This window comes from Babylonia areolata, chromosome 16 (assembly GCF_041734735.1).
Source record: "Babylonia areolata isolate BAREFJ2019XMU chromosome 16, ASM4173473v1, whole genome shotgun sequence".
Lineage (NCBI taxonomy): Eukaryota > Metazoa > Mollusca > Gastropoda > Neogastropoda > Buccinidae > Babylonia > Babylonia areolata.
The window spans coordinates 14385039-14529217 of NC_134891.1; the positions used below are offsets into that span (position 1 = coordinate 14385039).

General features: G+C 44.4%; 1 protein-coding gene across 6 annotated transcripts; it reads left to right on the top strand.

Annotated features, from left to right (window-relative positions):
• The first annotated feature begins 31540 nt into the window (after nucleotides 1–31540).
• On the top strand, nucleotides 31541–120340 carry LOC143291183 (uncharacterized). 6 transcript variants are annotated; one of them, XM_076600901.1, is made up of 12 exons: nucleotides 31541–32087; nucleotides 58034–58343; nucleotides 62577–62716; nucleotides 65061–65203; nucleotides 89676–89807; nucleotides 95603–95719; nucleotides 101294–101413; nucleotides 102536–102621; nucleotides 103089–103286; nucleotides 106877–107041; nucleotides 107420–110407; nucleotides 113380–120340. In XM_076600901.1, the coding sequence occupies exons 1-12, from the start codon at nucleotides 31992–31994 to the stop codon at nucleotides 113793–113795; spliced, it is 4911 nt and encodes a 1636-aa protein (XP_076457016.1). In that variant the 5' UTR covers nucleotides 31541–31991; the 3' UTR covers nucleotides 113796–120340. The 6 variants fall into 6 exon arrangements, with proteins under 6 accessions (XP_076457016.1, XP_076457017.1, XP_076457021.1 ...); XM_076600902.1 differs by having other exon boundaries at nucleotides 102539–102621; XM_076600904.1 differs by lacking the exon at nucleotides 31541–32087 and adding an exon at nucleotides 57018–57144.
• The last annotated feature ends 23839 nt before the right edge of the window (nucleotides 120341–144179 follow it).

Genomic DNA, 144179 nt, shown 5'->3' on the forward strand with positions numbered 1-144179 from the left:
TAAAGTAGTCGGCGGAATAATCTTCTGAAAACAAACTCAAAAGCTTTTTTTCAAAATCGATAAAGCAACGAACATTTACTATTTAATGAAAACAGTTTTTGTATAATGGCTAGAAGTGTGAACGTAAAATGTGGAATAATGATAGATTCTGTCCAGTTTTCGGGATACACTTCTTTTTCAAACAAACCATTGAAAAAAATGTCATTTACTACATTAGCACCATATTTCAACAGTTCTCTAATCATTTCACAGCAGGCAAAATAGGTTTACGCCCTTAGTAACGCCAAGCCTGTTTTAATGGCTAATATTTTGAACAGTCGAGTTTGGCAGGAGGCATCCATAACTGACCAACAAGCGTCAGACTAAAATGCAGGGCAGCAGAAGTTAAGCTAGCTACAGCCGGGCCATAACCATTGGTCTTTTGACCAAGGAAATCATAAGGCAAGTCATCGTACATTGTTCGGAGATCCCCCCCACACCCCCAACCCCACACCCCTGAAGATAGGAGAGTGGACACCACGGCCCAGTCCACAGTCAGAGGTCTCGGTGACAATGGTTCCCCAATTCAATAGCCAACGCGTCACGATTTACGCCAGGCAACCATTTTCTCTCCCAATATAAAGGCGTCGGCCTAGAAGCCTCACTCGCTTCCGCTCTCAGACTCTTCCTCCATTCCGCTCTTCTGCTCTTGCGCTCGTGAGCCCTGCAGCCCTTCTGCTCTTCCGAGCAAGCGCTGACCACCTGCAATATTATGTCTACAGGTGTGTGTGACCTCTACCATGTTCTTGTCAGGACAAAGAAGATTGTAGCATGATGATAACTTAACATGAAGCCAAGAATAATGTAACTGCAAATAAAACAGTTGCAAGACATTCCATTTTGCCTGTGTCTGTGTTAAGTGAGTTAATACCTTGCTTCTTATCAGTGTGATTGAAATTTGAAGAGCATGTTCGAACATCTTCGCTATTTCTTACAAAGTTAGTGATGAAATTCTTCTCGTCTCACTCTGTCTCAAGACCTGTCCTGGTGCCCTGTGTCGTGCCAGTCTATAATTCATCAGTCTCGTTGAATACTAGGTAGAAGTTAATTAGAGAGCAAAACTTCCCATCTATCCCCAGCAGCAGAACCACCAAATTCCCACACTGTTGGATATAATCCAAGACATTCCTGCTGCGTGATAGTGGGTGGAAATGCAGATTTGATGCAGATGGCACGCGACTTTTTGTCGTGTGATAGTTGGAGATGAATGCACGATTTTCCTTTCCCGTGATAATTCCGTCTGGGCCAGCAGACTTTCCATGAAATAGTGCCACTCGTTCGAGATATCTTGGATGGATCAGTTTGATCACGGACCGAGCTGACAGAATGTGTCAAAAAGAATCTATTAGATATCATTTTCTTTCTTCTAAGCAGGTTCTTGTAATCTCTTCGTACTTTATAATCTTCTATGTTGTCTTCGGTTTTTCATATTTTCCGAAACACTGTTTTCTAGCTTTTGATTTAGCTATTCGGCATTCCTGATTGAACCACTTTTCATTCCTGTCATTATCGTTTAATATGATTTTCATCTTTACATGTTCTGCTCGCTTCATAATGCAGTTGTTGAACATACTTAAAGCACCATTAACATCATCATCAATCAGATTAATTGCAATTTCCAATGTTTGTAACGTATCTCTTTGATTAATCAATCTACGAAAAACATTAGCATTGTTTTTCTGCCACTGTAATTTCTCAATGAATTGCGCTTTATCATTTTTATTTACATAAAAAGGCCATATAGGCAAATAAGGCTGCAGATTGGACAACTAATGCCCATCCCAGTATTTACAACCTAATCGCCAGTGCAAAACAACACAGACACCATAGACTGTTTAAAAGAGAGAGAAAAGTGTCAAGGCTTGCTCGAAAAAAGAAAGGGGGATGGACTGGGAAGGCAGAAAAAGGAGACAACAGTGAAGGAAAAAGCAGAAATAAAGACAGCAATAGAAAAGAGGAAATTTCAAGCTCAGAATTTCAAGAAGGCGGGGATGCTATTTAATGAATATAGATCAATGGACATTTTTTAGAAGTCGTTAAAACACCGTTTCCTGTAACCGAAATGTATGATAATAATACTGATAATAATAATGTACATTTATATAGAGCTCAGGGCGCTTTACATGAAAGAAAAATATTTCAAATTACATAAATCATTCATGACCACTCTTTCTCAAGCCCGCGCCCCCCCTCCCCGCCAATCTCCCTCTCCCACTCTTCATGCATCCCAAGTGAGCTGACTTGGATGGTGTTGGAGAAGGAAACTGAGTGCTTATAGATAGGCTTTAAAAAGAAGAGTTTTTAGTGATGAGTGAAAAGCAGAGATAGAATCAGATGCACGGATATGAGGAGCAGCAAAGGTTAAGAACATTCACCATAGGTTCTTGTACTGACATGAGGAAATTTCAACTTGAACGGTAACAGTCAGAGGAAGAGCGGAGATTTCTTGAAGGAGTGTAAAACACTGATAAGGTCAGAAAGATATGTAGGTCCCGCGGAGTGGAGAGGTGTGTGTGTGTGTGTGTGAGGGGGAGGTGGGGGTGCGGGGGGGAGGTGGGGTAAAGGATGAGGTATGTGAGTGTATGCATGCCTATACTGTGGGAGCAACAGGATATTGGAACGTATATATATATATATCTTTGTATGTATGTGTGGGGGGTTGGGGGTGGGAGATATGGACGTATGTGTGTGTGCTTGTACAAGTAAGTGTTCATCTGTGTGTGTGTGTGTGTGTGTGTGTGTGTGCCGTGGAAGCTACGATACGTAGACTAGAAATGAGTGTGTGGAGGAGGGGGGTAGAGGAGGTGCAGGGTAATGTGTGTGGTGTGTGTGTGTGTGTGTGTGTGTGTGTTGGAGCTCATGTACGTTTATATGTATTTGACTGTGCTTTCATATCTGTGAAACTGCATGCTTGGTGCATATATGTTATGCATGTGTGAGTGTATGTGTGAATGTGTGTCTTCATGTTTTGCATTTATTTGCTTATTTATCATCATTGCTGTCTTATTTATTTATTTAGTTTGGGTTGTTTTTTTTATAGTATTTTTATTTTTTTTTATTATTATTATTACTACTACCCTTTTTTATATTATAATTATTATTTATTTATTTATTTATGCTATTTATTTATGTAAGCTCATCTATTATTTATTCACCTTTTTTTTCTTCTTTTTTTTCTCAAGGCCTGACTAAGCGCGTTGGGTTACGCTGCTGGTCAGGCATCTGCTTGGCAGATGTGGTGTAGCGTATATGGATTTGTCCGAACGCAGTGACGCCTCCTTGAGCTACTGAAACTGAAACTGGAGAGTAGAATAGCAGAGACACGCGACTTTGTATATAATTCTCGCTTCAACTGGGAGCCAGTGTAGAGTGTGGAGGTGGGGAGAAATGTGATGAGTACGTGGGATTCTGAGAGTCAGACGGGCAGCATTGTTTTGAAGTTTTTGAATTCGCTGAACTTCAGACGATTATTAGGACGGCCTATGAGACGAGAATTACAGTAGTCGATTCGTGACAACGCAAAAGCAGAAATAAGAGTTTTAGTGGATGATGCTCGATTTTGTACCTTTTATATAATATCCCCCCAATATTCCTTGTGGTCCCAGTATATTTGGGTATAAAGACATTCTATTCTGTTAAATAAAACAAACAAACAAAAACAAACAAATCCAAATCAGCAATGGATCCAGCCAGTTCAGCTTTCCATCTGTCAGCTGTCAACTTAAACATCAGTATTCCACTGAACTAACGCTGGTGGGTGCAATACAGCCTGAAGATAAATTTCAACTTGAGCTGATGACTGACTTCGATGGTGTCAGCGAGGTAATTCCACTCTTCAGAAGAAAGTTTAATATCGAAATCATTGAAGCCATGTCAACTCACTAAAAAAAAGTCATTTGGAGTGCAATCGCTGTTAAACAATGGCAGATGCTTGTTGTTTTCCTCCATGAAACGTTGAATTTTGCCTTTCTGTAGAGCTTTTTTTTTCTGCCTCAAGTCCCGATTTACAGATGGTCATGCAGAGAGTGTCACCAGCAACCACCAACCATGCACACCACACGACAAGTCTGGGTCAGATGTTTCCTTAATGATGAACGTGCAGCCCAATAATATCGCAGGTAAGTTGAAGCCGTGAAGAACTGAAAAATTAACAAAAAGGTGTAACGATACTGACCTGAGCCATGAACGTCCGTTGACAAGCAGAGTTGTTTCTCATTCCGAACTTTAGCGTACCTTAGTTTAGCACCAAATATGTTACATCTTTCCCCTCATGAAAAACAAAGAAGTTAAGCAGGAATGTTGATGAAATCAGAACAAAATTAACACAAAACAACAGAACGACGCAGACAGTCCTTGCAGCGAGTCCAAACGTGATGAAGACATCAGAACAGCTACAAGTTCAGCTTTTGAGGTGGATGGATTTCACGTCTAGATTAAGTATGGTATGTGGAGAATCCATTGCAGGTGCTCGTTGAGAGCGTCCAGGTGATGCTACCGCTGTATTGCAGCAGATAGGGTAATGTTGGTGGAGTGTGGTTTGCTGTTAGTGTTGAATGCTACAATTGACGTCTGTTCCAACGGTATGTTTCCTTCGGACTGTACAAGATATGACCTTGGTGATGTGTGGTGTCCCACTACAACAGCTGGTTTCCATTCTCTGGTGCCTGTGGGTGGAGCCATGCGGACCTGGTCCCTGGATGAAGAGATGAGTGATCTGAAGTGCTTTCGTTTATCATAGTAAAGCTTTAGTTTGGCTTTTTCAATCCTCATACGCTGCTTGATATCTTGGTGATCATATGCAGGGGCAAGAATACTGCGAGGACTTGGCAGTTTGTTACGTGGTCGTCCCATCAAGAGTTGCTCAGGAGAGAGACTGATGCTATTCAGGGTGTGGATGTCAAGCAAGGCGAGATGCTTATGTTCATTTTTTTCTCCAGTCTTCACGTTACGGCTTTCCATTGGAACTCTGGAAGTGTGGGCTTGATGTTTTATGACTAATTCCATAACTTGCAGAAGTTGGAGAACTGTTGGCTTGTGAACTGTGTTCCACAGTTACTTCTTAAAGATGATGGGGTTCTGTAAAACGCGTGCTAAAGCGGACGTGCACCACCAATGCCCCAATACAGACGCCATAACACCAACAAGTCCATAGAAATAGATTTTTGCAACGCATTTAATGTATGTAATTATGTATTTGTATGAATGTATATATATATATATATATAAAATATACATATATATATATATATAATTAATTAATAATGAAATTTTTTTATAGAAGGAACAACAACAGAAGTAACTCTTATTTCCTTCAACAAAATATCCAAAGGACACTGATGGCTGTATCCACACAGTCAATTATTAAAGAAACACATCAAGTTTACTCGGGGGCACATCATCTCAACCCCACTCCCACCAATATTAAAAACAGGTAAGTATTATTTCAGTCCAACACTTTCTTTCCTACTCTCCACAAGTGAGTATCATGTATGTACGCGAACATGTGAGTGCAAGTATGTAGATATGAAGTCGAGCAAGTTTTCATTATTATCACACACACACACACACACACAAGATAAATTAAGAAATATAGGTTACTGAAGCACAAATGTCAAGAGGGAAATCTGACCAGGAGTCCCCAGGAGGAAAACAAAAATAAAATAAAAAAGAATAGAAACTGAAGCACTGAATTGTCTTTCCCTTTTGATCATTGAAATATCACTGTCAAACACGTAAAGGTGAAACCCTTGAAGACACTGGTGGGCTGAAGTAGTGGTCCTCCCAAACGAGCGTCAGTAGAAAAGTTAGTGGACCCGTCGCTGGTACCAAGAGGCGGGTGGCCTGGAACCACCATATAACTATATATTTTCCACAAAAATAGCAGCAACCAGGTAGGAGTACATCAAAAGACGCACAGGCAACCCAAAGCAATTGATGAGTGAGAAATAGTTCAAGACAGATGTATTAAAAATATTACAAGAAACAATATAGGTTTGCATTTTCTTTTCTTTTCAAGCTGAAACTCAATTTACTTCTCTTTTTTTTCCAAACAAACAAAAGAAAATTCGAATCTTAGTTGTTGCCTGCATCTTTTTGGACATCCTGCCGCTTTAATGCCATAACTTCCATGATGGAGTCTCCCGTCGGACCGATGGATGAGTAGGCAGGCAGGTTTATCTGTCGGTGTGTGTCCTCATATGGGAGAAGAGGCCGATTCTGGATGCGCAGCACTTCCCACAGGTGTTGCAAGGGAAAACGTCTCCAGAAGTTGAGCCCTGCTTCCTTTGCTCACGCTTCTCCTTAATGGCCTGCGTTCTCTTGTTTTCAAACGTCTTTATGCCACTAGAGCATAGCATCCTCCAGCGAGAGCGGTCAAGGGCATCAGTTTCCCAGGAAGCGATGTCTATGTCACAAGCTTTGAGGTTTGTCTTAAAAGTTCGCGGTGGCCTTCCTTCAGCTGGCCATACAGTAGCATTTTCGGGATCCTGCTGTCTGTCATGCGGACAACGTGTCCTGTCCAGCATAGCTGGCACTGGATCAGCAGGCTTTCGATGCTGGGCAGGCCGCTCCTCTCTAGGACCTGGAGGTTGGAGACCCTGTCTTGCCACTTTATGCTGAGGATCTTTTGCTTAGGTTGTTGAATGTGAAGGCGATACGTCGTCCATGTTTCACAGCAGTACAACAAGGTGGTCAGCACAACAGCTCTGTAGGTTTTCATCTTGGTGCTGAGCCTGATGCGTTTGTTGTTCCACAGCCTGTTGTTGTCTGCCAAAGGTGGAGCTGGCCTCGGCGATGCACAGCGTCACTTCTGCATCAAAGGCTCCATTGCTGCATAGGGTGCTGCCCAGGTAGCAAAAACTTGTCGACAGACTTGATCTGTGTGTCATCGATCTTGACTGCAGGTGGGGGGGAGGCACTGGCGTTCTGTGAGCTAACTGGTTGGTACATGGACTCGGTCTTGCTGATGCTGATGAGTCCAAAGCGCCTGCAGGAGGTTGAGAACCTGTCCATAATTAACTGCATGTCTTCATGGGTGTGTGCAGCAAGCTCACAGTCATCAGCAAAGAGGAACTCTCTCAACAGTGCTTCAAACACCCTGGACCTAGTGTGGAGTCGCCACAAGTTGAAAAGTTTGCCATCTGTGCGAAACTGAATGTAGATGCCCTGGTCACAGTCTTGGAAGGCGTCAATCAACATGGCAGAGAAGAGAATAGAGAACAGTGTGGGTGCCAGGACGCAGCCCTGCTTCACTCCATTTACCACAGGGAACGGATCTGACATGTCAGTATTTTCCTGTACTCTCACCTGCATGCCATCATGGAATGACGCAATCAGCTGGATTAGGCTCTATGGGGAGCCGAACTTTAAGAGGATCTTCCACAGACCACGGCGTTTCACCGTGTCGAAGTCCTTAGGTCTACAAAGACCATGTGGAGCTCCTTGTTCTGCTCACGGCACTTCTCTTGCATCTGGCGTACGGCAAATACCATGTCACATGTTCCCCTGCCTGAGCGGAAGCCGCACTGTGCTTCAGGGATGACCGTGTTGGAGACATGGTGAACCAGTCTGTTCAGTATGATGCGGGCGAAGATCTTGCCGCCGATGCAGAGGAGAGAGATTCCACGGTGGTTATCGCAGGATGTTTTGTCTCCCTTCCGTTTGTAAATGTGGACAATTGAAGCATCATACCCTGACTGCGTAGCTGTCAAACACAAAAGAAAGAAGAAAGAAAAGCATCACTGAAATCCTGGGGGACCTCCCCTCTCTCCCAGATAGACTGGAACAGGGCAGTCAGCTTGTTTGTCAGCACCTCGCCTCCATACTTATAGATGTCAGCCTGGATTCCATCCGCTCCTGGTGCTTTTCCTGACGTTGTCAGCTTCAGGGCCTTCCGGATCTCGGCCTTGGTGGGAGGGGCAGCTAGCGAGTCATTGACTGGTAGCTGTGGGAGGGCTGCAATTACCTCGTCAGATATGGATGAGTCCCTGTTGAGGAGGGTGTTGAAGTGCTCTGCCCAGCGGGCAAGGATGTCTTTCTTGTCTGTCAGGAGGGTGGTCTGGTCCACGGCTCGGACATGGGTTGATCCTGTGACTCTCTGCCCATACACAGCTCGGAGACCATCATGGAAGGTCTTCATGTCATGAGCATCAGCAGTGGACTGAAGCTCTTCAGACTTTCTCTCCCACCAGGTGTGCTTCATCTCACGCAGCCTTTTCTGTATGAGGTGCTTGGTTTGCAAGAACTGGTTATTCTTCCTCTGGCAGTCTTTATCGGAAATGTGATCCTGATGCCGTATAAGTAGTGTTCAGGAGCTTGGAGATTCCAGAGTCGTTCTCGTCAAACCAGTCTTTTCTGTACAAAGCCGATTGTGTCAGCTGCTGCTGTGTGCACAGCATCTCTAAAGACGCTCCATACCTCTTCTACATCAGTCGATGCAGGAATTTCTTGGAGAGCAGCTTGGATTTGCTGCTGCAGCACGTCCTTGGTGATATGGAGGCAGTGGATGTTCAGCTTCCTAGGGTGTTTCTGCCTGGCTGGTTGGAGCTTGTGTGCAAGTCTGATGTTCATCTTGCTGCGTACTAGGCGATGGTCCGACCAACAGACTGCTCCTCTCATGCAGCGTGTAATGGAAACATCACCTCTGTCCCTCTGCCGGACAATCACATAGTCCAGCATGTGCCACTGCTTGGAGCAGGGGTGCATCCATGTGTTCTTGTACTTGTCCGCTTGTTGGAAGAAGGTGTTGGTGATGGTCAGTCCATGCTGCGAGCAGAGTGAGAGCAAAAGCAGTCCGTTGGAGTTGCATTTGCCAGTGCCGTGCTGTCCTAGGACTTTTGTCCACAAGGAAAAGTCCACGCCAACGCGGGCATTGAAATCCCCAAGGATGATCAGCCTGTCCTTTCTGTCTACCACTGAAATGGTGCGGCTGAGCTCCTCATAGAAGGCTTCTTTGATGTCATCAGGGATGGTCATCATCGGGGCGTAGCAGCTGATGACTGTGGCGAAGCGATCCTCGGACAGCTTCAGACGCAGGGTCATCAGCCTATCGTTTATCCCACGTGGAAGGCTGTCAAGCTGTCATGCAAGTTTGGTTTGTATGGCAAAGCCCACGCCTGAGGTTATTCGGGTGCCTTCTGGCTTCCCAATGCAGTAGGTGTAGCCTCCTCCAACTTCCTCCAGCTGGGTTTCACTGGCAAACTTGGTTTCGCTCAGGGCTGCTATGTCCACCTGGTAGCGATCAAGCATTGTAGCAATGAGCGCTGTGCGCCTTTCTGGTCTGTCGTCTCTGTCCAAGAGGGTGCGAACATTCCAGACACCCAGAGTCAGGGCATGACTCCTGGTTCTTTTCTTCTGTTGTTTTCGACTGCTAGTGTTGGATGTCCAAGTAGGTGCAGTTTCCAACTAGGCACTAGGTGAGGCAGGCTTTGTTTAGGGATCCTTTTATCTGCCCTTCCCCGTGTGGGGAGAGCAGTGCTGTCTCTAAAAAGGGCTGATCTGACGCTGTGGGAGGATACGGGCGCCGCATCTGCCCCAGTCTACGGCGGACGACCATCACCCCATGGCCACCTGCGTGCAGGGTCGTGACTAGGAACTGCCAGCAGCATCCTCTGCCTGTCCCCGTTACCACTTCTCCATTGCCGCAGGGCTTGGAAAAGCTGGGTGTTGAAGGGCTAGCTCGTCGTTCCGACATTAGCCTTGTTGCCTGACCAGGGCAGGTAACTTTTTTTTTAGTGAAGAGGAGTTGTGCAGTCCCTTCACCACTGTCTCGCCTACCGACGCTCAGAGTCCCACAGGCGCAGATACTGCCACGTGTAGAACGGCCTCGGCAGGTGCATGTTTTTTCTTCGGAGTTCCGTCTCCTAGGAGGACTTCCAGCCAAGGATAAGAGCTCCTCCTGCCCTTTGGTCATCCTCTTCCACAGCCGTTAGGAAAGATTTCCTCCTCCGCCTGGTCCGTCGTTGGGAGACTTCACATGCGGCAGGTAGTACTAGGTTACGTGGTACCAGTAGCAAGGGTTATGCCCCTGACCTAACTTCCGTAAGGACAGATTAACAACTTTCTCTCCTTTTTTTCTTTTTTTTTTTCATTGTATAACTAATGTCACAATTTTTTTTTTAATACACTTTACCATATCTACCCTACATCGCAGTATTTAGTTATTTAATATTATCATTACACATACATACACATGTATATAATTTTTTTTACATTACAAAACAATTCATTGCCATCCCATGGCGTCTTGCTAGTTTTGCTGGACGCACCACATAAATCTTAGGATATCCAACAAAGATTGTCCTTCACATGTGTAAGGAAATATATCTTATTATCTCCCTTCCATTCAAACGACTGAAAATACAACTATCGCCTAGACAAACAACGTGAAATATTCCCGTCCAATTACCTCCATAATATTAACTTCTCACAAACAAAAATTCTTCTGTATTAAAATCATCTTTAATTAAAGCATGAAAACTTGTAACCTCTTCACACGTAAAAAAAATATTTTTCAGATAGCCTAAATGTTGTGGAAATCACTGAAGCGCAATAACAAACGAGAAACGAGAGACTAACGTAATGATAAAGGACGAAACACGAAGAGAAAAAAACAAACAAGACAAATCAAAAGCTGTGGAATTCAATAGTTCTAGTGCTAACTAAAATAATGTGAGCTGGAGACCAGGGGAAGATCCAACGCCACGAAGACGAACACTAGACAGAGCCTTATGGTCAGAATAGTGTCCAGGTAAACTTTGACCAGACGAAAAAAAAAGAAAAAAAGATTGCAAACACTGGCCAACGCACAGCGAGTTGAGTGAAAAAACAAAAACTTAAGGTGCCTAACATAGAAACAAAGTTACACCGAATGCAGATGTTCCCATCTGGCGGACACTTGGTCGTCTACAGAGGGAAACAACCACACAACTGCAGCAGCTAAACGCCGCTCTACTCACGACCTTCTCCAAGGACACTCTTCCCGAGATCCGTTAGACACCTACGTCATTATACCAATACGTCACACCAAAACTTTCAGAAAAACGTCACACATAACTTGTGTCACAAAACAGTGTTGCACACCCATGGCACGCCTCTGGCCCTGCGACCAGCTATAAAGAGAAACATGCATGATAAAACGCCTGTGCACAAACAATGGTAACACATCCGCATCTAATAATCCCAACGGTCCGACTGCATCCGCCAACTTCGCCTGCCGAAGAGGGGGGCGATACAGATTTGAGCCCCCATCTGAACAAAATTATAACAAAAATTACTGCAACCACTTGGTCGTCCGTGACAGATTCCATGGTGGCTACACTCACTCTTCAGCTTTTGAATGACAGATTCAGTGCTCGTGTTCTTCAGCTCATCCACTTCAATGAACTTTGAGTAGTAATGTAGTCAGAAGGTAGTTCTTCCCCTGGAATTCAAAGATGTCAGTTCCGACTTCAGCATATGGGAGATCCGGAATTGGTGTGGGTAGAAGTGGCTCAGCGGCCGGTTTCCTTTTGTCTGGCACATCTGCTGCAATTGTATGTTCTCTTTCATGTCCGAGTTCACTGGTGGCCAATACATGACTTCTCTGGCCCACTGTTTACACTTCACTATCCTAAGGTGGACTCGTGGATGAGAGCCAGCATGTTTCTGGTGAATGGGTGGAATGACGATCCTGGACCCTTTGAAAATGATGCCATTTGAGACTGCCAGTTGATCTCTGAAGTCCCAAAACTGTTGCATCTTCATAGCGCTTCTGTCTGGCCGGTCATCAAAGATCAGGGTTTGTAACAGACCAAGTTCTTGCTGAGTACACTGCTGCAGTTGAGCATACTTTTCTTTTGTAATTGGTGCGTATGTGTTCACTGTCTCTGTGTGTGATATTTCAATCGAGTCTTCAGGTAGGTGTGCACGTGAAAGAGTGTCTGGCAGTTGCATGTGACAGCCCTTTTGATACTTCACTCGCAGACTGTATGTACCACTGCATATGGAGTAGCATGCGTTGCAAACGCACTGGCGCTGACACAAGTGGCTTGCAGAAAATTTGCTCAAGTGGCTTGTGGTCGTTGAAGACTGTGACTTCTTTACCAAAGATCTAACAGTGGAATTTTTTTAAAGCATGGACGATGGACAGCATTTTCTTCTCAATCTGACCGTAGCGTTTCTCTGAGTCAGTCATAGCTCGTTAGCTGTGCGCTATAGGTCTTCCATCCTGGATGAGAACGGCTCCTAGCCCATGCTGGCTAGCGTCAAAATGAATTTCAACAGGGGCGTTGACGTCATAGTACTATAGCGTCTGGAATGTCTGCTGTAATCTCTTCAACTGTGCGCATTGGGTAGTGTTCACTTTGGATAGCTGCATTCAAATCTTTAGGATCAATACAGATTCTAACATTTCGAACAGAGACGGCCATTGAACTTATCCACTTGGTAGGTTCTTCAACTTTGGTGATATGGCCTTCTGCTTCCATTTCATGAAGCTTCTTGGTGATTTTTTCATGTAGTGCTGCTGGTTGACGACGTGCTGGGTGGGCAACTCCTTTTGCACCTGGCTTCAGCTTATTGCTGCATTCCCCTGGTAGTGTCCTATGTATGCTTAGTTCGGGAAACTCATCAAAGCAATGTGTGGTGTGAGCGTTAGCTACAGAATCCATTGTTGACAGGCGGGCAATGAGACCAAGACTTTGTGTGGTTGTGCCATAAATTACGTTCTCTTGGTCAATGTTGATGACTTCGAATTGGGCATCGACAATTTTCCCACGGCAGATCTGACTGTGCCAATGGGTTGGATATCATGATTGGAGTAGGCTAGGTGCGCAGAATCTTATCTGAGGAGCGGGTGTTGCTGCAGTCGGAAATTTTTTGGTAGTCTCAGCTTGAGTGTGTTACATCTTGCTCAAGTGTAAATTTTGAATTTGATATTTTTCCAATGAATTGACACAGTCTGGTTCCATTTGTCATCCTTAGTATTGTCAACCATAGTGCTGTGGATCATCAGGACTTCTGGTTCAGAATCTGACTCTGAATCAGTAGCTAGTGTGTGGACAGTGCAATGACTTCTGCGGACTTTCCTCTGGTGGTTGGGGTTTTTGCAATGTGTACATGTTGTTCCCATCACTGGGGTTGTTCTGGGATCTCCACCACAGCGAAAAGAATGGCTCATGTCCTCTGTTGTTTGTGGTTTAATTTTTTTCTTGGTGAAGGCACTGACAGCAGCTTTGATTTCCTCTTGAGCAAAACAAGATTCCTGTTGCTTCTTTCCTTTGACATTGTTTACAACTACTTCTGACTCATCACGAACAATGCGGAGTTGTTTCTGTAACAGCTCAAATTGTTGGCCAATTTCTATTGCCTGGGCAAGGGTAAGAGCTTCCCCTTTTTCAAGAAGCCTCCCTTGCAGTTTTTTGTCATGCACCCCATCGATGATACTGTCTACCATCATGTCATCATTATCTGTGCAGTCACAGTCCATCATGATCAGTCGTAGGTCTTTGATAAAGTTGTCAAAGGACTTGCCTTATCCTGCTTTCTCTGTTTCAGTTTATGTCTTTCAACTCGTTTGTTCTTTCTAGGTCAAGATACGTTTCAAACCTCTCTAAACCTTTATCAGGCTTTTCTTTTTCATCCCCAACCCTGCTTTAGAGTGCGGTAAATTTGTCTACCTTGAGTACCGATCCAAGTGCCAAACCATCCGGATTTCTGCTTGTCCGTCAGGGTTGTCATTGGTCCATCGAATATGAAACCAACGTGGTCTTTGAGTCGCGTGAACTCTTGGAAGAGATCCGTGGCATCCCAGTCTAAACTTGGATATTCGAAGTTCATCTCGACGTAGTTTACAGCTGATAGGTTTTTTAGTGAGCGGGTACGATAAAATAACTTCTGACACAACAATGTAACGATACTGACCTGAGCCATAAACGTCCATTGACTGAGTTATTGTTTCTTAATCCGTAGTAGTTGCGTACTTTAGCGTATTCTAGTTTCGCACCAAATATGTTACAAAAGGATACTTAGTTTCCTGAACGAAACATAAATACTAACATCAGAAAAATAATGGAAGTCTGATCCGTTGCACCAACGCACACCAAAACATTAAAGAACGCAACGTCGTCACACTGTGTTTTTCAAAGGTGGGGTACACCCAAAGCTATAACATCCAAAAGACTATTTCCTCAGAAAAGACGTAACTTTTGATACAACAGTATATAAAAATCAACAGCGCTTCGGCAATGTACCTCTTAGACATTACCCAGGGCTTCAGAAACTGTGTCTTAGGAAACTGTTACGACAGTAAAGAAAGGTTAGGGTTTTGAAAGACGCGATAAATTTACAGATCTACATGCCTAAATGATTCGTGTCATTTTGGGATTAAATCCAAAGATAGGATCGACCGGATGCGATAGAAAATCACTTACTATATCAAAAACATCACCCTAAAGAAAACAGAAGTGATGGGACAGGGCACAAACTCTCCTCCATCCATCCACAGTGGGAGCCAAGAGCTGAACTTGGTTGACCGTTTTCAGTATCTGGGGTCAACAATAAATTCGAACCTTTCCCTCGAGCCAGAGATCAACTCAAGAATTGCGAAGGCCACCGAGGTCATTCCAAACTTCACAAGAGGTTGTGGTCAAACAAAAACTTAACAGTGAACACCCAAACGCCTGTGTTCTAATCTACTCAAGTGAAACATGGACCACATATTCCGCCCAAGAGAAGAGACTAAACAGTTTTCATCTCCGATGCTTCAGACGTATTCTTGGAATCTGATGGCAGGACAAGATCCCAAACACTGAAGTGCTTGAGCATGCAGGCTTGCCAACCGTCTTCGCCCTTCTGAGTCAACGCCGTCTTCGCTGGCCGAATGGATGAAGGCCGCATCCCTAAAGATCTGCTGTACGGCGAACTATCAGAGGGATGTAAGCCCCAAGGCCGCCCCCGACTAAGATTCAAAGATGCAAACGGGACCTGAAAAGTACAGGTATTGATGTGCTGTCCTGGGAAAGCCTCGCGGACTCACGTGGACCCTGGAAATCTCTGCAATTCAAAGAGGGGTGAAACAAGCAGAGAGTAGCCGCATTGACTTGCTCAGGAGAAAAAGAACCACGCGCAAGTCAAACTCTTTAAACCAAGCGATATCTACCTATATCTGTCCCACATGCAGCAGAGATTGCCACTCCAGCATTGGTCTACACAGCCACAACAGGAAGTGCAATGCCCGGCAGTGACTACATTTCTGGTGCAGCCATCGTCTCTCGAGACGGAAGGAGGCCGACGACGACGATGTCAAAAACATCAATAATCTGCACTTAACATCAGTGCAACAACAAAGCTAGGATATCTACTTTATCATGCAAACAAAGGAAAAAGGCTTACTTTACGTGAACTGAGGGAATTGAAGAAGGAATGAGAATTGCTACAGCGACCATGCTCTTCAGAATGGCAGTTGCACCAGACGTCTAAAAAAAGACAAACCAGAGCTAGAAATGAAAAATTGATTAAATTTCTGGAGACATAACAGCTTTCCTGCTAGTACTGAACTCATGAAACTATTGGGGCGTCACGGAGAGTTTTCTTACAAATACGTAGATACCATGGATAGGGATATTACATGGACTCACGTTGTTTAAATTTTTTTTTTAAAGCAACATTAAAAATGTATTTTTTTTAAATGAGGCCAGGAGAACAAATCGTCAAGAAATAGAGAGTGGCAACTCTCTCCATTCACAAAGTACACTGCAACTTCAAGTCAATGCTGCTTTTGCTACGAATTCAGCTTGCACACAGGTATTTAAAAGATACAATGAAACAAACCCAGTCGGGTGTCTAGTGTGTTGCTCAGTCTATTGTATTTGGAAAAGGCTAGAGAGACTGTTCCGTTTTGAAGAAAGCTAAGCAATGTTGGTTTGGAAATCAGTGATGCCAATATTCGTTTGATATGCGAAACATCGTGCTCTACCTTTCATGCTAGACTTACGGCCGCTCCTTCTCTTTACCTTTCGTTTTTTGAGGTGATGGATGGTGTGATAGCCTTGTATCTTTTCTTTTTTGGTATTCTTTGTCTTTCCTGAGGATTTCCGATTTTCCCAGATGTAGGCTGCTCGTTATTGTGTTACTAGCAAGTCTGTCAGCTCGCTCATTTCCCTTAACACCTGCATGTCCGGGCAGTATGACCATATAAGTTTTCGAATCTGAAAGTTCCGCATTGCCTCATGCCACTCTGGGATTCCCATTCCACTTTTAATTTTTTTGTATGAGGTTCACCGAGTCCGTTAGAATCATGGCATACTGGTTTCCAGGCAAAAAGAAAAAAGAGAGAAAAAAAAGATGATAGCCACTGGAGAGCATGTGTCACGGCCGTTTGAACTTCCATCGTTGGGCTGGAGGTTGTGACTTTGTAGGCAGCATTCTCTTCCCTAATTGTTTTTCCATTTTGTTTTGCAGTGAATCCACAGCTGGACTGATCTTTGGTGACTCAGCCATCTGTGTTTATGATGATGTCCTCTTCTTTACTGTTTTCTTCTATGAGTAACTTCACTTCTGGATCAGTTTTGCCCTCTGGCCATTCCTGACAATGTCTTCCTAGAGTGGGTGAAATGGCTGTGTTGAATAGATGATTGAGGTTTTCGGGTTTTCCTACCTTTTTTTTTTTTTTTTTCAGGTCTTGCAGTCAGCATACAGGCTGGATTTTGTCCTCTGCTTGCCCCATCCATGATCTTCCGCGTCCTAGACGGCTACCTTTTGGTTCCTTGAGTGCATTATGCAGTGCGTTTTAAGGGTTTTCTAATGCTTTGAAGTTGGTCTTAACCTGTTCTGTTTCTGGCCTGCATTGAAGGAAGGTCAAGCAGGTATCGCATGGTTTCCGTAGGTGTCTCTTTTGTTGTTCCACGGATCAGCCTCATAGCTTCATTTTGAACTCTTTCTAAATTTAGGAGGCTGCTCTGAGACGGTGTTTTTAACCCAAGTCCGTAGTCGATTACACTAAGAACGAGTGATTGATATAGTAGGAAGAGGTGGCATCCTGTCAAACTGTATTCTTAGGTAGTGTAGGCATTCGGTTTTCTCGATTTGAATTCTGTCGAATGACACAGGTGGTGGTGATTTGCTCACAGTTTTGTTGATGAGGGTGCACAGCAATGTTTGGGCTTTTGTTGGACTGACGGATTATCCTAAATGTCCTTACACCATTGGGCGATATTGTTCAGTTGTTTCTGGACGGCTGTAGTTCTTTCTTGAGCATCTTTCGAAGTTTTGAAGACCATCATCCGCAAGAGTAAGCACCCGAGCTATTCCATTGTTGTTTATGAGTCTGCAAGGCCTTTCGTATAGACGTTGTAGAGGACAGGAGAGAGAGCGGAGACCCTTGTGGCAGTCCCATGGAAAGTTTAGAAGGTGCAGACATCCAATCTCCGAGGCGTAGGACGACGGTTCTTTCCTGAAGCGCTGCTGCTATCCCTCTTGTCAGTGTCAAACTTACTCCATACCTTAGTAGCAGCTCCATGAGGTGCGCAAACTGAACTATATTGTACGCATCTTCAAGGTCGACTGGTACTGCTAATGTTTCTTCTTTTCTGTGAAATCCTTCATATACCTCATATGCGAAAGCAGCCTAATTTTCCCATGTACAGTTACCTGTTCTGTAACCACCTTGATTTGAAGGGAGAATGTGCCACTGTTCAAGATCCCTTGCAAGTTTCCTGGCGACTATTAGCACGGGTGCAAGCAGAGAGACCTTCTCAAGCCTGATTTTTTTTTCTGCCCAGACCGAAGCCTGAAATTAACCTGAAAATTTTTTTCTTTATCGGGTGAAGTGCTGTAGTCTGAGGGCTTGAATCACAGAAACTAGGAAGAATCGTAGAATTAGGCAGGTCGATGTCCAATTGAGAGACAAGCGGCGCTTTGAACATCAGTAATTATTTCATGCAAGTGGTGTAAATGAATCTTTGGTACTTCGGCTATAATTCCCAGATCTCAATAACATACATAAACTGCAGCCATGAAGGGTATTGCCGCATTTTTGCCGACGTAATTTCAGAAACAGACTCAAAGTCAATTCTACAAAGTTTTTGTCACAATTACTACTAGTGATTGTCACAAAAAGTGACAATGTTTGCAGCCGGAGGATTGATGCAGAGATGGCGCGTGTGTGTGTGTCTGTGTGTCAGTGTCACTGTGTGTGTGTGTGTGTGTGTGTGTGTGAGAGAGAGAGAGAGCGCCCATGCCTGTGAGCCTGTAACTGTGTGATTTTGTGCGTGTGTGTGTGCGCGTGCTCGTGAGTGCGCACGTCAGTGTATGTTCCATGTGTGTGAGTGTGCATCTGTATAATTTGTATGTATAGGAGTCTGATGGTAAAATGAGTGTGCATGTGTGCACGCGTGTGTGTGCGTATGTGTGTGCACGTGTGCATTTTTTCTACTAAACATAACATAGTCATTCGTAGGTTTACGCGAGAAAAGCGTGCATAGTGTGTATGCACACACACACACACATCACACAAGGCCGAGGCGATAGATTCTATTTATGTCCGTGGGCCGTAGGTACATCCGTATGCTCCCGAACACGTACAGGAGTAAATCTTGTTTTGCTAGGCTAGTGTCTTTTCTGTTTTTTCGAAAGCGCACTCTTAATTTCTCGATTTCATCAACTGAAAACAACATATTTCGCTCTCAGATCTAATTTACGTACAATCTTTGGCATCAGGGTTCGTCATGGATCAACACAGACGAAAAACGGGCCTTTTATTATGGAGACGGATATGTGAAGATCGCGCGCGCGCGTGTGTGTGTGTGTGTGTGTGTGCATGAGTGCACACGCGCTCCACTGTGGAAGCTGTTTTGTGTGTGTGTGTGTGTGTGTGTGTTTTCAGGCACTCGGAAGCGCGACAATTTCCACGAGATAGGATGGTTTTGTCAGGTCTGTGACTCAGTATATTTGTGTGTGTGTGTGTTTTCAGGCATTCGGAAGCGCGGTATCAAATGCGACAATTTCCACGAGATAGGATGGGTTGTCAGGTCTGGGACTCAGTATATTCTTGTAATGTTTCGTCAAAAAGACTTTATCAATGTCATACTGTCATAAAATATGTCTGGTAGACCCACCTTTCATTGCTAAATTGCCAGAGCGAGGCAGTGCGTTTATCTCCCGTAGTTTTCAAGTCATCGATGCACGCGTAAGCGACACACTGGGTTTGACAGATCTGGACTTGAGTTCTTCTCTGACACTTCTGTTTAGTTCGAGTTTCGTCTCGTACAAAATGACATCACTGAACAAAAACCTATCCCCATCCTCCACCCCCTTGCGAGCTTTCACACTGATCAGTTTGTCTGTAGGTATCGAATTAGCACAAAAAGCAAGAGTTTCAGATTAGCTGATCAGATTAGTGAACTTGTGAATCGGCATTTGGTGTGTACCAGCTAGCAAATCATTCAGTCCAAATACAGAACCGACAATGTACTGATAACCGAGCACTACATATCTTTAACACGGATAAACTTTGTAAGTATCCAAATAACACAAAAAGCGGGTTTTGAGATAAGTTGATCAGACTGGTGAATTTGTGTAGCGGCAGCTAGTGTGTTTGTGTGTGTGTGCGTGCGTGTGTGTGTTAGCTATGAGACTATTTTGTCCAAATACAGAACCAACAATTTACTGACAAACGAGTCGCTTGACAGCACTAACTTCTTCCTTAGAAACAGATGTGGATGGGGGGTGAGTGTGGGTCTGGGTGTAAGTGGGTGGGTTTGTGCGTGCATGCCTGCTTGTGTGTGAATGTGAGTGTGTGTAAGAGAGAGAGAGAGAAGGTTAACACATTTTCAATGACAGCTCTTTAGAAATCAACCTTTGATTCTTAGAGTCGATATTGTTATCTGATTTTGAGGAAGAAGTTAGTGCTGACAACCAGCTCGTTTGTTTTGTATTTGGACTAAATAAGTTGATACCCCCCCCCCCCCAAACCCCCCCACCAGCTGCTGCTACACATGTTAACTAATCTGATCAACCAATCTCAAAATATGATTTGTTTAAAATACGTACATTCCAAATATAATTTATTCGTATGAAAGCTGTGAGCTCGATTGTATACCAGCCCCTGTCTTTTCGGGGGGTACCCGTTATGCCGCCGTCCCGCTATGCCGCCGACCCGTTATGCCGCCCTTCCGCTATTCGATGATTTTTTAACAAGCTTTTCTCGGCTGTTTATGAACCAATCTTAGTAAAATTTGGATCAAAGCTCGGGGGCTATGATGTCTACCGAATGTATGAGTTGAGACCCATTTGCGCCATTTGTGACGTCACAGTGGCGCAAATTGCCAAAATTTTGATCACTAATATCTCCGCTGTTTATCAACGGATTTCCTCCAAATTTCAGTTACGTGTTCATTATACTAGGGACTATAAACGGTATAAGTAATAAGCTCACGATGACGTAAATCATATTCTATTTTTAAAATGCGCAGTTCTCTACGCAAACAAGCTTTTCTCAGCTGTTTATGAACCGATCTTTTCGAAATTTGAAACAAAGGTCGTAGCCTATGAGGATTCGCGAATGCATACGTTTGGACCCAGTTGCGCCATTTGTGACGTTACTGTGACCCAAATGTCAAATAAAAAGGGAGATTATTAGTATGGCTTGCCCATCTTGTTTTGTCTTTTTTGTGACAAAAGACAATCCGTAAACGGGTCGGCGGCACAACGGGTCGGCGGCACAACGATACGCTTCTCACAGCTTCTCCCCACAATCACCAATCAACTCATCCTTTCTCACTGGAAAGTTTCCATCCATTTTCAAATCTGCAATCGTCCGGCCTCTTCTGAAGAAACCCAACTTTCACGTAAACATTTTGGAAAACTATCGACCAGTTTCTAACCTTCCTTTCCTGTCCAAACTCCTTGAAAAAGCTGTCCTGAAGCAGCTCAACAGCCACCTTTGTTTCAACAATCTCCTCCACCGTTTCCAGTCTGCCTATCGTACTGACCACAGCACCGAAACCACTCTCCTGCGTCTCACACAGAATAAAGTGTAAGATCAGCAATCCACCTCCCCCCCCCTCCACCCCCCACCCCCGCCTCTTCCTTGTCTTCAGTTTTAGAGTTATGCATGCGTGTGAATGACTGGTATGAAAGCGCTTTAATTTGTTTCTGCACAAGATTCAGCGCTATACGAATACTATTCATCATTATTCTATTGTCATTGATATTAAAGCTCACGCGTGTGTGAATGTGTGTGCGTGCGTGTGTGTGTGTTTGTGAGCATGTGTGTGTGTGTGTGTGTGTGTGTGTATTTACCTGAAAAATTTCCTTCAAATGTACATTGTTTACAATATCGTTTATATATATATGGATATATATATATATTATGTATATGGATAATAAACGATAAGTAATGTTCAGCAAATCTTAATTGAAGCGGTATTTCAGAAGGAGGATGAATTTGTCAAATGTCCCATTACATATCCTAAACTGAAATCAAGAGAGAACAATAAAACGGGCGATGATACGAAAGTCTGGGAAGAGCTGGACAGTACAAATTTAAGTTTTCAGAGAAGAAGCCCCCATCAGTCAAGTGTTTCGGCCTTAACTCCTTACACTCTCAGGGGGCCGGGCCGCACCCAGGTCATGACTCCTGGATGCCCTTGTATTGATTGCCGCCTTTTCCCCCCCCTAGTCCTCAGCAGGTTCGAGCCCGCGCCTCCAGGGTGGTCGCTACTTCAGGACTGAGTCACCTTTCTGGCAGACGTTTTTACCACTGAGCCATTGTATGCCCAGTTGGAAAATTTAATCCTTATGAAGTTTACTTTCATTCCTCCTCGACCAGACTCAACCGGAACTCTTTTCTGCTGCTTCTGCCATTGCCTTGAGAGCCCGTGTCCTCTCTCTGCCAGAAATCGACAGGCTGTAGGTAGATGCGCTCACAAACCCTCTTGCCTCAATTTCTATGGCGAGGACTTTGGCATGGAAGCCAGATTTTCTCAGGCTGCAGGCTAGACTAGCATACTTCTCAGTCTTGTAGATGTGGAATTCCTCCATTCTGCTTTCGTATGGCACAGTGAGCTCAATCAGAATCGTTTGTTTCGTTGCCTTGGAGTGGAGTACTATGTCAGGTCTCGTGCCGCTCTTGCTGGTGATTTCCGGGGGTTTCTTCCCCTCTGGTAGGTCAGCTGCGCGCTCCCAATCTTCGGCAGCATCCAGCAGCCCACGTTTCCATGCTTTGTATGTTACAGCTGGTCCTGGCCAGACTTTATTGCTTTCTGCAGAGAGGAACTCTACTGGAACTTCTGGTGGTGTGGGTACTTCTTGGACAGTGCTAACCACGTGCGCAGTTTCTTTTAGCACTTGGTTGTGCCTCCATGTGTACCGTCCTTGGCTTAACGCCACTTTGCATGAGCTGAGGACATCTTCCACTGTTTGTTTGCCATGGCAGAGTGAGGCACGCAGGGTCCTATGCTTTCCCCCATTTCACCAAGTTTGTAGTCGAGGGAAGGAGGTCTGTTGCGGCACGTATTGTCGCCCCTGCATGTATTGTCGCCCCGGCATGGATTGCCGCCAGCGACAATACGTGCCGGCAGTCCTCATTGCATATATTGTCGCCAATTTTTAGAGCAAAAAAATCATTGTAGAAATGATGATAGTATTATGATGATGACTAAGATAAATGTTGTAGTGAAAGAGAGAGAGATATGAAAGTGAAGATGCATTTTATTTCTAAGGCCGGGGAATGGAATAAGCAAGGAATTGCTTTTTTTTTCATCCACCCCTCAAATAGGAAAATGTCAAAAAACGATAAATGTATTATGAAGAAAGACCACAAGGAATGAGTAAATGATAGCATACAAAATCTTGAAAAGATGTTTTATGGATGGTTATTTTATTGCGCAGTCCACCCCCTTCTCTTTGTTTCTGATCCTCTGTCTGTGTCTCTAGCTCCTGTTTCATTCTCTTTGTCTTTGTTTCTTAAATAGAGGTGATTCTTAAAAAAAAATACTGGTTACTTTTTCATGGAATCAGTGTGTGTGCGTGCGTATGTGTGTGTGTGTGTGTGTGTGTATGTATGTGTGTGTGTGTGTGCGTGTGAGAGAGAGAGAGAGTGTGTGTGTGTGTGTTTACATGAGTGTGTGTGTACTCGTATGAATGTGTGTGCCGTGTGCGCCCGTATGCGTGTTTATATGCGCGCGCGCGTATGTGTGTGTTGTGCGAACATGCAGTGACGGGGCTGGATGAATAGGAATGTGCTGTTCGTTTGTCTAGCGCGGTGAAAGTGAAAGTACAAAGAGGTTTTATTTCCCTAAAGTACAACGACCTTTGAACTTGTTCTGTGTAACACCTGCAAGCAAGCGGTTACGATGTTGTCGACGCCGTTCTTCAAATACAGTCATAAAACCTTCTTCAGTTAGACAGCTGTGGAAGCAGATGCCGCCATGGGGTGGGGACTGTCTTCGATGCTGCTGTCTTCAACTTGAACAGAAACATGTTCGGGTTCTCAGCGAAGACGTTCTTCGCATTCCCTACATGGTCGCATTAACGTCCTGTTTGGTGCAGACCTACAAGACTGGTGACACACACTGAAGGAAGAACATTTAACATCCTCTGTGTGTGTGCGTGTGTGTGTGTGTGTGTGTGTGTGCGTGTGTGTGTGTTGGTTCGGTTCATATATTTGATACTCCGTGCTTGCACACACACACACACACTCACAGAGGTACTCTCTCTCTCTCTCTCTTAAGCACACGCGCACAAGCGTACACCCACCCACCCACACACGAGCACACACACACACACACACACACTCAACAATCATACACACACACGCGCGCGCGCGCGCCGTGACAGAAGCCAAATCTAACCAGTTAAACCTATCCACTCATGACTTTTCATCAAGTCAAGATCCCGAACTTCTACTGTTTGAGGAGTAACTATTATGACTACTAGTGTAGCGTTGTTAAACAGTTGTGCCCTCGCTGATAAGATAACACGCACACACACACACTGACACACACACACACACAGACAGCGCACACACACACACACATATACAGGGAGAAATGGGAAATCATAAACAGGCCTGTTACGTGGTCACACACACACACACGCGCGCGCGCACGCAAACATGCACGCACACTCATACACATACACACACATGCCAAATACACCCGCACACATACCCCCACCTTTCCCACCACATTTCCCTTTTACACAAACACGAATGTACTCCCAAACACAAACACGAAATACACGCGCATGCATACACTCACACAAACAAGCACATAACAATATCACACACAACTATAATAAGAACAACACGACACTGATTAGGCCAAGCGCACTCCGACTGCGCAGCTCTTTTTTGGCAGTGGCATATATTGCAGAAGTGCGACAATATGTGCAGTGAGGGTCGGCACATAATTTTTATTTCAGGTTTATTGTCGCCGGCGACAATTATGTGCAGAAGGACGACAATACATGCAGTGAGTGTCTGCACGTATTGTCGCCGGCGACAATATGTGAAGGGCAATACATGCAGGGGCGACAATACGTGCCGCAACAAGGTCATGCACAGCTCTGAAGTGAAACATCTTTGTACATATATATACGCTTTATTCAAGTGAATCCAAGTGATCTTTCTTTGATTTTGAATCAAACAACCTAACACGCTGTAACTCATGAAAAATATCCTTAATATTTTGTCCACCTTCTTCCTTGTTCCCCGTTTATAGCCTAATTAGGAGGGTGCATGCGCGAGCAGAAGTACCACTGTAATCTGCTTGCGAACATTTTTAACTTTTCGATCCTAAATAATAGTTTTTGTAGCTTTTTTTTTTTTTTCAAAATTACATTTATAAAGACAGTAGAAAGGTAAAGTAAAGGAAACTGAATTCTTCATAAACTTTTGTACCGTTAGAAACGTCAAAACTGAAATTGAAACTTACAACCCAGAAGTTCCGCCATCTTTAAAAGAGTCCAAAATATAAACAAAACAGAAATATCAAAAGTGGTCAATTGAAAACATCACCATGGCCGGACTTTCTGCAAGTTTGCTCCTCCTTGTCATCTTCTACGTCCACATCAACTCACCCCTGCCAGGAAAGACTTCTCTCCACACGCCTGGGCCACTTCTGCTTGGGAGGAAAATAAGACAGAGCCTGAAGCCCTGCCACTACAGAAAGTACCAGGTCAGTACGTTCCTTGTTCTATCTCTCATGCTGGCGGGCGATGTGCATTGTAATCCTGGGCCACACCGACAAGCAAGTACCTTCCCCTGTGGCCTTTGCGACCGGAACACTGACTGTGTTGCTTTCGATGAATGTGATGTGTGGTATCACAGGTCTTGCATGGAATTGTGCACTCCGGACTTCAACCTGCTTCAACATCAGAGCGTGCAGTGGATATGTCATAAATGTGACAGCATCAACTGCAGTAGCTTCACCTTCCACAGCTACTGTATAGATAGTAACAACTTTTATCAGACCTATCTATTGATTCCTTCAACTCCTCCTCTCTTATCAAAACCAGCAGCCCCCTCAGCCTAAGCAAAAACAAGGAAAAACCAGCTTCCATAACACAACCACAGCAACACCTAATGAATGGCACCCAGCATAGTCCATCTCCAAGTGAAAATAAGACTCCCTAGCACCACAGTTAACCACGTCGGCTCTCAAACCCAGGCTCAACATCCAACAAAAGCAGTTCCATCCGAGCACCAAAGAAAAAGAACTTGAGGGTGCTCACTGTCAATTGCCGGAGTGTCATCACAAACAGAGCAGAATTTCATGCTACGATCCAAAACACCAAGCCAGATGTTCTGTGCGGTATTGAGTCCTGGCTGGGACCAGATAACAGAGCGGGTGAGGCCTTCCCAGAAGAATATGCGGCCTACATAAAGGACAGAGGAACCTTAGGGGGTGGGGTATTCATCCTGGTGCAAAAAAGCCTTGTGTCATCAGCGCTTCCAGAGCTCGATGCAGACTGCGAGACGATCTGGGTGAAGATCCGCCTTCAGGGAAACAAGGACCTGACTGTCGGCTGTTTCTACATGCCCCACCGCTCACAGAAAGACATAGGCGAACTAAACAAAAGCCTTAAAAAAATCACATTGTGTGTGTGTGTGTGTGTGTGTGTGCCGTGGAAGCTGTGATACGTAGACTAGAAATGAGTGTGTGGAGGACGGGGGTAGAGGAGGTGCAGGGTAACGTGTGTGGTGTGTGTGTGTGTGTTGGAGCTCATGTACGTTTATATGTATTTGACTGTGCTTTCATATCTGTGAAACTGCATGTTCGGTGCATATCTGTTATGTATGTGTGGGTGTATATGTGAATGTGTGTCTTCATGTTTTACATCTATTTGCTTATATATAATTTATTCACCTTTTTTTTTTCCTTTTTTTTTTTCCTCAAGGCCTGACTAAGCGCGTTGGGTTACGCTGCTGGTTAGGCATCTGCTTGGCAGATGTGGTGTAGCGTATATGGATTTGTCCGAACGCAGTGACGCCTCCTTGAGCTACTGAAACTGAAACTGAAACTTTAAAAAATCACTAGTTCTCAGAAACAGCAAACTGTCCTCTTGGCAGGAGACTTCAACTGTCCGGATGTCGACTGGAACACCGCCACAGTCGCCCCTAACGTACCAGACCGGCTAGTACAGTTGGAGCTCATTGACATCACCTCAGCTGGCCAGCTAACCCAGGTCCATGAACAGCCAACCAGGGAGAACAATATGCTTGACTTGGTTTTTACCTCAAACCCATCACTCACCAGGAGCTCTTCATCTATCCCTGGAGTGTCGGATCACCATGCAGTAGTAACAGACTTTGAAACCAAGCCACAAAGAGCAAGAGGAAAGCCACGACGTCACTATCTTTACTCAAAAGCGAAGTGGGAAGACAACAACACGGACATAAACAAGATCGCTGAGACCATCAAAGACATGAGCAAAGAAGGTGCAGATACTGAATCCATATGGGGCGAGTTCAAGACATCGTTAATGTCAGCCGTCGAGACACATATCCCATCAAACCTCCGGCGAAAAAACTACAGCCTTCCATGGATCAACAGACACATTAGGAAGCTACTGAGAAGAAAAAAGCGGCTATACAAACAAGCAAAGAAATACAGTAACTGGAAAAACTACAGGTTCTGTCAAAAAGAATGCAGGAGAGAGTTCAGGGGGACCGAGTGGGAGTACGTAAATTGAAAAAGACCTGAAGGAGAACAGCTCCAAGCCATTCTGGCTGTATGTGAAAGCGAGGCGCCAGGACAGTGTCGGAGTAGCACCCTGAAGAAAGGTTCTACACTTCATAGCGACAGTATCACCAAAGCTCGGATCCTCGTGCAGCAGTTCTGCTCGGTATTCACGAGAGAAGATGAAGCAGCACTACCAGCAATGGATGGACCAGCCTACCCGACCATCGACAATTTGTCCGTGGAGGCAAACGGCATACTGAAACTGCTGAGGAATTTGAATCCATCCAAATCCCCTGGCCCAGATGGCATACCGAACAGAGTGCTGAAAACTTGCGCAGAATCCATTGCGCCACCCCTTACAACCGTTTTCAACCACTCTCTCCAGACTGGACAACTACCATCTGACTGGCGCTCAGCAAACATCGCGGCCATCCATAAGAAAGGTGACAAAAACCGAGCAGAAAACTACAGGCCAGTTTCGCTTACCTCAGTGGCTTGTAAACTTCTGGAACATATTGTTTGCCGACACCTCCGACCACACTTAGAGAAGCATGGAATCCTATCGAACAAAAACCATGGCTTCAGGGTTGGCCACTCTGGTGAGACGCAACTCCTCACCATGACGAATGATCTCCATAAGTCAAATGATGCCGGGAGGCAGGCAGATGTGATAGTCCTTGACTTCAGCAAAGCCTTTGACACGGCTCCCCATAGCAAACTTTTGCATAAAATGGATCACTATGGTGTCAGAGGCCCAGTTTACACATGGCTCAGCAACTTCCTGGGAGGAAGGAAGATGAGGGTAGTTCTGGATGGCGAGGCATCCGAAGAAGCAGCAGTTGCATCCGGCGTCCCACAAGGCACAGTGCTCGGTCCATTACTCTTCCTCTGCCACATCAATGACCTGCCGGAATCTGTAAGATCAACAGTACGCCTCTTTGCTGATGACTGCTTGCTGTACCGGGAAATTCACAGCTTCCAGGACCATCTGACCCTGCAGGCAGACACCTAGAAGAATGGGCAAAGAAGTGGGGCATGCGTTTCAACGCCCAGAAGTGCCATCTGCTCTCCATCAAAAGCACTTCGTCCTACCTCTATAGCCTGGAGGAGTAATACTCAAACAAGTACAAGAGAACCCTATCTTGGAGTACAAATCGCCAGCGATTTGAAATGGTCCCCACATATCTCCAATATCAGCCGCAAAGCTGGATCGACTGTAGGATTCCTGTGCCGGAACCTCCGAAACTGTCCCAAAGACTGCAGGCGCCTGGCATATACGGCATTGGTCAGATCCAAGCTGGAATACAGTGCGACAGTGTGGGACCTGCACCAGAGACAGGACATCGAAAAGCTGGAGAGAGTGCAACGTCAAGCAGCACACTTTATTACCGAAGACTACAAGTCCAGGAACCCTGGATGCGTAAGTGGCATGCTGAAGGAACTAAACCTGCCGCCCCTGGAGGAAAGACGCAGGCACCAACGCCTCAGCTTCTTCTGTAAGATTGCTGAAGGGGTCCTACCAGCTATCCCAGCAGATAAACTCCTAACCCCGGCCCCCAACAAATCGCCGCAGAATTAAACCCACCAGTTTTGAGGGATTCAAAAAACAAATGTAGTTGAAAGACAGGCCATCAACCACTCCCGTGGATGCCGGGTCCCCGACGCGAGAACAGAGCAATATCGTAACTCTTTCTTCATCAGGACTGCTATGGAGTGGAACCAACTGAGTGAGGCCACCGTCACTGCAGGCTCAGTCAGCGCATTTTCATCAGCGCTGACCAGATCGCCATCTGAGTCTGTGACCAGCAACCACTGGAAAAAAAAAAAAAAAAAAATTAAGGTCTTGCTGCTGGAAGTAGGGCCTGGACCCTTCCGGCCGAATCGGGGGGTGGGGGTGGGGGTGGGGGTGGGGGGGAGGGGGTTGATGGTCTTAACCCAGGGTAGACAGTTTTCCTTAGGTCTTCTTAGACTATTAATTTTTTTTCCTACCAGGTACATGCGTCCTCCGAGTCCAAGTTCCGTCGCGTCTATATCGCCAGAAGTGGCGTCTGCGACGTACACTACCAGATCCAGAATTAGCTGGACATTGACTTGTCCGATGACATCATGGCTCAGAGTTAGCATTCATTTCCAAATCGGAATTTTGGAAAAATTTCCGAAATCGGAATCGTAATCATGATCGTTTCCGTTATGATGAGATCGCGTAGAACAGTAACTCATTTCATCTTCCTGGGGTTATTTAAATTTTATCTATCTATTTTTATTTATTTATTTATTTATTTCACATTTCATTGCATTTTTGTAATCAATAAAAAGAAAAGAGAGAATTCAGAGAAGTAAAAACCCGTTTTAAATGTGTGCTTTCTCTCTCTATCTCTCTCTTCGAGTTTATATTTCAGATCACATAGTGAAGTGATACCTTTTGATTGATTTGAACAGACACCTACGACTTATTCTCACTAAATTCCGATTTGGTATCTCTGAATTAAACATACGATAGATATCGTTATAAATCCATATATCATTCTGATTTAATGTGTCCTTTGTGCGGAGAGGGTGAAGTCCATTTTGTTTTGAAATGTCCTGTCCTAAATGACCTCCGAATCCAGCTCATTCCTAAAAAATATTATGCATATCCGTATACGTTTCGACTGTGTTTACTGATGTCATCGGTGGATGAAAACACTATACGTAGTTTTGCTTTGTTTCTCTCTAAAGCATTTCATTTAAGAGAGACACTTATATCCTAGTTTTATTGGAGCTTGTTATGGAATATGCTGCACTGTTTGCATTAACAATTACAATGACACATACAAAACAAAATTTTGTTGTTGCCCCCTGTTCATATGGGGCTATGGCCTTGACTGAATAAACCATCTTCTATCTCTCTCTCTCTCTCTCTCTGTGCCAGTGTGTGTGTGTGTGTGTGTGTGTGTGTGTGTGTGTGTGTGTGTGTGTGTGTGTGTGTGTGTGACGTGAATGTGTGTCAGTGTGTGTGCGTACTATGCATAAGTTCGTGCGTGAACTGGTGCGTGTATTTGCAACTTGAAGTGTAATTACTCATGAGCCGGTAAGTACGTATTATAGCCTGCATACGTGTACATGTGCTTGTGTGCATGTGCAGTGTGTCATGTTGACCGTCATATGCAGTGTTTACACGACACTGCAAACGCGTCTTTCAGTCTCTAAAAACACACACACCAATATTATGAATTTTACTCATTTGAAGATAATATCATTTGCACTGATTTTGTATTGTACTGATAATTTCGAAAAACAAAAGAAATTGACAAAAAACAACAACAAAAAAACATGGGTCTTATCTATTCACACACACACACATACACACACACTACACACACAGGCACACACACGCGCGCAAACGCAAGTACACACGCAGCTGGCACGCGTGCGCGCCGCGCGAGATCACGCACACATACACCGTGACGCACGTACGCACACGGCACACACACACACACACACACACCACGTACTCGCGGGCAGATGTAGCAAATGTTTTGTGGGAGAAAAACGGGCAGGGAGGCGAACTGAGGGGGGCGGGGTTTTTTTTTGGGGGGGGGGGTGCGGGGGGGGGGGGGGGGCATTGTCGGCGGAGGGGACGTTTCAGGACACAAGGCGGGGGGAAGGGGGGGGGAGCATTTTCAGGGTAGGGAAGACATTTCAGAACGAGGCTAAATCGCAAGAAGGGGGACATTTTGGCCGCTGGAAATGTCATTATGAACGGCGAGAAAGTCCCCTGGGGACATTTCCAGCGGTCAAATAGTCCCCGGTGGACGTTTCCAGGTGGCGGACAATCTGGGATACTACACCGAAAACTACCAAAACAAATTTCTCCATGCCGGAAACTACCCAAAGTCAAGATGTTCTGTGCCGAATTTCCGGCATATGCCGGACGACTTGCACCCCTATGATTTGCTCCACGAGCTTTCCAGCAATGTTTTGCATGGTTAGGATTCGGTAGCCGCTTACCTGACGATGGTCCTTTCCTGGGTTTGGTATGGGTTTTATATAAGAAGCTGTGTGTCGAGTCCTCCGGCGCATGTCCAATTGTTAATCAATATCAAAAAAACAAAAGAAAACAAAAACGTTGGAATGTTCGAGTAAATTATGAAAAAAAGGGCTTTCTGTCTCATGAAAAAACACCACCCAATAATTTTGTGGAGGGGTTCGGAATGAAATAACGGACTAAAGCCAGTGTATGTCGACGTGGACAGTAAGACTTTGATGGCCTTATCAAATCGGCCACCCCATCTTGTTTTTCACGTTGACGCATGCGTGTAGGCTGTTTACATGTAAGGCAATACCACGTGACCGAGAAAATGGCGACGATTGTGTTGCTCAAACGTCCTTGACTCTCAATCACTTGGCTTCGTCTGATTTCCGACAACCACAACGTCCGCCTTCATCGTTACAGTGATGCTTGGAAGCAAAAGCTGTCTTTCTGACTGACTGACTGTTGATACACGTGCTCAAGTTAGTCCAGCAGCGACCGACGAGAAATATATGTAGCATGAAGTCTGTGTAGTTCGAATTTCACCAAGTCAGGGTGACTGACCAGAGATTATCGTTCACCGTCTGTGTGAAAATGGAAGTTCATTATGAGTTGTTCATTTACTTTTGGTGGTGACGAGACTGTTTTTAAGTGGAAAAAGTATGTGTTTACTGTCTTCCAGCCGTAACATTTTAGTAACTGTCATTTGGCCTGTCAGTTTCACTCAGTTTTCACACAACACGCATCGCGCAAAATATTAAGGATTGTCGACAATCACAATGGATGACCGTATCAGTACCTCGAGTGGGGGGTTGCGACATTTTGAGATGCCAGGGTCCGATATCCAGTTGACAGGCTACCTGAAAAAGATGAAAGTAAGTGAAAAGTGCTGTCCAGTTTTCTTTGACGTTTTGTTCTTTTATCGTCTGTTGTCTCCAACAAAGTTCAAGTTCGATGACAGTTGTTTATTAATGTGTCAGAATACAGATAAATTTATACAGATCTGTATCTATCTGTATTATATATATATATATATATATATATATACACACACACATATACGTGTGTGTGTGTGTCTGGATCTGGATGATAAATTGATATGTGCAGTCAGCAGAATCCAATTATTCATTACTGGCATTCCTTAATTCCGAATGGACTGGGAGGAGAGTACTTTTTTTTCTCCTTCAAGTTATATCATCAATGTCTTGTGTAAAATGTATGCATTGTACAAGTTCTATTATAAAATTACATACAGCCAGATGATTGAAATTATTTGACATTGTGTTGTCATACCAGTGTGTGTGTGTGTGTGTGTGTAATGAAAACTACAATATTCACTGAAGGATTTAAACAAGACCGTGCAAACTGGATACTAGTACTATCTCTGAAGAGGTGTGAATGAAACTAAAAAAGGAGCAAGTCTGCTTAGTGTGTTACAGTAAGACCATTCCTTGAATTATGAAGTGCATGATTATGATCATTTTAAAAATTAACAATGATTTTATAATGGTGTTGTCATCATTTTCTCAACAATAGATTATCGTAAGAATTATTGAAATAAAGTAACAGGAAGAAAAATTTTATCAATTTATGCCATTCAGTGATTCACTTATTGTTTTCTTGGCTAAGATAAAGGTCAAGGCCTTGCACAGTAATTTAATTTGTCAAACTTTGTGAAAACATCTGGGACGTGTACAGACCTTGTTCATTAGAAAAAAATTGAGTAATTTGCCCTTGATAAAGCCGGAAAGAGAATTCGTGAGAAGTCTCTGAAAGTGAAAGTTGTGAGTTCATCGATTGTACAGCAGATTTGACAACAAGCAATGAACAAAAGGAAATAAAAAATGGGAGGTTGGGCATGCAAATGTAAATAAATGCAAATATTTTCACTAAGAATTTACAGCACTACCAGTTTCTAAAAAATGGCATCAAAGAGAAAACTGGTATACATGCGTTAATCCTTTGGCCAGTCGTTAGATACAATGAACTTACAGGTTTCCATAAAAGAAATACATATTTAACCTGGTGAAAGCACAGGCATATCCATTTTGGGTAAACAGGCCAGCTGATTGTACCAGACTGGTGTGTCTGAATGTCTGGAAATCTTGAGAAGACTTATCAATGCACGTCACTTGTAATGATGTATGAGTACTGTATGCACACATGCATGCATGCTACACCACAAGATGAAATCATTCTTTACTTGCAGTTAATCATCAATCATCAATGTAACTGTGATGAAACACACATGAATCAGTCTTGATGATGATTATCTTTAATCAAATTCCATGCACAGCTCCACCACTCTTTTCCCCACAATTTACATGCGAAACTGCACCACTCATTTCCCCACATATTTCCATGCCCCACTCCAACACTCTCATCCCCACAATATGTATTAAAGCTACTCCAGTTAAAAAAAAAAAGAAGAAAAAGTAATGTGATAGAAAAACCAGAAAAAGATCAAATTCATTGGAACAGCAATGGCCATTTTCTCAGACACACACACACACACACACACACACACACACACACACACACACACACACACACACACTCACTCACTCACTCACTCACTCACACTCACTCGTGCTATGTAGCAACAATATGAAATACTAGAATGTATATAGATTTGTGCCACTTATCAATTGTCCGTTTTTTGTTTTTTTAAAAAAATACTCTTTCGGTTCTTTAATTTTCATGGATACAAGAGCACTTTCAGTTTCAGTGGGTGGAGTCGCCATATTGCCTTATCCGGACATCCCAGTGTGAAGGGGTTGAACTTTTCACTGACTTCCGGTTTCCTAACGAACAATAGACCTTGAACTTGTTAGTCGTGCAAAGATTTTCAGTTGTTGCGGAACCAGAAACAAGAAGGCGAAGTCAAGTCAGTTTCTGCTGTCACAGAGACATTTCTGCTGTCACAGCGACATAAACCTCCCACAGGTTTTTAACAACTGAACTGAAGAAAAAAGTATCGCTCCTGTGTGTGACCCATTCATTCAGAATCTGTATACATTCTAACATTTCATATTGTTGCTACATACTATGAGTGAGTGAGTGTGTGTGTGTTTCGTGTGTGTGTGTGTGTGTGCGCGCGTGCGTGCGCGCCTTCTAAAAACAGATTTCAGACTTGAGAAAAAGGCCATTGCTCATTTGCTGTTCCAATGAATTTGATCTTTTTCTGGCTTTTCTATCACTTGACTTTTTAATACATACTGTGGGGAGGAGAGTGTTGGAGTTGAGCATGGAAATCTGTGGGCAAATGAGTGGTGCAATTTAGCATGGAAATTGTGGGGAGAAGAGTGGTGGAGCTGTGCATGGAATTTGATTAAAGATAATCATCATCAAGACTGATTCATGTGTGTTTCATCACAGTTGCATTGATGATTAACTGCAAGTAAAGAATGATTTCATCTTATGGTGTAACATGCATGCATGTGTGTATACAGTACTAACTCACTCATCATTACAAGTGACATGCATTGAGAAGTCTTTTCAAGACTCCCAGACATTCAGACACACCAGTCTGGTACAATCAGCTGGCCTGTTTACCCAAAATGGATATGCCTGTACTTTCACCAGATTAGAATATGTATTTCTTTTATGGAAACCTGTAACTATAAGTTCATTGTATCTAAAAACTGGCCAAAGGATTAACACATACAATGTACATACCAGTTTTCTCTTTGATGCCATTTTTTTTTAGAAACTAGTAGTGCTGTAAATTCTTAGTGGAAATATTTGCATTTATTTACAGTTGCGTGCCCCACCTCCCATCTTTTATTTCCTGTATTTTTTTTAGTCGTGTATATATATATATATATATATATATATATATAGATATATATATAGATATATATATATATTTCATTTGCTTATTGCTTGTTGTCAAATCTGTACAATCAGATTTGTACTGTTTACAAAATGCAGTGTAAACAGGTCTGAGTCAAACTCAAACAGACTTGAAGAAAATCACTTTTTTTTTTTTTTTTTTAAAGATATTTTCTTTTATTTTTTTGTGTCATTCATTCATACCTAAATGCTAAACAATGAACAATTGTCTAAACAATTTGAGTTATTTATGATGTGACCACCATTTAGTTTTGGATGTTGTGCATGTGTGTGTGTGTGTGTGTGTGTGTGTGTGTGTGTGTGTGTGTGTGTGATATACATCTGTATCAAAGTACAATGTCTACATTCACAAAGTTTTTTTGTTTGTTTCCATGATCAGAAAGAAAAAAAACAAAACTCTGCAGTGAATCTTAACTGGTTTGAACCACACTGCACCCACCCTACCCCCTCACCTTTTTCCCTCAAAGAGAAGAAAAAAACGAAAAAAAAATCACAGCTAGTTTCTGAAGTCTTATTGAAATGCACCATTTGATCAATATCATTAGCAAGCAGTGGGTATAAGCTTTGGCTGTTGAAATCAAATTATCTCTTGTATACAAGTGATGACCATGTATATATTGCAAAAAATCAACATTATAAAGCTTTGACTGTTGAAATCAAATTATCTCTTGTATACAACTACAAGTGATGACCATGTATATATTGCAAAAAATCAACATTATATCAGATAAATATAAACAGTTGCAATATTTGTTTGCATCAGTGTGAAAAAAAATATCAGGAGCATTCTAACTCCACAATTCCCAAGAAGAAAGCTGTAAAAAAAATCTTCATACACAGATGATAATCTTGACTGTTACACAATTTGTCAATACCAGTGAGCCTTCTGAATCAGTCCGCTCTCAACTAACACACACACACACACACACACACACACACACACACTCTCTACAAATTGACACCCACTACTGTGACCGCCCTTCAGTCTAAATTTTATGACAAAACAGTCTTCAAGGCCCTAATAAGTCATCTTTCACTGTGTCATCAGTGTCAGATTGGTGTAAAGGGGGAAACAAAGTTGACATACTTTCACTTCCAAATTTGTTAAATTTTGTAAAATTACTCAATTTACTGTCAGCAGCATTGGTTTCTACTGCTGATGCAGAAGTGGCAGTGATGTCTTCTTGGATTTGTACATCTGACAGCAGTGACAAAAAAAGAGAGAAAAGAATATATAATTATAGCTTGAATGTTATGACATTTGTTTTAGTTACACATTTTCAGTCAAACTTCATACAACCCCCAAAATGTGTTAGATCTATTCACTGCATTATGCATGTGCAGAATCTCAAGCCAGTGAGTTGTTTAAATTTGCCACAATAACTATGACTTATCTATCTTTCTGTGTGTGTGTGTGTGTGTGTGTGAGAGGGAGAGAGAGAGAGAGAGAGTGTGTGTGTGTAAACATTCACATTGCCTGTGGAAGTAGCAAGGATCTCACTGTCTCAGTATCATTGTTCAGCACTTTCTGAAAATGTGCAAGCATTTCCACTTGAAAGAAGTATGCGCTGACAAACGTTGTATAGTGCAACTGCAAATACTTTGTAGTGTTTGTTTCAGGGGTACACTAGTCAGTTTTGTACTATGTGTCAGAGATGCATATATCTGTGCTGAATAAATATCACAGCTAAGATTCTTATGTGACCAAAAAAACAACAAACAAACAAAAACACACACAAAAAAACCAACCACCAAACCTCATCTGCTGAGGCAGCATTGTTCGGGGATTCCTCATTCCAATACTCAACTGCTCCACTTGCACGCGTGGCTGCTGTGTGGTTGGAACTGTCAGCAACACCATTGAAGTCTTCGACCCCTCGGTCAGCCTTTGTGTCGACGGCGCTTACCCGAGGTGATGCCTCCTCTGACCTCCTCTCCATAGTCACCAAAGCAAGGAGGGAGGGAATTGAGACTTTGTATGACTTTTGCTGGAAGAAATGGTTGCGGTGATGTACGGCTCGGGATGTTCCCCCTATTAACCCTATGAGCATGCAGCTGGCCAACTTTCTGGCTCACTGCTCCTCGGTTCTCAACCTGTCTGCTAGTTCTGTGTGAGGGTACAGGTCTGCCATCTGTACCACAATCAACAGCTAGATGGTTCCGCCTTTGAAGCGGATTTCCTGCTCAGAGAGGTGGCTAGGGGCGCCTCTCTGAAGGAAGCTAGAAACCCCAGAAGAGTGCCCCTCTGGGACTTGTTCCTGGTGCTGGATTTCATTTGAAAACAACTCTTCAAGCCATTGGGTACTATTCCTTTCGACTTACTCACCCTCAAGACCACTTTCCTTCTGTTGCTGGCAGTGGGCCGTTGTGGAAGTGAGATTCACGGTCTTAGTGGAATGCCACAAGATCTGGCCTTCCACAGAGATGGTTCCATCACTCTTCGTTTCCTTCCAGAGTTCCCGGCTAAGAACCAAGACCCTGAGGTCCCTTCCCCCTCTCTGAGGGTCAGACCTTTGTCTGATATTCTTGCCCAAGATGATGAGGATAGGCATCTCTGCCCTGTTCGGTGTCTCAAATACTATTGGGATAGGTCTCGCCATAGGTGTTCTTCTCAGAGGCGTCTTCTCATCTCCCTCAATGAGAATTACAAGAAAGACATCGCTACAGGCACCATTTTCCGCTGGGTTTCCCAAGTCATTCGTAGAGCCTACTCCCATTCTCACAGGGATATCAGCTGTTTTAATGCCAGAGCTCACGAAGTGCGGGCCATAGCTACTTCGTCTGCTTTCCAGCACTCGGTGCCACTGCCATGTCTTGGAGGCAGCCTTCTGGTGGTCTGAGAATCCCTTCATCAACTTCTACCTCAGGGATTTCTGTATAACTAGCCGTAGGGCTGACGGTTCCAAGGGGATTTCCTTTGTTGCAGCTAACATTGCCGTCTCGGTTACAAGGGCTCCACAGTAGGCGTTGCCCTCCTCCATTTGCTTTAAATTCTGCATCAGTTTGACATGGTACAGTATATGACACCAAAAGGAGGAGTTTGTATTATACTCCATGTTTGGTGATACATATACTTATCAGGTCAAACTCAAATGCCCGCCTGTCCGTCCCCGTGTCTCTGCCGTTGTTCTCATGGGGCATTTTTCTCGATGGCCACGGAATGATTCAGCGCTTATAGCTTTTAGAGGTGTTTGACTTGCTAAGAGCAGACCGGGCAAAACGGGTTGTCTTTTGACTATTAGCCGCGCAAAATTTGGCCAAGCAGAGCAAACTGATAGGCCTAGTTTGCATCAGTTTGACATGGTAAGTATATGTATCACCAAACATGGAGTATAAACTATAATACAAACTCCTCCTTTTTGAGTTTTTGAAACATGAAAAATGAATATTCGATTCAAAATGTCACATACCATGCTTGTTTTGAAGACCTTGTTTGTAAAAAGTGAAAGAATATCATTGCCACTGAGGGTGCAGTCTTTTTCAGTTCTCAAAGTGATTCTGAGCTCGCCATGCACTTTGCAATCGGTTCGTGGCTTCGTTGCAATGTCACCTTTTTCCTTTGAAGTTCGAACAGCACACACAGTACTTCTTTCCTCCAGTTTTCCCCAGACCCATTGTGAAGCATTTACACAAGTACAATTGACGAACTCGCAACTTTCACTTTTAGAGACTTCCCACGAATTCTCTTTCTGGCTTAAGGGCAAATTACTCTTTTTTTTTCTTCTAACAAACAAGGTCTGTAGCAGAAGCCAACAAAAACTTAAAACCAGAAGGTATGGTTCAGGGTATACTTTAGAATAAAAACTGACATGAAAATGATGACTGTTGACAGGTTGAATGTTACAATTAGATTATAAAAAACCCACACAAATCTTTCAAACTTGGTTTTATCATTCCATGTTATTCTGTCAGTGTGTGCTGCATAAATGATGCTGAGCTGTTACTTTCCGTTCTTTGTAGTATCAGACTCAGAGAGAGAGAGAGGGTGGGAGGGGCGGGTTGTTAGATAACAGAACAAGAGATGAGAGACAGAGGTAAAAGAGGAGGTGAGCAAATAACCTAGATGTAGAAAGAGAAATAAAGATAGAGAATCATAATTCATAGATTTTTCATTTATTGTAAGAAACGTTACACACATTTCACACACACACACGCACGTGCGTGTGCGCAGACACACACACACAGTGACACACATAGTATAGTATAACATGTACATTATGATATGATACTGGCACTGTTGCATGGAGATATGGATAAAGAATGATGTAATAGTGTACAACATTATTTCAAAATTATGTACAACATCCATATTGTAAAATTGTGACTGGCAGTTACAAGTATCGATTTTACAATATGGATGTTTTACATAACTTGTTCAATATAATAATCTAACTATCCTGTTATTTTCTTACGTTGAAGTGCGTGCTATTTAAGAACATGTCTTTTTCTTCTTTGAAAAAAAACAACAACCACCCCACAAAACCTGCCATTCGGCAGTTAATGAAGTTTTTATAGTAACATGTAATGTTATTCTATACATATAATATACTGTATGTCACTGTGTGTGTATGTACATATGTGAGGAGGGGGTGGAAGGGTTGAGGGTGTGTTTGGAAATGAAGCCACTGTCTTGTATTACTTGCTTGTGTGTATTTTGCTGTATATTGAGTTAGGTTTTTGAGCTTGTGTGGTGTGTGTGTGTGTGTGTGTGTGTGTGCTGGACTTGGCTATGGGCTGAGATACTGTGTTGTGTGAGTGACAAGCCTATGGAAGCACAATTAATTTCCAGTTGGATGAATAAAGATTTTTTGTGCAAGTTTTGTAGTGGGCATAAATTAATGTTTTACCAAATGCGTTTAGAAGAAAGAGAAGCAATTCAGTAAAACTTTGGTTGTGTCATTCCACATTTCTCATCAATTTTTCACTAAAATTTAGAAATTTACTTAGTGAATTTTGATGCAGAAATGGGTCAAGCTAAAGGATAAAAAAAAAGTTTTGTTGAATATTTTCTCTTTGTATTAAGTAGAAAATAAATACCAGCCGCCATGGTGAAGTGGTTAGTGTCGGGGACCAACAGCTGGGAGGACGTGGGTTTGAATCGCAGCAGAAGTGGGTTTTTCGGCCTGCTGCTGGCTCCTACCAGAGTTGAGTGTGCTGTGGGCTTAAATGGGAAGGCTGGGACCACACAGTAGAGTATCATTCACTTTATAGATGCGTCTTTGGATTTGTTGTTCTAATTTCCTGACCAAACTGCAAGTGTCTATATATAGATCTCTCGGGTCTGGTTGGTGCTGGGAAATCATTATGACTGGAAGCATACAGTGTTGACACGTAGTCCCAAACCTAAATGGACTTCCATAGCAGCAACAGCAGCAGCAACATCATTATCGTCATCCCTCACCTCCTTCATCATCAGTACATATTGTGTATATATATATATATATATATATATATATATATATATATATAATTTTTTTAAAAGCCCCAAATTGTGTAGCCTTTCATGACCTGCTTTCATGGTGACCTCAGTTTCAATACTCCTCCACTTCCGCGCTTGGTATGAGTCTTGTCAAGGACTTCAGTGTCTGTGAGTTCATGGGGAACTGCTGCTGGAGGGACATGGTGGTGGTCTCCACTCTGGGTGGAGATAATCTGGCTCTGCGACTAAGCCATTATTGTCATCAGTAGGGGGCTTAGTAGGTGGTGTCCTAAGTACGTTAAATCAGAACAGGCATTACCGAACACCACGAAAGTGGCTCAGCAGCAGTGCAGGGTCTCCTCTGGTGTGTGGCCTCCTGACAACCTTACAATGTTACATTGATGGTTCCCTATGGACTGCTGGCATTGGAACTGCGATAGACGAACCCAGGTGTGGCTGTGTATTCATTGGGGACTCAGAATAAAGGGTTTGGGGGTATTGCCACTGAAACGGTGCAGATGATTGGGCATAAAAAAAAAAAAAAAAAAAAAATGAGAAGAAAGACAAAGTAAAGGTTGTGAATGATCCACAGTTAATTTCACTGTTTAATTGAAACATTATTCATTTAAGTTACTTGTGTTGTACTAAGTTGTAGTTGTAAGGACTTTAGAATGAAGCTTTAAGTGAACAGTCAGACCAGCATAACTGATATTTAAAAAAAAAGTCCCTGTACCTTTATGCATAAAAGTATGTTTTTGTTTTATTTAATTTTTTTGTTATTATTATTTTTTTTATATTCCCCTTCACTAAATGGTGAGCAGTCATTAGGGTTCAAGACATTCACTGATTCAGCAGCTCTAAAGTCTGTCTACACACCTCACTCTCTCTGCCACCCAGTTCTCATTGGAGAAGTAAAATGAATTACATTTAAACTGCAATAATGAGTCAACAAATTTTGAATGGGTTTATCATATTGTGGTTATCTGTAGAAAATTAGAGTTCATACAAGTTATAGAAAGTGATTGATGCACAAAGAGTTGAGAGCAGGGTGCTGTCTTCATGGTGGAGTAAAAATAGTCTTTCACGTAAAAGCCCACTCATGTACGTATACGACTACGAGTGAACGTGGGAGTTGCAGCCCATGAACGAAGAAAAAGAAGAAGACCTGATAAACATGATTGTTATTATTACAAAATATAACAAAAGAAGAATGTTAATGTTCAGTTCTCATCCCAAGCAGATGGGGTGAAGGGCAGTCTGTGAAAGGTTGTTGTCATATATATCAAGTGTCGCTGTCAGAGAATTGGAAAAAAATCTATTTCCAATATATAAAAATCAGTTTGTTGGATGAAAAATGAAATGAAACCGTATGTTTGAATTACTGAACAAACATTTTTCTTTGCAACTATGAATTATATTTTGATTTTTCATTGTCAATATTAAGCTGAACAATCATGCAGTTTGTGCAACAGAACTGGTGTTTGCCTCAATCCTTCTGTCCCCTTCCTTCCAAGACCTTCCATTCCCCAGTGCTATTGTGACATCACTATCACTTTGCTACTTAAATTTGTGTCACTAACAACCTCTTGTGATGTCAGGCAGTTTGGGATCCTCATATTATTGGCAAACTCGATTTTTTGTTCTCTTTCAGGTTGTGCATAAGCAGTGTTCGCACTGCATATTCCAAAGGTCAAAGGATTAAATGATTTTGCGCTCTGTGGGATTGTTTTCATTTAGTTGGTTTACTGAATTTTGAAGGGGAAAGAAAGCTAGAATGGCTACTGAAGTAATTGTGTCCTCTGCTTTTGAGTGTTTTTCAGTTGTATAGAAGATAGTAGACACTCTCTCTCTCTCTCTCTCTCTCTCTCTCTCTGTGTGTGTTTGCAAATGAATTAGGTTGTAGAGGCATTCATTTGTCACATGATTTTGTGTGTGGGTGGGTGTGCACGTGCAAACACACACACACACACACACACATACATGTACATGTATACACACAGAGGTCAAAATACAATCAGAATACTCATTCAGTCCGTCACCGAATGACCCATCTGCACCTCTCTCTCTCCCTCCCCTTCCCTACCTCCCCTCTCAGAGCTCTAGAGAAAGAGACAGATAGAGAGTTCTCTCATTCATCATGTAAGCACACTATGCATAAGATTAGAATGAGTGTTCATGTACGTCACTCTGTGTGTGTGTGTGTGTGTGGTTGTGTGTGTGTGTGTGTGTGTGTGTGTGTGATTTCACATATTTTTTATATTTGTACTTGCACATAATTTAATCATGTTTACTGTATGAGCAGCAACATCCACAGATAATGAGCTTCGTAAAAACAGAGCGTCTGGGTTTGTATAATACGTTTCAATGTCCGCGAGGGGAGAGCCAAGAGAGAGAGAGAGAGAGAGGGGTGGGGACGGGGGGGGGGGGGGGGGGGGGTTCTTGCATAATTTTTCCGTCCGCTCAACTGACCGACGTCTGATGTTTACGAGCATATCAGCCTCCATTTCTTCACCTCTGACCCCGCGGCTAACGGCAAGCCGCCCCTGACTGTTGCAAGTAGTAGGTTACCATGCGTTACGATGCTGTTACGCAGCGTCGCCATGTCAGCGGTTCACCTACTTATTGAAAATGAACTTGTTTACTTTTTGTTGTTGTTGTTGGAGAAAACGAAGTAGGCCGACATGAACGGCTTAGTGCTAAACTGCACTTAATTTTATTCAGTGTTTTTTTTTGTTTTGTGTTTTTTCCAAACTGACACATGAGGACTGTGTACAGTCATTTGTCAGTCCGTTTCATAAACTTGTGTGTTTGTCATTGCAGGATGGGCAAGCAGATGGGCGGTGGAGAGATTTTGGTGTTGTGGGGGGCGGAGGTAGGGGGGTGGGAAGCGGAGGGGTGTCATGTTTATCTGTGTGGTAGCTTTCTCAAGTTTTGAAATGTAAACAACATTCTTGACGTGAACGAGGTCAGTTTGTTTGCAACGTGTTGCAGTTCTTTTGAATTTGTATTATTTTGTTTTAATTAGAGCCCAATCCTGAATAGGTGTTGTTATTTGACTCTTACAGTTTTATCAGACTATGCAATATGATAGATCTGAACATAGAGATGGTGAGGAGATTTTTTTCTTTGTGTGTGTGGGGTGTTGGTGGTGGTAAATTATTGTTGTGGTAGGAGTGATAGAAGAAGAGGTGATTGAAATGGTAACCAGAAAAAAAACAACATTAGATAAAGTGAAGAGTTTGTCAGCAAGGCCACCCAAATTTTTGCTTGCCATCCGTAAGTAAAAAGACGTTTACTAAAAAGGTGTAGTACAAACAGCCTGTGACAACTGCTGACTTTTAATCAGACTAGCATAATTATTCAGAACACCACATCATTTTCAGACTTAACTGCAAAATCTGCCGGTTAGTCTCTCACACAAACTCAGAAACTGTCATACACTCATGTGTACACACAATCACACAAGCAGCAGTGTGAGCGAGTGTAGTTGAGAATGTAATGATGCGTCCACTTTTTTTACTTCTGCCAAAAAATATTTTCATCTATCCATAAAGTTTGGGCCCATGTGGTTTTTGGTTTTCACTTTTTTTTCTTCTTTTTTTTTCCTTTTTTAATTATTCATTAACAGAGTACATTGTCAGCACAGGCATATTGCAGTATCTTTCTTTGCATTTTGACAATTTCACTTCTTTGTTGTCATTTGCACAGAGGAAGCTGTACCAGTTACCATTAAATACTGAATTTGTGCAGCAGTTTGACAACGTAAGTCCAACAGAGTTCTGGATGTGCTGAAGAGTTTGAGGAACAGACTGAGGATAACCAATGAACTTATGAAGACAGTTGCAGTAGTTGAGACAATAAAGGATGTAACAAAATGTAAGTGACTAGTTGCTTCTTCTGTAAGAAGTGAACAAATTGAAGAGATTTGCTTAAGTTTGAAGTAGGCTAACTGGCAAGTTTTTGTGACATACTGTTTCAGCGATGGATTGCTGTCAAGGTCACAGACACAGAGAACTCGATTTTTCAGTCAGCCATGGGAGTGAAGTAGGAATAGAAATTGAAAGGGAAGTGGAAGGAGAATTTTTAAAGAAACAGATGGCTTCAATATTGTCACAATTTAAGTGTGTTGTATGACATCATCCAAGTTTCAGTATGAGAAAAACAAGCCTGTAAAGAGCTGAGGATAGCACGAACAGCAGATTTTATTATCAGAGTGTCGTCAGCAAATATTTACAAATGTGAGAGTTGAATTTTCAGAGTGATGATCTCTAACCAGAGCAACTTGATTTCTTTGAGAGAGGCAAGACCAAAACGAGTTGAGTGCTTTCCCACAAATTCTTAATCAATGTATTCTCAAGCCTGCTCTGTAGAATTTCATGATCAGTGATGTCAAAAGCGGTAGAAAGGTCCAAAAGTAGTAATACTGAAATTTAGTCTTCATCAAGAGATGTTAAAATGTCATTTGCAACATGAAGGGTGGCTGTTTCTGTGCTTTGTCCTGCATAGTGGGCAGACTGATGTGTGGAGAGAGAAGATGGTTGGAATCGCAGTGAGAGGAGAGCTGATGGTGGACTACTTTTTCAAGGATTTTTGACAAGAAAGTGTGGTTAGACCAGAGATAGACCAATAGTTTTTGAAAACATTGGTGTCAAGAGAACTTTTCTTTAGAAGAAGTTCAACAGTGATGCCATGGTATTGAATTTCCGGACAACCATGATTCGTTTATAATGTTGGTGATGGATCTACATACAGTCTGTATTTTTTTGTGATGCCAAACCCTGATTCAGATTTAATACCTGTAGTCACCTGGGACGTCGAATGATTGTCTGATCTGTTGGACTTATGATGGTGATTGCTTGTAACTTCTCACTAAGAAAAAAAAAGAAGAAAGGTTCATTATTGACACGTATCACTTTCTCAGTTTTTGATGTACATATCTATATTATATCTGTATGTATCTCTTCAGCAGTTGGTGGCACACTTGCTGCCCTGAGTCCCACTCAAACAATTTGCACACAAAATGACAGCTGAGCAAAAGCATATGTTGTTGGAGGGGAGGAATGGTGACACTGTTCTGTTGCAATACCACTTTGCACTCCTCAATACTGTGGAAGCTGACAGGTGATGGCCTGCTTTCCCTTTGTTTGCTTTCCGGGATTTGCTAAAGTATGGCCTTCCATTTTGTGCACTCACTCACTGACTACTTATTTCTGCTTGCTGTTTGTTTGTATATCAATCAGTTTCAAGTTTGATTTATCTGTTTTGATTCAGGATACATGTATTATGATTTAGGAGATATATAAAATATACTTACAGAAATATTTTCATCTTTCTCCGTAAAGTTTGGGTGCATGTTGTTTTTGGTTTTCACTTTTTCTTTTTTCTCTTTTCTTTTTCATTAACCGAGTACATTGTCAGCACAGGCATATTGCAGTATCTTTTTTTGCATTTTGACCTTTTCAGTTCTTTGTTGTTATTTGCACAGAGGAAGCAGTACCAGTAACCATTAATCACTGAACTCGTGCAGCAGTTTGGCAACCATCTTCTTTTTTTGAATTCATTTCCCCCAATCCTGTCTCAACAATTTCGACTCCGAGCACAGATTCCAGATTCATGTTTGGCATTTGAAACAGTATTGATGGTCTCAACAGACTGATACAATGATAGTTTGGATGAGAGCATCTGCACCAACCAGATCTCCATGCAGTAATTTTGCATTAAATAACCGCTGAGCAGAGTGGTCAGAACAGCTTCAGTGTCACACTTTTGACAGATGTTGTTAACATAATTGAGGTGGTAACCATAAAGCAATATTCTTAGGCTCATCAGCAGTCCATTAGTCATGCAGGTGTCATCCCAGCTTGTTTTAATATATATATATATGTATATGTATGTATAAATTCTGTTATCAACTGACTGCTTGCCATAACCTTGTTTTTGTTTGGAACCTTATTTACATTATGATTATCACAGCATAGCAAAAAGGGTGATAAGTCAGTTTTCAACAAGCCAGGTTTCAGTGTCCAATAGATGTTTTTTTTTTCTAACTTAATTTTATCTGATTTTAGCTGGCATGTTGAGGACAAGAGTTCAAAAATCTAAGACTGGGCTGTCAAAGGTGCTGTTGGATATGCTTTCTTCTTCTTGTGCTTGATGATGAAAATCAGTTTTCTGATTATTCTGTCAGGGTCCTCCCCCCCCCCCTCAATCCCCCGCCCTCTTTCTCTCTCTTTCAGCTCAAGATCAAAAATATATTTTTAAAGTGATTTATTATAACTATATAAGAAAATGGAAATTTCATATTGAGAGTTAAGCTGTCAGTGAGTAATTGTATTTCTAAGCAGAAGCAGTGGCTGTTTGTGTGTCTCAATAAAAAATAAACTGCAGCGTTTTTTGGTTGGAGATAAATGTATTGATGACAAAGTGTCTGGTCCATCCCATTGTAGAAATTATTTTACATTAATAAGCCAGTATTCCATTTCAGGCAAAAGTGGTTTACATTTCAACTAAGTGTGTGTGTGTGTGTGTGTGTGTGTGTGTGTGTGTGTGTGTGTAATATATATATATATATATATATATATATATATATATATATATATATATATATATATATATACATACATACATATCTGTAAATTGTATGCAAGTGTGCCCACCTGCATGTGCAAAGAAGAGGTAGAGAGAGGGATAGAGAGAAAGAAACGTTTACTTGGATGCAGCAGTGCCCTCTATTTTACTTCAGTATTTTGACATTATCTTCTGCTGTAATATTTTGACATTATCTTCTGTAGTAACATTGATGTTGGAGCACATATAGATAATGAGGCCAACACTCGGCTTATATCACAGATTGACTTAAGTTTACATTTGGGCCAACAGCAAAGTGAGAGCTGTGTTATCAATGGTTTCTCCAGTCAATGTTAAATCATTTACAGCTTAGTCTTTTGTGAAGGACTATGACTCTCAAACTAGGAGGCAAAATTGCACTGGCTCTTAGTGCTGCAGCCTTGTGGGCTATTTGGCCTTTGGGAACCATCCCAACACCGACTGTCCTAAAACCCTCTTGGCAGAGAGAGTGGGGATGTAACTTGGGCAAGACACTCTCCACTATAATCAAATTCTGGCCCAAATAGTCGGAACAGCAGTTGCCTCCTCTGCTGTTCTGATGGTCATAGTCGGACACGACTGACTATCATATATATAGATAATGACATGTATGTATACCTTGTAGACAAGACATTGCAGACAAGACACTCTCATGAAGAAGCCATATCCATGGGCGAAAATTTGAGAGGAAAAAAGAAAGTAGGACAGTCTTTTTCTTGCGTGTTTATCAAGCATTTTTGTTTTACATTTATGTCTATTATAATCTTGATATGTCTGTCTAGAGATTTGTCTGTCGATATATGTATATGTATATATATATATATATATATATATATATATATATATATATATATATCATTTATCTGTTTGTGTGAATTCTTTTAGTCATGTGGTCCAAGAAAATAAATCAAGATGCTACTTGATTTTACAATGATTTCTTTTGGAAAAAATTCAGATTGAAGAATGAGAAGCAAATGTAAGCAGTAAAGATACTTGAACCAGTTAAACTTAAAGATAGGTTGTTGCAAGCATCGTGGCACAGACCAGAAAGTAATTCTACCAAACATTGATCTGATTAATTTTGTTCCTCCACTGTTCTGTTTCTGTCCCTAGAGGAGGAAGGGGAGAGGGAGAGAGAGATCAATAAATTGTTTTTGTTGGGGAGAGGGGGGAGGGAAATAAATCAATTAAATGGGTGTTGCTTTGGGGGGAAGAAGGGGCATAAGGGGAAACAACAAATCAACAAAAGGATTGCTGTTGTTTTCTTGTTTTTGCATCGCCATTGTTGTTGTTATTGTTACCCCCTTTGATCTTCTCTTTTATTTTGCGTATTCTACAGTTCTGAGCTGTAATTTGTGCCACTCTCTCTCCCAGCATGTTTACAAGTACAACAGATTGGCACTGTAAAATTTTATGGAAACCACGAATGTATAGTTTTTGTTCAGATCGAAAAGTTGCCATGCGTGCTGCATCATTATTTTGAAATGGAATGGTTCATTGTGTCCTGTTTAATAGTGCATTTTACCGATGTCAGAATGCAATTCAGACTTTTCCTTACTCTCTTGGTAAGCATGTCCTTCTTGAGGTTGAGTAACCACAGTCAACATGTTGACTTACAGACTAATTCATTACTTATAGTTGTACTTGGAGGGATAGCATGCTGTATTTTGCAGTACTCAAAGTTACTGGTGTAAAAAATAGAATAAAATAAAAAAGAAAAGAAATATGAAATTTACCAATTCTATTTAATTTTACCAAAGCTGTTTTACTTTTAAGAGTAGCTGCATGGGAGCCAGCAAGCAACAAATTGTCACCTGTCATCCTGGCAAGAACCACTGCTAGCTCTGAACACAACCTGCTGTATCAGGCCTAAAATTCATCACTCTAGTCTAATAGGAAAAAAACAACAACCCACATCTTGTTCCTCTTGTTTTTTCCCCATTCCTGCCTCCATTGTCTCCCAGTCCCAGTTTCTCACCCATCTCTCCTCCCTCCCTCCCTCTCTCACTGTCTGTCTGTCCGTCTCTCATGTGTGTGTGTGTGTGTGTGCGTGTGTGTGTGTGTGAAGAGAGAGATGAGAGGAGAGGTAGTTCTACCCAAAACAAAAAATATTCCTTTTTATGTGGTTATCAAATCACTGCATGAGCACAGACAGCTCAGTTGTGACATTCCTTTCCAGTGCTGCATGCAGATCTAGATAGATCTTTATTTGTGTACAGCTTGAAATAACATTTATTATAACGAAATTTGAAATAGCGTTTACTGTAAACGATACCTGGTTTGACCATTTTTGTTACTAACTTAAAATCAGAAGATTGGTCTGAATTTGTATGTTTTGGTGGGTTTTATTGGTTTAAAAAAATTTTTTTTTAGTGGTTTGGAGGAGATATGCTGAAGCCCATAATGACCTACATTATCCATGAAATCTAAACTGTAACTTCAAAAAAGTTAATTGTAAGGCACCGGTTTCGGCTTTGTGGGGCAGTGGTTTGGAGAAGGTGAGTTTCGAAAGCTGATCTGGTGGGGTCAGGTTGGAAGCTGTTGTTTGGATAGCAGCGATCCACATAAACTGTTAAATGGAGGAAATTGCAGTCATTGGCTTCCGTTTGTACGCCAACCAAGCAGGCAGACTGACTGCCCACATCTGTTTGCCTCTATCATGTGCATGTGTGCCCCCACACCCCGCCCCCTCTGTCTCTCTCTCCCTTTGTCACTTGTGACTGCTACCTCCCTTTCGGGGACAACCACCTCTGGGTCCTCCAGAGTTCCCATACCTCATACCTCCTCATCACCCATCAGTCCTGCCGGGAGGTGAATTGGTGTTCGTGCCCTCCCAGTATGCACGAGTCCCTGTCTCCAACCAAGAGGCACTAAAATGGCTTAGTAAGCCTGCCTGCTTGGTCAAGGGTGCTGCTTCCATTCCCCGTCCTGGTTAGGAGTCCTTTGAGCCCCTGGAGCCTTCTCCTGGGGAAGTATGTAAACACTCATCCAAGGTTGGGGTGTTGTCTTCATATACCCCTAACCACCTTGCGTGTATGGAGGCATAGCCCTACAAGCAGGACTGGACATAGAGAGGATACTTTTCCCACAACACTTTCCCTTTTTAACTCCGCAGATCTTTCATTCAGGACGTTAGCCGAGTGGGACAAAGCGGCTTGTTGATGCCTGTTGGAGTTCTCCAAAGCATATATTTTCTTTGACGCTTTCCTCCACAGGGTATGGCATCCGGTTCCTCAGGGTATGGGGTAACCTTCTTCCTACCCTCAAGGCCTCTTCAGCTACCCGTATCTGATTATGTTTGGAAACAGAGTGGCCTTGGTCTGACAGTTGCGGCTGATGCAGCTACCAGCCTGCCCAGCCTGCATTTCATCTAGCTGCTTGCGAGATGTGAAGCTGTTCTCCATCTCTTCAACATCCCCTGAAGGAGAGGGCTACTCTACTGCCCATCCAGGCCCAGCAGCACTCCCTCTTTGGGCCGTGCGCGCCTCAGTGTGTCAGCCACAGGGCTGAGATTCCTGATTTCTTGTGGGCTGCGACTCCCATGTTCACTTGTACGCACAAGTGGGTTTTTACGTGTATGAACCGTTTTAGCCCCGCCATTTAGAAGTCGTACTTCAATTTTAAAGGGGGAGGAGGAGTGCATGCTAGATACGTTGTTTCTGTAACCTACTGAACGCTGACATGAATTACAGGATCTTTAGCATGTGTTTTTCGTCTTCTGCATGTGTATATATACAAAGGGGGTTCAGGCACGAGCAGATCTGCATGCATGTTGACCTGGGAGATCGGAAAAATCTCCACCCTTTACCCACCAGGTGCCGTGATCAATTCCAACGTGAAGTAAGTGCTGTTGTGTGGTACTGAGTGATGGAAGATGAAAAAGACTACACTCAACAAAGTGCCGATATTCATGAACAGTTGTCTAAAAAGAATCCTCAAGATCCACTCCTCGAGGGAGTGTGGGGGGTGGGGTTCATTTCCTTGTCATGGTCGGGAGGCTTAGTGGCCAGTGATCGAGCAAGCTAGGTTGGTGGGGACATCAGTATTTCTGAAGGTTTATTGCTTTCTATGACTTCTTTGACAACCTACATTTCCATTTTAGCTGACTAGGCTGAATACGTGGTTGTTTTGTACTGATGCCCCTGGTAGGGCTTCACTTGCTGAACAGGTCGTGAGTGAGGCCCAAACTAAAAGTGACCCATTGTCCGTTTTGCTGTTTTGAGTTGGATCTTAACTATTAATCGTATATCCCTCCCGAAACCTGGAAGAGGACAAGCTGGCTTTTCCTTGACCCTGTCCCCTAAGTTGGACTCCATGGTGGGTAGGTAAGGGAGGAATGAATCTTATTATTGTTAAACACGACTTCCAAATCAATAATCCCCCCCAAAAGTTGCAAAGTTGAGGAGACCAGGAACAGAAAATGACTCTGACTCTTGCTTTGGAGGTTCGGGGGTGCTGATGCTGACAAGCCTTTTCGGCTCTCAGCCCTTTTGAGATCCAGAAAGGGTTTCAGGGTCTGCCTGGTACCCTTAAGTCCATTAGACAATTGAGAAATGGCTCCTTTCCCATGGAGTGCTCGTCAACGAAACAGTCACAACTTCTGCTGTAAGCTTCGTGACAGATTCGTGGATCAGGCGGTGAAGGTCTCCACTCAGAAAGGGCTGAACTGCTCCAAGGGAGCCATTCGTTGGCCTGATCTGAAGGGCGTCTCTGAGGCTGAGATTCAAAAGGAGCTTTGTTACAGGGTGTCACTGACGTTTACAGAGTCATGGTATGCAAGGGGTCAGAGTTCTGACCAACACCTATCTCCTCACCTTCTGTTGCCCTAACGTTTCAAAGGATATCAAGTCGACTACCTGCAGGTGAGCGTGCCTCTGTACGTGCCATCCCCTCTTCGGTGCTTCAAGTGCCAGAAATTAGGGCACGTGCGGGATTGCTGTAAGGAGGAAGAAGCGTGTTGCACCTGCTCAAAGACGGTTGACCAGGGCGAGTGTGACGGTCCAGCCCGGTCAAGGCAGGAAAGTCGTTGGCCTCGGGTGGATGCGCTATATCCACCCCTTCCCATCCTGCACGGTAGTCTTCAGAGGCTGCTGGGCAGGGGGGAAACCTCTGGCGGAGGCATAGTATCCGCCAACCCTCCCCCCCTCCCTCCACCTTCTCGTCCCTCTTCTCGTCAGGTGGCCCCTCAGGCTGGCGGGAGTGCTCAGAAGCCTCCTCCCCCTAAAAAAAAACAAAACAAAAAAACATAAAACAAACAAACAACAACAACAACAACAACAACAAGAGGAGGGAAAGCCTGCAGGATCGGCGAGGTCGAGGAGAGCGCAGGTGGTGGAAGTTCTGGCTCGGCCAGAGAAATTTTATGAACGGTTCAGAGATTAGCACAGCTAATCATTTTTCAGTCTAAACTGACAGTGGGCCATCGCAGATGGAGGAGCACGAGGTAGAGATGGACTGAGTGCTTAGAAGCTGCTGCAGTTTTATCTTTACTTTTTATACCTATAGTCCAATGAAACATCCGTGGTTTTAATGCAACGTTTCAAGAACTCCAGTTGCTTTGTCAATTTAAAAAAAAACAACTTTCAGTGCTGGCTTTGCAGGAAACTCTGCAGAGAGATGGCAAGCGTTTAACTCGGTCAGGTTTTAATTCAATTTGTAAATCCGCTCAACCTAAACAAGGATTGACGGGAGGCGTCGCTGTCTTTTTACACATTTTTTTTCTTCTACCTTTTCTTTCTTCAGTACTGTTTCCTTAAACACACTTTTACAGGCAGTGGCAGCAAGAGTCACGCTACATGAAATAACCACTATCTGTTTAATTTATCTTCCTCCTCCTGTTCCTGTTCTGATGCAGGACCTCATAAACTTTAACCAGCTTCCACATTTTTTGCTGTTGGGCGATTTCAGTGGCCACCCCCACTCTGGGGTAGTAGGTGACATCAGCCGGAGGTCTTCTCCTTGAAAACATTCTTTTAGACATGGACGTATGTTGTCTAAACAAGTCATCTACTTATCTTCACCTTTCTTCTGGGAAGCTCTAATATCTAGATCTGTTGGTGAGCGATCCAGGTCTACAATTGGAAAGATGTTAACGTTGTGATAGCCTTGAGATGATTTAGTGGTCGGCGAGGCTCTAAGCACCATAATTTGATTCAGTTTGATGTAGATCCACTGGCCACACAAGAGTCACCAACAACAACAATATGGAAGAAGACACAACTGTCAGTTGAAAGGAATTGGAAGAAGAAACTGAGGATGGTTCAGGCAAACACAACGAAAATAATCGTCAAGCATCACCAGCCAGGCCCAGACTTGGAACCATTAAAGGAAGAAGGGGGGGCACAAGGGTAAAAGGTCTATTGGTAGGCGTATTGCCTCGGCACGTTTTGGTGTTTTACCCCAGTTTGAAAACCCAACAATGATAGAATTTCCAGGAAAAAGCAAAGGAGATAATCGGTTTCAACGCTACGATTCAATCAGCTTTCACAGAAAAAAAAAATCAAATTTTGTTTTGAATAAAGAACAGACACTGGCATCGAAACTTAGGGTTTTTCAGTTTTTGTTTTTCATCAGGAATCACACGTGAGCGATGAATGTTTAGCCTCTTGTTTGTTTTTTGTTTGATTGATGTTGCTCTGTTGTGCATTTATGATCGGTTTTGGGGAAAGTTAGATGTTGGAAAATGTTTTCTGTGAAAAAATAAATATGGGTAATAAGACGTCATTGTAAAAGGTTTATTGTGGTGATAGTTTCCCTGTATTTCCAGCCTTTTTATTTCTTGCTGGATGTGGATCTTTTGCGTCTTCTTTCCACTTGTTTCACTGCTTTCTTTCTTTATCAGTCAGGGATGGAACAGAACAGGACAGAAACAGACAAACAACTTACATTGACACTGTGCGGAAACATGGTTAGGGAGCTCTGGAACTTAATTTCCAGGGAGTGGAGGGGAGAGGGTGGGGAAGGGATCACCGACTTATGGTTGTGATGTCTGCAGTGTGCAACAGATGTTTTTGCGGACTGCGTTGTGTTCTCTGTTGTTGATCCGTCAGCGCTTTGCCCAGCTTGAAGGCGTGTGAGCAACGGTATGTTCAGTTGAAAGATGATGGCAGTTTTTGAGGATTATCGCTGTTTTCCTTGTTATACAGAGGGATTTCAGAAGTGGACCTTGCTTTTGTGATTTGTGGCCGAGTGAAAGAGGAGAGTGGGGGTTGTCATCATCATGGTGTGTCTTGGGCTGAGTGGCCTGGCGGAGCCCATCCCTCTCCAGGTCGTTGGTCACAGCCGAGGTCACCCAATACCTGGGTGGTCGCCTTGACCCCGGACACAATGAGGAAGTGAAAAGAAGAGTCCAAAACGCCATTGGCCCATTCAAAGACCTGCTAACCACAGTGAAGGAACGCAAGCTCCGCTGGTATGGACACGTCACACGATCAGACGGTCTAGCCAAGACCATCCTGCAGGGTACCGTACAAGGAAGGAGGAAGAGAGGCAGACAGAGAAAGCGGTGGGAGGACAACATCAAAGAGTGGACGGGCCTGCCATTTGCCACAACTCAAAGGGCCGCTGAGGACCGAGGCAGGTGGCGCGAGCTGACCAGGCAGTCATCCATGGTGCCCGAACGACCCACCCACGGGTCAAGGGATAGATGAAGATGAAGATGAAGAAAGAGGAGAGGGGGAGGGGCTAGAAAGCACAGGAGGCCTTTTGAAAAAACCCCTCGTACACCCCTCAACTTCGCCCCCCCTCGCCTCCCACACCACACACGCATATATATATATATATATATATATATATATATATATATATATATATATATATATATATATATATATATGTGTGTGTGTGTGTGTGTGTGTGTGTGTGTGTATTATAACACTGAAAGATTTGGAAAGTGGCAACGACACCACACACCCATGGATCTGTTTCAATCCGCCAGCCCAAAGCCGTCCCTCACTCGGCTGGCACTCATGTTGTTAAACACCTTCCTGTGCGCTAAAGACCATCTTGTGAAAAGACAACTGTACTTGTGCTGCTTACTTGTGCTGCTTGCCAGTTGCTGACAAACAGGAGGAAGAGAAAAACAGGAAAGAACCGCACCTGTGCATGAAGATTGCAAGAACCTCGTACACGCGCACAAAGTCAGTGCTTTATTATCGGCTTGCGATAGACTGAATACTTGCATACATGCTTGTACACGTGCTTGCATACACCAGTGAACTCCATGTGAAAGAACGCTTTTATTTACACACGATTCTGCACGCGCGTCACTGCTTCGGAAAAAAAAAGGGGGGGGGGAGGTAAAAACTGGGACAGGCTTTTGTATCACGTCTCAACCAGCAAATGTCAACAATGTGCGAGTGCAGAGATGATCGAGTGCTTGTTTTCTTGCCCGTCATTCAAGACTACGAGTGTCCGTTTTTGGCTCTGTTACTGTTAGTCTGCCGCAGTCTCTTTCTCTGTCCGAATCCTTTGGTGACAATATCTGAGTGACTTTTTTTTTTTCAACGTCCACATACTTTTCTTGTGAAATTAACTGTCACATACGTACGCAAACACATATACACACTGATATATATATATATACACAAACGCGCACACCTACGCCACGTGCGCGTACACACACACACACACACACACACACACACACACACACACACACACACACACACACACACACACACACACACACATACACACACCCGTAACGCATGCACGCACCCACACATACCAGCACAAATAGGCGCACCAATACAGTCACACGCTTGCAGGTAATACAATAGCTTTGTTTACCACTTCAGGCTTTTTCGCGTGGGTCTGGAGGCAGGTGGGAGGGGAGGAAATGGAGGGAAAGGGGTACGTGGGGGTGAGACAGTGCAAAAATGAAGAGCCAGCTTGACCATCTGACCGTCATGTGAGTGTGTGTGTGTTCGCCTGTGTGGTTGGCTGGAGGAGGCGGTGGCATTATTGGTTTGTCAGTGAGGACTGATTGCAGCTGGCATACACGCAGTCAACCTTTTCTGCAGTCTACAGGTCCAAAAGGAGAAAGAATAGGGCGAGGATCATGGGTGGACGTGGCTGAGGGTGGGGACAGAGGAATTTGGACAGAAGGGGATCGGAGCCTGGTACAAACCGCCTTTGGTTTCTATTTATTTTTGACGATTACGTCAGTAGCATGCACGTTTGTGCTTAACACACACGCACACACTCACACACACCCACACCCAAACGCACACACAAACGCACACACACAGAACGTGTTGTGTAACTCTCAAATACTCCCACGCAAAAGATATGCAGCCGACATTATATACGCACACAGGCGGTTACAGATTTTTTCTCTTTCATCCTTCTCTCTCGCACGCACACACGCACGCACGCACACATATTATAGACACACCACAAGCAGTTCAATTATCACCACATAGCGATTACGTACTTTCTGAAAATAGCCATCTGCATGTGGAATACACAGAACAGCCAGAAGTGCAAAAGTGGGTACAGACACATTGTTTACGTTGAAGACGGCAGTAAAACCGATGCATACTTCTCTCCGTCTGTTTGCCTGTATGTCGGTGTCTAGCTCTTTCTGACTTCCCCCACCCTCTCCCTCGCTCACACTTACGTTCAGTGCTTCACACACGTACGTATGCGTGCACAACACAGTGCAAGTACAGACAGGCAGACGCGCGCGCGCACACACACACACACACACACACACACACAGCATTGACACATTGACGTCATCAGCCAAGAAATATCTTTCCATTCTAAAGTCCAAACAAACAAGCTGATCTATAGGTGTAACAAATAGCTCTCACAGATGGGCCGTAGGCCAGGCACGAAGGCTGTTGGAGGGTGGGAGAAAGGGGCTGTTTACAACTCACTTTGCCACACAGCAACCGCAAAAGCGGCGGACGCGGTGTGCGCGTGACAATGTGAATGTTGTGTGTGCGTGTGTGTATGACAGAAAAGGAGAAAATTGCCTATCAGCACGTGGGCGAATGGGATTGGCGACTTGTTCACAAGAACTCCTTTGTTTTGCACTTTACTGGGTTTGTGTGTGTGCGTGTGTGTGTGCGCGCGCGCACCCGAGCGTTCGCGTGTGCTCGTGTGTGTTCGTGTGTGTGTGTGTGTGTGATACATTTAACTTAAGTACTGATCTATAAAGTGATTACTGGCCTGGATGGGAATGATGAACCTTTTTCCAGTCATCAGTTAGACGTGCTCACAACAAAAATTGTTCCAGTGTTCCATATGTTCTTCCCTAAATCCTATCAGGATTGGATGACAGTGTGGAGGAATAATGACAAAATGTGTTTTGCCCTCACAGCTCAAAACTCTAGCAATCGGGGTACATGATTGTTTCTGTCCGATTCTTACATTGATCCAGTTGATTTTTCTTTCTCAAGCAGGATGAGTCAGCAGACGGTGTACAGGTGTACGACTATGAGACTCCATGCAGACCTACATTTGTTCATTGTGTTCAGTGACTCAGACAGAACACACACACACACATATATGTATGTGTGTGTGTAGTATGTTCTTCCACAAAGAAAAGATGTACAGATAATAGTTTTTAATACTGAATTAAAACTGCACAATAGAAATGATCTATTTCTGTCCATACCTTGCCAGTTACATTTACAGGTAACTTGTTTGAGTCATGTAGAGCAAATATCATATATATGATTAATGCTAATAATACCCATATTTTCTTTTCCAATAGTTTTTGCTGAAGAAATTCTGGAATCATAAAAACTAGTATCTTGTACATTGCCAGTTCATTTACGTGTTGACTGATTTTCTGTAGCATTATTTGAATTTCAATACCACCAGGGTCTTAAGCAGTGATGACAATGACATGTTTTATTAAATTATTATGCACAAGGATAAATGGAAAGAAACAATCTTGAAATTGAAAACATTGTTGAATGTGTGCAGACCATGAAGAAGAAGTATTTTGTGTTACGCTCCACAAGCAGCAGTGGACCTGCACGACTCGAGTACCATGACTCTGAAAAAAAGTACAATGCAGGCCTGCCGCCAAAACGGGTCATTCACCTCCATACTTGTTTTAATATCAACCGCAAGTCTGACAGTCGTCACAAGTATGCCATTGCCCTCTACACCAAAGAAGAGTGCTTTTCTGTGGTCTGTGAGGATGAGAAGGAGCAGGAGAGATGGCTCACTCTCATGCTGGAATACCAGAATGAGTTTGTCAGTGAAGGGGACAGGGGGCGTGAGCACTATGGTGAGCTTTTGTTGTGTGTGCTTTAGTTTGTGTGTAAGACATTAGACAGAGACTAATGTATGTCCATGATTAGATTATACATTTTGCATAAAGGGAAAGCAAGAGATATTTAGAGAGAAAGAAAAGAAATTGTGATGCAGTGAGATTACTTGTTTTGCTCGGTTCCACACCAGTCCATAATCATTGTAATGATCCATGCTTTTAATCAACTATTTACTATTATCATTGTTACTATCAATACTTGTATATTAATATAGTGCCTGTCTTCAGTCAGAGGCCAAACTATTAAATGTTTTACAAACTCAGTATGACTGTGCTTTACAGATTCAGTCATTTGCACAGGAGGATGCCAACTTGGGTAGAGCCGACAGACAACTGCCTACAGGCGCTCATCATTTGTTTCCTATGTCATTCGGTCAGGCTTCAGTCATGCACACATGTACAAGTATATTAGAGTGGAGTTTTCTTTAGAATTTGCCAGGGACAACCCTTTTGTTGCTGTAGGTTCATTAATGTGTGCTAAGTGCATGCTGCATACATGACCTCAGTTTATAATCTCACCCAAATGACCAGCATCTAGACTACCACTCTGGTGTTGTTGAAGGGGAGAAAATACTGGCAAGAGTGGGATTCAGTCCAGTGCAGTCAGATTCTGTCCCTTTGGCAGACGCATTACCAAAAGCCTTTAAGGCCATCACTCCACAACAGAACACAGATCTATATTTTATCACACTACCTTCATTCACTGTACTTGCCATTGATCATGCTGTGAATACCATCACTGGAGTGATGTTTTGGTCAGCTAAGTGTAAATGCTCAAAGTCACTATCAGAGATGATATTCCTCTTTTTTGTATGTGGCCCCAGTTGCATGCAAAATCACAGAGCACATTGTTTCAGCTTTCCTTTCCTTTTCTTTTTTGTTGTTGCCATTTTTCATTTTTGAAGCACTGTATTTGTATCTTTCTTCATTGGCCAGAAAAAAAAGAGTAAAAATAGAAGAAAGAGAAAGAAAGAACCCCCACCCACCCACATGTACAGAGATGATATTCCTTCATTCATTTTAAAGATGATAAGTTGACAAGGCAATGGATTTAAAAGCAACCAGAATGACATAAGCACTGTATCAGTGTGTGGTTGCTTTTAGTCAGACTTTTTAGAACTAAGGAATAACTGTCACTCCTAAAGTGGTTGGTGTAAATACCAAATAAGAGTTTTGGCACATGTTTGTCTATTGAGATAGTGTTCTGAATAAGAGTACAGTTCAGTTCAGTTCAGTTCAGTTACTGAAAGAGGCATCACTGTATTTTTGGACGAATTGATACTCGATACCACATCCGCTAAGCAGATGCTTGATCAGCAGCGTAACCCAATGCGCTTAGTCATGGCTTGAAGGAAAATAAAATGAAATAAGATAAATAAATAATGAAATAGTAAGGAAATAAAATTGATACATTGAAATGGAAATTTAAAGAATGTTTTTTGTTGGGTTTTTTAAGATAAATAAGTGAAAGAAAGTAAATGACAGGGAAACAATTAATATGAATAATAGTGTTTAATTTAATGATAAAAAAAACAACAAATGTTATAAACACACACACACACACACACACACACACACACACACACACACAGAGCAGATAAACAACAAATATGCAGTCAGTTTCACAGATATGAAAATACAAACAAATCTACACAGGCCCAGCACCACACATATGAGTCTAGTATCACCAGGAAAAGTCATCAGTGAGGAGCGGCTGACCTTGACAGTATCCAGTTGTTTACTTCGGTAACCCAGTTCTTGCTGTATGATTGAGGTCAGCACAGACATTTTATTCAGCTGAAACAGGCAGCTGTTAAAGTTTTATAGCTGTGCTTTTATTGGACTTGGAATGCACAGAATCTGGTAAGCATTCAGTGGCTTCACACACACACACACACACACATACACACACACACACCTACACACACACACACCTACACACACACACACACACACACACATGTACACAAGCTTGCATGCGTGCGCACACACAAACACACACACACACACACACACACACACACATATGCATACATGCACAGTATCAGTATCAGTAGCTCAAGGAGGTGTCACTGCGTTCGGACAAATCCATATACGCTACACCACATCTGCCAAGCAGATGCCTGACCAGCAGCGTAACCCAACATGCTTAGTCAGGCCTTGAGAAAGAAAAAAAATAAGAAAAAAAAGAAGAAGAAAAAAATCAAAAAAAATCATGCAACTGTAAAACCAGAAGACAAGACCTCTCCCTCACACATGATACATACACATATCTGCAAAGCAAGATTGCAGGACCTCTCGCACTCACACACCCTCCCCCTACCCCCCCCCCCCCCCACCACCAATACACACACACACAATACATACACATGCATGCCTATTATATATAATATTATAATATGCACACTTGCGCATGTGCACTCCTCCCATACACACATGCAAGTGTGCTCACACACACACATTGTTCTACATTGATCTGTTGCTAAATCCATTGAACCGTTTTTCTTTGGTTATCAGCCACATCTCAATTTTTTTTTCAGCCTGTTCAAATGAATGAGTGAAGAAACAATAGTATTTGAATATGATATAACTAATAGTTTAATTTCAAAGAAAATATTGTTAAAAAGGGGGTTGGGGACAAAACCAAACTGAAATGATAACCTTCAAGGGCGCTCAGCTTCTTCCTTGGTCCATCACAAGGGATAGCCATGACAGCACAACAGCGGAGTGGTTGAAACATTGGACTTTGAATCTTAGCGTCCTAGGTTCAAGTCCCAGTCATGGTGACTAATGGGTAAAGAGTGGAGATTTTTCTAATCTCCCAGGTCAACAGATGTGCAGACCTGCTGTTGTTTGAACCCTCTTCATGTGTATATGCAGACAGAAGATCAAATACGCTTGTTTAAGAAATCCAAGTCAGCATCCGGTGAGTTAATGAAATGAGAATATACCCGGCATGCATGTCCCTCCTCACCCCTTCGGTTTCCATCAAACATAGATTTCCTTTGTCAGCACCTTCCCAAGCTGAGAAGCTGATCCCTTCAGAGAATGAATTTTCTTTTGCCCATCTTATTATTATAGTTCAGTTCTATTCCCAACCTGAAATGAAGCCATTTTTTGTCACATCCACAGTGCCTTTTTATTCTCATTGGAAGATACCTGATACTGTGATAGGACTGAGGTGCATTTGACAGTGAGATTTACTGCAGCAGACTTCACTTCTTCTGCACTTTTCTTGGCAGTGTTGGTAATCAGCTTCCATTTTTTCTGATTATATTTTAAAACTTTTTCTCCAAGCCACCCCTTCTACCCCCACCCCCTACACCCATATCTTTTTCTCTCTCCCATTTATCATCCCACCTTAAGTCTCTCCATATCTCAGAAGGAAAAAAAAAAGTGTTAAATGATTTGTTGTTAATACTGTTAAATCAGCTGCAGCAGTCACTGCCAATTGTGCCCTTTTGCAGAGCAGTGATGAGTCCTCTGGCTCATAAGACTTTATAATATATGTGTGTGCAGAGATCAGGTTGGGTTCAATAGACAATAGGTCATATGACCGGAAGAACATAAAATCAATAGGTCATTTTGAAAATCAATAGGTCAAATATCACTTCTGTGTGTCTTTCTAAAAACTCGGTTAATGCAAAAGTGGGAACGCCAATTCTTCTCGCCGAAGCTCGCGAAAGGCAGCGATAAAGATTCGTTTCGGATTTCGTTTCGTCACGGATCCGTATTTTAATAAACCAGTTTATAGTCATTTCCTGTAGGAGCAGACGACAAAGCGATCGCGATCGTTAAAGAGAGAGAGAGAGAGAGAGAGAGATGGTTACTTTGGTTGACCGACTGGTCATAAAAACAATAAGTCATGTGACCTGGCAACTTGAAAAACAATAGGTCATTTCAAAATTAAATGCGTCAATGACCGATGACCGATGTCGAACCTGATCCCTGTGTGTGTGTGTGTGTGTGTTGAGAGAGAGAGAGGGAGAGATGGCACTGAACAGTGACAAGGGAATGAGCACTGCTAAGTACTCAGAATGATGCCTTTGCTGTCTGACAAAAGGGCAGTTTGCCTCTTTGATTGTATGGTGCCTAAATGCGCTGTTGACACAGATATATATAGAAGTTACATTCTTCTGCAGAATGTGATATTGGTGCTAAATATATGTAATTCTGCACTCCTGTTGGCAGACTTTGTATGGCAAGTGACAGTTCAGCCCAAAGGACTTGGTCAGACGATGAATATACGTGGTCCTTATCGACTGTGCATGAGCGGGTTTAATCTCTACCTCTTCAAGGTCAACATGGACAAGCCTCAGTATGTCTTCCAGGTGAGTGGTTGATGAAGGGGGAAGTGCCAGTTGTGGTGAGAGAAAGGGAGAGAGAGACTCAGAGAGAGAGGTGAATGTGGTTTAAGAATGATTTTATATAATTAATTCTATAATTAAAACAGGCATGGGCAGTTTTCTTAACATGTTCAGTGCCTGAAAGTGTAAGACATCAGCTGATATCCTGCATAAAGTGTTGCCATGGTGCCTATGAGACACCCACTGATGTTCCACATATGTGATTTCTCCTTTGGAGTTTGATTCATTGAACATAAAATATTTAGACTTTGAATGGTTAGTTTGTTGCGTCTGGATTATAAAGATACTATTTGAATGAGCATATGTCAGGTAGAAGTCCCTTCTCAATGATGATTTGCTAACGGGACCATGTGGAACACGTGTAAAGTGTAGAAAGGTGGTTGCATCATACAAAAAAGACATTGGAAATCTTGTCCAGTAAAGAAAGTGGTCCCAGTCAGTGGAAGCTGTGCAAATGATTATTGATAGCAGTAATGATAGAGATGGATCTCTCATGTCTGAAGATTTGTCTATGTCTGATGATAAACAAGATGGTGAATGATTATGACAGTGACAAAACTGACAGCCCATTTGATGCTGATTCAGTCTGTTTATCCAGATAATCAGGCAGCGTTTTTGAGCAGATGACTATGACTGAGCATATGCAGAGACTGAGAGAGTGTTAAAAGAGGGGGGGGGGGGGGAGAGGGAGAGGAGTGATGTAAGATGATAGGTCAGTCAGAGGATGTGGAAGTGGGCGTGGTTATTGGACATCAGTGGATTGTTCTTTCACTGCATACTGCTGGAAACAGACAACTGCCAGTAATCCACGATTTTCATGAAAGACAGTGTTGAAAGTGCACTGGATGTGAAACACATGCTTTTGATTTTAATGCTTTTTGTCACTGAATCAGATGATTGACTTGTTTGTAGAGAAGGCAAACTGGATGTACAGTAGACAGCCCACGAGCAACCTGGAGGGAGAGAGTGTCATCAGAGAACTTTGCTCTGTAACTGGGGAAAGTTCTTTGCTGTCAGAAAGCGTCAAAAAGCTTGATTGCTTAATTTCTGAGAACATGATTGACTAATGTTGACAGTACCCACATTTGTCATTGTTGGGACAGTTATTCACTTACATGTCTGCACAAGTTGTAATTTGTTTTCATAAACTTATAGCCTGTTATAATTTCTTCTTCAGGTGTAATCTGACAATAAGGATTCAGCTTCCAGCAGTATTTTGTATGTTTTCTTTTTGGATGGCATTCTGTGGAGGTCGAAATAGACTTGTTGCACAAAAATTATTTTCACTTTCAAATACCAGAACAGTTCTCTCTGTGTCTGGAACTGATTGAGAAAAAAAAGAAAGAAAAAAAGATTTATACTGTACTTTCATTTTCCTTCACAAAAAAATTTACTTTCTTTCTGTACCGCCGATACTTTTTGTACTAGAATTTAAAAAAAAAAAAAAAGAAGAAAAAAAAAAAATATATATATTTTTTTCTTTTTCTTTTATATATATATAAATGTATGTATGTTTATATTACCCCCAAATCTTCAATAATCCTTGGCAAAGGGAGAGCACTTTTTAAAATTTTTTTTTATTTTTACAAAATTCTCTGGCACTGAGCAGGTATATATCTATATTATAGTGTGTGTGTGTGTGTGTGTGTGTGTGTGTGATAGTTGTGTTCGATTATGACCATCAGAACAGCAGAGGAGGTAACTGCTGTCCCGACTATCTGGGCTAGAAATTGATTATACTGGGGAGTGTCTTGCCCAAGTTACATCCCCACTCAGCCAAGAGGGTTTTAGGACAGTCGGCGTTGGGATGGTTCCCAAAGGCCAACTAGCCCCCTGGCCTAGGCTGCAGCACTATATATATGTGTGTGTGTGTGTGTTTGTGTGTGCATGCGTGTGTGTGTGCATGCCTACACATGTGCAGCATCAAAATGAATTTGGAACGAAAATCTTCAGGATTATGTGGTAGGTATAGACTAGGTGAAAATGAGTTTAGATATGATTATTGAAAATGAAGTTTTTCAGCAATACCTAAAACTGCAAAGAAATGGTGATACAATCAATGAAAAGTTCATTCCTGACAGTCCTTGCCTCAAAGAACATGATATTAATATTTTGTTTGTAAAGTAATATGATATTAATATTTTGTTTGTAAAGTAGTGTAGAGTTTTGTTTCTTTTCCTTTTCATGTATCACTAGAGGTTTTTAAGGTTTTTTGTTGTGTTATTTTTATGGGTAATGGGGAGGGAGTTTATTTTTTATTTTTTTTAACAAACTAAAAAAATAAAAGCAATGTTTTGTGTTGTTGCAGCTTCAGACTGTGAGGTCAGTGGGTCACGATGACAACACATTTAAGATGATAGTGGGGAAGATCGCCCCCACTGGTGAAGGGGAGCTGGTCATGCACTCTGATGATAATGTCATTGTCAAGAACATCCATGAGACCGTCCTTAGGTAAGTCTCTTATTCATTCAGGGTTTAGGTTTGGTTCATGACACCATGGGTCATTTGATCTGTTCAGCAGAAAATCAATGGGTCATTTTCAAAATTAATGGGTGAAGAAAAACAACCCTTTATTCCTGCCCTCACACGACCCCCATCCCCCTTCAGGTCACCTGATTGTAAAATTTTGAATTTGTACTTTGTCCATCACACTCGTCAGTTTTTGTGTGTGTGTGTGTGTGTGGGGGGGGGGGGGGGGGGGGGGGGGGGGAATGTCTCTATATATTATGTCTCTATATATTATGTGTGTTTGTGAAGGAATGAAGAGACTTTGTGCTAATATTTGCTGTGTCATGATGAACATGGAAAATGCAACATAGTCATTGCTAAAATTTATTCTCCAATGCTGAAACACTGACTCATTCTGACTTTTGAGTATTAAATGTTTTCATTATTGTCCAGTGAATACAAAAGATAAAGTATTTATATAAACAAATGCAAAGAAGTTAATTTGAAGGACAGATCTGCACTGTCACTCTCACTTGATTAGAAAAGTATATTTGTTTCTGGAAAAAAAAATCTCCACAGTTGAAAAATGTCTCTAAAATTTCTCAAAGTAACATGTCGGGATAATGTGTGGACCTGTTTAATTCTGTTCCTGTGAATACACAGGGAAAAGATCAAATGCATTTTAAAGGCAATGTTTTCTATGTCATAACAGTAAAATACAGAATTTTCTTACCTTCCACAAGAGCTTGAGTGGTGGTCTGGATGCTAGTCATCTGGATGAGACGATAAACCGAGGTCTCGTGTGCAGCATGCACTTAGCTCATGTAAAAGAACCCATGGCAACAAAAGGGTTATCTCTGGCAAAATTCATTGGAAACACAAATGCACTTGTTGGCAGGAAAAAAAAGGGTGGTTGTGGCGACATCTTCATGGGGAAAGCAGCCCAGATTTCACACAGAGAAATCAGTGGTGAGAAAAGAGTAATGCAGTACAATACAATACAATTCAATACCCAATGTACGTAAACTTGCTCTCGTACACTCTTGTATAAGATCAACAAAGAAAACACATACATTGCTACAACGCTGAAGAAATCTCTCAGATCGAGACTCTCCAGACTTGTGCAGAATTGCAGGGATTGCTACAGTTTTTTTACACTTATTCGATCTTTCTGGACATTGGACAGCTCCTTTCAGTGGCATGCACCACAATCCAGATGATGATTTCTTTCAGTGAAATGTTCTACATGTATCAAAGCCATCCTCAATTTTAATTTTAATTTTAGTTTGAATGAAGTTGAAGCTGTGACACATGCTCTCCAGTGGCTGTCATCTTTCATATGCCTGGAAATCAGCATGCCATGATTCTGACACTCAGTGAACCTCATACAAAAAATTGATAGTGGAATGGGGAGCCCAGAGTGGCATGAGGCAATGTGCAACTTTAGGATTTAAAAGCTTACATGGTCATACTGGCCTGGACATGCAGCTGTTAGGGGAAATGAGTGAGCCGACAGACTTGCTGGTAATACAGCAACATGAGAAATAGGGAATATGTTTGTGTGTGTTTATGTGTCAGGGCTCATGTGCTTTAATATGTAGTGCTGGGCCTGTGTACATTTATTTGTGCTTTCATATCAGTGAGATTGCATATTTGTTGCATATCGGTTGTGCACGTGTGTGTGTGTGTGTGCGCGGGCGTGTGCGCGCGTCCTTTGTTGCTGCTTAAAAAAAAAAAAGATTATACATTGCATTTTATTTCTTTATCTATTTACTTAATGGTTTTCTTTTTATTTTATTTTTAGAATTATTATTCATTTTGGTATGTTTATTCATTAATTTGATGACATATCACGCTATTTGTTTATGCACCCCTTTTTTCCTCAAGGCCTGACTAAGCTTGTTGAGTTAGCTGCTGGTCAGGTATCTGCTTAGCAGATGTGGTGAAGCATATATGGATTTTTCCAAACGCTGTGACGCCTCCTTGAGTAATGAACTGAACTGAACTGAACAATCTAGATCAAGTAGACTGGTGGGAAAGTAAAAGGTTAAACTGGCACTGTACTCAGCCACAGTTCACAATAGACAAGCGACGATGACTTTGTTTAACCCTTTCGCTGCGAGGAAAATAAAATTTAAGTGAAATCTAGTTGCCAGGGTTTTTTCACAAAAAACGGGTATAAATTTTCCAAAAATTCTGTGCTCTTTGTTATTGGAGAAAGACCCATAAAAGTATATATTTTCTGAAACAGTGAAAGGTAAATGAATAAAGAATACAAAACACATGCTGTTTTCCCATTTTATATATTTTTAGTGACATGCTGTTGTTTTGAAATCAGTGTTTTGTTTTTTGTCACATTTTCAGCTTGTTCATTACAAACATTAGTCAGGTAATTTGCACTAAAATATCATATTTTCTGGACAAATGGATATCTGCAAACACAAAATCATACTAGAACAACCACAACATATATATATATTTTAAGAGATAGATACACAATTCATTGTGACTTCTCCAAGTGATAAGATGGATGTGAGGCCACGCCCCCTCAGTCTCCACCCCCCCCCGCCCCCCCCCCCCCCCCCCCCCCCCTTCATCCCTTTCACACGGTCACTTGATCCAGTTCTCATCAGACCGCGTTGGCTGAGTGCCAAAAATATCGCTCACACTGGGTCCTGCTACTAATTTGGTCATGTTCTGTCATATGCTAGCATCTGTACAGCTGGCATCACTCGCTGACAGTCGCATCTTGGCCACTCTCTTGATTGCTCCCTTTGTTGACTCACTTGTGTCAAGTAAACAAAGTGAGTCTATGTTTTAACCTGGTGTTCGGTTGTCTGTGTGTGTGTGTGTGTGTGTGTGTGTCTATGTTTCTGTGTGTCCGTGGTAAATTTAACATTGACATTTTCTCTGCAAATACTTTGTCAGTTGACACCAAATTAGGCATAAAAATAGGAAAAATTCAGTTCTTTCCAGTCATCTTGTTTAAAACAATATTGCACCTCAGGGATGGGCACAAAAAAATAAAAAATGAAGCCTAATTAAATGCAAACTGCATTTACTGTTATATTTATATTTTTTGTATTCTCTAAACTTGGCACTTTGATCTGATATTCTGACACAACAACAAGAGCAGTCATTATTATCATTTTTTGTTCGAACAGGAACTTCTTTTGCTAAGCATGGAAGTTTTATATTTATTTTGCAAACGTTTTGGTGCAGATAGTAAAAAAGGGAAATTACTCTGTAATTAATGCTAGGGGACTTAATTTGCTTTAAACTGATCTTTCTCAACTTAAACATTACATTTTGAAATTATACTCAGTACATAAAAAGCTTGTGTGTTTTACTCTCAGTGTACAGGGCTTTCACTATGTTCATTCGCCCAAGTGGTCTTTTTCGGAAAATACTAAGATCAGTACGACAAGTGGACTTTTCAGATTTGTTGGCTGAGCCCTGAAGGTCATGGGCAAAAATCAGTTGCGTACACATATTTATACACATTCAAAGCGCGTGCTCATATTCTTCGCGAACGCGAACGACGCCATTTTGTTCAAGTTGTTGACCTGCCCGTTCAATCCTATATTCAATGGACAATACACGATAACATGTGATGGAAAGTTGGAGAAGGAGACCGTTAAATATTTATTCAGAGAAAGATTTGTGAACGCCTCATCACTTACTGGATTATGCCCCAAACTGCCATAAAAATATCCACAGAATCAGTTGGAATTCACAGTTAAAAATTGTAAACCATGCGAGTTAATACCCTTGAATTGATCACGATGAAACGAAAAAAAATTCCAGTCTTGACTTTTCTCAAAATGAAGTCCTTTTCACTTCTTACGACGTTTAGAAGTACTTGTACTTGGCTCTACATGTTTTAGTTTAACAAAATACTAAATTTTCATATCAACTTTAAAACTGTAAAACTAGAATGAACATAAAAGAGAAATTGAATCGACCGTGTCGTACTACATTCCCGGCGGGTGTAACTAAACTAGTACATCTATCTAGATCTAGTGAAAACGGCTTAATGTTGCAGTGTGATTGCGGTGATAGCCATTAAAAAGAATTTTTAATTGCCCTTAAAGATTTTTTGAATGCCCAAGATAGACCAGAATAATATGATTTAAACCGCGTTCTCACTGCAAATACCGCAATTGATTTATCGCCCTTTAAAAAAAAGTATGTTCAAATGTTAAATTTTATTTTTAGAACGTCAGTTAAGGAGCCATGATAGTGTAATGGATAAGGCAGTTTTTTCTCACCTGAACACGCGGGGTTCGAATCTGGTTAGGACTTTTTTTTTTTTTTTTTTTTTTTTTTTTAAACGCGAAGCTTTATAATAACAAATACAGAACACATTTTAACGATTAGGTTTTAAAAAAAAAAGTGTATCACAAGTGAGTCTTAAAGGCCTTGCCTCTCTTGTTTTCTATCAAATCGTCCTATAAATGTTCATCACTGTCTTCTCCTTCGAATTTACGCATCAATTCTATCTGAGCATCAGCTAAAGAAGCAAATCTTGGTTGATTTAGTTCATCACGATCGCATGTCTTGAGCATGGTGTCAGTCTGACATTTTGTTGAGCGAGCGAGGAGAGAAGTCAGGCAAACACTGGGACAGTGACCCAACCAAAACGTTCAAATAAAGGACTGCTTCATGACGTAGATGGGGTTTCTAGCTTTGAATAGAATCCAAAGAGATTCCCCCGGCTAAAGCTACCACTATTTTTGTCAACGAAGTGAATGCAAACCAGAGAAAAGTCAGAATATTTTGATGAGGAGTTATCTCGTCATTGTGGCAGCAAAGCATACATGCTTGCCATGACGAGTTATCTTGTCATATGGGCAGCCTAGGGGTTAAGTATAACTCACTATGTTTCCCGGTTCAGTTCAAGTTTTGATTTTTTTTCCACAGTTTTTGCTTGATGTTGAACTGCAGAGCAACAACAGTGACGATTATATTTACATTTTTCCAAGTTTGAAACTGCAATTGCGATTGTTTTGCAGGAGAATAAAGAGAAATCTGCACAAACCCCTTTAGTATAACCTATTTCATGAAAAATGATTTGGTGTCATATACTGTACCATGTCAAACTGATGCAAACTAGGCCTATCGGTTTGCTCTGCTTGGCCAAATTTCGCGCGGCTAACAGTGAAAAGACAAGCCGTCTTGCCCGGTCTGCTCTTAGCCAATCAAACGCCTCTAAAAGCTATAAGCGCTGAATCATTCGTTTGGCCAAGGCTCTCCACGCCATCTTGTCAGGTTTACGCTCTGTCTCGTTTTGTGCTTTTTTTGGCTATTAAGCGTATTCATTTGGCCTTACTTTGCTGCATGCGGCTTGTTTGTATTGTATTCTTACATTCTGTGTACTCGTTTCGACTCAGCCCCCTCGATTCATTCGTTTTTCTCTACCTCTTAAGTCGATCCTGTCTTTCCTTTCTCTGTTGGGGGTCGGATTTTCGCTGGGTGCCTAAGCGCGAGTACCATGCCTTGTATGCCATCCCACGAAGGCAGGGATCATGAGGCTGGGATTCCTCCCGAAACCTGGAGGGGGTCAGGCTGGTGTTCTCCTGACCCACTCCCGGGAGGGTCACTACCTTGTCGTGGTCAGGAGGCTTAGTGGCCAGTGATCGAGCGAGCTATGTCGGCGGGGGCATCAGTGCTTCTTGGGGTTTGGTGCTCTGATCCCAGGTCTTAATTGACAGCCTACATAGCCATCGTAGCTGTCAGGGCTGAATAAGTGGTGGTTTTGTACTGATGCCCCTGATAGGGCTTCCCATGCTGAACAGGTCGTGAGTGAGGCCCAAACTAAACGTGACCCACTGTCCCTTTCGCTGTTCTCTATTCTTCTTTTTACTGCCTCTTTTCTGTCCTCAGCTCCCCATCAAGCCGCCTTTTCCACATTCTTTTTTTTCTCTGCGGCCTTCTTTAGGCCCGCCGTGTTTGCCGTGCGGCGCGACCTGTGATGGAGGGGAATGAGATCCTGGGGATTGAGAGAGCACGCTGCTCTCAACACATCCCTTTGGCTCGGACCTCTCCTAAGACAGGCGGCACACATTGGCCCGTGTGTGTCAATCGGCTACCCCTTCGTGGGGCTGGGTCAAGACTGGCAGTTTAGTGGCTGACGAAGGTAAACCCCGTAGTGCTCGGTTCTCTGTCCCCGGGAGCTGGGCATGATCGGGGGGGAACACGTTGGAGCTGGACTGTTGGTCGTATATCCCTCCCGAAACCTGGAAGGGGTCAAGCTGGTGTTCCCTTGACCCTGGCCCCTAAGTTGGACCCCATGGTGGGTGGGTAAGGGAGGGATGAATTTACTTTTTTTTCCAACATGACTTCCAAAAAACTACACCCCCCTAACTCTGGTAAAAGACGGCGGCAGGGAACGGATGACTCAGACTCCGATTCGGAGGTCGTTGAGACCTCTGGATTTTGGCCATCGTGGCTGGTGATGGAGGGCGCTGATGACGACAAGCCGTTGTTGGCTCTCAGCCCCTTCGCTATCCAGAAGGGCTTTCAGTGCCTGGCAGGATCGCTGAAGTCCATCAAGAGGCTGAGGAGCGGAGCATTTTTAGTTCAGACGGAATCCAAAAGGCAGACACAGCTCCTTCTCAAGGCGACCACTTTCGTGGATAGGGCGGTGAAGGTTTCCCCTCACAAAGGCCTCAACTGCTCAAAGGGGGTCATCAGATGCCCGGAGTTGAAAGGTGTGTCTGAGGCCGAGATCAAGAGCGAGCTGTCCTCTCAGGGAGTGACCGAAGTGTACAGGGTGACGGTGAGGAAGGGGTCGGACAGAGTCCCGACCAACACTTTCTTCCTCACCTTCTGCTGCCCGGATGTCCCCAAGGACATTCAGGTCGGATACCTCATGGTCAGCGTAAGCTTGTATGTGCCGTCCCCCCTGAGATGCTTTAAATGTCAGAAATTCGGACACGTCAGGGACCGATGTAAGGAGGAAGAGGCGTGTGGCACCTGCTCGAAGGCGGCGCACCAGGGCGATTGCGTCAATCCAGCCCGGTGCACGAACTGCGGAGGTGGCCACCCGTCCTCATCGAAAGACTGCCCCGTCTGGAAAAAAGAGAAACAAATCCAGAAAGTCAAGACAGAAAAGAAAATTTCCTTCTTTGAGGCAAGGAAACAGGTGGAGGCTGCGTCGCCTAAGGTGTCGTATGCCTCTGTCGTCAGATCCAGGACGGTGGACGTTGCGGTCCAGACAATGTCCACAGGAACGCAGACGGACGACTTAACCGCCTCGTCGGAACCGTTGGCCTTGGGTGGAGACGCCGTGTCCACCCCTTCCCATCCTGTGCGGCAGTCCTCAGGGGCTGCTGGGCGGGAGAGAAAAGCTTCGGGCGGAGGCAGGTTGTCTTCCTCCCGCCCCACCCCACCCCCCGGCACCCCTCGCCCCGCCTCTCGTCTGCCTGGCCCTCGGGCTGGCGGAAGTGGCCGGAAACCCCCCCTACCTCCAAAACTCAAGGAGGGGAGGGTTGCGGCCTCGGCGGGATCGGGAGGGGCCGAGGTGGTGGATATTCCGACTCGGTCGGAATCCGAAAAATTTACTTCGAAAAACAAATACTCTATCCTGGCGGACCTTGAGCCACCGCAAGCACAGGAGCAGGGGGTAGCGATGGAATAGGCTGCTGCTTTATTTTTTTTAAACCTTTTTTAATGGCAGTGATCCACTGGAACATCCGGGGGTTCCACGCCAATTTTCAGGAACTCCAGCTGCTTTGTCGTGCTTTGAAACCCTCAGTGCTGGCGCTGCAGGAGACTCTGCAAAGAGATGGCAAGGTTTTATCTCTCTCTGGTTTTAACTCCGTTTTTAAACCCGCTCAACCGAAGCAAGAGGGATTGATGGGAGGTGTCGCTCTTTTTATTCGCAAGTCCCTTTTATACAGTACAGTTCTTTTAAGCACCCCTTTACAGGCGGTGGCAGTCAGTCACGCTTGAGAAAACCATCACTGTCTGCTCTCTCTATCTTCCTCCTTCCGTCCGCGTTCTGAGGCAGGACCTCATGAACCTGGTCGACCAGCTCCCACGTCCGTTTTTACTGTTGGGCGACTTCAATGGCCACTCCCCGCTCTGGGGAAGTGAGATGACATCAGCCCGAGGTCTTCTCTTGGAAAACCTTCTTTCAGACATGGACTTGTGTTGTCTTAACGACAAGTCTCCCACTTACCTGCATCTGTCCTCTGGAAAGCTCTCGTGTTTAGATCTGTCGGTCTGCGATCCATCGTTGGTCCTGGACTACGAGTGGAAAGTGCACGACGATCTGCACGGGAGTGACCACTTTCCTGTCGTCCTCCGCCCCACAGATGGAGAAGGTGACTCTCTGCCTGACCGCCTGTATTACGACAAAGCAGACTGGAGTATTTTTACCACCAAGATAAGAGCGGAGCTGCAGGAAGGAACAGTATTGAAAAGCAAGGACCCTGCTGACGCTCTGACTTGGATCGTTTTAGATTGCGCCAAAGCAGCAGTCCCATCGTCTACCTCCAAGCCTCAGGTCCCTAGAACGCCCTGGTTCAACGTGGAATGTCGGGAGGCCCGCATGTCTCGGAAGAGAGCGCAGCGACGCGTCTTTCGGAGACCGGAGACCAATAGCGTTCGAACCCATCAACAGCTGAGGGCGAAAGCCAGGTATGTTTTTAAAAAGAGCCAGAGGAAGTCATGGAGAGATTTTTGCTCTTCCTTAACCTCCAACACACCCAAGAAGAAAGTGTGGAGGGTTTTAAAAAGAATTAAGGGCAAAAACGTATGCCCGACCTTTCACCATCTTAAACTTTCAGACGCTCTGGTCACAGAGAAGAAAGCAGTTGCCAATTTGCTTGCCTCCACAATAGAAATGAACTCGAGATCTGCTAACAAATCTGCTCGCTTTCTTAAAACCAAAAACCTGTCAGAAAAAACACCATGTAACTTCTTTTCCGACAACACAGAGAATTACAGCCTTCCTTTCACAATGAACGAACTTAAATCTGCCCTTCACACCTGTACGGCTTCCTGTCCAGGAATGGACGAGGTCCATTATAAACTCCTAAAGCACCTTCCCCAGACCTGTCTGGACACCCTGCTTAAAGTTTATAACCACATCTGGGTCACAGGCTTCTTTCCACCCTCCTGGCGGAAAGCCCTCCTAATCCCGCTGCCGAAACCGGGAAAAGACCCCTCGAACCCCTCCAACTACCGCCCAATAGCACTGACCAGCTGCGTCTGCAAACTGATGGAGAAGATGGTCAACGGTAGACTGATGTGGAAACTAGAGACCGACGGCCTTCTGGCGAAAGAACAGTGCGGTTTCCGCAAGCATCGCTCTACCGTTGACCATCTGGTCCGTCTGGAAACCACTGTCAGAAATGCATTTGTGAACAAACAACATGTGGTGGCCATATTTTTCGACTTGGAGAAAGCTTACGATACCACGTGGAAATTTGGTTTTGGTGTCATATACTGTACCATGTCAAACTGATGCAAACTAGGCCTATGGTTTGCTCTGTTTGGCCAAATTTCGCGCGGCTAACAGTGAAAAGACGCCCCTCTTAGTCTGGCCCGCTCTTAGCCAATCAAACGCCTCTAACAGCTATAAGCGCTGAATCATTCCTTTGGCCAAGGCTCTCCACGCCATCTTGTCAGGTTTTCGCTCTGTCTCGTCTAACGCTTTTTTTGGCTATTAAGCGTTTTCATTTGGCCTTATTTTGTTATATGCGGCTTGCATGTGTATTGTGCTTACATTCTGTGTACTCGTTTCGACTCGGCCCCCTCGATTTCTTCGTATTTTTCTACCTCTGAGTCGATCCTGTCTTTCCTTTCTCTGTTGGAGATCGTATTGTTCGCTGGGTGCTTACGCGCGGTACCATGCCTCGTTTGCCATCCTACGAAGGCAGGGATCATGATGCTGGCAGAGATACTCGCCAAGAGACTCTCCCAGGCCCGGAGCTAATGATTTCTCCCGATAGGGACCGCGGCGATGCGTCTGCAGACGCTGATCGCGAAGGGGACGCTCGTCCCGATAAAACGGTCATGAAGGGGACCGGGGGGAAAGGGATTCGAGCGTCACCTCCCGAAGTGTCCCAGCGCGAGGCGGGTGGAAGGGGGAGTAGCACGTCCTCTCTTGGTGGTGGGAACTCGCGGCTGGGTGCGGACTCCCAAGGGGAGGCCGCCCCCCGCCGTTACCCGGGTCCCCACACGGAGACGGCCCTCAGGGGCCCCAGTGCTGTTTCCCCTCCTCCCTTCTCGGTCGACCCCCCCTCCCCCACCTCCTCCTGGGGGAGAAAAACAGTTGGTTCCGGGGGGGGACCTCCACTTAGCCCACCCCGGGCCAAGCCACCCCAGTCTCCCCACGGGAGGGGATTCTGGGCGCGTGGCAACCTGCTCTGCAGGTCTCCCCGCTATCCGGCCGGTCTCCCCTGCTGGGGGAGTCCCGCGCGTGTCAGGCGGTTCCGGGCAGTCAGACCGCCGGCCTTTCGGCCTGTCTGACACCCAAGTCGGACCTGACCTCCCTCCGACTTGGCCAGGTTTTTCCCTTCAACGAGGTCAAGGCACCAGTGACCCTTGGGGCTGGGGTCACGGGATGGCTGGTGCCCACGGGTGGTATCCCCCATTCTACCCGTACTGGGGTGCACCTATGGTGCATGCTGGGTTCCCGGGAGGACCAGGGACTAACCCCTGGTCCGCTCCCCACCGGACCCAACCCAGCACAGACCACAGAGTGACACACACAGCCCCGACAAGAGGGATTGACTCTTCGTTGGGCAGGTCGAGCTCCTCGACCAGTGTTAACACTACAGCCTCGAATCGGTCCTCTGTCAGCACGCAGGTGACCGCCACGGTCACTACGGCTTCCTTTTCAGGACCGACGGCAGCTGAGGGACCCCGCTCAGCCCGTGGGAGCCTGCTGTTCCCACCTACCCAGCCCTCGGTCCTAAAAGGAGATGAGTGGGTGTTCGTCCCCTCACAGCACTCGTGGGTCCCTCTGGCGTCCAGGGACGCTCTCTCTGAGAAGGTGTGGCACCCACCATCCCAAGCATGGTTGGACCTATGGTCCACACACTCCCCACCCTCTTCAGGTGTCAAGGACATAACAGAGGAGACCAGGGTCCCTGCTCGGGATCGTCCCAGCTCATCCCGCTGGGCTGACCACAGCCCACAGGACGCCCCCGTGGGTACATCCACTTGGGATGGCACCCAGCAGGGGATGGACTGTGAACAAGAAGGACAGCCCCTGTCTTCGGATGAGGACGAACAAGCAGATGAGCACTCTTCGCCCCCATCCCAGTGCGACAGATGGAGCCCACGCCTCCCTAGGGACCAGCCTGAACCAAACTCGGACTTTGCCGAGCTCGAACTGACCCTCCCCAATAGGGTCACACATGCTGAATCAGTCCCTCAGGCAACTTTGTCACCCTTAACCCTCCTACGGTCAGGTGACTCTAACTCCAGAACCACAAGGCGACTTAGAGTGCCAGAAATGGCTCAGGAGTGGCTTAATAAGCCAGCCCGCACCGTCAGGGGTGCTGCTTCCATCCCTCCTCCAGGCAGGGAGTCACTCTCTGCCCCGGGCGCTTTTGCCCCAGGCAAGTTCCTTAAAGATCCCTCCAAGGGAGGAGTGTGGTCCTGGTACACACAGGACCACCCTGCCTACAGGGAAGCAGAGCCCTCCGCGCAGGACAGGATGTTGGTCTCACAGCGCACCACCTTCCCCACCTCAGCTACTCTTCCCTTTAAGACATTTGCAGAGTGGGACAAACTGGCCCGCCACTGCCTCCTCGAGGTGTCCACGGCTTATACCTTCTTTGACGCGTTCCTCCACAGAGCCAATGAGCTGTGGGAACGACGTCCAGTTCAGCAGGACACGGAGTCTCCTTCCTCTGGCCTGCCTGGCCTCTTCTCAGACCCGAGGTTAAACACTTTTGGCAATCGAGTAGCGTCTGGTCTCACGGCAGCTGCAGACGCAGCTACCAGCCTTCACTTCAATACGGTGCTGGCGTGGCGGGATGCTGTTCTCCGCCTCTCTAACATTCCAGTAGAGGAGAGGGCTGCTCTGCGGTCCATCCCAGCACAGCAGCACTCCCTCTTCGGCCAGTATGCGCCGCATTTTGTCAGCCACAGGGCAGAGACAAACCGGGAGGTGGCCTCATATTTAGCCCAATCCTCCCAGGGGCGCCAGGGTTCTATGCCTTTGAAGAGACCCGCCACCAGGGCTCCTCCATATACCTCGCCTCCTAAGCCAAAGCGGCGTGCTCAGAATCAGCGGCAGAGGAACAAACCACCTCATGGCCGTCCAAACCGTCCGGCCATGCCCAAGGCCAGAAGGCAGCACCCCCAATGACTGGGCCCCGATTCAGCACCGCCAGTCATTCAGCCCCTCCAAGTAGGAAACTTGTCCCGGCACGCACATCAGTGGCGTGCTCTGGGACTCAACGACTGGATTGTGTCAGTGCTAGAGTCGGGGTACATGCTCCCTTGGGTGGGGGACCGCCCCCCTCTAAGATCCACTCCTCCTCCTTATGTGCCCAGCTCGATGGAGCAGGAGAGCGTTTTAGAGAAAGAGATATCGCACCTACTCCTCATAGGGGCGATATCTCAACTCTCGGACCCGGGCCCCGGTTTTTACGGCCGGTTGTTCGTGATTCCAAAAGTCTCCGGAGGGTGGAGACCAGTCCTGGACTTGTCCCCCATCAACAGATTCCTCCCCAAGATGAAATTCAAGATGGACACACAGGCACAGATTCGGGAGACCATGCAACGGGGAGATTGGGCGATGTCCATCGATCTGAAAGATGCTTATTTCCATATCCTCATCCACCCGGCATCCCGCCGGTACCTGAGGTTCGTGTGGAGGGACAGAGTGTTCCAGTTCTCTGCCCTCCCATTTGGTCTGTCCCTTGCCCCTTTCCTGTTTACCAAGGTGGTGCGGGAATTGGTGTCAATCGTCCGGTCGGAGTCCATTCGGCTCTGTGTGTACCTGGACGACTGGCTTATTCTGGCCCAGTCACAGGCTCTGTGCCAGAGTCATACAGCCAGACTTTTAGACCTGTGCTCCCAACTGGGCTTCATCACGAACCAGGAGAAATGCGATCTGTCCCCGAGCCAGTCCTTCGACTTCTTAGGGATGAGATTCGACACGCGGTCCATGATAGTCTCTCCGACGCCAGATCGGTGGGACCGTCTGGCAGGCCTCCTCAACCACTTGCGCCATTCCTCCCAAGCAACGGCGCGGACACTTTCTTCCCTCCTGGGCATGATGGAGTCCATGGCACCTCTCATCCCTCTGGGCAGGGTTCTCAAGCGCCCTCTTCAGAGGGCACTCAGGCTACGGTGGTCCCAGAGCACTCAGCCATGGGATACCCGGATATGTCTGGGCGAGTGGTTCCTCGAGGTGACATCAGAGTGGTTAACCACCCCTCTTCTGACACAGGGGGTGCCCATAGCCCCACCTACTCTTCAGGTGGCACTATTCACAGACGCCTCCTCCATGGGCTGGGGAGCCCACATGGACTGGTCCCCGGAGGAGCGCCTATGCCACATCAATGTTCTGGAACTGGAGGCAGTTCGCAGGGCTCTCCAGCACTTCATAGCGGAGGCCAAAGGCAAGACCATTCGCTTGTTCACGGACAACACAACAGTCGCTTGTTACGTGAACAAAGGGGGCGGAGCGCACTCGGCAGACCTCTCTCTGCGGACCGAGGCTCTCCTCCGTTGGTGCCACAGCAAGGGCATTGCACTTTCAGCGAGACACATAGCAGGGAAAGACAACATTTTGGCAGATGCTCTCAGCAGGTCCAAGAGTGTCATACACACAGAGTGGACCCTGGACAAGGACACCCTACAAGGAGTGTGGGAACAGTGGTTCCGGCCGATGGTGGACCTCTTTGCGACAAGGTTCAGCAAGAGACTTCCCACTTACGTCTCTCCAGTCGCCGACCCAGAAGCATGGGCAGTGGACGCTCTCTCTCTAGACTGGAGCAGTCTGATTGCCTATGCGTTTCCTCCCTTTCCAATCCTGTCCAAGGTGATACGGAAAGCCAGGTTGGAACGCCCGCAGATGATCCTCATTGCGCCGAAATGGCCAGCCCAGCCCTGGTTTCCGGTCCTTCAGTCCCTGACACATGTTCCACCACTGGAACTGGAAACCAAACCTCATCTGCTGAGGCAGCCTCGTTCGGGCATTCCTCACTCCAATCAAATGCTCCACCTGCACGCGTGGCTGCTGTGCGGGTGGATCTGTCAGCATCACCATTGAAGTCTTCCACCCCTCGGTCAGCCTCTGTGTCCGCCGCGCTGACCAAGGGGGGTGCCTCCTCCGACCTCCTCTCCATAGTCTCCAAAGCCAGGAGGGAGGGAACAGAGACTTTGTATGACTTTCGATGGAAGAAATGGCTGAGTTGGTGTACAGCTCAGAACATTCCCCCTACTAACCCTACGAGCATGCAGCTGGCCAACTTTTTGGCTCACTGCTCCTCGGTTCTCAACCTGTCTGCTAGTTCTGTGAGAGGGTACAGGTCTGCCATTTGTACCACTATCAAACAGCTAGGTGGTCCCGCCTTTGAAGCTGATTTCCTGCTCAGAGAAGTGGCTAGGGGCGCCTCTCTGAAGGAAGCTAGGAATCCCAGAAGAGTGCCCCTCTGGGACTTGTTCCTGGTGCTGGATTTCATTCGAAAACAGCCCTTTGAGCCATTGGGGACTATTCCTTTTGACCTGCTCACTCTCAAGACCACTTTCCTTCTGTTGCTGGCCACGGGCCGTCGTAGAAGTGAGATTCATGGTCTTAGTGGTATGCCACAAGATCTAGCATTCCACAGAGATGGTTCCATCACTCTTCGTTTCCTTCCAGAGTTTCTGGCTAAGAACCAAGACCCCGAGGTCCCTTCCCCCTCTCTGAGGGTCAGACCTTTGTCGGATATTCTGGCACAAGATGATGACGATAGGCATCTCTGCCCCGTTCCGTGCCTCAAATACTATTGCAATAGGTCTCGCCATAGGCGTTCTTCTCAGAGGCGCCTTCTCATCTCCCTCAATGAGAATTACAAGAAAGATATCGCTGCAGGCACCATTTCCCGCTGGGTTTCCCAAGTCATTCGTAGAGCCTACTCTCATGCACACAAGGATCTCAGTTGTCTTAATCCCAGAACACACGAAGTGCGGGCCATAGCTACTTCGGCTGCTTTCCAGCACTCGGTACCACTGCAGCATGTCTTGGAGGCAGCCTTCTAGCGGTCGGAGAATCCCTTCATCAACTTCTACCTCCGGGATTTCCGTATGACCAGGGCTGACGGTTCCAAGGGGATTTCCTTTGTCGCGGCTAACACTGCCGTCTCAGTTTCAAGGGCTCCCCATACGAACCAGTAGGCGTTGCCCTCCTCCATTTGCTTTAAATTCTGCATCAGTTTGACATGGTACAGTATATGACACCAAAAGGAGGAGTTTGTATTATACTCCATGTTTGGTGTTTACATATACTTACCATGTCAAACTCGAATGCCCGCCCGTCCGTCCCCGCGTCTCCGCCGTGGTTCTCATGGGGCATTTTCATTCATGGCCACGGAATGATTCAGCGCTTATAGCTGTTAGAGGCGTTTGATTGGCTAAGAGCGGGCCAGACTAAGAGGGGCGTCTTTTCACTGTTAGCCGCGCGAAATTTGGCCAAACAGAGCAAACCATAGGCCTAGTTTGCATCAGTTTGACATGGTAAGTATATGTAAACACCAAACATGGAGTGTAATACAAACTCCTCCTATTCTTTCTGACTTGCACAAGTTCGGCTTCCGAGGACACCTGCCTCAGTTCATCCACAATTTTTTACAAGACAGACAATTCCAGGTGAGAGTCGGCACCACCCTGTCGGACATTCATGAGCAGGAGCTGGGTGTCCCGCAAGGGAGCATCCTGTCGCCGGCTCTTTTCAGCATCAAAATTAATGACATCGTTCAGTCCGTTCAGAAAGGATCGGACAGCTCGCTGTTCGTGGATGATTTTGCCTTATATGCAACTGGCAGCATGTACGCCAGCATCCAGCGACGGCTTCAGCTCTGCGTCAACAAGATCCAGTGTTGGGCAGAGGAGAATGGCTTCACGTTTTCGTCCTCCAAAACTGAATGCATCCATTTTCATAATTTTCGCCAGTTCTATCCGGACCCTGAAATCCGTCTGGGAACATCCACCATCCCGGCGGTCAAGGAAGCCAGATTTTTAGGGGTCATCTTCGATCAGAAGCTGAACTTCCTCAGCCACATTAAACAGCTGAAAATATCTTGCCAAAAAGCCCTTAACATCATCCAAGTTGTGGCACACACGAACTGGGGTGCTGATAAGAGAACTCTCTTGCACCTCTACAGAGCCCTGGTCCGGTCCAAACTGGATTATGGAAGTGTGGTATACGGCTCGGCCAGACCGTCCTATCTGAAACTGTTGGACCCTGTACACCACCAAGGGCTCCGTCTCAGCTTAGGTGCTTTCCGCACCACCCCTGTGCACAGCCTGTACGTAGAGGCGGGGGAACCGCCTCTTTCCAACCGCAGACTGAAGCTGACCCTGAACTATTATCTGAAATTGTTCTCGGAACCTACAAACCCTGCTTACGACGCTGTATTCAACAACCCTTTCGATAAGAAATTTACAGACAACCCAAACTGCATACCTCCTCTCGGACTGGATGTCGGTGGCATCTCGGGTTTCTCTAAGTTCCCTGACAGCCCTCCGTGGACCTTTACAACACCTGAGGTCCGATTCGATCTGGCCTCGTACCGTAAGGACACCACCAGTTCTCTGGCCTACAGAACCTACTTTTCGGAACTGTGCCACAAATTCCCCACTTTTCAAAGCATCTTCACTGACGGTTCCAAGTCAGAGGACGGAGTCGCCGCATCTGCGTTCTGTCCCGCCTTTCCTGACCGGCCCTCAACGGAACACATCCTGTCTGACAGCTCGGTGTACACCGCGGAACTGACCGCACTGTTTCTGGGGTTAAAAATGGTTCTCTCTTCGAAACAGAAGAAATTCATGATCTTTTCCGACTCCTTGTCAGCCCTGGAGGCGATCGCCTGCAGGAATATCACTCATCCCAAACTGCTGGAATTTTATGAAACTTGTACTCTTGCAACGAAGAAAGGTTGTGTTGGCCTGGGTTCCAGGACATGTTGGCATTCGTGGTAACGAAAGGGCGGACCTGCTGGCCAGGAACGCTGTAAAGAAAGAATTGTCCAGATCCTTTGTGCCATATACAGACATGAAGCGGAAGGTGAACACCTACGTTAAGGATCTATGGCAAGAGGAGTGGAACACCCAGACGGACAATAAGCTCTTCCAGATCCGTCCGGACCTAAAAGAGACCCTCCCTTCGGGGGTGAAGAACAGAAAGGAGGAGTCTGTGCTGTGGAGACTGCGTATGGGGCACACTTTTTTTACTCATTCTTACTTGTTGAAGGGGGAGGAGGCCCCTCGATGCATTCCCTGTGACGAGCCTCTCACCGTGAAACACGTGCTCCTTGACTGTTGGGATCTGCATGACGTTAGACGCAGACATTACACGGCGGTTTCTTTGAAGACTTTGTTTCGTGATGTCCCTCCGTGGGCGCTGATGGACTTCTTAAAAGAAGTGAACCTTTTTAACCAGATTTGAAGGTTTTAAACTATGGAAGTTTTCTTTTAACTTTTGGAGTGAAAGTTTGAAGTGGTGACTCGTTTTAATTGGTTGGTTTTTTTTTTATCCTTGTAGTAGTTATTGACGCGGCGATAGCCTTGAGATGGCCTTAGTGGTCGGCGAGGCTCTAAGCACCATAATTTAATTTAATTTAATGAGGCTGGGATTGAGACTCGGCAAGAGACTCTCCCAGGCCCGGAGCTCATGATTCCTCCTGATACGGACCGCGGCGATGCGTCTTTAGACGCTAATCGCGGAGGCGACTCTAGTACCAGTGAAACGGTCATGAAGGGGACCGGGGGGAAAGGGGTACAAGCGTCGCCTCCCGAGGTGTCCCAGCATGAGGCAGGGAGAGGGGGGAGTGGCAAGTCCTCTCTTGGCAGTGGGGACTCGCGGCTAGGCGCGAACTCCCAAGGGGAGGCCGCGCCTGGCCATTATCCGGGTCCCCACTTGGAGACGGCCCTCAGGGGCCCCATTGCTGTTCCCCCTCCTCCCTTCTCTGTCGACCCCCCTCCCCCACCTCCTTCTGGGGGGGAGAAAAATTTGGTTCCGGGGGGGACCTCTACATTGCCCACCCTGGGCCAAGCCACCCCAGTCTCCCCACAGGAGGGGATTCGGGGCGCGTGGCAACCTGCTCTGCAGGTCTTCCCGGCATCTGGCCGGTCTCTCCTGCTGGGGGAGGCCCGCGCATGTCAGGCGGTTCCGGACAGTCAGCCCGCTCGTCTTCAGGTGGGACTGACACCCAGGTTGGACCTGACCTCCCTCCAACTTGGCCAGTTTTTTCCCTTCATGGAGGTCAAGGCGCCAGTGACCCTTGGGGTTGGGGTCACAGGATGGCTGGTGCCCACGGGTGGTTACCCCCATTCTACCCATACTGGGGCGCACCTATGGTGCACGCTGGGTTGCTGGGAGGACCAGGGGCCAACCCCTTGTCCGCTCCCCACCGGACCCAACCCAGCACATCTCACAGGGTGACACACACCAAGTGGGATCGACTTCTTGTCGGTCAGGTCGAGCTCCTCGACCAATATTGCCACTCAGTCCACAAATCGGTCCTCTGTCAACCCACAGGTGACCTCCACGGTCACAATGGCCTCCTTGTCAGGACCGACGGCTGCCAAGGGGCCCTGCTCAGCCCGGGGGAGCCTGCAGTTCCCACCTACCCAGCCCTCGGTCCTACAGGGAGATGAGTGGGTGTTTGTCCCCTCACAGCACTCGTGGGTCCCTCTTGCATCCAGGGACGCCCTCTATGAGAAGGTGCGGCACCCACCATCCCAAGCATGGTTGGACCTACGGTCCACACGCTCCCCACCCACTTCAGGTGTCAAGGACATAACAGCTGCGGCCATGGTCCCTGCTCGGGATCGTCCCAGCTCATCCTGCTGGGCTGACCAGAGCTCACAGAACGCCCCAGTGGGTATATCCACTTGGGATGGCACCCAGCAGGGGATGGACTGTGAACAAGAGTGGGAGCCCCTGTCTTCGGATGAGGATGAACAAAAGGTTGAGCACTCTTCGCCCCCATCCCAGGGGGACAGATTGAGCCCGCGCCTCCCTAGGGACCAGCCTGAACGAAACTCGGACTTTGCCGAGCTCAAACTGACTCTCCCCAATAGGGTCACGCATGCCGAATCAGTCCCTCAGGCTACTTTGTTACCCTTGACCCTCCTTAGGCCATGTGACTCTTAACTCCAGAACCACAAGGCGACTCAGAGTGCCAGAAATGGCGCAGGAATGGCTTAATAAGCCAGCCCGCACTGTCGGGGGTGCTGCTTCCATCCCTCCTCCAGGCAGGGAGTCCCTCTCTGCCCTGGGCGCTTTTTCCCCGGGCAAGTTCCTTAAAGATTCCTCCAAGGGAGGGGCGTGGTCCTGGTATACACACAGGACCACACTGCCTACAGGGAAGCAGAGCCCTCCACGCAGGACAGGATGTTGGTCTCACATCGCACCACCTTCCCCACTTCAGCTACTCTATCCTTTAAAATGTTAGCAAAGTTGGACAGATTGGCCCGCCGCTGCCTCCTCGAGGTTTCCATGGCTTGTACCTTCTTCGACGCGTTCCTCCACAGGGCCAATGAGCTGTGGGAACAGCGTCCGGTTAATCAGGACACAGGGTCTCCTTCCTCTGTCCCGCCTGGCCTCTTCACCGACCAGAGGTTAAACACTTTTGGCAATAGGGTAGCATCTGGTCTCACGGCAGCTGCAGACACAGCTACCAGCCTTCACTTCAGTACTGTGCTAGCGCAGCGTGATGCCGTTCTCCGCCTCTCTAACATTCCAGTAGAGGAGAGGGCTGCCCTGCGGTCCATCCCAGCACAGCAGCACTCCCTCTTTGGCCAGTATGCACCCCATTTTGTCAGCCATAGGGCAGAGACCAACAGGGAGGTGGCCTCATATTTAGCCCACACCTCCCAGGGGCGCCAGGGTTCTATGTCATTGAAGAGACCAGCCACCAAGGCCCCTCCATATACCACGCCGCCTAAGTCAAAGCGGCGTGCGCAGAATCAGCGGCAGAGGAATAAACCACCTCAGTCCGTCCAAGCCGACCGGCCATGCCCAAGGCCAGAAGGCAGCACCCCCAATGACTGGGCCCCGATTCAGCACTGCCAGTCGTTCAGCCCCTCCAAGTAGGAAACTTGTCCCGGCATGCACATCAGTGGCGTGCTCTGGGACTCAACGACTGGATTGTATTGGTGCTAGAGTTGGGGTACATGCTGCCTTGGGCGGAGGACCGCCCCCCTCTAAGATCCACTCCTCCTCCTTATGTGCCCAGCTCGATGGAGCAGGAGAGCATCTTAGAGAAAGAGATATCACACCTACTCCTCATAGGGGCGATATCTCAACTCTCGGACCCGGGCTTTGGTTTTTACGGCCGGTTGTTCATGATTCCAAAGGTCTCGGGAGGGTGGAGACCAGTCTTGGACTTGTCCCCCCTCAACAAATTCCTCACCAAAATCAAATTCAAGATGGACACACAGGCACAGATTCGGGAGACCATTCAACAGGGCGATTGGGCTACCTCTATCGATCTGAAAGATGCTTATTTTCATATCCTCATCCATCGGGCACCCCATCGCTACCTGAGGTTTGTGTGGAGGGACAAGATGTTCCAGTTCTCGGCCCTCCCATTTGGTCTGTCCCTTGCCCCTTTCCTGTTTACCAAGGTGGTGCGGGAATTGGTGTCCATCGTCCGGTCAGAATCCATTAGTCTCTGTGTGTACCCGGACAACTGGCTTATCCTGACCCAGTGGCAGGCCCTGTGCCAGAGTCATACGGCCAGACTGCTAGACCTTTGCTCCTAACTGGGCTTCCTCACGAACCAGGAGAAATGCGATCGGTCCCCAAGTCAGTCCTTCGACTTCTTAGGGATGAGATTCAACACGCGGTCCATGATAGTCTCTCCGACGCCAGATTGCTGGGACCGTCTGGCAGGCCTCCTCAGCCACTTGCACCATTCCTCCCAAGCAACAGCGCAGACACTTTCTTCCCTCTTGGGCATGATGGAGTCCATGGCACCTCTCATTCCCCTGGGCAGGGTTCTCAAGCGCCCTCTTCAGAGTGCACTGAGGTTACGGTGGTCCCAGAGCACTCAGCCATGGGATACCCAGATATGTCTGGGCGAGTGGTTCCTCGAGGTGACATCAGAGTGGTTAATCACCCTTCTTCGGACACAGGGGGTGCCCATAGCCCCACCTACTCTTTAGGTGGCACTCTTCACAGACACCTCCTCCCTGGGCTGGGGAGCCCACATGGACTCACTCCATGCAGCAGGGACTTGGTCCCTGGAGGAGTGCCTATGCCACATCAATGTTCTGGAACTGGAGGCAGTTCGTAGGGCTCTCCTGCACTTCATGGGGGAGGCCACTGGCAAGACCATCTGCTTGTTCACGGACAATACGACGGTTACATGTTACGTGAACAAAGGGGGGTGGAGAGTGCACTTGGTAGACCTCTCCCTGCGGACCGAGGCTCTCCTCCGTTGGTGCCACAGCAAGGGCATTGCACTTTCAGCGAGACACATAGCAGGAAAAGCCAACATCTTGGCAGATGCTCTCAGCAGGTCCAAGAGTGTCATCCACACAGTGTGGACCCTGGACAAGGACAGGGGGTGTGGGAACGGTGGTTTCGGCCGATGGTGGACCTTTTTGCCACAAAGTTCAACAACAGACTTCCCATTTATGTCTCCGGTCGCCGACCCAGAAGCGTGGGCAGTGGATGCTCTCTCTTTAGACTGGAGCAGTCTGATTGCCTATGCGTTTCCTCCCTTTCCAATTCTGTCCAAGGTGATACGGAAAGCCAGATTGGAACGCCTGCAGCTGATCCTCATTGCACCGAAATGGTCAGCCCAGCCCTGGTTTCCGGACCTTCAGTCCCTGACACATGTTCCACCCCTGAAACTCGAAACCAAACCTCATCTGCTGAGGCAGCCTCGTTCGGGCATTCCTCATTCCAATCCTCAACTGCTCCACCTGCATGCGTGGCTGCTGTGCGGTCGGAACTGTCAGCATCACCATTGAAGTCTTCGATCCATCGGTCGGCCTCTGTCGGCTGCGCTGACCCAGGGGGTGCCTCTTCTGACCTCCTCTCCATGGTCGCCAAAGCAAGTTGGGAGGGAACAGAGACTTTGTATGACTTTCGCTGGAAGAAATGGTTGCAGTGGTGTACAGCTCAGGACATTCCCCCTACTAACCCTACGAGCATGCAGCTGGCCAACTTTCTGGCTCACTGCTCCTTGGTCCTCAACCTGTCTGCTAGTTTTGTGCGAGGGTACAGGTCTGCCATCTGTACCACAAATCAAACAGCTAGGTGGTCCCACCTTTGAAGCGGATTTCCTGCTCAGAGAGGTGGTTAGGGGCGCCTCTCTGAAGGAAGCTAGAAACCCCAGAATTTCACTGTTAGCCGCGCGAAATTTGGCCAAGCAGAGCAAAAAGATAGGCCTAGTTTGCATCAGTTTGACATGGTAAGTATATGTATCACCAAACATGGAGTATAATACAGACTCCTATTAATAAAGTGTCTGGTTGCCACATCAATGGATCATTTCAAACTTGTATACATCAGTGACTGATGAAACCTATACCCTGTTCTTTGCTTGGATTAGATCATTTCCCATATAATGGAATAACCTTGAATCGGGCACTTGCGCCAATGCCTTGCCAACCCTGTACTGTGAGTTGGAAGTGTACTTTTTGCCTTAGAGGCTGCATTCTGAATGGCATGTTTTTTTTCTGTTCTTTTTTTCATTCCTTCTTTCAGATTGGGTAAGTCAGTGTTGTAACACTAACAGTGACATCAGAAAGTATTCATACATAAAAAAAAGAAGAAAAAAAGAAGGATTTTGTTCTCTGGCTGTGCCAAGCCCAAGAACTGAAGTAAGAAAACGTCTGGTTTTCTGACCTTGATTTTCCCCATCCATTACTGTATCACCTCTATCAGGCTTATTTTCCTGCCAGTCTTGTCAGGAACAGTAATTTTCTTTTTTATTGTAATGATCTCAAGTTCTTTAACCTTTTCCACTTAACTTTGCATCATGATGCCTGAAAATCAACAGATGAGATCTTCATGTCTGGAATGGTGTTGAAAGATTATTCAGGTTGGAAGACACATGATGATGGCATGATGGGATGACAAAAACAAGTGGTTTAAAAGATGAGGAATCCTGGCCAAACCATTCATTGTAATTTTTACATGAAGAATACTAAATATACTTTTGATTCCCACAACTATTTTAGATTTTTGCCCCCAAATCACCAACCTCACACACACACACACACACACACACACACACACACACACACACACACACACACACACACACACACACACACACACACACACACACACACACACACACACACACACACACACACACTCACAAAATCACAAAATTAAAAATAATGCTCAGGAGCACGTACGAATGCATGTTTTATCGAGGGAAATTAATTGATAACATGTTATCATATATTTAGTGTTGTCTGAATGAGATAACTCCCAGTCGTGGAAAGTTAACCAAGAGTTTTAGAAAAGACAACACAAAATTGAAAACAAAAAACAAAAACATTAATGAAAACTCAAATCTTTGTATTAAAATAAAAAACTATTTCCGTTTTGGTCCCAAAATATGAAAAAAAATATTAGGCATATAAAACATTGACAACCAAGTGCATTCATGTTGTTTTCCTCTAGTATCATTTTGTTTTATCTACATGTGAACCCATGCGCTTACCTCTCCCCCCACCCCACCCCCAATCGCCTCCAAGCACCCACAAACTACTACATCAGTACATGTATACAGTATTAGAACACATATGCGCAGGCGCGTGCACATGCACACACACACTGTGTAGTATATTTCAGCTTGAAGCCTTCACCTGGGGGATATCATGATAAAATAAGAAAAAAAAAAAGAAAAGAAAAACAAGAGAAAAGAAAGCAAGAAAAAGAAAATGAAGCTTTCAAACTTCTTTTTTTTTTCTGTGCCCACTTCCAACATGACCACAATCCTACCTGTCAATGTATTTAGTTGCGTGTAATCCTCATGAGGATAACCAGAATCACTTCAGTAGATCAAGAACAATGTTACTTTCCTTTTGTACCACATTTTTTGCAGTCGCTGCTGTCATCATCATATAGCAGGTAAACTTCTATTCACCATTCTTCTCTGTACATCCTGGCTGCCATGTTGAAATTGCTTCAAGAAGTTGCCATTTAAAATGAAGTTTTGGTAATCACGTGATGAGTCTATCTATTGACTGTTTGTTGACCTCTGAACCATGGCCTAAAACAGGGGTGGGAAATGAAAGGCTCAATGTTTGATAAATTCATTGTCAGCTGCATGAGGGCCATGCGTCAGGACAGCAGTGACAGTCGGCGGACCTACAGTGAGAGTCTGCATGGTTCTGCCTCCTCCTTGCCACGTCCCCCACCCGAGTTCAGACATCGCAGTGAGACCTTTACACAGGGGTGAGAATGACACCTGCCTTCTGTTCACTGCTGTCCCACTTCATGCCAGAGATATCTCTTTTTTTTTCTATTCTGTCTCTTTCTCGCTCTCTCTCTTTGTGTCCCCATCTCTCTCTTTTTGTCTTCTTTCTCTCCTTCCCTGTGTCAATCACAGTTGAAAAAAAAAAAGATTTTCGAGTTAGTATACATATAATTTATCTGTGTATGTCTTAGAGGTATATAATACGTTGTACCATGACCATGGCACATGTCAAGGACAGTTGTTTGGAACGATGAACTGCGGAGGCGGCCACCTGTCCTCAGGATCGGGAAGAGCCGAGGTGGTGGATATTCCGGCTTGGTCGGAATTGGACAAGTTTTTAAGTTAAAAAAATAGATATGCGATCTTGGCCGACCTTGAGCCACCACAAGCAGAGGAGCAGGGTGTAGCAATGGATTAGGTTGCTGCTTTATTTTTTTAACCTTTTTAATGGCAGTGATCCACTGGAACATCCGTGGTTTCTACGCCAATTTCCAGGAACTTCAGCTGCTTTGTTGTGCCTTGAAACCTTCAGTGCTGGCGCTGCAAGAGACTCTGCAAAGAGATGGCAAGGTTTTTATCTCTCTCTGGTTTTAACTCCGTTTTTAAACCCGCTCAACTGAAGCAAGAGGGATTGACAGGAGGTGTCGCTCTTTTTATACGTAAGTCCCTTTTATACAGTACAGTTCCTTTAAGCACCCCTTTACAGGTGGTGGCAGTCAGAGTCGCACTTGAGAAAACCATCACTGTCTGCTCTCTGTACCTTCCTCCTTCCGTCCGTGTTCTGAGGCAGGACCTCATGAACCTGGTCGACCAGCTCCCACGACTGTTTCTACTGTTGGGCGACTTCAATGGCCACTCCCCACTCTGGGGAAGTGAGATGACATCAGCCCGAGGTCTTCTTTTGGAAAACCTTCTTTCTGATATGGACTTGTGCTGTCTTAACGACAAGTCACCCACTTACCTTCATCTGTCCTCTGGAAAGCTCTCGTGTTTAGATCTATCGGTCTGCGATCCATCGTTGGTCCTGGGCTACAAGTGGAGAGTGCACGATGATCTGCACAGGAGTGACCACTTTCCTGTCATCCTCCACCCCACAGATGGGGAAGGTGACACTCTGCCGGACCGCCTGAACTATGACAAAGCTGACTGGGGAATTTTTACCATGAAGTTAAGAGCAGAGCTGCAGGAAGAAACAGTCTTAAAAAGCAAGGACCCTGCTGACACTCTGACCCAGATTGTTTTAGATTGTGCCAAAGCAGCAGTCCCATCATCTACCTCCAAGTCTCAGATGCCAAGAACGCCCTGGTTTAACGCAGAATGTCGGGAGGCCCGTAAGTCTCGGAAGAGCGCAACGACGTGTCTTTCGAAGACTGGAGACCGATAGCATTCGAACCCATCAACAGCTGAGGGCGAAAGCCAGGTATGTTTTTAAAAAGAGCCAGAGAAAATCATGGAGAGATTTTTTGCTCTTCCTTAACCTCCAACACACCCAAGAAGAAAGTGTGGAGGGTTTTAAAAACAATTAAGGGCAAAAACGTCTGCCCAACTTTTCATCATCTTAAACTTTCAGACGCTCTGGTCACACAGAAGAAAGCAGTTGCCAATTTGCTTGCCTCCACAATTGAACTGAACTCCAGATCTGCCAACAAATCTGCTCGGTTTCTCAAAACCAGAAACTGACAGAAAAAACACCCTGCAACTTCTCTTCTGGCAACACAGAGAGCTACAACCTTCCTTTCACTATGAATGAACTAAAATCTGCCCTTCAGACCTGCACGGATTCCTCTCCAGGAATGGATGAGGTCCATTATAAACTCTTAAAACATCTTCCCGAAACCTGCCTGGACACCCTGCTCAAAGTTTACAACCACATCTGGATCACAGGCTTTTTTCCACCCTCCTGGCGGAAAGCCCTCATAATCCCGGTGCCAAAACCAGGAAAAGACCCCTCGAACCCCTCCAACTACCGCCCAATAGCACTGACCAGCTGCATCTGCAAACTGATGGAGAAGATGGTCAACGGTAGACTGATGTGGAAACTAGAGACCGACGGCCTACTGGCGAAAGAACAGTGCGGTTTCCGCTAGCATCGCTCTGCCGTTGACCATCTGGTTCGTCTGGAAACCACTGTAAGAAATGCCTTTGTAAACAAACAGCATGTGGTGGCCATATTTTTTGACTTGGAGAAAGCTTACGATACCACCATGAAATTTGGAATCCTCTCGGACCTGCACAAGCTCGGCTTCCAATGACACCTGCCTCAGTTCATCCACAACTTTTTGCAAGACAGACAATTCCAGGTGAGGGTCGGCACCACCCTGTCGGACATTCACGAGCAGGAGCTGGGTGTCCCGCAAGGGAGCATTCTGTCGCCGGCTGTCTTCAGCATCAAAATTAATGACATCGTTCAATCTGTTAAGAAGGGATCGGACAGCTCGCTGTTCGTGGACGATTTCGCCTTGTATGCAACTGGCAGCACATATGCCAGCATCCAGCGACGGCTTCAGCTCTTCGTCGACAAAATCCAGCGTTGGGCAGAGGAGAATGGTTTCACCTTTTCGTCTTCCAAAACTGAATGTATTCATTTTCATAACTTTCGCCAGTTCTATCCGGACCCTGAAATCCGTCTGCGAAAATCCACCATCCCGGCGGTCAAGGAAGCCAAATTTTTAGGGGTTGTTTTTGATCAGAAGCTGAACTTCCTCAGCCATATCAAACAGCTGAAAATGTCTTGCCAAAAAGCCCTGAACATCATCCGAGTTGTAGCACACACGGACTGGGGTGCTGATAAGAGAACTCTTTTGCGCCTCTACAGAGTAGTATACGGCTCGGCTAGACTGTCTTACCTGAAACTGTTGGACCCTATACACCACCAAGGGCTCCGTCTCAGCTTCAAATCTGATTAAAAATGTTCACTTCTTTCAAGAAGTCCATCAGCGCCCATAGAGGGACATCACGAAACAAGGTCTTCAAAGAAACTGCCGTGTAATGTCTGTGTCTAACGTCATGCAGATCCCAACAGTCAAGGAGCACGTGTTTCACGGTGAGAGGCTCATCACAGGGAATACATCGAGGGGCGTCTTCCCCCTTCAACAAGTAAGAATGAGTTAAAAAAAAAGAGTGTGCCCCGCATGCAGTCTGCACAGCACAGACTCCTCCTTTCTGTTCTTCACCCCTGAAGGGAGGGTCTCTTATAGGTCTGGACGGATCTGGAAGAGCTTGTTGTCCGTCTGGGTGTTCCACTCCTCTTGCCAAAGATCCTAAACATAAGTGTTCACCTTCTGCTTCATGTCTGTGTATAGTACGAAGGATCTGGATAATTCTTGATTTACAGTGTTCTTGGCCAGCTGGTCTGCCCTTTCGTTACCACAAATGCCAACATGTCCAGGAACCCAGGCCAACATAACCTCGTATCCTTTCTTCGTTATGAGAGTAAAAGCTTCGTAAAATTCCAGCAGTTTGGGATGAGTGATATTCCTGCAGGCGATCTCCTTCAGGGCTGACAAGGAGTCGGAAAAGATCATGAATCTTTTTTGTTTCGAAGAGAGAATCATTTTTACCGCCAGAACCAGTGCAGTCAGTTCCGCAGTGTACACTGAGCTGTCAGACAGGATGTGTTCTGTTGAGGGCTGGTCAGGAAAGGCGGGACAGAACGCAGATGCAGCGACTCCGTCTTCTGACTTGGAATCGTCAGTGAAGATTCTTTGGAAAGTGGGAAATTTGTGGCAGAGTTCTGAAAAGTAAGTTCTGTAGGCCAGTGAACTGGTGGAGTCTTTACGGTATGAGGCCAGATCGAATCGGACCTCAGGTGTTCTAAAGGTCCATGGTGGGCTGTTGGGGAACTTGGAGAAGTCTGAGATGCCACCGACATCCAGATCAGCATTTTCTATGTGCGGCTGAATGCGGAGTCCAAGAGGAGGGATGCAGTTTGGGCTGTCTTTAAATTTCTTGTTGAAGGGTTTGTTGAATGCAACGTCATAAGCAGGGTTTGTGGGTTCAGAAAACAGTTTCAAGTAATAGTTTAGGGTCAGCTTCAGTCTGCGGTTGGAGAGAGGCGGTTCCCCCGCCTCTGCATACAAAGCTGTGCACAGGGGTGGTGCGGAATGCACCTAAGCTGAGACGGAGCCCTTGGTGGTGTATAGGGTCCAACAGTTTCAGGTAAGACAGTCTGGCCAAGCCATAGACTATACTTCCGTAATCCAGTTTGGACCGGACCAGGGCTTTGTAGAGGTGCAAGAGAGTTCTCTTATAACTCCACTTGGCACAGTAGCAGGCCCTGTGTACAATTCACACGTCCAGGTTTCTGGAGCTGTGCACACAACAGAGATTGTCGAAACAAAAAGTCTGTTGTGGTGTACATGACTTTTAAGTGATTTGTAGTAATCAATCATGTAATATAGATATGTTTTTACTCTTGGTATTGAACTTTGAGGAAAGAGAAACACCCATCTCCACCCGCCCTTGGAACAATCCTGCACCACCCTTGGAGGCCTGCGCCGTGTTCACGATGGGTCGAGGCAGGCACAGGACACTCCATTAAGAATTCAAGGGACATAACTGCTCCCGAACAGAGGCAGAAGAGCCCACAGAATACAACTCACGACAGCCTTAAAAGAAGTATCCCCATGGGTGTACCAGCCAGTATTCCATGACTGCAGAGCCCACTGGCAAAATACACCACCCTCCAGCTGAGCACACCCCACAGACCAAACCGCCCCTGCCCGCAGACAGATGAAGACAGTACTCACACACATAGAGTATAATACAAACTCCTCCTTTTTGTTTCAGATGAAAGAAAATGGTTGCTTTCTCAATAAATGTTAAAATTGTGAACTTGAACTCAATATCTTGGGTTTTTTGTTCAGTGAGAAAATGAAAAATACTGAAAATGCTCAAAATTTCTATTTTTTGCAACAGAGGTCAAAGCTCCTCAAAATGACTGTTCCCTGAGCATTTAAAAAAATATATCATATTTTGAAAGTTTGTTTTATTATGATGACATTGATTTATAACACATGCAGTTTGGTCCATGAATGCACGTTTCATAAGCATTTTGAAATTGCTGCTTAGTTATTACTAAAAAACTAAAAAGTGCGAAAAACGCCAAAACTGTTGAGAGTTAACGATTTTCATTATTCTAGTCTATCTTTTCTCTGCACATCCCACTTAAACTGCCATCCTCCACCTCACACACACAACACACACACACACATGACATGTGTTATCACTCAAAGTGAAAAGATATTTAAAAACACACCATCACTCACACACGCACACATGCGCGCGCGCGCGCGCACACACACACACACACACACACACACAGAGTTGCACTGAAAACAATACATACTCACTCTCAGTGTAGTTATTTTATACGCTTTGTGGTTTTACAAGTTTATATGACCTGTGTGATTATAGATATATATTTACATAACCAATTCAGTGATTAAAATAACCATGCACCTTTTGAACATTTTTTTTTTAAAGATGAAATTTACTATTTCTATTGCAGGATAGCCTTTGAAATTCCTTTAGACCATATTTTTGTTTCAGCTGCTGGGAGATGGTGCCCCCCTGTACCAGCCAGTTAGACACACTTTTCATGCAATACTCTTTCAAAAGGTTTTCAAGGAGGCTGTCAGAGGCATCACCTGATGCAGTGCATAGTTCCCTCCATCTGCTCAACAGTTTTGATAAGTTTCAAACTTTTAGAATCTCATCTCTGGATTTGCATGTGTATATGTGAGTGCGTGTGTGTGTGTGTGTGTGTTTTCAGTTCCAATCGAACTCGGCCCAAAATGGAGAGACCTATGTCAGTATGCACCAGGACGACAAGGTCCACCTCTCACCTGCACAGTGCTGTGTCACCAGGATCAAGTCCTCACATTCATGGGTAAGGGTTTTTGGGGAGTGGGCTTGGGGGCTTACATGTCTCTCAGTGTATTTATGCATGCATGTGTATGTAAGCAGACTGATGGTTTATAAGTATCCTCTTATAATTACATGTTATTAATACACACACCACACACAAAATGTGTGTGTGTGAGATACATAAACTCACACAAAGTTATACACACGTGTACATACAAACCACCTAGAATGAGGTGTGTTCAGTGAATCTAAAGTTAGAAAAGCTGTTCTTTTCCATTCTGCCATATAGTTCAATGTTGACAGGATGAGATAACTCCCACTAGTCCCAGTCATGGAAAAATTACTGAGATTTTTTTCTCATTTTATATAAAGCATCAGGATGTCCTAGAATTGAACTTAATTCTAACTAAAACATGATAATATTGGAAACAACTATTTATAGATTTGAGAGATGTGAAAAATAAAGGTGTATGCGAACCTTTTTTTTGTTGGCCTGAATGAGTCAATGTAATCACCCTGTTACAGTTGTCTGTGTGTATGTATGTGCCATTGTGTGTGTCTGTTGGAAGTTTTAACAAATTTATTTGCTCAGACAATGTTGACAAAATTTAGCTTTAAAACTAGAAGAAAAAAATCAGTTCTTCCCACACATTTCAATTACAATAATAGCGCACTTCTGGAAAGGGCACAAAAAATAGTGAAGAAGCAAAAAATGTTTGCATTGTCATTTTACTGTAACTTTTTTGGCTCGCATTTGTGTTTTACACACTAGCAAAAAATGTTTGTATAGTCATTTTACTGTCACATTTTTGGCCCGTGTTTGTCATCGTTAGTCAGTTTGATAACCGTGTGTTTCATTTGTATATCTGTGTTTGGGTGTCTGTGGTAATCTTTAACTTTTTTTTTCTTTAAAAAAAAAAAAAAAAAGGAAAAAAAAAGCTATCAACACCAAATGAGTTTCCGATGCCCCTTGGAAGATGACGGGTGCTTTCACCCCTTGGACACAGTTAAGTGTAGGACCAGTCCCCCGATCTCAGCCCAGCACTGCTTAGCACCAGTATTTGCTGTCCCTCCCAAGGCTCACACTGCCGAGGGTGGAGGGACCAAGCACTTGTCGGTCAGGACGACCTCCATTGTTGCCAGCGCCAACTTTACGGGTCCCAGTATCTCCATTGTGATGGCACCTGTGGATGTCAGGTGGTTTGGGTCTTTTGGCTGTCGGCTCGGTCAGTGGGTCCAATTCCCTTTCAGACTGGACCTCCATCTGACTTGGCCACCTTTCTCCTTTGTTGGAGGTCCAGGTGTCAGTGATTCCTGGGTATAGCCTCACGGGATGACTGGTGCCCCAGGTGGATTCCCCTTTCCACCCATACTGATATGCACCCATGGCGCATGCTGGGCTGCCAGCAGGACTGGGGCTGAACCCCTCATCCTCTTCTTCCTGGACTCTGCTTGGTACCTCGTGCTGGGCAGTGGTGCAGGCATGATCGACCAGTCGTTGATCAGGCAACCTCCATGGTCACCTGCACTGCCTTTTAGGGACCCTTTCCCTTTGGGTCCCTCAGTGCAGTGTTCATGGTCACCAACGCCTCCCTCTTGGGTCTTAGGACCAACCTCCTCTGGGTCACCCCACCCAGGTCAGGGAAGCCTGCAGTCCCTCTACATCAGCTGTTGGTCTTGCTGGGAGATGAATGGTTTTATGCCCTCCAAGCACGCATGGGATCGTATCCCACCTCTGGAAGTGATGTGAGAAGGTCTTGCACCCATGCTCTCAAGCGTGCCAAGACATTGGCTGAGTGGGACAGATTGAAGCCTGTTAGACATCTCCACAGCTTACAACTTTGACGCTTTCCTCCACAAGGCCAGTCAGTTGTAGGAAGAGCATCGGGTTCCGCAGAGTTTGGGGTCGCCTTTTCCTGAACCTCAGTGAGCCGAGGCTGAATACATTTGGCAACAGAGTGGCTTGGGTCTGACAGCTGCGGCTGATGCAACTACCAGCCTGCACTACAACTCCGTGCTCACCAGAAGGGACGCTGTCCTCCACCTCTCCAACATCCTGGTGGAGGAAAGGGCTGCCTTGCAGTCACTCCCCACCCAGCTGCACTTTTTCTTTGGTCCATGTCAACCAGAGGGAGCCAAGGCCTAAAAACAGCACCCCCATTGACTTGGCCCCAATTTAGCACCTCCAGTCATTCAGCCCCTGCAAGTAGGGAGTCTCTCCCAGCATGCACAACAGTGATGCAATGTGGGACTCAGTGACTGAATTGTGTCGGTGCTAGAATCAGGGGTAGTACATGCTGCCTGGGGTGGAGGACTGCCCTCCTCAGAGATCCACTCCTCCTTATGTACTCATCTCAGAGGGGCATGAGATCATCTTGGAGATATTGCAATTGCTTCTCAAAGGGGTGATATCAAAACTCTCAAACCCAAGTCCAAGGTTTTATGTGCACCTTTTAGTGATTCCAAATGTCTCTAGAGGGTGGGTAATCCTCATTTATCTGGCATCCTGCCAGTACCTGAGGTTGGTTTGTAAGAGCTGGGTGTTCCAGTTCTCTGCCCCTTTGGTCATTTTCTCCTCTTCTCCAAGGTGGGGAGGGAATTGGTATCCCTTCTGATGGTCACAATAGCCAAGTGGTTAAAGGACTTTCAATCTGAAGGTCCTGGGTTCGAATCTTGGTAACGGGTAAAGGGTTGAGATTTTTTTTATCTCCCAGGTCAGCATATGTGCTGACCTGCTTGTGCCTGAACGCCCTTCGTGTGTATGTGCAAGCAGAAGATCAAATACGCATGTTAAAGATCCTGTAATCCATGTCAGCATTCGGTAGGTTATGGAAACAATAACATACCCAGCATGCACTCCCCTGAAAACAGAGTATGGCTGCCTGCATGGTGGGGTGAAAACGGTCATATATGTAAAAGCCCACTCATATACACATGAGTGACCATGGGAGTTGCACTCCATGAACGATGAAGAAGAAGTCCATTCCTGTCTGTGTGTAGCTGCACAACTAACAAATCTTGGCCAAGTTGCAGGCCCTGTGTCAGAATCACACATCCAGAATTCAGAATTTGTGCGTCTAAGTGGGAGTTGTCACTGACACCAAAGATAAATGCAATTTCTAAGACTTATTTTCTTTGGTATGAGATTTGACACTTGGTCTCACTGGCAGATCTTCAGCTGCGCTTGCGCCATTCTTCTGGGGCGACAGTTCTCACTCAGCAACTATTAACTTTGAGTGAAATTACTGAAAAGCTTGAAGCAGTGACTAGTCTTTACTGTACTTGTTTTTACCCTTGACTTGAAGTAGATGCTAACATGGCGATAGCCTTGAGATGGCTCTAAGCACCTTAATTTGATTTGATTTGACAGCGACTGTTCCAGAGTCAGACCAGGCAATGATAGACTTGGAAAGAAAGCAGATTGCAAGCTCTATATTGAAAATGTAGCTTGATCGGAACTCCTGGCAAAATACAACCTTCCATTCGCAGCTGCTGACGAAAGTCTTCAGGCACTCAAGTTGATTTTTTTTGTTCTTGACCTCTTGCATATATGTTGGTGGCCTTGTAGTTAGATTATGCACTCTCTCTCTCTCTCTCTGTGTCTTGTACAATGTCATGTACAATGTGTGTGTATATGTAGCTTATGCTGAGACATGCATGCTTTGAAATAGGTATTCTTCCCTCCCTCTCTCTGTCTTGTTGTGCAATGTGTGTGTGTGTGTGTGTGTGTGGTTTATGCACACTTTGAAATGGGTATTCCCTGATCACGGTTGAAAAAATGTAGCACATGTTAAGTACGACTGATAGAACTAGAAGTCCCCAAACTACTGAAAATTTGTGGGATTGAAAACTACTGAAGGACATTTTATGGGGTAGGCAGATCTGATAGAGCCATGGGTTTAATGTATGCCAAATTAGCTTCAGCAAGGACACATGCTTCCAAGAGCATCTGGGCACTGTGGTTGAGTAGTTGAGTAATAGCGTGGTTTTTGTTTTGTTGTTGTGAATTGAGGGTAGTTTCCTTTTCCTTTAAAAAAAAAAAAAAAAAAAAGGAGGAATCACATGTTACATGCTCTTGCTTTTTTATGTGAAGACCAGAAAGTAAGATAGTTTTGCTTGATTTGGACCAATGTCATTGACAGCACTTCTGTTGCTGCAATCTAGATGTTCCAACTGTTCAAACAGTGTCAGTTTGTTGCTCCAATTCCCCCAGGACCACAGGCCATCTTTTTCCAGTCTGCCATTTATCCCATGTATTTCATAGATTTGTGTGTGTTTTTTCATTTGTTACGTTTTTACATACATAAAGTTTATGAAATTGTACCATTTTATTTCTGAATGTTTTTAGAAGCTGAAATACTTACACCGACACCCACATCCATTGAAACTGGTTCATGGTATGCCATGCCCCCTTCATTCTCTCTTTCTCATACAAAATAAAATGACCACACACACACACACACACACACACACACACACACACACACACACACACACACACACACACACACACACACATACACACACACACACACACACACACACACACTTCCCCAAGTGTTGCATTTACAAAGTAATTTAGGCATACAATTCTGTTGATCATTCTCTGATTTCAGTTTTGTAAAGATCATCTCCTCACCCCCTCCCCCTCTTACTCACACACATACACACACACACACACACAACAAACCAATACATGCTTGGGAACGATTACCATACACAAAAAGAGGTGACTGACACTCACACTATGACTGTAAACAATGAGCCAGCCAGCCAGCCACACCTTCTCACCCAGTGTTAGTTACACATACAGTGACAGTCTCACACACACACACACACACACACACACACACTGATCGATTAACTGACGAAGCCAAACACTTGCCATGGCTAACACATTCATAACATGCACTATGCACAAATATTCATAGTTACAACAAAGATAAAGCATATAATAAACTGACAAACCTCATGAACACCCACCTGCATCTTAATTCATCTGAGCTTTGTCATTGGATTCAAACTCTTCTTTGTGCAACAGTGCCTCCCCATGTCAAAATCAGGGTCATTGGTATCAACTCCACACAGTTCTATCTCATTTGGTCCAACATCTTCATCTCTACTACTTGCATCTTGAAAGATAACTTTCAGTACTTGTACAAGTGTTAGGGTTTGTCTGTGTGCAGCTATAGCTTTGGAAACACAACTTGACCTTCGTACAAACTTGCAAAACTTTCGCAATAGATATGATAATGAGCTGAATATCTTGAGTTTATGGTACTCGGGGGTGGGGGGGGGGTGGGGGGGGTGTGGACAAGAAGAGCTTTCAAGGGAGCTGATTTAATGGTCAGTAGACTATATTTTCTGCAGTACGGGGCGAGAAAAAAAGAATGTTGTATCGGGATGTACAGCGCACGTCAACACAGCATTGGTGAGTGACAATTCAGGACGTACACCGTCTGTCATCAGCACAATCAAAAGGTTAATTTCAGGTCATTAGATGTTTTGTGTTTGTGCATGCAGATGTGCATGTGTGTGTGTGTGTGTTGGTGAACATGGAAAGTAACGTGTGTGATTCAGTTGCTGTGGTTGGCAGGTTCATGGAGCACCCAATCATGGGCTCTCATCGCTTCAGGTCCAACAGCAGTGACTCCAAACCCTCACGTCCCAGCATATCTGCTCCCACTGATGACCTGATGCATGATCATCATAGTTTGTGAGTGCTGTGTCCATGCATCTGTATGTTTATGTGTACATGTAACTCTGTGCACAGGTATGTGCATGCTTTTTCTTTAATATTTTTTTTATTGTTTGCTATGATCTATCTTTTTAAACTCCTGGATCCATTCATGGAGTTAATCTGAATCAAATGTACTTGCAAGATGCACAGGGAATAGACCAAAATTCACATATAGACCGGTTCTCTCACATTGAGTTGTTTAGAACAAGAAAGAGACTGGAAGTTAATGGTAACTACCAAACCTACAGGCTTTAGGAGCTTTGGGCATGCAGTTATTTTCTAGATTTCACTAACAGACAGGACCTTGAAGCATGCAGAGAGCTGCCTCATCAGGGTTCTCAGATTTGATGTTTAGAAATCCAACAGATGACCGTGTTTGGGCATGGAAGAAGTCACAAAGAAGGCCTCAAGAAATGGTCTGTGCAGATTTGTCCCTGCCATTGTGTTGCCTTTATAGATTTGTTACTGTGTTGATCACAGTGGTTGTGTGGCAGCAGTGGTCTGTACAGCACTACAGGTTTTGTGTTGATCACGGCAGTTATCTGCACACATCCATGTTAATCACAGCAATGGTCTGTCCAGGTCTTGTTTTGATCACAATTGTTGTGTTGCACCAGTGTTCTGTACAGGTCTGTTTTAATCACAGCTGTTGTGTTGCAGCAGTGGTCTGTACAGATCTTTGTTGATTACAGCAGTTTTTTGTATAGGTACTTGTTGAACTCAGCCGTGGTCTGTACATGTCTGTTTTGATTACAGCAGTTGTGTGACCTGTGTTGATCACAGCCATGGTCTGTATAGATCTGTGTTGATCACAGCAGTGATATGTACAAATGTGTTTTGATCACAGCTATTGTGTTGCAGCAGTGGTCTGTACAGGTCGGTATAGATCACAGCGGTGGTCTGTATAGATCTGTGTTGATCACAGCAGTGGTCTGTACAGATCTGTTTTGATCATGGCAGTGGTCTGTACAGATCTGTTTTGATCATGGCAGTGGTCTGTACAGATCTGTTTTGATCATGGCAGTGGTCTGTACAGATCTGTTTTGATCATGGCAGTGGTCTGTACAGATCTGTTTTGATCAGGCAGTTGTGTTGCAGCAGTGCACTGAGACCAGCCTTGCAGGAGGAGCCAGATGTGGACTTTACCCTGGATCAGGATGACAGCTATAGTCTGGCTTCTCCAGGTATGCCCAGCCCCAGTGTTGTTTGTGTCTGTTGGATGATAGCTGTAGCAACTCTGATGTTGACAGTTTCTCAGGTACTTTATCGTTACTTGATGTGTACATACAGTGCATTCATACAAACACATGCTCTCTCATACACATAGAAATGAGTAAATATGCCATGATTTTATACACAATAAAGTAATATGTACAGTGAACATTGACACACATAATATACATAGGCTTTTGTGAAATGTGTCACACACACACACACACACACACACACACACACACACATGGATGCATGCATGATACACAGTCACACACTCAGGTATGTGTTGTATGTACATGCATGCACATGCACATAACTAATTTTGGACCCACAACTAAAAAGAAAACCTGTACATCACTGCCAAGCCACCACTCCAACCAAACCTTCCGCATGAAGGGAACAAGTGTAGCTGTTCACTGTTGCTGTGTGTTCCCAGGCAACCTGCAGCTGGACTATGAGGAGGATGAGGGACAGGGTGGGGAAAGTTACATGGAGATGATTAACCCTGGCACTGCTAATCCTCCCGCATCTTCCAGTACAGGCTATATTCGAATGGCACCCACCACCAGTAGCTATGTGGACATGGCACCTTCCAACACTGGTTACATGGACATGGCACCTGGAACTCATAAAGGTGATTGCTGACAAAGATGGAATGGGAAGTAGAGTGGATTTACTGTTAACAGTGTTGGCGCTGTGTAAAAAAAAAAAAAAAAAGTTTCAAAATTCTACTTGCACAACATGATAAAAAAATTATTTCTTTGTCTCTCTGTGACTTTGTATATGCATGTGGTTAAAGGGGGGTAGTAATTATGTGCATGCAAAATCATGCAAACTAGGTTGAAGAGATGATCACATAAATAAGTTATTTGGTACTTTTAGCAGGAATTATGATGAAAACATATTTCAGTACAGTGGAACCTCCTCAATCTGACCTTCCCAATTATGACTCCCTCAAAGATGTGACCTGCACCGTCACAACTGACACACTTTATTATGTAACTGTATTACAGCCACTTCTCTAACGTGACTTTCAATGGTAAAATATTGGCCTGATACAACTTCTTATATAAAAATTGCCCCCAATCAGCAGAAAATAAACCAAAAATGCGTGGTGCCAATGTTAAAAATGTTGCTAAAGTTTGTCACTGTTAGGACGGAAATACTGAAATGGAAACACCGCTCCATAAATGTCGCTCAGTTATCAGAGGAAGTTGAGAACAGCTGGATTTACTGAGTTAGTTATTGTCTGTTGAATGCAACAATAAAGGGAAGGAAGCTGAAAAATGTGTGTTGTATTACTAATTTTCATCACAACAGATTTCTCTGTGTGAAATTTGGGCTGCTCTCCCCAAGGAGAGTGCGTCACTACACTGAGAGTGCCACCCATTTTTTGGTATTTTTTCCTGTATGCAATTTTTTTGTTTTCCTATCGAAGTGGGTTTTTGTACAGAATTTTGCCAGGGACAACCCTTTTGTTGCCGTGGGTTCTTTTATGTGCACTAAGTGCATGCTGCACATGGGACCTAGGTTTATCATCTCATCCGAATGACTAGCGTCCAGACCACCACTCAAGATCTAGTGGAGGGGGAGAAAATACTGGCGACTGTGCTGTGATTCGAACCAGTGCGTTCAGATTCTCTCGCTTCCTAAGCAGACGCGTTACCTCTAGGCTATCACTCCACGTTGGCTAACATTTCCTTTTCCCAAAAAGAGTTTTGGACATGTATGACGTACAGAAATGTTTTCGTCGTTTTGTTGTGAACAGGTGTTGTTGGATGAAGACAGGACAATGTGAAATCTTTTCAGGTTTTCCTGTTGTTGTTTTTAAGTGAAAGACTTATCATATAGTGTGTGTTTTTTTGTTTGTTTGTTTTACTTGTAAAACATTTATTTTGTTTCTTTGTTGATATGATCAAAACTGTGATGTCAGTATTGACTGAAGTGGCAGAGCAGGTGTTTGGGTGCACATAAGATTGACATTAATGAGATGTGCACCTGCTGGGTTCGTGGGCAAGAAAGCACTGGTAGCATCAGTTCGGGATTGGCTGGTTCAGGCTCTCTGTCGGTTACTGAATAACAAACCAGAATAGATAAAACATAACTAGTCTTGTATCAGCATTGCTCCAAAGAACAAACAATATTTTCATGAAATGGCTAATCAGATTTTTGCCAGCATAACTGTACACTGTACAAGTTCCTCAGTGTGTTAAGACCATGGACATGTGGTCATTGTTTCCCATAAACTATAAAGATAAAATGTAAGAGTCCCAGTCGTGTAAATTTAGTGGGGTCCTTCCAGGATTTTTAAGGGTCCCCATGTTAAATTAAAAATAACCACTTCAACAATCATTTACACAAAACAAAAAACACAGGGATAATGCTTAGTCAAGTTGAAGACTTTTCTTGCTCTCAGTCAGCCTGTTCTTAGTTTCCACTGTCATTTGAACTATCATTTTATCTCATTGTGAAATGCTACTATCGCAGCCACAGTGTTAGTCTCTCTGCCGTTGAGATATTATAAACTTCACTGTTACTTGGTTTGACAAAGCTAGCCTCTCTGCTGATTTTGATATGTCAAGAAAATGACAAGCTAAAACACAACATGGGCTAGGCAAAATCCTTTGACCCTATGCAGCAAATAACTAGAATTCTGCACTTGGACATTTGGGGGGTTCTCCTGCGATCAAAAATAGAAAATTTTATTTTAAAAATTATTCAGTAGGTGCATGGTGAATCACTGAATTGGATATTTGTTATATCCATAAACCGTCACAGCGAGAGAGAGAGAGAAGGTGTGTGTGTAAAGGTGTGCATGCACATGCATTCTTTTCAATGCAGCTCTGAGTGAGTGATTGAGAGAACCTGTGTGTCATTGCACGCGCTCATGGTCTACGTGTTTAAAACTACAGAGATAATGATAACTGCGGTCATATCGATCAGCGTAAAAAAAAAATTGCCACATCATCTGCTAATTACGTCCATCTTGATGCTATTACTTTGCCACAAAGTTTTTGTTGTGTTGCACTTGGGTGCAACAAAGTGTTTTGTCAGCTGAGTTGCTAAAAAGTTATTTTTGCAAAAAGTGACTGGACAGGAATGGAAATCAGTTCACGCGTTCGAACAAAGCATAATACATGCATGTAAAGTGGACAAATCTATTGTACTTCAGATGTTGATCCCTGATCTACATAATACATGCATGTAAAGTGGACAAATCTATTGTACTTCAGATGTTGATCCCTGATCTAAATGATGGATAATGACTGCAGCCAAAAAAGCATTGATGTTAAGTGCAACGAAAATTTATCTTCAGTGACGAATGCGTGTGGTGCTTATTGGATTTTGCCCTGTGTGTGTGTGTGTGTGTGTGTGTGTGTTGGGTTTGGCGGTTGGCAAGTACCACAGTCTGGGGGCTTGAATCATAGAAAACTTTGGTCAAATCATATGAGGCAGGTCTTTGAAAATCTATCCGGTGCAGAAAACAAGGGACACAATCCAAACACTTGATATTGTCTGCTCTTCATTTATTGTGTTACTGCAGAGTCAGTGGTCTCGAAGATCAACCAATAAATTAAAACCTCTCAGGAAAATCATGTGCGTCCCTGGGACATACAGTTCTGAAAACTGGGGGGTCCTTTTCAGAATTGTGTGCGTAAAGAACGCACAATGGTGCGTTATGGGAAACACTGGGTAATAAATACAGAAGAACATTGAACATAGGTTTTATGCAGTCTCATGTGTTTATCTTTTTTACCTTAGGACTGAAGACCACCATTTTTGTATCCATGACCTTGGTATCCAGATACCAAAATGGTTAGGGATATCAAAATGACTGGGGCAATAGCTGGGTACCAAAACAGTGGAGCTATAAGCAGCCATTTTGGATCTGTAACCATTTTGGTCTGAACACCACGACAGCCGGGTGCCTTCTCCCACCATTTTCAGCCTCAGCATTTGGTTTTTCTGATACAGGGTATGAAATAAGCACTCTCATTCACATCATCCTGACAAATGTACCTGTTGAGGCATACAGGTAAACACTCACCAATAGCAGCAAAATTTCTGTCATTGTATACACAGAAAAAACAGTTAAACACAAAACAATGTATATACTACAAGAAAACCTCCAAATTTATTGACTTCAACAGCAAGTTGGCACTGTAGCATTACAGTCTTCAAATGATTGCCATGTCATAATGTGACCTCCACATTGCTTGATAGGAGCAGACATGAAGGAGGGGCAGTCAGACCAAGGGTCCACATATATCCCCATGACCTCCACCCGCTGCTGCTCTGCCCCCATCCCCATCCACCCAGGTCATGGAGAGCATGGCTACATGGACATGACCTCCCACAATGTGCTGCCACCTGTGAAGGAAGGGGGAAGTGAGTTTCCTTGTCAGTGTTGTCTTAGGTGTTGTTTCAACACAAGGCATGAATACATTATCTCTGGTCATTCTGGTTATAACATGTGAGAGGGTAGCAGGCATAATTATTTATTGTTACTTTAGTTACTTCAGTATTGTAAATTCTAATGCATGTAATTTCTACAGGCTGGGGCATTTTTGTTGATTTGTTCATGTCTTGTCTGGAGGATATGCACATGAACCAAGGTGTAGCCTCTTGGTTGGTTGGTTGGTGTGTTTTTTACATTTCTGAGATATGATGTTAGATGTTTGATATGTGTTGAAGTTAATATTTAATCAAGTGCACAAATACCAGTCCTATCTGAGTCATGCGTAACAGGATAGTCTTTTTGCCCAGGCAATGAAGGTTACGTGCCCATGTCACCACCATTCAACCCAAGTTCCTTCGGCAGTGATGTCAGTCAGCTGAAACCTGACCGAGTGAAGTGCATGCTGTCTGATGATGGCAGTGACTTCTCCCAGCCTCCACTGCGTACCTACTCCCTGGGGTCACGCCCTGTCAAGTCTGGCAAAGCCCTGAACAGCGGCTATGTGGACATGTCAGGGGGGGACAATGTGTCTGACAATGGACGTAGCTGCAGCGCCCCCCACCTTGTCCACCCTCACCATCATCGCAGTGGAAGGAGCAGTAATATGGACTCTCCTACACCCAGTGCCAGTCCACTCAGCATGTCCCTCAAGTCTGATGATTCTGACGCCTTCATGGAGTTGGACTTCTATCGACCGCGTACAGCCAGTGACAGTTACAGTTACCGCCCTCGTGCGTCCAGCTTTGGTGTCAATCAGAGTTCACTAGCACAAGGTCATCGGCCACGCTCATCTAGTCATGGACAAGGTACACGGCCACTCCGACGACACAAGATGTTAGCTGAGTGCATGGGAAGACTGAACCATGAGGCTGTTCTGAGGTCACAGAATACATCTCAGAGCTCCCTGGATTCCCTCAAAGTGTCTTCAAGTGAGTCCCTAAAGAAACTGTCACAAGAAGTTCGTACAAAGACATCACAGCTCAACAACTTGGGGTACATGGATATGAGTGGAGAAAAGCGATTAACTCCTTCCCCTCAGCCAAGCTCAGTGAGTGGCAGCCGATCAGACCATGAAGGATATGTGGACATGACCCTGGGAAAGCATGAAGGGTATGTTGACATGGCTGTAGGCAGTCACAGGTCCCCTGTGGGTTTCAAATACCCCATCAATAAAGCCACCAGTGGTGAAAAATCTCGGGATTCAGATGTTCCAAATACTTCCTTGGGAATCCCCTCCACTATCAGGGACTTACTGTATGTCAACTTTGATTCTTCTGATGGAGCAGGAAAAAAAGAATCTCTTTCCCATTCTTCCCCCTCAGAAAATGCTGAGGCCTATATCATGTATGAACCAGCTGTTTCTGTTCATTCAAGCAGTGCAGGTGGGAAGGAGAATGTTCCTGATTCATCCAGCTCAATCCCTAAGGATCGATCTGGTTCAGGCAAAGAAGGAAAAAAGCGTGGAGGATTCTTTTCTTTACGTCATGGTCAGAGTGATTCTGGGAAACATGGTTCCAAAAAATCAGAGTCCACTCAGCAAAGCAGTGGGGTTCTTTACAGTACCACAGGTGGTCAGCAGTTTGGAAGCTTGGGCAGAGACTTTCGTAAGAAGAGCAAAGAACTTTCTAGAGCTGCCAGACAAAAGTCTAGTTCCTTTTCAAAAACATTTGGCATCAGTGTTTCCAAACCAGGGAAGCTGTTGAGGAAATCACCCACCCCACCCAGCTCCCTGGATGGGAATGATGAGTACATTGAGTTTTGTCCCACAGCTGCCAAGTGTGACAGTGATTCCTCCCCCTCCTCAAGCAGCATCAAGATGACACGGGCGAGACCTGATGCCATTCCAGCCAGAGAGGAGGTTGCCTATGTAGGCTTTGAGTCAGGCAATAGTTTTGCTTCATCTTCAACATCCAGGCCACAAGTTTCATCCATTCCAGTCACCAGCGGTTACTTACCTATGGATGTTGGAGGAGGCAGTCAGACAAAGACATTTACAGTGATCAAACCAATAAAGAGATCTGGAGCCAAAAGATCAAAAAGTCGGGAAGAGTCTGGTCCAGTTATGATAGCTCACGGTGCTAATTGTTTATCAGCCTCAACATTTGGCCAGACAGCTGACGTCCAGGTTACTACTGCCAGTCCCCCACCCTTTGGCCAGCTACAGCCTGGCTCATCAGCTCCACCACATCTGTCATCCACTGATAGCACACCCACTGTGGTCAAACCAGCACCTGTATGGCCTGATCAGAGCCAGTCAGTTGTGTGTCCTAATGAGGACTCAGTGCTGAAATCTGTTCCCCCATGTAGCCAGCAGTCCCTCAGTTCTGGATCTCTCCCCACCATCCAGCAGCAGGTGACAGACACTGTTTCAGTGCTGTGCCCACCACAGTGTTCCATCTCACCAGTCACAACTGTATCTTCTTCAGTGTGCTTAGCAGACAATCATAGACAGACAGTTGTTCATTCCTTGACCGGGTCCTGTGTAAAACTATGTTCAGCACCGCAGTACTCTGTGTCAGAGTGTCCTGTGTGTGTGCAGTCTTGTACAGCTGTGTGTCAAACTGCCCCTTCCTCTGCACCTTCCTGTTCCTTTCCTCCACCTTCACTTTCCAACTCCATTCCTTCCCATCAGCCCTCTGTGCCAGTGCCGCTACTGTCTAATCTGGCCCCAGTGCCAGTTGATGGTGGCTACATGCGCTTTGACCCGGCACAATCGGAGGTCCAGCTGACTGGTGCTACTGTAGGTGTCAGTCTCCCTGAAGTCCTGCCCACTGTTGTCAGATCCTGCATCCCTTCAGTACCCTCAGACTGTGGCCCATTAGGGTTGATGGTGAACAAATCATCATGCCAAGAAGATACATCACAAACATTGTTGTCAGGCAGCAGTGAAGTCCAGCAGCTTGCTGGCAATTCTTCAGACATGAGAGGGTCTGGAACAGAAAACAACAGAAGCAGGAGAAGATCTGGTGGCAAAACATCCTCTGCTGGCACAAAGTTGATGGGAGAATCCAGTAGGTTAGTGTGCAAGCAAAGCAGTTCAGAGAAGCTGTGTGCTGAAGTCAGTGGAAACACTGGTCTTGGCATTACTGGGTGTGAGTCTAGTTGTGCAGTGGCTGGTGGTGAGACCCCAGAGGTGTCCAATCCCTGTGAGCCACCAGTGAGCACCAGGGACCCTGGGGTGCTGATACTGGACAGCATGCCCTGCATGGCATCAGGAGACAGGCCAGTGACCAGCAGTCGGGGACGAGGTCGGCACAACAGCAGCAGCAGTGTGGGAGCTGCACATACACACACAGGTCAGTTGGTTTACACTGAGGCTTTGTCCTTCAGTGCCATCAAGTATAAACATGACAACACTGACCCAACACTTGTATTACACCTCCCATTTTTGGTTTACAATACATAAATTTAAAAGAGTGAGTCCAGGTAATAATTCGGTTGCCTTAAGTGTGTCTTTGTGTCCATGGTAAACTTTAACAAATTCATTCACATAGGAAATCAAAAAAGATCACACCAGGACCTTCAGATTTATCCCTCTTCTGCATGCTCCTATCTACACTTAACTGTGTAATTTTAATACAGTTAAATATATTTGAAATCTAATGTAAATTTGAGAAAAGCAAGCTGTCAAATTAAATTTTGTTGATGGTCTCTTGATACTGTTGTTGCCATATGACAAGTTTTAAAAATCTCCCAGTGACCATTTTCGTTGGAGGAAAAAAAAAGATATGATTTTCCACTTTTTTTTTCTTTGTTCATGGGCTGCAACTCCCACGTTCACTCGTATGTACACAAGTGGGTTTTTACTTTATGACCATTTTTTACGCTGCCATATAGGCAGCCATACTCCATTTTCAAGGGTATTTTCTACTTTTGTTCTGCGTCGCTTCTTCGTGTATGCTTGCTTTTCTAAACACATTTTCGCAAAAATAACAGAATATGAACGAGTGTCCTGTATTGAGGCACCATTGTATTTATGAGTACTGCATCAAATTGAGCAGATTGTATATAGCCAGAAATAAAGAAAAGAAAAATGGAAGAGAAATGCAAGAATAAAAAAAGAGTTCAAAATTTGCATGTCAGCAAAAAACGTAACAAAAAAGATAGAAAAGAAGGGGGGGGGGGGGGGGAGAAAAAAAGAGAGAGAAAAAGAAAAAAAATCAGCTTGTGGTTCTAAATGGTTGTGCATCAAATGGAAGGTTGTATTTTGGCTCTAGGTCTTCACAAAAATCAGCAGTTCTGATGTTGAAAACAACAGATCACACCCCATCAGGTTACTGCTAGAAATCTTCTGAATTTCCTGACAGCAAATTTTTATATTATTTCAACAATGGAACAACATCGTCCCAATCAGTACCCAGCTCACTCTCAGCCTCATTTGGCTGCACATTAACCTAGTCCCCTGCAGTGTATCCCTGAAAACCCTATTTTTCTTCATCACTGTCTCTTGTAATAGAACACCAAAAATTGAGGCCAGACATTTTAGAACACCACTTCACATCAAAACTTTTTTAATTGTATTTTTCAAACTACTGCATGTATGGACAAGCATTTTTTGTTGTCGTTTTTTCAGCCAGAAGTAGAAAGGATAGAGAAAATGGAAATCGCATTGTCTTGACATGTGAGTTCCAATGGTAAACAAGCGGGCACCACAGTTGCCACGTGTTTCAGTTCTGCCATACACATAACAGATTGCATCATTAAAAAATTTTTTTTTTTTTTTTTTTTAACATATATTTAATTTTTCTCAGCTCAGTGTTTATTCAAGCATACAGACATATGTTCTGTGACCAGTACAGCAAAAACTTAGTTTAAAAGGAAAAACAAAGTTTTATATTCATACATGGCACAAAGTTTGGTGTCGTAATTATGTACTGCAGGTGATGAAAAATGTTTCTTGCACACCTAATACAATTTTCACATTGAAATTGAAAAATACTTTTTTTCTTTTAAAAATCATTATAGTAGTTAGTGTTACTTGTAAACTGATTCAGCAATGGAGAAATGACACTTAACTATTGTACACATTTCCTGCATTTCATTCAACACGAACCTGGAAGCACTAAACCAAATGTGATACGATGGTGTCCAATTTTGTGTAGCTCTGTTACCTATAGTTCGTTTTTGTAATACACAGAATGATTTTCTAATATTCATGGAATAAGCACTTTCAGTTATTAGCAAATCACAAAGAATATGCATAAAATCAAATGAGTCAAGCTTTTAAACTTCTGAAAACAATAATAAATCAAATACCTGTGCCACACATGACAGGAAGTGGCGTTGGTCATGGCTGTCCTGATTCAGTTCACTTTGATTACTTTAAATAAAAAAAAAAACATGGACAAGTTTGCCAATATTTCACATTAAAGAAGTAAAGAATAATGATGAAGAAACATTATTTTTTACTTACCTTACGTGCGGATGTTCGCCGTGAACTGATGAAATATGTGGATTTTATGAGTGAGACGTTGTCAATGTTGATGCAACACGTTATGCAGTTATGGCTTCGATTTTGCGTCCAACAATAAGAATTGAAAAGATATGATTCACTTGTGCAGGATAATGTTTAGAAATAAGTTTTCTTATGGTAAATAATAAAATTTCTTGTTTAAACGTAACTCAAGCTTTGTAACAAGCTGGTGTTGGAGACCACGTTTGCCAGTCCAGTTTTCATTCACCATTTTTTCGTCATTTGAGCAACAATTGCTTAAAATCTAGATGTCCATGCATGTTTTTCTTGATACTGGCATTGACTGTTATTGGAAACATTTTCTTTTCTTTTTCTTTTTCAAAAGCCTTAATTTCAAGAGAAAACATATATGAAGTGGGGGTACCCCCAACAGTGACCAATACCAAATAATGACTTTCCTACAAACACTTGACAGGGGTTGGCATCTCTGTACTTACCTCTTTTTGCATTATAAACCTTACTATATTGTTTCTTTGGTATTATTTTGAATAGTCTGATTCGGGTTTGGTAGAGTGCCGTGAGCTTTGAAAGGTGCTATGTAAATTTCCATTATTATTTATTATTATTATCAGGAAGTATTTTCTTCAGTAGTTATCTGGATAAAAAAACAACAAAAAACTGTGGCATGTTCACGTACCTCTTGTCCCAACACCTTTTTTGCAGTGGCAGAAGACCTTTCACTCCTGCTTAATGTTACTTTTATCATTGATCCATAAATTCTTCCTTGTCAACCTCACGCCATTTCCTCCACCCCATTCCATCCCCTAAAAAGTCTGATGGTATTGTACTCCACAGGAAAAAGCAGTGGCAGTAACAGCAGCATGGCAGGCCTTGGCCCGGGGCTGGTACCCATCAACACAGGAAGTCACACCCGTCACAGTATTGCTGACCTCAGTGGCTGTCAGCAGATGACCTTCCCCAGCAATGCCTTGTCCCGACAGCAGCCCTACAACACTCAGGGCCTTCCTGCTCAGCACCACAGGTCAGGATCCACCAGCAGCAGTCAGGGGGGTCTCAACTACGCTAAGCTGGATCTCAGCTCTGCAGACAGCCTGGGAGACTCTGGAGATGGAGTGTTGTCTCCACGGAACAGGAGTCGGCATTCCTCAGCTGCTGATGAGAAGATCTTGCCTGTGTCATATGCTACCATTGATTTTGAAAAGTCAGAGGGTCTCCGCAGCTCTGGTAAAGATGTGAAGCTGATTTTGTGATGAAAAGTAAGCTGTATTCATGGTGTTCTGTGTTGTTTTTTGTTGTTGTTTTGGAACATTTTTTAAGCTTACCAATTTGTTTAAAAAAAATTTAAAAACAAAAACAAAACCTTTTTAAGTCAACATCTTTTTCTGATAATTTTTTTTTCTGAGTTAAAATCTGAAAAGAAATCTACTCGAATTGGGTCTTAGTGGACTCAGTGATGGCTGTGGATCACCAAGTGTAACAGAACACAGAGCTTGAGCAGAATGACATGTGGCAAGTTGAAAATTTTAGTGTATGAAGGGTGATAGGGGATCAAACCAGACAGGCCTCTTACACGGTGTGTGTATGGAAAGGAATGTGAAAGGATCTTTCCTGAAGCAGGCAATGTGTTGTGAATAATTTCCTGATTTGCATGCTGCTTCTTCCTGTGATTAGCTCTTGATTTTATTGAAACTCATAAAGTTGTGTTCAAAACTTATGGACTGCATTCAGGATTTCTCATTTTTGCTGAACTTTCTCCCACACATCTGTAGATTCCAACACTGTCATCATAACTGGATTCGCTTCTGGCATCAGTTGCCAGTTAGCTGTCTGTTAACATTTTTTATGTGTATTCTTGCATTTAAAGTCAGTGTGTTTATTTGTTGTTGCATTAAACTGGGAATCACTTTTATTTTGTCTGTTAACAAGTTCATATGCATTCTTGCATTTGAAGCCAGTATGTTTATTCGTTGTTGCATTAAACTGGGAATCACTTTTATTTGATCAGAATTTAGATTGATTTGGACATTTGGTGAAACATGTTGTTCTTGTGTGACTTTGACTTGACTTTGACTTTAATTTGTTTCAACACCAGAAACTTTAACTTGTGCAGTGGCACACAGTGTCATCCAACACTGGTCACTGCACAGCACTTCCCTTCATCGTGTTGTACACAGCTTATTGAAAGGTACACAGAAACAAAACCAGAACTCCCTTGTTTGTTTTAACAGTGAAATGAAAAATTGTGTTTGAACAATAAAATGAAAACATTGACTAAGACATCAGCACTGGTCGCATTCAGAATGGAGTGGATGTGTGTTCCAGGAGAAACAGAAGTTATAATGAAGGCATACATCCATTTTTATTTTTTGCTTTTTTTGTAAAAAAAAATATGTCACAAGCATGCCCATCCTTTTAATGATGGGATGAAAAGGAGAAAATATCCCTGAGGTGTGAGTAAGAGTTGGCAGGGGCATCTATGTGTGTGTTTGTAAGGTTTTATTTCAAGCATAGATATTTTGTGATGATGGTAACATTGCTGATGAATAGCTTCCATTTCCTGCAGCAGAAGAAGGCTGCCAGCGGTGACAATAATATCTTTATTCATAACCTGATCTTGTCTGAATTTTTTTTAATGAATGTATTGTCAACATTTGTGTCCCTTCAGCAATTGCAATTCTAATTAATTTGATAATACACATTAATATTTTCTTTTTTCGTTGGTTAACATTGTATGTGTGTTTGGAGGGGGAGGGAGAGGGAGTATTTAACTTTGTAACTGTGTCCACCAGAGTATTTTGAAGTGTCAACATAAAGGCTGTATTAGATGCCATTGATTAATACTGATATTAATGAAGGAAAACACAGGTGTGATAGATCAGGTACATCCTCTTGCAGCATTATATCCTGCAGAGACAGACATTTTCCCTTGGAGTAACTTCTCAGGGTTGCTTGAAGGGTAGGTGTTTTTTTTTGGTTTTTTTCTCTATGTGGCCTCAGTTGCATGCAGGTCCATGAAGCACATCGAAGGGTAGGTGTTACCACAAACTCTAGAAACTCATTTTATTTACAAGCTGTCTAAAAAGACTAATGCATGTGAGATGGTTACCCAGCCATTGAGAGACCTTTTGAAAGTGGCTGCCCAAACAAACTGCAACTGATGTGACAGAAAACCCTGCGGAAGGTCACTTTCTTTGAGAGTCAGGATGCATCCTGCTTCTTAAATATTTTCAAACTCTTGTTAAAATAAATCACTTTTAATGACCAGTTCATTTTAAACATCCAATTTTTAAAAATTTTATATATTGTATCTTGTTGCTTTGTTGTCTCGACAAATTTCTCTGTGTGAAAATCCTGGATGCTTTTCTAAAGGAAAGCACATCACAATGGTGTTTTGTCAACGTTGTGTGCTCACTTGGGTAAACAAAGTGATAACCCAGTTTTGGTTATTTTTGTGTGTATGAATAATTGTTGATATATTTATTTTTTCTGAAAATATGTTGTCTTTTAATGACACCAAGTTTGGCTTGAAAAGTGAAAATACTATTTTTTTCCCCACGTATACCAGTTGTTATAACAATGCCTATCCATGAAAGGCTCAAGACATTGTGCAGCAGAAAAACATTTTTCCACAGTCGTTTTACTGTTGTTGTTTTTTCCCCCAATAGACTAATCTTTAGAACTGTTACCTTACAAACTGACACATTGATTAATAGCAGTTGTTTTATTTCTTCTCATTTTTAGCTAAAATAGTAATTTATCCTTCTCAGTATGTAAGTTGCATTGAACCACGCACCTGCCAAAAGCAGCAAAATTCTGCCTTGTGGAACATCAGCCAGAATGTGCAGTGGGAAATAATTCATTTTAAATGGATCTGACTCAGAATACAAATTATTAGATCTGGTGTCAGATACTGTACCTTGTCAGACTGATGGGCTTAATTTTAGAATATAACTCCAGTTATTGAAAGAATGTTGTGTTTTACACTCAGTTTGAAGGTCTTGTACTGTTTATTTACATTTGCCCAAGAGGTCTTTTTTTTTCAGTAAAAACAGCCTTCTTAGTGACTTATTTGTGTGCACATTCCTTTTAGCATTTGTCATAGGCTGTTTTCTTTCTTAAATTCATGTTTATGACAACGCAACAGAACTCAAACATCCTGCTTAGTCATCTTTATCACCCATAACAAACAAACCAGATTCATCAATATAAAGAGTTACCATGACACCAGCCAGTAAGTGCCAATGCCTAATTTAACACTTTCAAGTTCTGAACAGGAAATGAGCAAGTTAGGATGAGGATCAGATTAATAGTTCACAAGAACATATTGAAAGGAGGCCACTTAATAAGTTCTCAACCTGTTCAGTACTTATTAATATTAGAAGTAAGCTGACATCTCGGATACACAGAGTGTAGCTAAATTCCCAACAAGACGTCCACTGATGTCCTGCATCTATTCTGATTTTTCCTTCATCGGAGTTTGGTTCAGTGAACGTTAAAGAGACTGAAGGGTTAGTTGAATTTGTCTGGTTTACAAAAATACTTTTTAACCAGCCATACGTATTATAAATTTTTGCACACCCAACCAACTGGAGAAAAATTGACCCATGCTTTTAAAGAACCCTTGCACGGAGTACACACTGGGGAATTATTGACCCGTAGATATAGTGAAACTCACACAGCATACATACTGGGGCAAACTGTACTCACATCTTGTAACCTTTACCCAACTGTGACTGCGAAGGCAGTACAGCAAGCAGCTAGCCGGCTGCTATCAGCATTGATGACATCTTAAATAAACTTGGTGGTTGGCTGGTCAGCGTCTTGTTTTCCATTATGTGGCCAGCTTCCATTCTGAGTTTCGTGAGAAAAACTAAGAACAGTACCACATACTTCATGCCGCTGTGTATGTGTGTGTTAATAGGTTAGCACGACATATATGTACGACTGATACGTGCACCTTTGTACAGTGAGAGAGGGAGGGAGGACAGAAAGAGAGCAGGACTTGGGACGATTTGTTGTTTGGGCTTTGTTCCTTTACAAGTGAATGAATGTAGTAATCTGCCTTTTGGTAACCCATGCCTTTCAATACCCAGACATACACTACATTACAGAGACTTACAGAAACCCCTATACAAACATAAAGAATAACAGATATTTACATGGGTGGGAATGAATGTACTAACTGTGCTCACAGAAACACAAAATGACCAACTTTTGTCTGACTCTATTTGTGTGATGTACACACACACAAACACACACACAGTGTGTGAAATCGCATGGGCTGAAATTCAGCATATGGTGCTGCACTTGGCATAACAGTTCATGGAGAGTTAGTTTACTTAATTTAGATTTGGGATCTAGAGCCAGATTACCAAATGTACACACACATGCACAGTCACAGAGCTGAACTGAATGCATGTGCACACATACATGCATGCACACTCACACACTTACTTGGAAAAGGATTCACATGCATGCACACACACATACACAAACATACACGCGCGCGCACACACACACACACAACTGTAGCAGGCGCATGAATGCCCAAACACACTGGCATGAATTGAAGTATGAACTTGTTTATGTCCACGTGGTTCTTCAACTATACGACACCCCACCCCCACCCTTCCTCCCCCAACTCCTCACTAGTGGCTGATCCACTTCCAAGCCTGCATTTCTAACACAAACCACAACAATGTATCTTTTATCACCTCCTGCCAGCAATGCAGACCTTGCCCTGCAATAGCTTTCACCAGACTGTGGGTCAAAATGTCCCCAGTGTGTGCCCAGTGCATGTTTCTTCTTTAAAACCATGGGGTCATTTTGGCCCAGTATGTATGCCACACATAGATTTGATATTTTTACTTGATTGAAACTGCTTTACAAAAGTGCACTGTTTTTAATGAGTGTGTGAAGAAAAAATATTTGACAAAGTCATAGAATTTTGTTGACGCAACTCAGATAGTTTTTGAGTTATAAATTTTTCAATGATTATCTTGGTATGTTTTTACCCAGTGTTTACAGTGAAGATTGAATGAGCATATGCAGGTGGAAGACCCATTTCTTCTTGATAAAGATTTGCCAGCTGGATCACATATAGCATGTATTGGAAAGTTGGTTTGCCTCATATGCAATAAGGCATATGAATTTTTGTCAAGCAGACACAGATGTCCAGGTCAGCAGATTTAAACATCTTTGCAGGCTGTGCAGATGATTATGGATGGGTATAATGAGGAGAGATGGATCCATCATGTATGATACATTTCAACTTGAAGATGACGACGACAGTGATGAAACTGATAGCAACATTTGACACTTTCTTCAGCCTATCAGACATCATTTTTAAGCGGGTGATTATTACAGACAGTGAAGTTGCATTACGTTCACGTAGTTTGGGAAGAGGGGAAGAGAGATACAAGTGGTGTAAGACAATAGGTCAAAACCTGGACAAATGGTGTGGAAAGGGGCATGGTCATGAACTGTCTTTTCACAGTGTTCAACTGATGGAATGGACAACGGCTAATAATCCCTGATTTTCATTAAACCCAGGATTGACAGTGGACAGAAAACTCATAAATTATATTTATTTAATCATGCTTTCGTCACTGATAGTCGACCAACTTCTTTCTAGAGGAGGCAAACTGGATACACAGCAGACACTTTATTAGATCAGTTACAACCAGAGAGAAGGGAATATCATCAAAGCGCTTTCTTTTCAAAAGGGGGATACTCTTAGCTGTAAGAAAAGCTTGACAGCTGAAAACTTTATAGACTTTTTTTCTTAACCGAACTCACATTTGTCATTGCTGTGGCAGTTATTCACTTACATGACTACAAGGCTTGTAATTGTTACCACAAGCTGTTTTATTTTTTTACAGGTACAGTAAGACAATAAGCCTGCTGTTTTCAGCTGTATTTGTTTGTTTTTGTTTTGGGTGTCATTCTGCGGAGGTGGAAATAGACTTTCTTAATGCATAGAAATTATTATCTTCATTTTGAAATGCTTGAATAGTTATCTACATTCAAAATAATTGGGGAAAACCTGGATTTAGAATCAACATTCATTTTCCTTCACAAAAATGTTTACTTTTGTTCAATATATCCTGTAGTTTTGTGGGGTTTTTAAATTTTTTTTTTTTTTTTTTTTTAGAATTGATTACCCATGAATCCACATGATTCCCTTGCAAGGGGAGAGCACTTTCTTACAAGAATCTGTGGCACTGAATGGGATAACTGACTGGTATTGATATAAAATAAAAGAGTATGTGTGTAAACTGTGTGTTACTTCTTTGTCACATACATTTTGCTGTGAAATTCAGGTTGCTGTCTCAGTGAGAGCGTGTCACCACATGCTGCACCACCCTTTTTTTGTCTGCTAATGTATTATTTTACTATCAAAATGGATGTTTCTACAGAATTTTACTAGGGATGACCCTTCGTTGCTGTGGAATTTATACAGATGACATCTGCCATATGGTCCATGATGATCAATCAGAGGTTTTTAGTGTTCAGTTCAAGGTGCACAGAGACTAGGCTGGTCTCAGAGGGCTTAGCTCAGGGTCATGCACATCTGTCTGAAAGATTGGTTCCTCGAAATACATCAGCAATGGCTAAGGCCCCATACTTAAAGTGGCACTCTTCACAATGCATCCTCATGAGGAATGGGGAGCCCATTTGGGCTCACTCCTTGAAGCCATGATTTGGTCGTCATGGGAGCCAAGTGAAACTTCACTCTTCTGGAGCTCGCAGCAGTTTGCTGGGTTCAACTCCACTCCTCAAAACTGCTGTGTATTTGGGCACAAAAAAAAAAAAGGAAGGGGTGGGTGGGGGGGGGGGGGGGGGCGTCTTTGTTAACCTCATGCGGTGGTCCAAGGCTCTCCTTTGCTGGTGAGGCAAGGGCATTGAGCTTTCAGCAAGACACATTGGGGTACTACTAACCTCAGCAGGCACTCGCAGCAGGTTCAAGAGTGTCTTCCACTTGGAGTGGACTCTACACAAGGACACCCTGCTGAGGGTGTGGTGTTTAGGGTCTCCACAGAGGGACTTTGTTTGCCACAGGTCTGTAGAAGAACCCTGATTTCTGTCACACTGGTTCCAGACACTGAAACTCAGGCAGCAATTTTTTCTTCTTCTCTGGACTGGAGCAAGATGACCGCTTATGCTTTTCCTTTACTTCCCAATCCTGCCCAAGTTGGTTGGAAAGCCAGGTCGGAATGCCTACACATCAGAACCTTAGTAGGCATTCCTATGCTGCTGGATTCTGAGAGCTCAGGAGGCATGTGCTGTTGCCACTCCCAGTTTGTTTAGGTATACTTACCATGTCAAATTCAAATGTCTGTCCCCACAGTTTTTGCCATGCTTCACATGGGGTGTTTGTTTGCTGGCCATTGAAATGATTATTTACCTCCTGCCGGAAATAGCATTTCATTGGCTGGCAGACGGCAGTCTAATGGCGAGACGTCTTATCACTGAGTTGCAGCAAAATATTTTGGCAGAGAGTAGCAAAGAGACAGGCCTGGTTTGCATCAGTTTGACATGGTAAGATTATGTTTCCAGTCTGGGAGTATAATACAAACTCCTCATTTTATCCAGTAGTCATCTTAGAGTCGCAAAGTCAAGTGGTACTCTGGCAAATATTTACATGTCATGTTTCCCTGTTTCAGAATACAATAAATACTGATTTGAAGAATTTTCATTCAAAATATATTGTGTATCGCATGCAAATAAGTGATATTAGTCAATTGAATTAAATTTACCCTCTAAGTACCCACATCCTCTGCTGGAAAATTTACAGGAATGAAACAGTTTTAAAACATATTTGGAGTGTTGTGTGTTGATTTCACAATTGTTTCCCACATGAAGCCACACAATGTGAATTAAAGGTAATTGTGAGGAGCCAGCCTGATGTTAACAATTGAAATTAAGATCTTGTCTAACTTATCTGTCGTCAAACTGCCAAGATTTCATGAATGTAAATTTTGGGGGACATTAATTTTACAGTGTGCTCTTTTTAGCAGTAGATGATTGACTAGCAGGCAGTTTGCCTCTAAGCATTCACTAAAGCAGATACACAAGTCAATACATATGCAAATGATCATGATACCCAAAACTTCTACTTGTTAATCTTCTACTGCAAACCAGAGCATGCTGTAAATTTATTGCCCCCACTCCCCCACCCCCTCCCCCAGAGATCCCATTCATGAAATGGGATCTGTTTGAGGACAAGAGGGTTACCAGATCTTGTTGCATTTATAAACAATTTGGCTCCCCCGTAGCCTAATTACCTTTAATTCACCAAACCGTGTGCTTTCATGTGGAAAGCAATAGTGCAATCGTTGCAGAACACACTGAATATGTTTGAAACCAATCTGCTTTATTCCTCTAAGTGTTTGGGAGGAATGGTGGGTGCCCAGTGGGTAACTTATTTCACTAATGTCTCTTGATTGCATGATGTACACAATACATTTTGAACAAAATTCTTCACATCAGTGTCTATTGTATTCTGAAACAGGGAAACATGACCTGTGTAAATGTTAGCAAGAGAAACCTTACAATTTTGCAACTCAGAGGCAGCCCCTGGCAAAACTGAATTTTTTGGCTAGGGGGAAGTAGCTTAAGCACTACAGCTCCTAAAAGGGTAACAATTTCACTCAAGCATAATGAAATAGTTTCTAAAAGACTCTTGCAAGTCCCTGCATATAATAATTTAGAAAAGAGTGACATTGAAGTGGTAGAATAATAAAACCAGACTATTTCACTTTAATTTGTTGAAGATTATATAGCTGGCCATTACAAGCCTTACTTATGATAGAATAAATGAAGATATTTCATTTCTTGCTACACTACACAGGCCTTATTCAAAAGGAAAACATATGATATATGCTGGTTTCTTATATATAGATTTGATTTGTGAGAGTTTGAAGCTGAGTTTGCCTTCAGTTGGTTGACCGGGTCCAAGAGGGTACCCTTGTGTCAAGGGCTGTAACTCTTGTGCATCCCAGTTTTAAAAAAAAAAAAAAAGTTTCACACACACTGAAGAACATTGCAGCACTAGTCTTCCACTGTGGGATGCTGGGGGTCTTTCAGTACAAATAGCATCCCTGTCTTCTGGAAATTATGTGCATGAAGTTTCCTCTTTTCTATTGTTCTCTTTATTTTTGCATATTTTCTTCTTTCACAGTTGTCTCCTTTTTCTGTCTTCCCAGCCCATTCCCCTTATTTTTTCAAATAAGCCTTGAAACTTTTTTCTCCTTCCCACATTCTGTGATGTACTGTCTGTGCTGTTTGTAATATCAGATGTTTGCTCTGGTGATTAGGTGGTGTGTCCATCGAGATCGAGATTGATGATGACCATCGTTGTCATCCAGATGGGGGATGGGGGGAGGGTGGTGGTGGGGTGGGGGGAAGGATGCTCATGAATCTATCTGTGAGTGCGCAGATGGCTGAATAGTCCAATCTGCGCACGAAATGTTCGCTGACAGTTGGGGCAGACAAAGACAGGCATATCATTGTCAGGGAGCTTGTTTGCCCGTGACTTTCTGGCCTGCCTCTTCTCAACAGCTGCAGCAGTCCTGTTGGCCTCGCACAACCTGGCGCCTTTGTGCACAGCAGCGCGCCATTTGTCACGGTCCACTGCAGATTCCTCCCAGGAGTCAGGGTTGATATCAAACGCTTTCAGAGAGACTTTCAGAGTATCTCTGAAGCGCTTCTTCTGACCTCCGTGTGATCTCTTCCGTTGTTGCAGCTCGCCATAGAAGAGCCTTTTGGGCAGCCGATGGTCTGGCATGCGCGCCACGTGTCCAGCCCAGCGAAGCTGGGACTGCATCAGGATGGTGAAGATGCTGGGAAGGGTGGCTTTTGCGAGCACCTCTGTGTCAGGGGTCTTGTCTTGCCACTTGATGTTCAGTAGCTTCCTGAGGCATGTTGTGTGGAAGTGGTTCAGCTTCTTGGCATGTCATTGGTACACTGTCCAAGTTTCGCAGGCGTACAGTAGTGTGGGGAGAACTACTGCTCTGTAGACCTTTAGCTTGGTCTCAAGACTAATGCCTCTTCTGTTCCAGACATTTGCATTGAGTCTACCAAAAGCTGCGCTTGCTCTTGCAATCCTGACGTTCACTTCATCGTCGATTGTCACATTACGTGACAGTGTGCTGCCAAGGTATGTGAACCGCTCCACCGCACTGAGTCTCTGACCGTTGACTGTGATGTTTGGCTCAACGTAGGGTTTCCCTGGGGCTGGCTGATGGAGAACTTCAGTTTTCCTCATGCTGATGGTAAGGCCGAAGTTCCTGCTGGCAGTGGCAAACTTGTCGACGCTGAGTTGCATGTCAGCTTCAGATCCAGCGTTGAGGGCACAATCATCAGCAAACAAAAAGTCTCTGATGATGTCTGTCATGACCTTCGTTTTTGCTTGAAGCCTTCTGAGGTTAAACAGCTTGCCATCTGTTCGGTACTTTAGGCCGATTCCAACATCGCCATCTCTGAAGGCATCAGTAAGCATTGCAGAGAACATGAGGCTGAACAGCGTTGGAGCCAGGACGCAGCCTTGCTTGACACCATTTGTGACAGCAAAAGGAGCAGATGTTTCACCATTGTCCTGGACTCGAGCCTGCATGCCTTCATGGAATTGGCTGACCAAGGAAATAAATTTCCGAGGGCATCCGTACTTGGCCATGATCTTCCACAGTCCCTCTCTACTCACGGTGTCGAAGGCCTTAGTGAGGTCGACATAGGTGGAGAACAGATCAGCATTTTGCTCCTGACATTTCTCTTGCAGCTGCCTTGCAGCAAACACCATGTCAGTGGTTCCGCGCTCTTTCCGGAACCCACATTGGCTCTCAGGCAAATGACCTTGGTCAAGGTGTGCTGTGAGGCAGGTTAAGTAGGATCCTGGCAAGTATCTTGCCTGCGATGGAGAGCAAGGAAATGCCCCGATGGTTATCACAGGCTTGCCGGTTCCCCTTTCGCTTGTACAAGTGAATGATAGATGCATCTTTGAAATCCTGGGGGATCGTCTCTTCTTTCCACATGAGTGAGTACAGCTGATGAAGCTTCTCAGTCAGCACAGTGCCTCCATCCTTGTAGACCTCTGCTGGTATGGAGTCTGAGCCAGGTGCTTTGCCACTGGATAGCAGACGGATTGCTTTCTGGGTCTCAAGAAGTGTTGGCGGATCGTCCAGTGCTTCGTTGGTGGGGACTTGTGGGAGACGGTCTATGGCTTCATCATTTATGGAGGAAGAGCGATTTAAGACACTGTTGAAGTGCTCAGCCCATCGTTCGAGAATGTTCTCCTTCTCGGTGATCAAGGTATTCCCATCTGCACTGAGGAGGGGGGATGATCCTGAGGATGTGGGGCCGTAGACTTCTTTTAAGGCATCATAGAACCTCTTCATATCGTGCCTGTCAGCATATCCCTGGATCTCATCAGCTTTGTCACTCAGCCACTTATCCTGCATCTGGCGTAACTTTTGCTGAACAGTCCTGCGGATGTCATTGTATGCATCCTTTTTTGATGTGGACTTTGGGTTGCTCAGGTGGGCTTGATGCAGACGGCGTTTCTCATCCAGAAGCTGCTTGATTTCATCACAGTTTTCATCAAACCAGTCTTTGTGCTTTCTGGTCATGGGCCCCAGGGTCTCTGAAGCTGTACTATAGATCAGCTCACGCAGGGTCCTCCAGTCAGACTCCACATTCTGGTTGTCCAGAGAAGCGGATTCCAGACGATCTTCCAGCAGCTCCACAAAGGACTGTTTGATGGTGATGCTTTTCAGCTTAGCGATGTTGAGCCGTTTTGGAGCCTTCTGGCCTTGGGGGCGTCTCTTGGGTTGGATTCGAATATTCAGCTTCGAGACTACAAGGCGATGGTCTGTCCAACACTCAGCGCCGCACATGGTCTTTGTTACACGTACATCTTGCCTATCCCTTTTCCTGACGATGACATAATCGATGAGATGCCAATGCTTTGAGCGAGGGTGCATCCATGACGTCCTGTTACGGGTAGGGAGGCAGAAAACTGTGTTAGTTATCAGCAGTTCGTGCTCTGCACAGGTCTGAAGCAAAAGCAATCCATTTGGGTTGCAGTGGCCCACACCGTGCTTTCCAATCACTCCATCCCAGGAGATGTAGTCAGAGCCAACTCTAGCATTGAAGTCCCCAAGAATGATGAGCTTGTCTGCTTTAGGGATGGCAGCAATGACAGAGTGAAGGTCCTCGTAGAACTTCGCCTTCACTTCATCCGGGTTGGTCATGGTTGGGGCGTAGGCACTGACAATGGTGAGGTGCTTCTGGCCAGATGCCAGTGGGAGTTTCATGGTCATAAGCCTATCGTTGACTCCCTTTGGGATTCCAGCTAGCTTGCTGACAAGTGCTGTTTTTACTGCAAAACCAACGCCAGCCTCACGTCGCTCTTCGCTTCCTCGTCCACTCCAGAAGAAGGTGTAACAGATCCCCGTTCACAGAGCTCGCCTTCGCCTGCAAGCCGAGTCTCACTCAAGGCTGCGATGTCGATGTTGTATCTGGCGAGTTTGGATGCAACTAGTGCTGTTCTCCTTTGGGGTCTGTCCGCGTTATCTCTGTCCAGGAGAGTCCTTATGTTCCAAGCACCAGTGGTGAGAGGAACGATTCTTGTTTTTTTCTTTTCTTTCTCTTTGTTTCGACCGCTGATGTAGGGTCCCCGCCAGCCGCGGTATGCTGGCCAGGGTGATATGGAGCAGGCAGTTTTTAGGGCACCTTTTCTAGCCCCTTCCTCATGCCAGGCAGGTGAGCAGTGCATTCCTAAAGAGGGCTGCTCAGACGCTCAGACGGCTGCCGAGCTCCATCGCTGCTCCTGTTGACGAAGAACGACCCTATGGCCTGAGCCGCCTGCGTGCAGGTCTGCGGCTGCAACTGCCAGTGTACCCACACCTGTCGTTTCGTCGCTCGCCTGTCGCCACAGGACTTGGGGGTGATGAAATGATGAAGGATGAAAGGTCATTTTGGATGACTGATGACTTGCGCGATGAGTTTGTTTAAAGTGAAGAGGAGTTGCGCAACGTCGACCTCACTCTCTCGTCCGGGTCCACCAATTTCCAGTGGCAAGACTAAGTCGAGATGACTGGAGGATGAGCACGGATGCAGTGGATGACCAAGATATCCTTTCGGTGTCTCATCTTGCTCTCTGCACTCCACAGTGCGTTGCTGTAACCGCCTTCCTCTCCGTTGAACCGATAGGTTTCTTCCGCAGATTCTGCCGGATCCAGACTTCGCATACATGGGTAGACACACCCCGGGGGCCAACTGCGTGTGGCATGCACACAGCACAGTGGAGCTAGATGGCCGTCGGTGGCTCTCCTGAGCCGACGCCCTTTTATGGATCTCCATAAGGGTGTCTAGCCACCCTCCTCACCAGTCCCAGAAGGGAGCGGTGGAAGTGCCGGTTTAGTCGTCGGCAACCCGACCCTGAACAGGTTGTACTGGATTACAGGTTACCAGTAGCAGATCTAATGACCTGACCTGACACACTGTGATTAGGTAGTGAGATAGTAAACACCGGGATGGGCACTGGCTGTCCATTCTATAGTGTTATTTGCCTATTTGGCATTTGAAGTATTTTTTAAATTCTTTTTTTTACGATTTTGTAATCTGGTGTTGATAAATTAAGTGGAAGGGCTGATGTCCTCAGCACAGCCTTGTCATATTTGCCCTAAGGAGCTAAATAGACCATTCAGTCCTCCTTTCCTGTCTTCATTTTATGTTTGGTATCAACGGAACTGTTCTCAGCTTGTTCAGATCATATCTTACTGTCCGACTCCTGTCTGTCATAGTTGATAATTGTCTTTCTGAACCAGTGAAAGTCGAACACACAGAGTCCCTTAGGGATCTGTTTGTGCTTTTCACACTGTACACGGCTCCTCTTGCTGACAGTATCAACTGCCACAATGTCAGTTATCATTCTTATGCTGATATCACTCAACATCAGGTAATTGATACCCCTGAAAATATGTCCTCGCTCTTGCAAGAAACATCTGACTTCTTACTGGACATTCGAAATGGATGACTAAATAAATAACACTTGAATGCGGACAAGACTGAATCAATCATCATAGGAACTGAACAAAAACTCTTCCATCACATCTGACACAATCAAACTTGGAAGTACATCCATCCCTCTTTCCAGCTTAGTCAGGAACCTTGGCGTTGTCCTTGACAGCACACTGTCCATGCAAAAATTTATCAGTCAGACATGTCAATCCTGCGATTGTCAGTTGTGGCGCATCAGTTCCATTTGGAAATATCTGTCAACTGACGCAACATCTAGACTTGTTTCTCTCATTTTCTCTTGCCTTGACTACTGTAACTCTCTATTGTCTGATTTGCCTGCTTCATCCGTTCAGTCCCTTAAGCGCATACAAAAGTCTGCTGCCCAACTTGTCCTCGGAATGAAAAGATCTGAGCACATCACTCCTCAAAGATCTGAGCACATCACTCCTCTTTTCAAACATCGCTGTTAGCTCCCTGTCACACAGAATAAAGTACAAGATAGCACCCTATTTTAAAAATGTATTCACAAATCTGCCCCTTCCTATCTCTGTGGCTGCTTTCACCTCTACACCCCATCTCGCTTTCTACGATCGGCTTTGGACCCACTCTGTTTACACATACCCAGATTCAAACACCCCACTGTCGGCTGCTGTTCTTTCTCTGTGTATGGACCTTGCTTTTTAAATGAACTTCCTCTTTCGCTACATCAGGTCTCCACACTCAGCTCTTTCAAGTCTGGCCTTAAAACCCACCTTTTTCCATGATAGCCTCCTTCCCCTGTCTTCTTTATCTTCAGTTTCTCAAGTTTACACATCCTGTCTGACAGCTCGGTATACACCGCGGAACTGACCGCACTGGTCCTGGGGTTAAAAATGGTTCTCTCTTCCAAACAGAAGAGATTCATGATCTTTTCCGACTCCTTGTCAGCCCTGGAGGCGATCGCCTGCAGGAATATCACTCATCCCAAACTGCTGGAATTTTATGAAACTTTTACTCTCGCAACGAAGAAAGGATACGAGGTTGTGTTGGCCTGGGTTCCCGGACATGTTGGCATTCGTGGTAACGAAAGGGCGGACCTGCTGGCCAGGAACGCTGTAAAGAAAGAATTGTCCAGATCCTTGGTACCCTATACAGACATGAAGCGGAAGGTCAATACTTACGTTAAGGATCTTTGGCAAGAGAAGTGGAACACCCAGACGGACAACAAGCTCTTCCAGATCCGTCCGGACCTAAAAGAGACCCTCCCTTCGGGGGTGAAGAACAGAAAGGAGGAATCTGTGCTGTGCAGACTGCGTACGGGCCACACTTTTTTTACTCATTCTTACTTGTTGAAGGGGGAGGAGGCCCCTCGATGCATTCCCTGTGATGAGCCTCTCACCGTGAAACACGTGCTCCTTGACTGTTGGGATCTGCATGACGTTAGACGCAGACATTACACGGCGGTTTCTTTGAAGACTTTGTTTCGTGATGTCCCTCCGTGGGCGCTGATGGACTTCTTAAAAGAAGTGAACCTTTTTAACCAGATTTGAAGGTTTTAAACTATGGAAGTTTTTTTTAACTTTGGAGTGGAAAGTTTGAAGTGGTGACTCGTTTTAATTGGTTGTTTTTTTAGCCTTGTAGTAGTAATTGACGCGGCGATAGCCTTGAGATGGCCTTAGTGGTCGGCGAGGCTCTAAGCACCATAATTTCATTTCATTTCATTTCTCAAGTTTAGAGTTACGTATACGTGTGAACGACTTGTTTGAAAGCGCTTTGATGTCTCTGGACAAGATTCAGCGCTATGTAAATACAAATTTATTATTAGTATTATTATATTTGGTTAAGATAATTTGTCATGAACTGTTTTGTGGCTTTGTCTTGATGGGTTGTTTTTATGTGTGTGCTGTTGTTGTTTTTAGGGGAGGGTGCGGGGGGGTTCCTCAGTTGTTGTTTTTTTATCTGTGTTTTGTGTTTATGCAGTTGAGCATTTGTATGGTAGGGCAGTCCTGATATGGCCCTGTGCAGTCGGCTGGACTATTAGCAACAATAATCAATTAAGACTAGTCTACATCATCCCTGGGGGAGAAAGGAAGGTAGGTGCATGGTAGACCCCCCAGCCTTGCACTCCAGGAACTCCCATCCTGTTCACAGATGAAGGATAAAGTGTTTAAATTCATGTGGCAAGACTTCACCTTTAGTTCTTCAAACTTGAACTGAAGTTCAGTATTGATCAAATGATATTTTGAGTTGATTTCATATGCTGATACTGTATTTTGGTCAGACTCAGATGTTGCAACCTCATTTTAATCAAAATAGTACAGTATCATCATTATATGCAGAATGTCTCTTTAGCTTCCTTCATTTAAAAAAAAAACAACTTTATCTCTCCTGTCACTTGGTCTCTCTTCTTTATTACTCCTTTTTCATGACTCCAGCCTCATTAGTCTGCTTTGCTTATCTCATTTAGTGCCTCTCTCTCCCCCATTCCTTTTGTACAGGGTTAAATTTACACAGTTTGAAATCATGTGGTTATACTTTAAGTCTTACTTTTCTGTTCTACAAACAAGGTTGACTGATTCTCATGCTTCTCCTCATGTCATTGTCTACTTTCTACTCTCTTTCCACTCCCATTCCTGACCAAGCTCACTTTCCCTTTCTTTCCAGCTCTCTTTTGCACAGTTTGTGGAAAGTGATTGTGATGTTTCATGTGTTGGATGTTTTGACTATTTTATCAATGCAAAGTGGACAATTGAACTTGACTTTACTTGACTTTACTTGACTTTGTGTTCTTGGTTGCTATGACCTTTTAGAACGTATCAATTTGATTACATTACAGACTCTTTAGATGAAATGCTTTAATCAGTATATAATATATAGCAAATAACTCTTGTGCATGTTATTATATCTTGTCAAGGGTACTTGCATATGGTGTGATTTTTTTGAAAAATAAGGTGGTAGTGTGCTGAATATATGATTACAAATGAGCTAGTTTTCTTTATGCTTGCAATGGTAGGTGGGAGAAAGATTAAACACAATGTTATCAACCAGGTGTTTTGAAAACTTTGTGTATGTGTGTGTGTTGGGATGGTGATGGTGATGGTTGCACATGTGTTACATGGTATACATGTGTGTGAGAGAGTCTGTGTGTACAAAAAATTGAATCTCAGTGCCAAGAAAAGCAATTACATACTTATATAAATGAAAGAATGAAAAACAAATGTGTACAGCCATGTCACAAAATGATGATGGCAGAATGACAGAAGAGTATTGTGTTGAAAAAAATGAATAGGAGCTCAGAAATGAATGGCTTGTTTGATTGATTATGTTATTGTTAACATAGCTGAGTTTACTTCAGCCACCAAAAAATTCAAGAAACTTTTGCCATCCAGAAACATAATTCAGATTTCTTTTTTAAGGGAACAGACTTTTTGGTATTTAGCAGTATGTTAACTAAATATTAAGAAAACCCTGACAGAAAATCCTTAGTTGGAGTCCCTAAGGTGGTCTTGAGTTGTAACCGACTCCTTTCCGGCAGCTCCTGCATCGTCCCTGGTGAGAGGCATATTAGCTTCTGCTTCTCTCCTGGAGTCAACCAGAGGCGAGGAGAGGGGGGACTACATGGGCAACAGCTTGTCCTCCATATCAATTTGCCTAGGCCTGCACCTGGAGAGGTCACTCCGCCTTCGCTAAGTCAGAGTTGACACAACACGGAGAGCAGCAGTTACCGGTTATGAGCCTAGGCTCATTTGGCGTGGAGCCAGGCACCAGGGGTTGCTCTTGTCAGTGGAAGGAATTCTCGGATTCCATTGGGTTGTTATTGCCCGCCTCGAGCTGGGCAGCTCCCATCCAATAAGGTACTACCCGGCCACAACCTGCTTGCTCCATTGGGTGCTTGGAGCTTTGAGAAATCAACAGGCACGTTTTATATTCCAGCACCAGACAAAAGAAAAATTAAGAGGAAGATGCCAGCTCTTCAGATTGCATGCTGGAATGTAAGGACAATGTGTCCAGGTTTTAACAGCTATCCGCAGTCAATGGACGACCTACAAAAGACTGCCATAATTGACTAATTGACTAAGCCGTCTTAACATCGACGTTGCTGCACTACAAGAGACGAGGCTGCCAAAGGATGGATCTTTGCGCGGAAAGAACTACTCGTTCTTCTGGCAGGGGAAGAGCTCAGAGGAGGCATGCATACACGGCGTGGGTTTGCCATGAGGAACTCTTATGTTGTCAGCCATCAAACTGCTGACTGGAGGTTCTGAGAGGCTTCTGACCATGAAGATGACAACAAGAAAGGACACAGCCAACTTTCTTTGTGCTTACACTCCAACCCTAAGCTGTACCACAGACGAGAAAGAACAGTTCTATGATGCTCCCAATTCAGTTGTCAGAAGTGTGCCCAACAAAGAAGGTCTTCACGTCTTGGGAGATCTCAATGCAAGGGTGGGTACTGACTTTGAAGCCAGGCCTTCTGTAATCGGATGTTATGGAGTTGGCAAAATGAAGAATGGTCAGAGACTTTTGGAGCTGCTTTCCCTTCACAAGTTGGCAGTGCCAAACACCTTCAAAAACCAGGCAAGGCACAAAGTCTCACGGCGTCACCCCAGATCCAACCATTTCAAGAGCTGTCTGTTATGGAAGAGCTGGGTGCAGAGCCAACCGAAGAAGAGCTGAGCAGGGCCTGTTTGACAGTTGGAAAGGCCTAAGGAAAGGACGGGATACCCCCAGAGGTCATCAAATGCGGGAAAGCAGCATTACTTCAGGATCTGCACGAATTACTCTGCTTGTGCTGGAGGGAGGGCTCTGCACCACAGGACATGCAAGATGCGAAGATCGTGACCCTGTTCAAGAACAAGGGTGACCGCAGCAACTATAACAGTTATCGGGGCATCTCTCTACTCAGCATTGTTGGCAGAGTCTTTGCAAGAGTCACCCTGACCCAATTGCAAGTTCTGGCAGCACACATAAACCGGGAGTCGCAGTGTGGGTTTAGGGTAGGCAGATCTACCATCGACATGATATTCTCAGTCAGACAGCCTCAGGAAAAATGCTGAGAGCAAAATCAACCACTGACCTGACAAAGGCCTTTGATCTAGTGAGCCGGAGCGGACGATTCACACTTCTGAGGAAGATAGGCTGTCCCCTGAAATTACTGGCCATTGTCGAATCCTTTCACAAAGACATGTACAGCACAGTGTGCTACAATGGAGCAGTGTTTGACCTGTTCCAAATAAGCAGTGGTGTCAAGCAGGGCTGTGTGCTCGCCCCAACACTTTTTGGCATATTTTTCTCCATGCTTCTGTCATATGCGTTCGCAAATAACGAAGACGGAGTTTACTTATACTCAAGATCTGATGGAAAGCTCTTCAAAGTTAGGCGTGTCTCCACCAGAGAGACTACCTGTGCCGATGACGCTGCACTGGTGACACACACAGAGGAGGCCCTTCAGAGACTCATGGACCACCTTGCGCATGTGTGCAACGAATTTGGTCTCACCATCAGCCTGAAGAAAACGGAATTGATGGGACAGGGCACTAACTCTCCTCCAACAATCCACATCGGGAGCCTCGAGCTGAACTACCGGTTTCAGTATGTGGGTTCGACAATAACTTCGAATCTTTAAGGTTTCCTTCCAGCCAGAGATTGACTCAAGAATTGCGAAGGCCTCCGGGGTCATGTCCAAACTTCACAAGAGGGTGTGGTCAAATAAACACTTGATGGTGAACACTAGGATGCAGGTGTACAGAGCTTGCGTTCTAAGTACCCTACTTTAGTGGAACATGGACCACATACTCCATGCAAGAGAAGAGACTAAACACTTTCCATCTCCGATGCTTCAGACGCATCATTGGAATCTGATGGGAGGACAAGATCCCAAACTCAGAAGTGCTTGAGCGTGTAAGCTTGACAACTGTCTTTGCCCTTCTGAGTCGGTGTCGTTTTCGCTGGCTCGGTCATGTTCGTCGAATGAATGAAAGCCGCATCCCTATAGATCTACTGTACGGCAAACTATCCGAGGGATCTAGGCCCCAAGGCTGCCCCCGATTAAGATTCAAAGACGCTTGGAAACGGAACCTGAAAAGCACAGGTATTGATGTGCTGTCCTGGGAAAGCCTTGCGGACTCACGTGGACCCTAGAAATCTGCCATTCAGATAGGGGTGAAACAAGCAGAGAGAAGCAGCACTGACTTGCTGAGGAGAAAAAGAATGACACGCAAGTCAAACTGTGTAAACCAAGCAACATCTGCCTATATCTGTCCAACAGAGATTGCCACTCCAGCATTGGTCTATACAGCCACAGCAGGAAGTGCAATGCCCGGCAGTGACTACATTTCTGGTGCAGCCATTGTCTCTCGAGACGGAAGGAGGCCGACGATCATGGACTATGACAAATTGTTGAATATTTTCAACTTTTAACAAAGACCATTTTTCTACAGAAGTAATCTTTCGAGTAAAGAACGGATTCTGTGGAGAAAGGTTTGTTTTGGTTGTGGTGGTGGTGGTGGTGATGTTTTTTTTGTTTGTTTGTTTTGTTTTGTTTGTTTTTATACATATTTAATATCGCAGACTACTACTTAAATGGTTAAGTCATTTCTACTACAAAACTGTATTCTTTAAATGATCTATATTACAAATGATATAGTTTACAAAAACCCTCCACCACTATTTGCTTGGACCAACAGACATGGCTGTTACACATTTTGAGCAGCTACAGTGCAGTCTGAAGTTGCCAACAGCCATGTTTTCTGTGTTTTTAGTCCATTTGTGTGGTCTGTCAGTTTGGAAAAAAAAAAAAAAAAGCAGAAAGGAACTTATTCCAATAATGATGATTTAATGTGGGTTGATTAAGAAAGTATTTTACCTTCAATACTCCAAACAAGAGGGGCGTATTAAGCCTCCTAGACTCGCGTGTGATAACCACTTTAATCCAAACAACTCAGTAAAGCAGATCATGTGGGGGAAAAGACATTTTAATGCAACCTGTGAATTTACAACACTTTTTTATGTTCTGGCCAAGATACATTTTTTCAATACGCCATTGCGACCTTGGCATTTGACCTCAGATTTTTTTTTCATCATGATCAATCTTTATACAAAATTTGATGAAGTTAATATGCAGACCTCTTTCTTGCACTTACACTGAAGAAACTAACACTTACAGTAAAGAAACATATCTTATGCTATTTTCTAACACTAACCCTCAACCTCTGATTTTGAAATTTTCCAGGATTATGCTATGACAAGTCATAATACCAAGTTTTGATTAAAATTGGAAGTGAGGTATGGTTTCTATCAAGCTCTTTTCTATTTCGCCAAATAATGACCTTGACCTTTGACTTCTTACCATGCTTACTTCTTGTCATAAATGGATTACTTTAAAGATCTTATTCACACGTACCACCCTGACACTTCCCACGCCACTTGTAGTAGTCGAGAAAATGCCAACGTCAAAGTTTATCGTGCGCTCACACACACACACACACACACACAACACCACTTATCATGAAAGAGTGACGTCATCAGTTATCCACTAGGTGTTCATGTGACATCTGATTGTAACGCGTTTAGGTCACTGATAACAAATCAGCTTTGAATATCTCCAAATGACACGGAATGGAGCAAACATTCCTCAAAATTAATTATTATCTACACAGTATGGATGTCCACAGAGCATCAAGGTGCACATGGCATGGCAGGGTTTTTCCAAATAATTAAAGCAATATTGTTTTCAAACTTATACGCCAGAGAAGAATATGACAATTTTCATGTGTAAAAAGTAGGATTTTTTTTTTTAAAGATCCAGTACTCACATCCAGATATGAGATTTTCCCTTGATTTTACGGAAATCAGTAAACCTGAGCGTCCAGGGGTCGATCTCGAGATTTGTGTAAATCAATTGAGAAAATCAAGGGGTATGTTTATTGTGACAGATTCGTTTTCTGTTGATCGGCCTCCGCGTTGATCTGTATTAAATTCCAATTTGGTTAAAAACGCGGTGAATTGTGTGCTTGCGAAATCGCCACTCACCGCCATACTTTTGACCACGTGCCTGCTTTGCATATAACTCCATGAATTTAGGATGCTAAAGTGGGACATTACCCCTAATTCGAAGTCACATGTTTCCTAATGGTCAGTTGAAGCCAAGTCCATGGTTGTCAAAAATGTCGTTGTGAGAAATTCCACCCGTTGTGAGAAACACACACACACACACACACAACGTGTGATTTGAACAGATAACAGGTTGTATGAAATTGAAATGAAACTTTTCTGTTTTTGAAAGCTTTCTCCGATTGTTTGCACCAGGAAAAGTTCGTCTGCTTATTCTTTTTCAACGTTTTTTCAATGGTTGAAAGAGCAGGAGTACCTGAAGGTAAATGCGAACGGGCAAGTCTGATTGCGAACAATGGGTTTGGGTACATGTGGACAATTAAAACAGAAGCAGATCTTGAACCCGTTAGACATATCATTGGAACATCGCACCAGACTGATGTATTGTTGGTTTTGATGACACATGCACATGTACACACAAACCCACATTTGAACACACTCACACTCCACACCACACACAAACACACGCTTTTGAGAGTGCTCAGTAACTGTGCAGCATCATTTGCAAACAGACCCGTGTCAAAATATCCTATGGTCCAATTGCAAACGACATTATTTTGGAGTTTCCTGTCAAAGCTGACGTTCTGATCTGTCACCAACATGCTTTCTTGATTCTCCCAGCACTGGCAATGCACAATTTATTCAACAAATCCTATCAAATCAGCTATTTTAAACTGTATTAAAGTTGGTCATACTACTTGCTTCCCTTGATTTTAGGATTTTGAGAGCACGAGTGTGAACGTGGTCGGCAATCGTGCGCGAAGAGAAGAAAGAGCGCGGAAACAGTCCAAAATAGCTGATGTTTGACTGGTTCGTCGAAATGGAAATTCATTGAGGTATCAGAACGAGGTCGAAGTACACGTTAAACTGTGAAATGTGTGTGATGAGAACGATTCGAGGTGGGGCGGTACACGAACCGTTCGCAATTAGGAATACCTACCTTTTTATCCCCTTCTTTTTACAGTTAGCAGTTTTCTTCACAAGGGAATGCATTTTGTCTTGTTTGTTTCAAATAATGCCGAGAAGCTTTTTTCTTTTTTTCTTTTAATTTTTTAAACAGATTTCTTCAAAAGCGGGTTTCTTTGGATATTAATCCTTTGAAAGTGTAAAACGACCCATCTTCCTATGCATCGTTCCTCATCACTTTCCCCCTCCAAAGGTTCTTAGCCACCATCCTACCAATCCATCATTCGCCCATCCCCGATGTTTTACCTATCCTTCCACTCTCCCCCACCTCAGTCCCCCCACACACCCATCACAATCCTACTCCTGACTCCTGCCAGCTTCATTGCAGAGATTCAGGGATCATGTCTATGTTCCCCATATCTGTACCCCCCATTTCAAAATTCCAATATTGCATGAGAAAGAACGCATAATGCAAAACACACGTTAACATAACGCAAGCTCCATACGTTTGACAAGTAATCAGAACTGTTCAGTGAATCGTCAAACCAAGATGTCTTCATTTTGCGTTTCTTCTGCCTTTCAGCTGATTGCTTGCCCTGACACAGTTCTCCGCACAGCAGCAGGCAGTCGACTGCCTGGCATTCTGACCGTATGTCCAGCCCACCTGGCTTGGACTTTCTGCGGGAGGGTGTTGACGCTCAAGAGGCCAGCTCGTTCCAGGACTTCCGTGTCGGGGACTTTGTCCTGCCTCCTGTGAAGACGTCTGCGGAGGCAGGTCATGTTGAAGCGATTGAGCTGTTTGGCGTGCCTGCTGTAGACAGTCCAGGTCTCGCTGGCGGAAAGGAGGGTGGTAAGGACCACTGCACAGTAGAACTTCAGCTTGGTGGTAGCGGTGAGTTCTCTTTGCCCCCAGACGTTCTCACGAAGTCTCCCAAAGGCGGAGCTGGCTGACCTCAGCGTCTATGTTCACTGCGCGAGAGAGCGTGCTGCCCAGGAAGGTGAAGTTGTCGACTGCCTGGAGGTTCTGCCCCTTAACTGTGATGTACGGGTCCTTGTTTGACTTTCCTGGGGCAGACTGGTAACTTCGATCTTTTTGGTTCTGATGGTGAAACCGAAGTTGTCACAGGCTTGTGAGAAGCAGTCTATTTCACACTGCATATTCTGCCCTACGCTGGCGTTGAGTGTGCAGTCATCAGCAAGCAAGAAGTTTCTGATGACATTCTCTTTCACCTTTGTAACAGCCAGCAGGCGCCTGAGGTTGAACAATCTCAGGTTAGTCCTGTACCTGACGTGGGTTCCTTCTTAGCAGTCACGGAAGGCATCTGTCAGCATGGCAGAGAATACCGTACTGAACAGAGTTGGGGCAAGAACGCAGCCTTGTCACTTGGAAGGCCTCTGACTCGTCTCCATCCAGAACTCTCACCGTCATGCCATCGTGGAACTGCCGGACGATTGTGATAAACTTGCTGGGACAGCCAAACTTCTCCGTGATCTACCACAAGCCTTCTCTGCTGATTGTATCGAAAGCCTTGGTCAGATCGGCGTAAGTCATTAAGAGGTCGTTGTTCCTGGCATTTTTCCTGGAGTTGGCGTGCAGCAAAATCATGTCCGCAGTCCCATGTTCAGCACGGAAGCTGCACTGGCTTTCTGGGAGACCTTGTTCAAGATGTTGGAGAAGCCAGCTGAGCAAGACATGGACCAGAATCTTTCCAGCAATGGACAAGAGGGAGATGCCTCGGTGGTTGTTGCAAGACTGGCGGTTGCCTTTCCTCTTGTAGATGTGGACTATGCTGGCATCTTTCAGCTGTTGCGGGATCTGTCCCTCGTTCCACATGGACTGGAAGAGTTCAGTCAGCTTTTGCATCATGACAGGGCTGCCTGCTTTACATACCTCAGCAGGGATTGCATCTGATCCTGGCGCTTTGCTACAAGAGAGTTGCCTCACTGCCTTCCTGACATTATCTTCTGAGGGGAGGGTGTCGAGGTCCTCGTTGATCTCTACCTGGGGCAGGCGAGCAGTTGCCTTGTGTTAATGTTGGCAGGACGGTTGAGGACATTGTTGAAGTGCTTATCCCACTGCTCCAGAATTTGCTTTTTCTCTGTCAGCAGCTGCATCCCATCTGCGTTGAGGAGGGGTGAGGAGCCTGAGGACTTGGGTCCGTATACAGCCTTAAGTGCATCGTAGAAGCACTTTATGTCGTGGCTGTGTGCGTAGCCCTGGATTTCATCCGCCTTTTCCCTGAACCAGCTGTCCTGCATCTCTTCTGCACCTTTCTTTTTACATTAGCAAGGGTATCTTCCTTGGCTTACATCGTTATGATGCACTCTGAATAGTTGATTTTTGTGTTGTGTATTTCTTCATCATTCTCATCGAACCAGTCTTGGTTTCTTTGGGTTGCTGGACCGAGATGTTCGAGGGCAGTAGTGTAGACAGCGTCTCTGAAGGCCATCCACCGTTCCCCATCGCTGGTCCCTTATTCACCACACATGGCTCTCGTCACTCTGACGTCCAGTCTGTCCCTCTTCCTGGTGATGACGTAGTATATAAGATGCCAGTGCCTCGAGCGATGGTGCATCCATGACGTCTTCTTACGGGTGGGTAGGCGGAACGGAGTGTTGATGATGACAAGGTCACGTGTCTTGAGGAGCAGAAGGCCGTTGCTGTTACGCTTGCCAGTGCCGTGTCTTCCAAAGATCCCTTCCCAGGTTTGGTAAAATGTCCCTACTCTGGCATTGAAGTCCCCAAGAACAATGAGCTTCTCTGACTGTGGGGCTGCTGAAATGAGGGCGTTGAGTTCTTCACAGAATATATCTTTAATATCATCTTAGTTGGTGGGAGTGTAGACACTAATCAGCGTTGCACTCTTTTCGTTTGAAAGTGGGAGCTGAAGTGTCATCAGGAGGTCGTTGATACCCTCTGGAAGCTTGGTGAGATTTGATGGCAAATCCCACGCCTGCTTCTCGTCGTTCAGCGCTGCTGCGACCACTCCAGAAGAACGTGTATTCACCACCACGTTCTGTAAGCTGGCCCTTGTCTGCTAGGCGCGTTTCACTGAGAGCTGCAATGTCAAAATTGTAGCGAGCTAACTCTTTGGCAACCAGTGCAGTTCTTCTCTCTGGTCTGTCTGACTTGATGTTATCCGGATAGCAGAGTTCTCACGTTTCATATGCCAAGGTTGAGCACCATCACTTTCTTTTGTTTTTTGTTTGTCGACCGCTATGAGGGATCCCCACCACGGTAAGCTGGCCAGGGAGAAGTGAAGCAGGCTATGTTTGAGGCACCTTTTCTAGCCCCTTCCTCCATGGTGGTGAACAGAGCGATCCTAAAGAGAGCTGCTCAGACACCTAGGGGGCTGCGAACTCAGCTGCTGCTTCGGTCCAGCAGAGAGCAAACCTATGCCCCTGGCTGCCGGTGGGCAGGTTTGTGCTAGTAGTTCGGGTAAGACAATCAACCGAGGTCTCGTGTGCAGCTTGCTCTTAGCACACGTAAAATTACCCACGGCAACAAAACGGTTGTCCCTGGTAAAATTCTGTACACGAATAGATTTTTATGGTAAAACAAATACACTTGCAGACAGAAGAAAATGGACAGCGCTGTACTGCGGCGACGTGCTGTCCCCGAGGAGAGCAGCCCGAATTTCAGACGGAGAAATCTGTTGTGACAAAAAGTAACAGAGTACAATACAAACAATTATAATATAATACAATACAATCGTAGAATTATCTTTATAACGTGTTGACTTCGTTTGAGAGTGTGCAAGAGCCACAAATATAGAAGAAGACGAAATCGAGGAAATCTTAGTTGAACCATTCTTCTAAACCCATAACAACAGATGGTATTAAATCCAGTATAAGAAATCTGAAAATTTACAAAAGCGCCGACCGAGATCAAATAATGAATGTGACGCTGAGAAATGTTACTGGTTATCAATTTTGATTGATTCCATATGACATTGTATAACACATTGTTTTGGTGTAAATCCATTATTGTACCTGTTCAGAAAAAAAACGGGGACATGAGTAATCCAGATACTAATACGATTGACGCTGCGACTGAGAGCTGTAGCCTACCTCGACCTAAGAGCTGAAAGTATGCATATGTCAATAAAATGTGTCTGAAGCCTTTCGGGCACGGCCTCTCCCAGCGTGTCTGTCGTGCGCATGTGTTTCCATTATGGTTATCTTAGTCTGCATGTCAAGAATGAAAAATTCAATTGAATGGGTATGCATACCGGTTTCCTTCAGTTAATCAATGGATGCACACGTGTGCATGCGCGTACATAGACACATACACATAAGTACACATTGTATTCCTCTTTTTTGTCACAACAGATTTCTCGGTGTGAAATTCGAGCTGATCTCCCCAGGGAGTGCACATCGCAACACTGAGAGCGCCATCCTTTTTATTTTAATTTTATTTATTTATTTATTTATTTCTACCTGCCTGCAGGTTTTTTTTAATTTGTTTTCTTATCGAAGTTGATTTTTCTACAGAATTTTGCCAGGGACAACCCTTTTGCTGCTGTGGGTTGCACACGGGACCTCGGTTTATCCTCTCATCCGAATGACTAGCGTCTAGACCACCTGTCAAGGTCTAGCGGAGTGGGAGTAAGTACTGGCAACTGTGCCGGGATTCGAACCAGTGCGCTCAGATTCTCATGCTTCCTAGGCTGACGTGTTACCTCCAGGCCACTACTCCACATGCACACATGTAAATGTGGACTTGTCGATAGTTCAGTCATAGTAGTGACCTAAACCTGTCAGCATCACCATGAGCATGGTGACGTTGTTTGTAGTGAACGATATAACTGCTGTCAAACGTCCAGCCGCTAATGCTGCGTCAAAACTGAAAATCATTGAGGGCAGCAAGACCTGAACACATAACACTGTCATTCAAACAGCTCACCCCCTTTCCCCTTCAACATACCCTCTCCTCCCGCCCCTCGCCTCTCGCCTTACCTCAAAGACACCACATTCCACCGCCAACATCCACATATACGGACGTTTCGTCAGTCACAGCGTCGATATGAAGTACCCGAAGTTAAAGTCGCCACCAGGCTACCCTCCAGTGAAACCCACCATAAACTTTGGGTTTACGCTGAACCCATTCAGGTAATGTAGCCTAATCGATGGAATACGTGTTGGAAGGTCAGATTAACAAATTCAGCCGGGCAGCAATAACACCAGTTTTTATGCTGGGCGTCAGAGAATACATTTCGAGCTTGACCAACCACCAACTGAGCTGTCACAAAAAACAACGTTACATTCGGGTTTGATTAAGTCGGGCGACAGGGATAACCATGGAGGAAAGGGATCTAACATTGTACTGACACCACTGGAATAACTCGTTCATACGGCAGCGACAAATCATTTTGGGCACTCAGACAAATTTGAAGTTAGCAGAGACTGATTCTGGAAGTGAAACTTGTAGATTTGTTTCATTTTTAGTATCATCAAATGAGTTTGTGTTGAATTGTCGCCATAGTCAAAGCAGCCTGTGAAATCATGTTCTCTACATGTGCTTTTTCGAACTGCATCTTGTATCAGATCAAAGTGCTCATTCAGTAAGCACGTACAATTAGAATACTACAGTAATACTGCCATTGTTACCACAGTGACTTTAACATCAATACGAGAACAAATATATACATATACTGCAGATGTTTACATACAAGTCAGCTTTCGCAGCCCGCAGTTATACTTTTCAATCAGTGTTTTTCTGTGAATGTGTGCATTGGTCTTATCACTTGCTGCATAATGTCCACGAACGACCATCTAAATCGACAAATCTTAACTGACCTGCGGTCCAGAATTATACCTAATGCGTACTTCGTTTGTGCGTTTGAATACTTTTTCTGTTTCAGAGGCCAACTTCCGCCACATTATCTGGAGAGAAGTTTTTGTTTTTTGTTGTTGTTGTTTTTTTTAGCAGAGCGTGCGTTTTCAAGGACAAAGACACTTAGTAGACCTTTGGAGCAGGGGTTGGGGGGTGCTGAGGGGGATATCATCCTTGATCGGAGAGGCAGGTGATGATGGACCTTCAATTTGCACTGTACAGATTGGGAGGATGTGTCCGATCCACCTATCATATTTTTTACCGAAAGAACTGGACTTGCCCAGAGTGATTATCATGTATATCATGCTCCCAAATGTGTTTGGCGATTTTGTTACGTTTGATCAAAGTAGAAAAGTCGTGTTGAAGACAGGGCAAGTTTGAAAATTTAATAGATCCATACTATGATCCCAAAACAATGAAACTGCATTGCTTAATACTTAATATTAAATTGCTCCATTCCCACCAATCCTACCGCCCCACCATCATCTCCTCCATTCCATTTTCAATTTCACAAACACATTTTTGATACTGAACAAAAATGTTATTTGGACAGTTGTATGTATGTAATAGTAACACCCCACCATCATCTCCTCCCATCCCAACACCACACCATCATCTCCTCCCAACCCAACACCACTCCATCATCTCCTCCCATACCAACACCCCACCATCATCTCCTTCCATACCAACACCCCACCATCATCTCCTCCAATACCACACCATAATCTCCTCCTTCATCTCCTCCCATCCAAAAACCCTAAAATCATCTCCTCCCATCTCAACACCCCACAATCATCTCCTCCCATCCCAACATCCCTCCATCATCTCCTCCCATCCCAACACCCCACCATCTCCTCCCAACCCAACGCCCCACCATCATCTCCTCCAATCCAACACCCCACCATCATCTCCTCCCGTCCCAACACCCCACCATCATCTCCCATCCCAACACCCCACCATCATCTCCTCCATCATCTCCTCCCATCCAACCATGATCTTCTCCCATCCCAACACCCCAGAATCATCTCCACCCATCCCAACACCCCACCATCATCTCCTCCCATCTCAACACCCACCGTAATCTCAACACCCTACCATTATCTCCCTCATCAGCTCCTCCCATCCCAACACCCCACTATCATCTCCTCCCATCCCAAGACCACTCCATCATCTCCTCCCATACCAACACCCCACCATCATCTCCTTCCATCCCAACACCCCACCATCATCTCCTCCCATACCAACACCCCACCATCATCTCCTTCCATCCCAACACCACACCATCATCTCCTTCCATCCCAACACCACACCATCATCTCCTCCCATCCAAACACCCCTCCATCATCTCCTCCCATCCCAACACCCCACCATCATCTCCTCCCAACCCAACACACAACCATCATCTCCTCCAATCCCACCACCCCTCCATCATATCCTCCCATCCCAACACCCCACAATCATCTCCACCATCATCTCCTCCCATCCCAACACCCTCCATCATCTCCTCCCATCTCCACACCCCACCATCATCTCCTCCCATCCCAACACCCCACCATCATCTCCTCACATCCCAACACCCCTCCATCATCTACTCCATCATCTCCTCCCATCCCAACACCCCCCATCATCTCCTCCCATCCCAACACCCCTCCATCATCTCCTCCCATCCCAACACCCTACCATCATCTCCTCCCATCCCAACGCCCCACCATCATCTCCTCCAATCCAACACCCCACCATCATCTCCTCCAATCCAACACCCCACCATCATCTCCTCCAT

Excerpts from the sequence above, each read along its gene's own strand:
- LOC143291183 (XM_076600901.1), top strand. The coding sequence starts at position 31,992 with ATGGATGACCGTATCAGTACCTCGAGTGGGGGGTTGCGACATTTTGAG. Across the intron at positions 89,808-95,602 it reads AGTGAGACCTTTACACAGGG|TTCCAATCGAACTCGGCCCA; the intron begins GTGAGAATGACA and ends GTGTGTTTTCAG. Across the intron at positions 110,408-113,379 it reads AGCTGCACATACACACACAG|GAAAAAGCAGTGGCAGTAAC; the intron begins GTCAGTTGGTTT and ends TGTACTCCACAG.